Raw genomic sequence first — 144179 nt, forward strand, 5'->3', positions numbered from 1 at the left:
GTGCCAAACTCCTGCTTGTTTATTCCCCTCAGGATGACAGGATCAATATGGCCACCGTTGATAAGGGGCTAGTTCACAGCAAAAGTCTATCCGAGTGCGAATGCGACTTTAAGAGACTGGTGTATGAATGCCTGGGCTACATGACTAGTCAGGTAACTGTCAGCATCCGCACCTTTGCCGTGACCGTTTCGGGGGAGCTGCTGCTAATGGATGCACACGGCGGGGTTCACTTGCTTCATCCAGACGGGATGATAAGGTGCATCTGTACCTTCGATTTCAAAACACTTGCTCCAGAAGTCAGAGTCGGCATTCAGCTACATGGGGCTACACTGGTGTGTGCTGTAGACACGATGCTGTACCTCATCGAGTCAAATACCGGGAGACTATTGGAGAAAAAAATACTAAGCTCCGATGAAGTTCTTCTAATGAACCTCCCGGAAGCAGATGATATTCATCTCCTGACAAAGGCCGGGATTTATTCAGTTTCGCCTGTGAGCAGCCCGCTAGAGACTGGCAAAATGGAGCCGGCCTTGCTGGAAATGGTCTACGAAGAAGCCTGCAAGTATTATCAGAGGAGAAGCCTGAGCAGCGCCAAACTGACCGTGTCAGAACTGAAGAAGGAGGGAATGTTTCAAGCACCCATAATGCTCTCCTCCATTCTCAGCAACTACCATAGAGCGGAAAAGGCGAAAAGCAAAATGTACGGAGACCACACAAACACTATGACGAATGAGCTACAGAGCTGCTTAAGTCTGGAGCATCTGAAGGCCAAGATCATAAACATGCCTAAGAATCTGACAGAAAAATATTGTGAGAATTTGATCGACCAAGAAATTGTCCGTCTCATTCACACGGATTTAGACAGAGAGAACTTGACTTATATAAATTCCCTTTTCAGTCTGTTTCCAAAGGCGGCGTGGAAGTCTGTAAAAGGCAATCTTCAGTTCCATCAAAACGGCGACGGGAGGTTTATTGTGAGGGCCACCGTGGATTTGTGGAAAAGGATTTTGGGGCCACTTCCTGTTGGATCGAGGGAAAGTTATCACAATGGAGTCAGCCCACTGTTTGAGGTCATCTGTGAGTCGTTATATAGATTCAAGCCCAAGTGGCTCCCGCTTTTTGTTCAGCAGGCCCAGGATTGTTCTGGGCTCCCCTGGAGCATGAGTAACAAAGATAACTGTGAAGGTGTTCCATTGTATAAAAGAGCACTAGCTGTTGTAAGCAAGGGCAAGGCAAGCACTACAGCGAATCAGGACTGTGATATCGAAATCGATATTTTGTTGTACAGTGGCCGGCCCCAGGCCATCATTCAAGCTATTCATATGCTGATCAATCTCCAGCGCTGGGAGAGAGTCATTGCAGAGACCAAGAAGTTCTCTCGGCTGAGCCCAATTGTTACAAAGGATATTTTTATTACTCTTCTGGCAGAATTTGTCAAGCACAGACATTTGGATTCTTATATAAATCAGCTCTGTGACATTTGTCCTGAAGAAATGACCCCTACTGACCTACTGCGCATTCTTCTACAGAACATGCCTGTGGAGCAGGACCAGCCCTTCTGTAATGGTGGGACTCCATTGACTGTAGGCTTGCTGAAGCCATTGTTCAACAAAGTCATCCAGAATCAAAAGGCACAACATATGAAGTCCGCAGCAATGACTTTTTCTCCATCTACCCCACCAGAGACAAATCACTCTTTTGTTAATGGCGATGGTTTAACGCCAGAAATCTGCTCCGTGCCTGATATATATGCTCCCAATTCTTGTTAAATGCCTCTTGTACAGAATGCACATAGAACACGTACCTATTTTTTTTTTTTTCTAAGCACTTTCTATGCCTCCTTGCTTTTGTTACATGTCAGTATTATTTTGATTTATTTAAGTATAGCAATTCACATCACAACGCTTTGGAACACTGTTGTGACTTCTTTCAATTCAGGTTGGTTTGTCCCTTTTGTGAAATTCAAATACATTTGTTGGTTGAAAAATTGGAGGATAAGAAATAGAGAAATAGTGCACAGCTTGCTGCCTCCTGTAAATGTAGTACTAGACACACTGGGTGAAAATGGCCTCTCTACCTAAATGAATTTATTGTTTAGAAATCCCCATTCTGCTTTGTTCAGCTTGGGTGTTGCCCTTGTAGGTGTTTTATAAATAAACAATGCACCCATCATGGGGATTTTGAATCCAGGTCTCCGGAGCAGTTGAACTGCTAATGTCAGCTTCCCAAGAGCATTGGATGTTAACATTTGTAGTTCTGTAATGTCGGACTGGGTGGGTTGGTAATTGTTTGCCTCTTATGTTAAGTTTGTGCTGGCAACTCTACAATATACATGCCTTGCCCCTAAAGCATGTCTGGCACCAGGTCTGGACTGAGATTCAAAATAGGCCCTGGCATTTCAGCTACACAGAGGCCCAAACAGCACGTCACCAGCCCACTAAATAGTGCGTGTCTATGGCAACTTACAGCAGCCCCTCTGGCATTTGCCAGAACCCACAGATTGCCAGTCCGGGCCTGTCTGGCACAGATAGCAAGGCAGCATGCAGTCGTTAGTTTATGGATAATGCTATACTGGGAGACCACCAGTCACTTAATATGTCACCGTCTGCTCCCAGCAGGCCCGGACTGGCAATCTGTGGGTTCCGGCAAATGCCAGAGGGGCTGCTATAAGGTGCCATAGAAAGTCCGTAATTAGCGGGCTGTTTGGGCCTCTGTGTAACTGAAATGCCAGGGCCTATTTTAATTCTCAGTCCGGACCTGGCTCCCAGTGGAACAAAGTACTTAAAGGAAAAATGTAACTCTTCTAAAGTAATGAAATATAGTGTACTGTTGAACTGCACTGTTAAAACTGTTGTGATGCTACAGAAACTCTAAATTAGTTTAAACAAGCTGCTATGTAGCCATTCAAAGCTGAAAAAGGAGAAATGTCACAGGATACACAGCAGATAGATAAGCTCTGTAGTATACAATGGGATTCTTCAGACCGTATCTGTTATCTACTGTGTATCCTGTACTTGAATGGCTGCCCCCATGGCTACACAGCAGCTTGTTTATATAAACTATACTAGTGTTTCTGAAGCAAACACATCAGATTTACCAGTGCAGGGCAACACTAAATTATTTTGTCATTCCTTTAAAATACTTTCATTTTTGGTGTTACTGTTCCTTTAAGTCCCACCCCAGCAAAAATTGTGCATGTTTTGTCATTTTGTTTTCCCCATTGTTGCATATAATCAAGGGATGAAGCTTGCAAAGTCTTAACGTCTTAAAGTAATGTCAAGTGATTTCTTCTCTGGTGCAAAAATCTAAATGGCGTAAAATGCCACTCCTTATCTATGACTGCAAACACACACTGCTATTGATTACAATGTATCTTCTTGTCAGTGCACACGCGCACGGCATATTATCAAAATAAAGTTCACCCCCTGTGCTTCATCAGAGGTGGGTTCTGTTGTAATCATTAGGCCCTGGCGGTTTTGCTCTGCTGGAGAAACCATTATGCATGACCGTTTTAGGCTGAGGGCACACAAAGTGCAGACTCGGCTTCTTTTTCTGCAGTTTCCCCTGTGCACAAACACAATAAGCAGATTTTAGCACAAAAATGCACAGGCTGAAGGGGGAAACGGCACAGGCTGAGAGAAGCTGAACCTGCCCCTCATGTGCCTTCAGCAGTTCCAGTAACTTGGAGACGCAGTGTCTGGAAATGACAAAATTAACCTTTCTGAGATTTTACTTCTGTCATTGATCCCTGAAACATAATGTTTTGTTCTCATGCACTTTTAAGACATTTCTGCGATGTAGTTTTTAAATTAAAGTTGAGATTTGGAATGTTGGCAGGGTAAATAAATGCTTTTAACAAAAAAATCCCTTGCGAGTTTCGTTTTTATCGGGCAGCTTTTTAGAAGCTATTCACAAAGGATGAAAGAGAAGCCTAGCAACTTAGTGCTGTATTTGCAGCAGCACATTTTACCTAGGGTCGAATATCGAGGGTTAATTAACCCTCGATATTCGACTGCCGAATTGAAATACTTTGAATATCGAAGTCGAAGGATTTAACGCAATTCGTTCGATCAAAGGAATAATCGTTCGATTCGAAGGATTTTAATCCATCGATCGAAGGATTATCCTTCGATTAGAAAATTGTTAGCAAGCCTATGGGGACCTTCCCCATAACATTGGCCTCGGTAGGTTTTAGGTGGCAAACTAGGGGGTCAAAGTTTTTTTTTTTTTAAAGAGACAGTACTTCAACTATCGAATGGTCGAATAGTTAAACGATTTTTAGTTCACTTCGAAGGTCGAAGTAACCAAAAAAAACATTCGAAATTCAACGTTTTTTTCCTCTATTCCTTCATTCGAGCTAAGTGAATGGGCCCCTTTATGCGTCTATTAAGTGCCGACATATTCCGCAGCGCTGCACTATAAATGGCTTTATATATGCTGAACACACACATATACATACAAAGTAGCCAATAACAAGAGGTAAAGTGGACCCTGCCGAAATAAGCTTCCATTTTTAACCAATCAGAAAGTTGTGTTACTTGTCTAATTTGTTGGGGTTTTTTTATTAAAAGGAAAACTATACCCCCCAAACAATGTAGGTCTCTATAAAAAGATATTGCATAAAACAGCTCATATGTAAAACCCTGCTTCATGTAAATGAACCATTTTCATAATAATATACTTTTTTAGTAGTATGTGCCATTGGGTAATCATAAATAGAAAATTGCCATTTTAAAAAATAAAGGCCGCCCCCTGGGATTGTACGATTCACGGTGCACACATACATGTTAGGTCACATGAGCCAATTAACAGACAGAGTTCTGTCTTTTGCTTCCTCACTTCTTCCTGTTACAGTTAGAGTTGTAGTATTTCTGGTCAGGTGATCTCTGAGGCAGCACACAGACCATCACCAAATGGTGGTTCAAGGCAAGAGATGTAAAAGGGCAATATTTACTTAAATGTATATTCCAGTTTGGTAAAAGTCTTTAATAGGTCACTAAATTTGATATAAACTGCTGCTTAAAGGAGAAACAAAACCTTAATAAAAAATGCCCCTACCCTACATAGACCCAGCTACCCCCCCCCCCCCGGGAAAATGGCCTTCTTTACTTACCCCTCTGTGCAGATTATGCCCAGCAGAGTTCATGGCAGCCATCTCCTCCCCTCGGTAATCTTCGGACATGCGACGCATATGCAGTTGCAGAAAGACTACTGCGTATCCGTCAAAACTCACGAAAATTGCTGAATTGCTGGTCTCATTCTAAAGATTGCTGAAGATGGTGTGCGTAAACTCTGCTGGACAGAATCTGCACCGAGGGGTAAGTAAAGAGTATGGGGCATTTACCCGGGGTAGCAGCTAGGCTGGGGAGTAGGAGGGAGGGGGGTTATGTGTGGGGTAGAGGTTTTTTTATTAAGGGTTTTCTTTCTTTCCCTTTTAAGTATTCATTTTTGGGGTACCATTTTTCTTTAATGCAATTCCAGATATGTTCGCAAAGCCGGCCCAGTGTTATCCTCAAGAAATATGTTCCACTTCTAGAATTTGGCCCCCATCTCTGGGCACTCGACATCTTGTCACTGGCTGTCAGGAGCCCAAGGCGACCCGGGCGGCAACCACTACCGTGCAGGTGCCACAGCTCACAGTTGCAATAATCGTGGTGTAGACAAAGGCCAGGAACAGGGGGAGCCAGGTGGTATTTCCCCAGCGTCCATGGGACAAAGATAACAAATGGATCAATTAAATGTATCGATTTGAACAGTTGAAGTTGCCTCATGAGGAAACTTCGGAAAACGAAGCACTCGGAGTGCTATCCCGTCGGCGATTTAGATTCTAGCCGGCGGAAAGGCTTTTCGGGGAGATTTAGGAGATTAGTTGCCCTTACCCTAACAGGTCTGTGACCCCCCTCCCAGAGCTGCTTTACAAAAACATAAGGTGAAACACAAGAAGGTGAAATATGAAACTTTACTCTTCAGTATTAGAAAAACAGCCACAAACAGAAAGTAATTGGAAAAAAACATCTTCATTTCTGGTGAACTGTCTGAAACAAACTGAACTGAAAAAGTTTGTTGGAAGGTGAACAACCCTTTCAATAAAAGATATAGATATTACATTTTTTTTTTTTTTACATCATCCAGATCTTCCCGAGCTGTCAGAGACAACAGGCCCAGTCCTTTTCACAAAACCTTTTACTAAAAATAAACTATTTTACTCTGTAACAATCTGTTCAGTTTTTAGCACAATATATTACTTCCCTATAAAATGTCCAATTTAGGCAAAGACCTGACTACTAATCTAGGCTTGTGTTTCTCTGCAGGCGGAGAATCGGCTCCTGTTCTGCCTGCCCCCGCAGGCATTGTTTCCGCTCTGTTGCTGGCAGATTTTGGTGCCAAACCATGACATTTCGTGCCCAAATCTGCCTTCACAATTCAAGGGGAGCAGCAGAACAGCAGATTCTCCTCAAGCATGGAGGAATAATGCCTGATAATAGTAAAAAGTGACATGAACTGCTTAGTGCTGGTCTGCTGCCCTTCGTTGGGTAAGAAAGCTTGAGGCAAGCGATTGCTCTTGACAATAACCCAAGAAGCAAGTTGTACATTATCTGCGGAACATTGCATTTCCATAGGGAGCTTCGTTCCTCTAGGTCAGTGATCCCCAACCAGTGGCTCACAAGCAACGTTTTGCTCATCAACCACTTGGATGTTTCTCCCAGTGGCCTCAAAGCAGGTGATTGTTTTTGAATTCCAGGCTTGAAGGCAAGTTTTAATTGTATAAAAATCAGCCTGTAGGCTGCAAGTCCACAAAGGGGCTTCCAAATAGCCAATCACAGCCCTTATTTTGCACCCCATGGTATTTTATAATGCTTTTGGTGCTCCTCAACTCTTTTTACAGAGTTTTTTTACCCATGAGTGTGGCTCACGGGTAAAAAAAAGGCTGGGTCCCTGCTTATAGGTCATAAGACTAATAAGTCACCTGTAATGGGACATCTATATTTCAACTCATTCTAATCCTACACCCACCCAAGTACTAAACCCAGACTTCCTACTGACAGACAATAAGCCTCCCCCATATATTCATGTATATTCTATAAATGTAAGTCCCTTGCCAGTAAGTACACACATTTAATGGATGAACAGGGAAACAGAGCTGCCAGTTCAACCTCCACTTTCTTTCTGACCTCAAGTAGCAGCTGTAGTGTTTATTGCTTCTTTCCCAAATGTCAGCCAAATTCTTTTTTTTTCCCAACTCTTGTTTGGAACAAATCCAACAGGAAGGAAAATATTACTGTTCTGATGGGGAAATCCTACTGCTCCCTCCTCTCTCTAGTTCAGCGTCCTCTTATCAACCACTGCAGAAATCACCGTGTTATCATTTGGATGGACCTAGAGGGGAACTTATTTCTAATGTTTGTACTTGCCTTTCCTAGATTTGCACACAATTATTATTTCCCATTTGTGGTGCCCAAATTTCCCAACTTTATGCACAGTGATATTAATATTAAAGGGATACTGTCATGGCAAAAAAAAAAATTTTTTTTCAAAATGAATCAGTTAATAGTGCTGCTCCAGCAGAATTCTGCACTGAATCCATTTCTCAAAGGAGCAAACAGATTTTTTTATATTCAATTTTGAAATCTGACATGGGGCTAGACATTTTGTCAATTTCCCAGCTGCCCCATGTCATGTGATTTATGCTCTGATAAACTTCAATCACTCTTTACTGCTGTACTGCAAGTAGGAGTGATATCACCCCTCCCCCCCCCCAGTAGCCAAACAAAAGAACAATGGGAAGGTAACCAGATAACAGCTCCCTAACACAAGATAACAGCTGCCTGGTAGATCTAAGAACAACACTCAATAGTAAAAACCCATGTCCCACTGAGACACATTCAGTTACATTGAGAAGGAAAAACAGCAGCCTGCCAGAAAGCATTTCTCGCCTAAAGTGCAGGCACAAGTCACATGACACGGGGCAGCTGGGAAATTGACAAAATGTCTAGCCCCATGTCAGATTTCAAAATTGAATATAAAAAAATCAGTTTGCTCTTTTGAGAAATGGATTTCAGTGCAGAATTCTGCTGGAGTAGCGCTATTAAATGATGCATTTTGAAAAAAAAAAATTTCCCATGAGATTATCCCTTTAATTAAACACAGATTATACTACTGTTATTACTAAAGACTTACTGGCAGTTATTCTTATTTACTTTTCATCTATAATTGAGCAGTGGTAGTTTTAGCATTTTTTTGTGCAATGGGAAACCACCCTATTTTTCCCCCTAAAAAGTTAAAGGTGAACCTTCGCTTTAAGGAGATTATCAAAATCCAAATTTTTCCGATTTTTTAAATAAAAAAGTCTGACCAAACTAGAATCCACGATTTACCCTTCTTTAGCGATAAAAAAAACACGAAAAAAATCGGATCAACAAAAAACGAGACTTCTTCGAATTGTCGCTCTTGACGCCTGGAAGGTCCGAATGTTTTTGTGAAAACGGCGGAAAAATCCCAAATGTTCGGATTATCGTACAACTTTAATAAATAACCCCCTAAAGGTTGTAATTGTACTTGTAGAGGAGACTGTTCTCTGATATTCATTATTATTTCTATAATGCTGACATATTCCCTGCACCAAAAGAGCTTACAATCTAATGTTCCTTTCACACAACTATAAGAAGCCAATTAAGCTGCCAGTATACTTTTTGAGCTATGTTGAATGAGATTCAGAATAGGCTCTGGTATGTCAAGTAAACGAAGCTCAAGCAGACCCTCACCAGCCCACTAAAGAGTTATATCTAACAGTAGCCCCTCTGGCATTTGCCGGTGACCACAAACTGCCAATCTGGCCTGATGCTGGCCCCACAAGTATGTACAGGTTATAGGATAATAGTCTTGATATTTAACGGGGCACCTTCAAAAAAGTTTTCTCTGTTGTTGCAGTTGGCCATGCTTGGGGCACACGCATGTTTATAATGTGTGTGTGTCCTGGCTCGTTCAGTATGCGTGTTGACCAGTACCATGTCACGTGTATGCACCCCTAGCATGGCTGCCGGCTCAGGACTATGTATCTCACTATAACGGAGACTTGTTGCAACTATAATGTGAAAGTAAATCCTGCTTATCAATAGGCTCCATGTATCTTTAAGTCGCACCTTTATGATGAGTTTCAGTTTCCTATAAATGAAGAGAATGTTCCTTTCCAGCCACTGTTAGTATCAGGGAGTGTTGGGTTACCTTGAGCTACGTTTGAATACTCTATGAGCCAAGTTCTCCACCTACAGTTGATTGCAAAAGTTTGGGTGCCCCTTGCCAAATAACAGATTCAATTAAGTGATAAGCAGCAATAAATACTGCAGGAATCACTGTGTTAAAAAGCAACATATTTGCAAACGTTAAAGGGCAACTATCGCAGTAAACTCTGATTGGGGGAAAAAAAACAGTACTATTTTTGTGGAAAAAATGATAGGTGCCATATTTCAACAACTTTAAAATATTGAAGGAAATAGAAACCGTGGCATGTATTACAGCCTTTAATAGAAAGATAAGTAATAAGTTAAGTTGGCCATACACTAGAAAATTTGCTTGTTTGTTGCCAAACAAGTGGATCTTTCTCCCAACATGGTCACGTAAAATGGATGATATTGGGCTAATCTAATCATATAGACCTAGGGCCAAGCAGTTGGATTACAACAAGAATAATAGCTGTTTGAACAAAAAACTCAAAATCAAACCTGCTTAATCGACATCTGACCGATTTTTGGATGGGCTTGTCAGAGGCTCCCATATATGGGCAGGTTAGCGGTCTGAAGGACTTGAATCAGCATCTTAAAACTGCCCCAGTATTCCCACATTTTAACAGTAACAATACAATTTAGCACAGTGCACTCATTTTTTGGTTGACAGGGTGAGTGACGCCCTCCCAAGTGGCCGTAGAGGGATCTAACACCCCTGTGCTGCATTGCTCTTTGCAGTGTTTACCCACCACAATAAAAAGGTTGCTCTCTAAAACTCAAAACACTCTATTGGGACAAATTCTAGCAGTAGCAAGAATTAACTTGGCAAAACATTGGCTTCAAAAGACTATTGCTACGCAAAGCATTATAGAAAGAATAAACCACACACAGAATCTCTTGTACTTAACGGCTTTATTGGAAGATGCTGTAGAGAAACATACGCATATATGGTCCCCATGGAATGCTTTCATGCAGTCGCGGGTAACAACCAGCAGTCAAGACGATTGTAGTACTGAGAATGTTGGGAATTGAAATGCACTGGAATGAACATTCTAAGGTGGTTCTTCTCCTTTACTAACATCCCCTCCCCTATACTGAAGATTATACTGACCTAACCAAAGCTTGTCAATTGTTATTGCATATTTCTTTTTCTGAAAATAAAAGAGATTTAAAAAAAAAAAAAAAGGTTGCTCTCTATTCAAGGCCTGGGCTGGCAATCTGTGAGTTCTGGCAAATGCCAGAGGGGCTGCCATAAGATGCCATAGACAGTAACTACTTAGTGGGCTGGTAGGGGTTCTTTTTTGGGCCTCTGTGTAGTAGAAATGCCAGAGCCTATTTTGAAACTCAGTTTGGGTCTGTTCCTTTCTACTCCTAGGGGCAGATTTACTAAGGGTCGAAGTGAATTTTCGAAGTTAAAAACTATTTTTTGGGTACTTCGACCATCGAATAGGCCTAAATTCGACTTTGATTCGAAGTACTGTCTCTTTAAAAAAAACTCGACTTCCACACTTCGCCACCTTAAACCTGCCAAATTGCTATATTAGCCTATGGGGACCTCCTAGAACACATAGCCAACATTTGGGTATGTTTTTAGAAGTCGAAGTAAAATCGTACGATTAAATCGTTCGATTCGAATTACGATCGTACGTTCAGAGTACGATGTTAAAAAATCCTTCGACTACGAATGTCGAAGTAACCTATTCGATGGTCGAATTTCGCAGTTTTTTGCACTTCGAAATTCGACCCTTGATAAATGTGCCCCCAAGTGTTATGGTGGTGCCCCAAGAAAAGGCACACAGCTATCCACCTCTTGAGTGTATATGTTCTCACCTAGCAAAGACATGTCACATGAACTTCAGAAATACCACTTTACTTACGCTGCTGCTTCATCAACATTCCACACCGGCCATTGAGTTTACAAACACAATGAAGACAAGAAAAAAACATCCAGGAAAAAAGTGCATTACACTTTTTGTGCCCGTTATGTGGATAACAACGACGTGCATTTTAATCCCCGATTTTTCTTTTAATCATTATGTTCACTTAAAACAAGCTATTTTTGGGGTATCAATTTGTATCAGTGACAGGGTTTTTATTAAGTTGGTATTTGATGAATAATGGTGGCTGGTCTTCTAGTTATCTGACTGGTTGGTAAAACTGACAGCTCAATTGCCCAATCAAGAGGATGTGATAGGAAGCAAGGAGGAGTTGTAGGTTCCTCATCAACCTGTCAAATACAAACATCGGTTTTATAGGGTAGCAGCCCGTCTATCATAATCCCTCCCCTTGAAGTGCCATGTATGGGCTTGGAGTCTTTGTAGATGATAAACTTGGCTGTAGCAAGCAATGCCAGTCAGCAGCATCAAGGGCAAATAAGGTCTTGAGCTGTATTAAAAGGGGCATAGAGTCACGGGAGGAGGGGGTCATTCTTCCACTGTATAGAGCACTTGTAAGGCCCCATCTAGAATATGCCGTACAGTTTTGGTCTCCATCACTCAAACAGGACATTATTGTATTAGAGAGGGTACAGAGAAGGGCAACTAAGCTGGTAAAAGGAAGTGAAAATCTTAGCTATAAGGAAAGACTGGCCAAATTGGGGATGTTCACGCTGGAGAAGAGGCGCTTAAGGGGTGATATGATAACTATGTATAAATATATAAGGGGATCATATAATAATCTCTCTAATGCTTTATTTACCAGTAGGTCTTTCCAGCTGACACGAGGTCACCCATTCTAATTAGAAGAAAAGAGGTTCCGCCTAAATATTCGGAAGGGGTTTTCTACAGTGAGAGCTGTGAAGATGTGGAATTCTCTCCCTGAATCAGTTGTACAGGCTGATACATTAGATAGCTTTAAGAAGGGGTTGGAGGACTTTTTAGCAAGTGAGGGAATACAGGGTTATGGGAGATAGCTCATAGTACAAGTTGATCCAGGGACTAGTCAGATTGTCATTTTGGATTCAGGAAGGAATTTTTCCCCCTCTGAGGCAAATTGGAGAGGCTTCAGATGGGGTTTTTTGCCTTCCTCTGGATCAACTGGCAGCTAGGCAGGTTTGTATGCTCCCTCTTATTTTGCCTCATTGCTTATGTTGTCATTTTATGTGTTCCACATGCCTTTATGCTTATCCTGATGAAATTTCAATGATCAGATAAGATTTGGGGGGGGGGGGTGTAAGCTGCAGACCAATGATTTGTCAACAAACATTAGTCAAATAACCTCCTCCTGGTTGAGAGAATTATTTCAGAAAGTTTTGTTGCATTGTGTCCCAAAGAATAAGTGTAACATGAAATAAGGGGCCTGAGATAGACTGGGACATTGCACTTGGGGTCTAATGTTGTTTTTGAACCAAAAGCAGTAGTTGACCTCCTCCTGGATGAGATAATTGTTTCTCTGAGGTTTCTCTGCAGTTGATCAGGACAATGCCAAGAAAAAAACCCACAACGGGACACACTTATTTTACCTTGGAGAAAAAAAATTGTATACATGGGCATACATATTCTACCTCTTTTATCCACATTCTCCTTATGTAGGTCCTATTCCATCAGCAGTCTGGCCAATAATTTCACAGGCCACATGTTCCTTCTCAGCAAAAAGGGATACTGGGATTCTTCTTTACCGCAGCATTGGTCCAGAGGAAAAATAGCACACAGATCAGCAACTAAAGCTCCAAGGGGAGCCTGCAATTTAAATATTAATTTAATGACACTTTCAATATATATTTCTGTTTATAAACCACCTTAGATTTACATAATGCAACATAAACAGATTGGATACTGAAGCCACTTCTATCTTCTGTCTAACCCTACCTATCTCCTTCAGTTAGATAATAATTGTCCAAGTTGCACGACATGACCAATCATTAACTAGGTCACTACGACGCATCCTACTGACATGCATTTTGCCTCACTAACTGGGCTTTGTCATACTGAAAATAATGATTAAACAAGATGCTGAACTGGTTCTAAACAAATGTGGGACACATATCATTGTGACATTTATATTCTATATGTACAGTATATAGCGCATCAGTCCCTAAGCTCAGTAAGTGACAGCAGCACAGAGCATGTGCAGTGAATCAGCAGAAAAGAAGATGGGGAGCTACTGGGGCATCTTTGGAATCTTCACTTCTAAAGGGCTGTGGTTGCCGTGGGCTGGTACAGACACAACACTTAGGGGCACATTTACTTAGTTCGAGTGAAGGAATAGAATAAAAAAAAAACTTTGAATTTCAAATGATTTTTTTGGCTACTTCGACTACGACTTTGAAGCGAACTAAAAATCGTTGGAGTATTCGACCATTCGATAGTCTAAGTACTGTCTCTTTTAAAAAAAACTTCGACCCCCTACTTTGCCAAGCAAAACCTACCGAACCTCAATTTCTAACAAATTTTTGGTCGACGGAAAATCGTTCGATCGATGGATTAAAATCCTTCGGATCGTTCGATGCGAAGGATTTAATCGTTCGATCTAACGATTTTTCCTTCCATCGAACGAATGGCGGTAAATCCTTCGACTTCGATATTCAGAGTCGAAGGATTTTACTTTTGATAGTCGAATATCGAGGGTTAATTAACCCTCGATATTTGACCCTAAGTAAATGTGCCCCATAATGTACAACATTTCTAGCCTACTTTTTTGGCTAAGCTTTAGTTCTCCTTTAAAACACGGTGAACCAAATTTTGGGGTGATTCTGCAACATAATTTGGGTCCCCTGAGAAAAAAGTTCCACTGCTTATATGGGGAATTCACTGCATAAGGCAGACAGAAAAGCTTATGTGCATCTGCTTTAGGCTAGGGCCATACAGGGCAAAAATGAGCCTTCTAATATCCACAAGCTGATTTCAGCCCACTAGCAGAATCCTCTTCTGTGTTTGTGTTTGTTCTGGTGCGAACACACTCAGCGGATTTCAGCTAAAAAAAATTCTTGCGTTTCTTTGCTGAAATCCAACAGGCATAAAAAGTACCTGCCAGAGTTTATTTAGCATAGCCTAACCCCAGCCCCTATAAGCCTAGTAATTGAAAGGTGGGGTCAGGGTGGGACCCATAAAGAGGAGGCCAAAATGTTCAGATATATATTTGGTAATATGTTTACATAATCATTCTTTTACAGATATAGTACACAAACCTTCAGAGATTGCATGGCAGCTATTATTTATATAACAATAATGTTCTATACACACAATAAACTGGACCTTTATGGCAATGGTTCAAAGGAGATCACTTGCCTGCTGCAAATCTCCTCTTATACTTTGTGGTCAGTTTATATCGACACAAATAATAGCTAGAAATACCAAATGAATCAGACTTCCTTTAATGCAGGTGATATCAGAATACACATTTACATCTCATGCAGATAAAACCTTTTTTTGGCACTGGCTGCATAGGAGAACATTTTTTTTTTTTACAGTATAACAGCAGTTTTCATTGAAAATCACATATAACTCTAGCCCTTATTAAGCTAAGTTTGACTTGCTGGGTGACTGATGGGATATAAATGATTTAGATGGAATTGGCATACTCCCTACAAGAAGCAAAGTATGGCAGGAATTCCAGCAATGTATGGTCACTTTACACTAAGCGGACAAATCCCTACATATACGCAAATCAGGAAGGATGATAATCATACATTGGGGCTCGGTCTTTTAACAAATATGTTAAATAATTCTATTCAATCAAATCACCAGCTCAGTGTAACTAAAGGGAAGGCTTCTACAGGGCCCTCTATAATGTTCCTCACCCTCCAACATTAGAGGGTTAAAAAAAGTCTAGCAGACTACATAGAAAAAAAACAGTTACTTTTACATCTTTTTCCTAAAATATACTAATGAAAACATAACTATCAACTAGAAAGCATTCTCAAACAAGCAGAGAGAAAGGGACCCTTCATTAACAGAAGCACAGGAACCTCTTTAATTGTAAAATAAGAAATCAGATCCTTAGAGATGCACAGACAAGTCCTTTTTTTCATAATGTACCTGTACTTAAAGGGATACTGTCATGGAAAAAAATTTTTTTTTCAAAATGAATCAGTTAATAGTGCTGCTCCAGCAGAATTCTGCACTGAAATCCATTTCTCAAAAGAGCAAACAGATTTTTTTATATTCAATTTTGAAATCTGACATGGGGCTAGATATATTGTTAATTTCCCAGCTGCCCCAAGTCATGTGACTTGTGATCTGATAAACTTCAATCACTCTTTACTGCTGTACTGCAAGTTGGAGTGGTATCACCCCCTCCCTTTTCCCTCCCAGCAGCCAAACAAAAGAACAATGGGAAGGTAACCAGATAGCAGCTCCCTAACACAAGATAACAGCTGCCTGGTAGATCTAAGAAGAACACTCAATAGTAAAAACCCATGTCCCACTGAGACACATTCAGTTACATTGAGAAGGAAAAACAGCAGCCTGCCAGAAAGCATTTCTCTCCTAAAGTGCAGGCACAAGTCACATGACCAGGGGCAGTTGGGAAATTGACAATATGTCTAACCCCATGTCAGATTTCAAAATTGAATATAAAAAATCAGTTTGCTCTTTTGAGAAATGGATTTCAGTGCAGAATTCTGCTGGAGTAGCACTATTAACTGGTGCGTTTTGAAAAAAACATGTTTTCCGATGACAGGATCCCTTTAATGTTTAGTGGTTACAGACTGGGGCAGCTGGGATATGTATGGTATAAACAGATTAATGTCCACCTCTACAGCCAGCAGCTGCTGCAGAACCTTGTGGAACTGTAAACGCAACAAGATCTGTAGCCTCTATTTCTAACTTGTTCAAGCCTAAACATTACATTGCATTGTCCAACAAGGTAGGTTAACGTTTTGGCTGGCAAAGGTCACAAACCTCTGAATAAAAGGCTCACAAGCCAGTCCTTAAATCTCTGTGCAGTTTATGCCATTGTGGAGTCAAAATACTCTGAGACACAAATTAGATATTGGAACAATCAAATGAAGGAGATTTTTTTTTTCTCCTAAAGGATTAGAATCACATGAAAGTCATCATGGGCACGTCCAACCTAATATAATTAGGCTTTCTTCAGGACAATCAGTCTCTCACAGAGAAATGCCCCCCGGCTTCCCAGAAGATGTGGCTGCATTCCACTGGGTCATAGACAAATATATGAACAGAAGATTTAATATAAGCTTTGAGAATAAAAAAAAAAAAGCCAAAAACATTCACAAATATTAACTTTCTGCAGTGCGACAATCTTATTTCTTGCAATTACATTCTAAATTGTGAGCAGTTCAAAATAGTTTTCTAAACATTAATAAAAAAAAGTCAAGCGTAAGTGTTTAGAGAAAGATGTGAAAGGGCACAAAGTGAGGTGCTTTTAGGGCAGAGACACACGTGGAGATTAGTCGCCCTGCGACAAATCGCCTCTTCTTCGGGTGACTCATCTCCCAGAACTTTCCTTCCTGCCACTAGATTATAAATCGCCTGCGGGATGGCACTCTGAGTGCTTTTTTTTTCAGAAGGAAACTTCGGAATACTTTGGAAAACTAAGCACTCCAAGTGCCATCCCACCAGCAATTTAGATGCCGGGAAGGCAGTTCAAGGAGGTAAGTGCCTGAAGAAGAGGCGATTTGTCGCTGGGCGACTAAATCTTCCCGAATCTCCACGTGTGTCTCTGCCCTTACAGTAATCCTAAACGTATAGGAGGAGTGCTTAGCAACAAGCAAACCATACAGTTTGGTGAGATGCATGGCAGCTCCCACCCCAGTGTAAATACCACCTTCAGTGTAAGCTATTAGCAGCTTTTTGGCCTGGTCACGCTGGGAGTTACAGTTTGGCACAGGTTATTTCTCCAGCTTCCCAATAACAGAATATGTGGACAGTATGTGGGGGAATGTAATTAAAGTCGCAAAGAGAAAAACAATTTGCAATAAGAATAAAAATTCACATCTCGCAATATAACACTCTTCCTTAAAGGGATACTGTCATGGGAAAACATGTTTTTTTCAAAACGCATCAGATAATAGTGCTGCTCCAGCAGAATTCTGCACTGAAATCCAAGAGCAGATTTTTTTATATTCAATTTTGAAATCTGACATGGGGCTAGACATATTGTCAGTTTCCCAGCTGCCCCAGTCATGTGCTCTGATAAACTTCAGACACTCTTTACTGCAAGTTGGAGTGATATTACAATGTGAAGGTAACCAGATAGCAGCTCCCTAGCCAAGTAACACCGAGACTGATTCAGTTACATTAAGTAGGAGAAATAACAGCCTGCCAGAAAGTAGTTCCATCCTAAAGTGCAGGCACAAGTCACATGACTGGGGCAGCTGGGAAATTGACAATATGTCTAGCCCCATGTCAGATTTCTGAATTGAATATAAAAAAATCTGTTTGCTCTTTTGAGAATTGGATTTCAGTGCAGAATTCTGCTGGAGTAGCACTATTAACTGATTCATTTTGAAAAAAAGATGTTTTCCCATGACAGTACCCCTTTAAACTGTTAATGCATTGTGAATTGCACACTTTTAAGAAGTGATTGAAGGTGTCGTAATCTTTTGGAGCAAACAAAACAACTTTTTCAGTAAGAAGTTTTATTACATTCACTGCTCACTGGCGCAAACTATAAAATTCACAAACTTTCTTCCACTGTCGGAAGAGGTTGCTAAACAGTTTCCGGGTTTGCAAAAGCTATATTAAATTTACTTTGTTCGTGCAAGGGCATAACTTTTTGCATTACAAATAGTTTTTACGTTACCAGCTTTTATTACATTCCATATATGCAAAGAAAGCAATGCTCTGACTCTAGTTACTGGCCAAAGATTACAAACATCCTCCTGTCTGGAATCTAAAGTCAGGTGGAATATTAAAGTGAACTTGCTCAGAGTGCTAATCAGCAATTTACATGTGGCTTTAGTAAGTTTTTAGCTTAGCAGCTCCCATTGTCCACCAGATGCTACTACACATGGTGCTACCTGTCTGGACTTTGGATTTTAAGGCTTTGACAGCAGGATTGAAGCTAAATTTAGGTAGCGATACATGTGCTGGCCCGTAAGGTACTCTCATTGAAGACAGATAATCCTTTTTTCACCGGTAACTCAGAATTATCAGCAATATGATCCACTAAAGGTGGCCATAGACACACCGATAATATCGTACGGATTGAATTTTCAATATTCGGTGCATGTATGGTGGAAAAAGAGCCAACTGATATCGGCATAAGACTTGGATATCGGTCGGCTTGTCGATCGGGCTGGACGGAAAATTTTGATTAGGTGCCTTTCAAGGCACCCAAACATTGCCCATTGTTATTGCTGAATTGTCAGATACAGGTAGAATTCTATTGTTTCTACCTGTACATCTGACGATTCAGCGCTACACGTGTGTACTGAAACCAACAATCTTTCTTTAAAAGAAAGAAAGATCATAATTGTTACATCTATGGCCACCTTAACTTGCATACAAGCCCAGATTGTTGGTCATTATGGTCAAAATCAGCCCAACTGTTAGACCAAATCTAGGCATGTATGACCAGCTTACCAGATGATAAGGGAAACGAATTCTCCTTCCTGAATATCTAGTTAGAAGGGTTAAACTAATTGCACCGAGTAAAGGCAATTGTGGCTGCCAAGCTACCATGATGTGTCCTTTTCGAATGACTTAGAAACCTTAAGGCTAATGTTACATACTTTGTATATAAGGTCAAAACTTTGTGTGCCATTAGTGTGAGTCCTTCACTAGTTAAATATCAGATGCTGTCAGCAATGTGACCCACTTTCCTTTGGTTGCAGTGGAGATGCCTCCTGCCTTAGCTAAAAGCCTGTCACAGCTAAACCTGAGCACCTTTACTTGAATTTTCTATCAGACATTTGATTCCCTACTGATATAAAATAGTTTACACATATATTTCCTGTGATATAGTGCATAAAGAGTACCCCCATTTATTCTCCACGGGGAAGCAGCATGTGCTCAGTACAATGCTCAGTGTTGTATTGCAAACTACCTGTTACTATTCACAGCTATGGGATCTATTAGCTGGAATGCCTGGAACCTGGGTTTTCCTGGATAATGGGCCTATCCATAATTTGGAGCACCATTCTTTAAAGCTACTTAAAACCATTTAAAAATATGATTGTCACCAACATAAATTTATGCGAGCTTGTTACCATGAACTATAAAGTATTATTACTCCAAAAAAAATAAATAAATACAAATTGTTTCATAGGACTCTATGGGGTAGTTTCTTCCAGAAAATAGATTCCATACCTATGCTTATTGCTATATTTCTGCATTCAACCCAAACTTATCTATAACCTTTTTGGGCACAGATAGCAGTTCTGTTTGACAGCTGTTGCATCCAGTAAAGAGAAGGACTTCAGTGAAAAATGATGCTACTAAGACTAGAAATAAGGTGTAAATGAATGTAAATAGTCCCTGAGTACAGTGAGGCCAGTAGCCTTATGAAGAAGTGCATTATTCATGTGTCTGTCACATGAGAGCAATGAGAGAGACATTTCAGGCTTTTCCTTGGACTCTTGGAAAGAGAAATTGCCGAGATGTTGTCCTGTGAGGATGAAAAAAAAACTACTATTAGTTTATGCTGAGATGCCAACCTTTCAATTAACCCTGTTATGCTTATCCAACGGTCGGGGATGAGAAGATACTCATGAAAGGAATGCCTTGTATATGCTTTCTGCAACCCTCTATTTATGGAATCTGATATTTTACAGATAACAGGTCAGGTCCATTGGGATGCCAAGGGCTATAGCTCACGTGGCATTTTGTCAAGCACCAGGGTAAAAACAGCTGGAATAAAGTGGTAGCAACCTCAACTGCCATGTGTTTTTCCAGCTGTTATATGGTAAGTGTTCAGCAGTATTCTCCCTTGCTGTATGTGTTCAAGGGACAGAAGTGTGGTTACTTCTCTCAAAGTAATTTTTTTGTACTTTGATACAGGTATGGGACCCTTTATCCAGACTACTTGGGACCTGGGGTTTTCCAGATAACGGATCTTTTACTTGATTTGAATCTTCATACCTTAAGTCTAGTAGAAAATCATGTAAACATTAACGAAACCCACTAGGCTGGTTTTGCTTCCAATAAGGAATAATTATATCTTAGTTTGGATCAAGCTATTTTTTTATTATTACCGGAAATCATTTTTAAAATATTTGTCTATATTGTCTATGGGAGACGGTCTTTCCGTAATTCAGAGCATTCTGGATAACAGATCTCATACCGTTATGATAAAGGTTTTAGTTTAGGATCTATATTGAAAGGAAAAGTAAACGTCACACTGCAAATAGTATTCTCCAGCCACTATGTTCATTGATGTTGTACATCGATCACATCACATGAGGATCATCAGGGACCAGCTTCATAATATGTGTCTGTGCAAGCCTTTGTGGATTATGCTACTGCACAAGCTGAAGCTGGTAAGAGTATGGTGTTGCTGACTGCAGTGAAGCACCGATCAAGGAAAGTTAAGCTTGACTGGTTATGGATTTTGGGCACACAAAAATAAGCAACAGTACTGCCCTGTTTGGGTACTTTACCCCTAAACAGGTCAAGACACTTACATCTCCATGTCATAGTCATTCCTGCAAACAAAAGAAAATGCATTAGTACAAATGATTAAGACTTATATTTTTAAATGTTTTATTATTTATGGCTCTTCAGCCCTGGGGGGTTGACGGACTATGTTGGGGAGCTCTCCAATTAGAAATGCTTTAGCAATAACTTTCTGAAGGGTAGTGTGCTGAAGCAGGGAAGCACTTCTGTATGTATCCTACTACTACTGTGCTGGGCTCGGGATATGATTACCTGCCACTCCAGAGAATGGTGGAGCACCAATGGTGGAGCACTGGGAGAATAAAGAGCACCCAATGCAATAGACATCTGATTAGAATTCAGAAAGAAACTGCATTATTAAAAACCTAATATCTTTAATATTCCAGGCTTGGAGGCAAGTTTTGGTTGCATAAAAACCAGATGTACTGCCAAACAGAGCCTCATGTAGGCTGCCAATTCACATAGGGGCTACTAATAGCCAATCATAACCCTTATTTGGCACCACACAGGAACATTTTTCATGCTTGTATTGCTCCCCAAATCTTTTTACATCTCAATGTTGCTCACGGGTGAAAATGATTGGTGGCCCCTGATCTAACCTTATACCTACTTGAATGCGGAACAAAGAGGAGGGTGTAATTAAGTGGACAATTCCAGTAACCACATGCATGTACCGGTATATCATATAAGGATATATGTATAGTTTTATAGTTTATATACAGCAATTGCTTGCCGAAGTGTAAAGGGATAAATTGTTCCGTATCTTTTTACCCCACGCTTTAAAGGGGTTGTTCATCTTTAGATTAAACTTTTAGTATGATGTAGAGAGTGATATTCTGAAACAATTTGCAATTGGTTCTCATTTATTATGGTTTTTCATTAATTTTCATTTTTGTTCAGCAGTTCTCCAGTTTGGTATTTCAGCAGCTATCTGGTTGCTAGAATTGTTTTAACCCCAGCAACCAGGCAGTGGTTTGAACAAGAGATATGAAGATCTATATCAAAAAAATAAATAATGAAAACCAAATGCAAAGATGCTAGGAATAGGACATTCTACAGGTATGGGATCCATTATCCAGAATGCGCAGGACCTGGGGTTTTCTGGATAATGGATCTTTCTGTAATTTGGATCTTCATAATTTATGTCTACTAGAAAATCATGTAAACAATAAATAAACTCAACAGGCTGGTTCTGCTTTCAATAAGGATTAATTATATCAAAAAGACTCTTGCTTAGTAACATTGGAGATACATATCTGGAAAGATTTCTGGAGATTTTGCACACAGCAACCAATCAGCAATTAGATTTAATAAGCCACCTATAACTTAAGGTGGCCATACACTGAGTGATATCACCAAACGAGCGGATCTCTCTCCGATATGACTACCTTGAGGTGGGCAATATCGGGCTGATCCGTTCGTTGGCCCTAGGGCCTAACGATCGGATCCTAACGAATGGGAACCGGCGGTCGGATCGTGGGGCCGCATCAACGAACAGATGCGGCTGCGATCCGACGGGATTTTTTGTAAATCTCGATCAGGGAAGCCCGTCGGGGGGCCCCATACACGGGCCAATAAACTGCCGACTCGGTCTGTCAGCAGCTTTTATCGGCCCATGTATGGCCACCTTTAGAAAACTAAAGCAAAGATGGGCAACATCTCCAGAAATCTCTCCAGATATTTATCTCCAATGTTTGTAAACATGCCCATTAGTTTGGATCAAGTACAGGGTACTTTTTTATTATTACAGAGAAAAGGGAAATTCTGATTATTTGGATAAAATTAAATCGATGGGAGATGGCCTTTCCGTAATTTGGAGCTTTCAGGATAATAGGTTTCAGAAAAACAGATCCCATACCTGTATAACATACCAAAAAGTGAACCACGCCTTTGATAGTGGTATTTTGCAAATCAGATATTTATGTAAACACAAGTATGGTTTTGATTGTTCTGTCTCAGTCGTATCTCTCACAGCTACAGTCAAATTAGAAATGAACTCTCAGGCAGAAGTGCAAAAAAAAGAAATTTTGATAAAGGGTAGTTTATCCCATTCAATGCTTTATGGGACAAGATGCAAAGTAAAAACTAAAAATCATACTCGTAAACATCAGAAGTCTTCATCCTCCTGTAGTGCTTTGCAAGCTTCACTGACAAGATGATGCTGGGTATTAGAAATAATGTACACCAGCCCATACTGAACCAAAAGGCATTCTGTAGAAACAAAAGTAAGTCAAGAATTCATATGTATACGTGTTTGACCCTGATTTCCATTATACACTGTTTTGCATATTGTTAAAAAGATAATTTAATAATCTCGCCAGCAAAACTACTGGAAACCTAAAGAGCCTAAAATTGTACCATATAGGGCACTTGTGTCAGCGGAGTTTTCTCACCTTGTACAAGAACAAAAATCCAGGAAGAAGGTGTCCTATCTAGCGTAAGACTGCCCTGTATTTAGGGAGGCAGTAAGTACAGGCCTCTTCTGCATCTTCAGTCCAATGTATCTCACTAGCTTGCACATCTAAATCACTCACCAGTCAGGGAGCAGCCAAAGGGACACCCACTGCTGCCCTTTATGAATACAAGACTGCTAAATGCAAGCAGCTCTGTCTCTGTTCTCTATTACAGAAGTGCAAAGGGCTGGGGGTGGGTCAGGGTGCAAAGTGCCAAAAAGCAAATGGAGCTTTGCACCAATTTTTTGCACTTTAAACCCTGCTCTTGAAGGGGAAATAAAGTCTAAAATAGAATAAGGCTAGAAATGCTGTATTTTGTATACTAAACATAAACTTACTGCACCAGAAGCCTAATAAACAATGATTTATGCTTTTAAATTTGGCTGCAGGGGGTCACCACCTTGTAACTTTCTCCATATGCATGGACCAAGACCATGCACATGCTCAGTGTGGTCAGGGCTTCAATTGGGAGGTTAAGCTTAGGGATCGTCATAAATGATCAAAACAGCACAAGTCAAATAATATCTGCTTCAGTTGGGAGGCTAAATTTAGGGATTGTCATAGATTATCAAAAAAGTCAAATAATATCTGCCATAGAAGCCGATACAGCAAGACTGATTAATAATCAGAATATACAGACTGCACTGGGTCTGCAGATACAAATCTCTACACAGTCGCCAGCTGCTCTACAGGGAAACAAACAAAGCTGCTTGAGTTCTGGAAAGTCCCTCCCCCCTGCCCTTTGAAAGTATAATCGTTTCCATGCAGAGCAGTTAGGGACCATCTGAAGTTTCCTATTCACAGCAGTCAGAGCAGGTAAATGAAGGGAGAATTTTACTGCATACAATCAGGTTTCTTATAAAAACAGTACATATTTTTTAATTAAAGTACATTGTACAAGTACATCCTTTTTCATTAAAGAAAGTAGAAATGGAATTTTTTTTTTTTGTCTTTACATCCCCTGTAAAGGAAAACTATACCCCCAAAATGAATACTTAAGGAACAGATCAGTATATACACAGTTTAGCGCAAATTAAGTGGCATATTAAAGAATCTCACCAAACTGGTATATATATTTAAGTAAATATTGCCCTTTTACATCTCTTTCCTTGAACCCCAATTTCAAGATGGTCTGTGTGCTGCCTCAAAGATCCCTGACCAGAAATACTACAACGCTAACTATAACAGGAAGAAGTGTGGAAGCGAAAGACAGAACTTTGTCTGTTAATTGGCTCATGTGACCTAACATGTATGATTTGTTTGGTTTGTTTGTGTGCACTGTGAATCCTACTATCCCAAGGGGCGGCCATTATTTTTTAAAATGGCAATTTTCTATTTAGCCAATGGCACATACTACTAAAAAGTATATTATTATGAAAATGGTTTATTTACAAGAAGCAGTGTTTTACATATTTTTATAGAGAACTACATTGTTCGGGGGTATAGTATTCCTTTAATAATGGTCTCACAAGCAGCACTCGACAATTACATGAAATGTCACCAATGTACATTTCCAGCTGCCAAGAACCACCATTGAAACTTCCTGTTGGTATAAGTGGTATATAATCCAATGAGATACCCAGCATTCTGCAATCTAACCACCACTTCTGCTGTTGCCTGATTGATGAATAAGTTTAATGACTGACTAAAACTGAAAATGGGATGGTAAAACTAAATCTAAAAATAAAGTTTAAAGGCTTACCATTGAATCCACAATATAAACACAAGCTATAGTTTGTGCAGAATTCACAGCTCTGGCAACTGGTCCACAGCGAGCAAAATTTGTTCTCAACTAAAACGACAGACAAGATAAATGTTTCTACTCATGAAAGTCACACATGAAGAAGAATTTATATGTACGTTGCTTCTAAAGTATCATTTGCAAGAAATTAAAAGAGACAATGATTTAATTGATGGCTGTTTTGTCCTTTATAGTAAACATCTGTATTTCTCTTGCGATGGACTTACCCAATACGCTTGGGACAGGAAGCGTGTTTTCATCTCATATACAATGTAACTGACCTCAAACCCAATAAGAAGGACGTGACCCTTATAAAGGTATATGTGCAAGGTGCACTACAGTGCAGCACCCTGAACACTGGAAATTACTGGGTGCAAGTAGCAATATTTGTACTTACAGAGGAAGCAGATTCTACCGCTGTTGGGAGCCCAGCAGGGGGCACTACCCTACCCTGTTTATTCCCCTTTTATATTTTTTTCTAGGGAACTTGCTTATTCATCATCTTATTATTTCAACTCTCCTTTTCTACCTCCTGTATCATGCCTTCATCTTTAGTTTCCTACATTTGTTCCAAGAGCCAATAAAACATGAGAAACAGTTCTCCCCCAGAATCAGTGTGCCCCCCTTCTCTACAGTATGTACTAGGAATTCTACAGCCTCCACAATAATATATATTTCCCTACTGCAAGCAAACTGTTTATACAGTCTATCCATATGAGGTAGGAGCACAGTGATTCATAAGAATAGAACTCCGCTCCCAGTATTTCACAAATAGTCTTCTGATACCTGTACTATATCTGTAATACTGATATAAAGAGCCAATGTTGCATCAGAAATTTTACTGAAAATGTACTTACCATAAATTTTGCCCAGTCAACATATGACTGAAAAAGATTCAATAACTTGGTTGCGTATGCTGTGGTCGCCTGTCAAGACAAATCAATAGCTTTATTTAATTTATGTGGCTTAAAATAGAAAGACAGTAAACTATATTTATGAACAGGTATGAGACCTATTATCCAGAATACTCTGGACCTGGGGTTTTCTGGATAATGGATCTTTCCATAATTTGGATCTTCATACCTTAAGTTTACTAGAAAATCATGTAAACATTAAATAAACCCAATAGGCTGGGTTTGCTTCCAATAAGGATTAATTATATCTTAGTTTGTATCAAGTACAAGGTACTGTTTTATTATTACAGGGAAAAAGGAAACCATTTAAAAAAATTTGGATTATTTGAATAAAATGGAATCTATGGGAGATGGCCTTTCCTTAATTTTGAACTTTCTGAATAACGGGTTTCCAGATAACGCATCCCATATCTGTAGTGTTTTTTATATCGTATATTGCTAGTCCTGTAGAAGTTGACAATGAAATTGTGTATATTAATATGCATTTATATGCCATAGATTTAAAGGGGACCTGTTGCCCTAAGAAATTATTCCAAATCCTTTTCTATCATGTTAATTGAACAAAATCAACTTTACTTACACTATATATATATTATTTTAATTTTGTTTCCTTCAGTCTTGGAATTCCACAATCACAGCTAGCAGGCAAGAGCCATTTTGTGGTCGCTGTTATTAAGGCAAGTTGTGTATCACCCCAAAATCTTGTATATGCGCCAGAATGGGGGAACTAATGCCCATGCACAGTGCTCTACAGAATTACAGAGTGTGAGGAGGAATTTGAGGAGTGCCATGACATCTAGGTAGTGCTAAATAGAAAGTGAAAGTAATTGACTGCCCCGCCTCTATGCCTGAGGCTTAGAGGCAAGGCAGGCAATATATGATTGACAGCTCAGATATTTAAACACATTTATAACAGGTATGAATGTTTTAATGAAAGAAAGAATTTGGGTTTCATGTTTAATTTGCAAAGCACTTTCATTATACAGCTTTTTATGTCTGGGTGACAGGTGCGATTTAACCCTGCAGATGCAGACAAAAAAAAAGGTGCTTTGGGGAGATTGCTCTAAATGACCATAGCAACTATCAATACAAGTGTGCCATTTGCATAGATAACTAGGTGGTAGTATATCTAGGTGGTAGGTGGTGAAGACCCTAGCAACCCACCCACGGTTTGAATATAAAAAAGGAGGGCCTGGACAGAGCAATGACGAAATCATTTGAGTAATACAACTCTATCTTTGTCATAACTGGTTTCTTTAAGCAGTCTCAATAAAGGTAAATCATTTAGGGCTAGTCCACACGGGGAGATAGCGACGCGTTTGCGGTCGCGGCGACAAAGCGCCGCGACCGGCGCAGGCGACAGTTTTGTATGGGCGCCTATGTAAAAACGCCTGTGCTAACCACACGAGGCGATGCGCTTTTCAACAGTCGCCTGAAAATGCCTCGCCAGGCTTTTTCAGGCGACTGTTGAAAAGCGCATCGCCTCGTGTGGTTAGCACAGGCGTTTTTACATAGGCGCCCATACAAAACTGTCGCCTGCGCCGGTCGCGGCGCTTTGTCGCCGCGACCGCAAACGCGTCGCTATCTCCCCGTGTGGACTAGCCCTTATAGAATAGTTTACTGGCAGCAGTCTAACAGCCTGGCTACCCCCCCCCCCGGCGATTGTACAACAGATAAAGAGTGGATCAATAGCTGTAGAGCTATAGACGGTTACTAAGATGACAGCAGGGTCGATTTCACTTTTCTTGTGGGACACTGAACTGCCCTAAAAAGTATGCAAAGGTGGTTAGGCTTCATTCTAACAAATATGATCGGTCACTGTAGAAAGCCACACACACATTTATTTGAACTTATTTGAAGTCATAAATTATCAAAATAGCACAAGTCTAATAATATCTGCCAGAAGCTGATACAGCAAGATTGATTAATAATCAGAATATACAGACTGCACTGGGTCCTGTGTTGTCATGTAATCTAAAGTGAATTTTATAGTTTTTGTATTGTTTAATACAAACGTTCTCCAAATCTGCAGAACCAGTGGCTGCAGCAAAATAATCCTCCAAACAGAATCCCAGTTTATGTGTTTAAATCTGGCTCCATGATCTTTGTCCCTGCAGCTGGAGTTAGAAACAGTAAAGGGGATATGAAGGCAACAATAAAATCCAATACAAATGTCTACACAGTCGCCAACTGTTCTACAGGGAAACAAATAAAGCTGCTTGAGTTCTGCATGATTGGGAAGTAAGGCGGGGGCTCCCCCTGCTGTTCATAAGTATGATTGTTTCCCTGCAGAGCAGTTAGGGACTGTCTGACAATTCCTATCCACAGCAGTAAATGAAGGGAGAATTTCACTGCATACAGTCAGGTATAATTTTATAAAAACAGTACACTTTTTTAATTAAAGTATATTGGTTTCTTTTTCATTAAAGAAAGTAAAAATGGGATTTTATTTTTTTTGCCTTTACATCCCCTTTCATGTGAAAAGGTCTTTTTTAATTTTATTTATGAAAGGTATATTATCTTTTATTTGATTTTAAAGGCACTGTATTAACAGCCGCCGTGCTGCCTGGGAGGAAGACCAAGTCTGATATCTTATGACAGGATTGTTTGTCCTTTCTCCTATTAAAGCATTGATCTGGTCAGCCTGGTTATTGATTCAACAAGAGAATAACTTCAACAAGGGCATGTATTAATAGAGCAGCTGTTTTAAAAGTACCGAATCACTGAAACAGCATGTTAAGCCATCTGAGTAGGTATTAGTCACTGAGGTACAATCAATAGATCTGTATCCGTGCATTTCTAATCCTAAAAATAGAGGAAGCTTGTGGTTATAAAGCAATGATTGTATTATTTTATTTCTGGAAAAGAGCAGTAGTGCTGCTTGGTCTGCAGCCCTTTGTCCTATTTTCTGGGGCAAAGGACATTTTTCTAGCTTGAGACCCAAATCTTTTGGCATTGAAGGGGAACTAAAGTCTAAAATAGAATAATGCTAGGATTCCTGTATTTTGTATACTAAACATAAACATGAACTTACTGTACCACAAGCCTAATAAAACAAATGATTTATGCTTTCAAATTTGCCACAGGGGGTCACCATCTTGTAACTTTGTTAAACATCTTTGCAAGACTAAGACTGTGCACATGCTCAGTGTGGTCTGGGCTACTGCTAAATTTAGGGATTGTCATAAATTATTAACACAGCACAAGTCAAATAATATCTGCCAGAAGCCGATACAGCAAGACTGATTAATAATCAGAATATACAGTTTTTGTATTGTTTAATACAAACTTTCTCCAACTCTGCAGAACCAGTGGCTGCAGCAAAATAATCCTCCAAATAGAACCCCAGTTTATTGGTTTAAATCTGGTTCCATGATCTTTGTCCCTGCCACTGGAGTTGGAAACATTAAAGGGGATGTAAAGACTGCTCTACATGAAACAAACAAAAGCTCCTTGAGTTCTGCAAGGCTGGGAATGTGGGGGGTTGCCCCCTGCTGTTCATAAGTATAATCATTTTCCTGCAGAGCAGCTAGGGACCATCTGAAGTTTCTTATCCACAGCAGGCAGAGCAAGTAAACGAAGGGAGAATTTCAATACAGTCAGGTTTCTTATAAACTGCTTTTTTTCTTAAAGGGTCAAATTCTTCTTTAAAGCTTCCATCAGGGATGTCAATAGGGGTCATTATGTCCACAAGTGCAGTGAGCAAAGTGCTTGTCATGTTTTTTTCCCCCACAATGGACTTTATTTTGAAATTCATTATGGGCTTAAAATACACTGCCTAGTAGTATTTCTCGGATACATAATTGTGTCCAATTCACCAAAATCAATGCAACCGCTTGCACATTTTGTCACAAATCAAACTCAATTGCACAGAAGTCTGTTGTCAGTTTTGGTGTTCAGCATGCCAGTGAGGTCTGTGCCTGTTTTTTTCAGGCCTTTGACAAAGCCTGCTATTAGCGGGTGAAACGCGTGTCAGGCGCTTTTTATATTAGTTAGGCAGGGGGACTAAACAATTACTGATTACTATAGGCCTTCGCTCTACAGCTGAACCGGGAGGGAAGCTCTGTGGGTGAAGGGGTGGGTGATCAACGGATCCTTTTCTCGGGTAGAATTTACCATACTATATATATGAGCGTACTGCATGCACCACAATTTGTCTTGACCAATTATACAGTGGGTCAATTTTTGATGCCACCCAACTCAACTCTCTCCTTCTATGGAATTGGGAGGGTATGTCTGAGGGTGAAGGGGTGGCATAGTAACGGCGGCTGGAAAGTGCACCGTAGGTGGACTGCGTGGGTGGGTCTGTGACCCTTGTTTGTAGTCTATGTGCGATTTATCCGCACAATTACCACTTTACTTACCCGTCTCTCTTTCCATCAAACTGGGAGGGTTAAACTGAGGGTGAAGGGGTGGCTGGTTAACTGTGGTTTGGAAGCAAACCAGCGAGGATCGGGGCAGATGGGCTTGATACCCACTTTTTTCTAGGTTACTGGATAATTTATTCCTATCCCATAATTACTTCAATGCTCCATTACAGACCTAATAGATCGGTTCCTAGCTTTATTTTAAACTTAAGGTTTTTATGTAATTTATTAGTAAAAGTTACATTTTAATTTGTTCCTTGGGTTATCCGATCCTATGATGGGGAGGTGCAACCTCAAGGGTTAGCTATTTCTCTTTTCAATTACCATTCAGGCATAATTACACTGCACCTATTGATTTGGTGTGCAAAGGAAACCCTGAAGCTACACCCTGGCCAGGAGCATGATAACTCCAGTGTTTCCCTGTGTCAATGGGAACAGCAGCCTTCAGAACCAAAGAAAGGAAGGACCATGTGGCAACTATATGAAAGTGCAAAGAACAAATTTTGACCCAATAACCTTTAATGAATGGGGGTTTAATGCATATCTCACTGTGGGCAAAAGTGCTCTTGATATCATAAATGACCCCTGTTATCTTTAAAGTAATTCTAAGTCACTACTGTTATGCCACCAACACCAAAACCACTTGTCAGCCACCAGTTAAATGTGTGTGTGTGTGTGTGGTCTTCCCACAACTTCTGGCCATGACAATAAAACTGCGTACTGTGCTATAATTTATAGCAAATATTGAATGAATTGAAATTGAAGGTTCCACCAAAATTAATTGAAGTTAATTACAGCTATTTATTTATTTTTTAATTATTGTGTAACAAGGTAGAACAGCCCATTTTTAATAGATTGTAAAACTGCATGAGGTCTTAAAACCAATAAAATTATTTTAAATTATTGAACACCATTTTAGTTTGTAGGGTGCTTAAAGTGGAAAAGGTCCCCACGTGTTGATATTAGAAGCTATATTGTGCCCCAAACAGATTATTGCACTGTATAGTGTGCTACAGCACCTAACTCTGTGTCCTTTCCCTATGGATGGAGAGGCAGAACAATTAGGGCTCTATGAAGGCAGCTTTTCCAGAACAAATGGAGCAAGTTTATCTTTCATTTGACCAAACTTAACATGCAAGTCCAGTAAAAAAAAAAATTACACTTACATTCTTTACTACTCCAGAAGCTTGTGTATCCACAAATTTTTGTGCATTGTCAATTTCTGTAAGAACTTTATTCAAAGATACCTAAAGTGAAAAATTACAGGGTTAATGTAAAAATACATCCAAAACCTGTGATTTGTTCAAAAAGTAAATTAGAAATAATATTCAACATGGATCCATGTTGCTTACTATGTGTGATACACAGTTGAGTTATACTGTATATCCTACAGGTGCAGTTGCCCATAACAACCAATCAGCAATTAGTTTTGAACAATCTGCCACCAGTTAGAAAATGAAAGCAAAGATATTGTTGGTTACTATGTATAACTGCACTAGTGTAATTTACCTATCTTTATAGCTATCTTTATAAATCAGCCCTGTTTACTTTACTATTTATCAAATAATAACATCATCCTCTGTTGCGGAGTCTCAAAGTTCTAAACAATTCTCCCAGTTACTCCGGAATTTGAAAAGTTAATTACAATAACTAAATACTCCAATATCCTCTGCAAATCCTGGCCTGGATCCTGCACTAGGAAACTGCTCAACCTCATAATGTATTGTGACCCTGTCTATTTGTGTTACTGTCTGTCACTACAAATAACCCCCAGATTTGCCTTTTAGTCTGAAATTGAGGCAGAAGTTTTAGCATTTCCCCAGCAACAAATACTGTATGTTGCCAGGTAAAATATTTATGAAGCATTTACAAGCGTGAATAGTTGATGTCCGTGTGGGCATCAACATTATATCCCACAGCAAAAATATTTTTTTCTGAAAATAGAAATTTTCAACATGAGCCTAATTAACTTGGCTTGTACTAAAAGTATTTTCCGCCCTTTTTTAGAAATATTGAAATTTTGCTCTTTTTCCTTTTAAGGCATATTAATAATAGTTGAATTTGACTTACAACCTCTATAAGCAATCAATACTACGCCACTCCATTTCCCTATTGTCTCTCTTTGTTTCAAGCTTACATATACTGAGAGGTTCACCATACATGTGTATTAACTAGGAAAAAGGTCTAATTCTAGAACTCTAAGGGCAGAGACACACGTGGAGATTTCCAGCAACAAATCGTCTCTTCTTCGGTCAACTAATCTTCCTGAACTGCCTTCCCGCTGGTTAGAATCTAAATCGCCGTGGGGTGGCACTTGGAGCGCCCCGAAGTTGCCTCACAAGGAAACTTCGGGCAACTTCGGAAAACGAAGCACTCCAAGTGCCATTCCGCTGGCGATTTAGATTCTAGCCGTCGGGAAGGCATTGCGGGAGATTAGTCACTCGAAAAAGAGGCGATTTGTCGCCGGGAGACTAATCTCCCAGAATCTCCACGTGCGTCTCTGCCCTAAAAAAAAAAAAAAAAAGTGTAAATGAAGTAGCTGCTTGCTGTCTGGATGTTTCACTTTTTTTCACCAAATAATTAAATTAATGATTTTCAACAGAAATAAAAACTAAAAGACTTACAGGCAGGTTTTTAGATTTTGTTTCCAGATTCTGGATATTGGTATACAAAGTTTTCTAAATGTGAAAAAAAGAAATATTTGCAATCAAATGTATGTCGAATCATGGTGTTCAGATATGAATAATTGGAAATACCTATAAACCTATTAACTCAACCACCGGCCCCAGAGAAGTCAAAGCATTAAGTAAAACCCCTGACTGCTAATTCAAACACAGCAACAACATAGGGTTCAAGGATCTGAGGTAGGAGACTATAGAAACAATGTACATTATCTTGTAGCACATTCAGCCAGGTTGTTGTTTCCAAGCATATGCCCAGAGAGATTGGGAAGCCCAGTGAAGTACATTCACTTGGTCTGCAATGTAACCAATACCCAATGTTCGATGTTTTAGCCTTTTCACTATAAATGGCATTGTGAGGGAGGGTTTGCTCTGAAAGCTAAATCTCCCCATTTAAAATATGGCTACTCAAAGGAGGCCACCAGGTTTTAGCTAATATACCACAATGAATGACAAATTCCCCCTCCCTTACCAATTTGAAAAAATACAAAGGGTGCAACGGTCACATGGACCACTGCCATAAGATACTTGCCCACCCTGCATGTGGTAAACAGGTAGGTGGACTAGAATGTGGGCTAGAGTTCGCCAGTGGATGCTCAGACTGCAGGGGCACATGAAATGAGTATAATAACATGATACAAACAGAACAGCATTGCCCTAATTAACCCACAGAACTACATGGGTTCTGCTAGATAAGGGGAAAAGATCACAAAAAACCCCAGTCCCTAGGCCTTGCCATTAGACATTGCCAAAGGAAAAAAGGAAATTGCCTAGCACTGGTGCAAAAGCAAGATCGGAAAAACAAAATAAGCCAGGGTAGAGGTAAATGTAAAGCTTTATGGAGGGTTTACTGCAGGGTCCTCTGTACCTCCTGCTTTGGTCCATATTTGTATATGAAATGAATATACCCATCTACTTTAGAGCTTTGTGGAATATGATATGGATATGGAGTAATGCAGGTGTGATGGGTCGAATTTAGTATTTTAGTCGAATTTCTGCATTTGCTTAAAAATAAAGCACAATTTTTTCAACTTAAGATCTTTCTGGCTACTGAACTAAAGCGCAAAGTGACATCAGGATAATATAATTCTAGGTCAGATACTGTAGGACATTAAAAAGGTAAATGTGCATCTGTTTTTATTGTTGTAACTATAGGGAGTTTCCATTTCTGACAAAACCTACATGATCAGTTTCCTAAGTTTATTTAGTTTGTACCCCCACCCCATTATTTAGGTAAAAAAAGCTTACAGTTGCAGGTATCAGGCTGCTTTTGATACGAGAGTCAATATTCTCTAACGCAGCGGCCTCTGCATTTAGTTCTGTAGCTACATCCGAAGATAAAGAACTGTCCTGCAAAGAGAGACATAAAAGAGGTGAAGTGGTTAGAACTCCTTGTTCCTCAACATTGTAGGGAATAATTAGATGTCAAAGGAACATTATAGTGATTATATAAACCAAAAAAAACTTTACAGAATTTGTTAATGAATAAAACAAGGGTTCCACTGCAATTATCAATTAAAGCTGTGGTTTGAAATGACAACATTTTATTATGCAATACCCAAATATAAGGAAACATAACTAAGCATTTACAAAATGAAATACTTGTGTAATTATGAGATATGACACAAACAATGATTTTAGGTGTTCAGTCCCATTTGTATATCTCTTACTAAAAAAACAGCATCTCAAAATGCATGAAAAATCACCCTTCAATGCCCACTATAAGAAATGAAATGCCTGTTGGGGACAATTGAGGTTGATTTCAGGCCTTTTTAATAAGGAAGAAGCCCTGTAGAAAAAAAACTCTGAAATCTTCCCCTGTACAATTGCCCTAAAATTACCTACAGATGACTCAATCCTACTTGTGTTTCCGTAACAACATTTCTTTTAGGTCTTACTGTATTGTTAATAATTATTACACTAAACCTCAGTCTTCTCAAGGAAAACTCCTGGAGTCTCTGGAAACCACTTCTCATTTCATTACAATGAAATGGAGCCGATAATTGCACAAGGGATATTTTAATAGAGAGTGGGGGGTTCTTTAGTGATACTTGTTCTATAATTCCTTTTTTGCTTCATCATCAGTATGATTCCCATAAGCTAAAATGGGCAGCTACTTGCAGTAGTAAAAATGACTTTTTGATCACCATGGTTTGCCCAAACAAAATCATAAACTTCTAACTAGACATGTGATGTTAATACATGGTTCTCTTGTTTCTCAAAGTTGAAAAAGGCATTCTCTGTACTAATTGTAAAGCCAAATTGTGAAACCAAAATATAAACTATAATTTGTAATGCAAATAAGCTTGAAATATTCTGTAAAATGTATCCTTTTAAAATATATTTTTATAAACGAAGATTAGTGACATCGGTGCTTAATGATGTCATTTGTCACATGACTCAAATGAAAATAAAAGAACCACGGTTATAAATTATAAGGATATTATAGGTCACCTTAGCGTTCTAAGACAAAAGCAGCTGTGTGCCTTTCTATAGCCAAGGAGCTCCTCCTCAGTGACTCCTAATAATCTTATATTTTACAGTAGGGTAGGGACATTTTTCCTTTTATAATTTCAGCTCTGGTTAGGAACTGCAATTAATCGGCAATTGTATCACAGTGACTGCAAGTTGCAGTACAGGTGTGTGCATGAGGAATTCACTACTCACAAACAATTCTGACTAGTTAATGGTCATTTTAAGCCACGTCTCAACTGCTTAACATTTTGAGCAATTATCTGCTTTACTAAACCATAGGCAACATAGTGGCAGGTTCTTCTGTAGGACTGTCGGACAGTTTTAGAAAGAAGCAAGAGCTGCCTTGCATTTAACCAAATGCTACATCCAATTGCCTGTGAGTCATGTGATTCTGCAGGTGCTACTTACTTTCGCCAGCGTAGCTAGCTCGTTTGCAAACGACAACAGGTTTATTTTGGTGATGTTTCTGCCCAACTGCAATAACAGAAAATATTTTAGATTTGTGGCTTCACACTTAACTATCTGCAATCATATACATTATTACTTTATTATTAACAATTATGTATCTGCAATCATATGCATAATTCCATTATTATTATTATTATTTTTATTATTATCAACAACAATTACATTCATATGATGGGTATACGATATTAAGATTTTTATTTAAAGTCAGTTTTTTTTACCGAGGAATTAAAATCAGTAAAGTTAAGCGTGTTGATTCCTGAAGTGGACACATTTTTTATTTGTTCCTTCTGGTTAGTAGTTAGGAAGTTAATGTTTTTTATGGTGATGTTGGTGTTGTCAATTTTTTTCTGTACTTCATCTGTATACTGAAAAGAAGAGAAATAAATGAAGCATCATAAGATATTCTGCCTGCTTTCTGCTTATCATTAACTGGTAACAAGAATTTAAAAAAAAACAAAAAATCTTAATTAAATATTTCCTTAAAGGAACAGTAATGTCAAAAAATAAAACTGTTTTAAAGTAATAAAAATATAATGCAGTGTTGCCCTGCACTGGTAAAACTGGTGTGTTTGCTTAAGAAACACTACTATTGTTTATATAAATAAGGTGCTGTGTAGCCATGGGGGCAGCCATTCAAATGAGAAAAGGCTCAGGTTACACAGCAGATAGCAAATAAGCTCTGTCTGTCTAATGGTGTTATCTGTTATCCATTAGTTATCCTGTGCCATATAGCCGTTTTTCAATTTCCGCCATTGCTCCACAGCAGCTTGTTTATATAAACTATAGTAGTGTTTCTGAATGAAACATCAGTTTTACCAGTGCAGGGCAACAGTGCATGATATTTTCATTACTTTAAAACACTTACATTTTCTGGTGTTACTGTTCCTTTAAATCAGGGGTGCTTAAAAGGTAGACCAGATCTACCAGTAGACCTTTAGCTGGTGATCAGAAGAGCTCAAGGCACTGTCAACAACCAGCTTGTCTAAATCACCCTCCTGTTTCATTCTTTTCATTCAGATTTGTATTATGTTAAGGTCACATAATAGTTGTTGTTAAATACAGCAATATACAACTTCCCTTAAATCAATATTTAAGTAATATTTCCATGGAACAGAATGCAAACAATATTTTAGATATATAGATCATAATGGGACATCATCACTAAAAGTAAACACTCCTGCCTTAAATGATATAACACAGTTACCAACCTGGGTGATGTTCAGGTTTTTGTTGAGATCGATCGTTTGATCAAAGTTTAAAGTGGTCCACAAAGAATTGTCCCTCTGACAGTCTCTGTGAAACAAAGAAAGTAACATAGTAATGGAGCAACACTCTCAAGGTACGTTTGTGAAACTAGATATTACACATTTTTGAGAGAACATTTAGGGGCCGATTCATCAAGGGTCGAATATCGAGGGTTAATTAACCCTCGATATTCGACTAGGAATTGAAATCCTTCGACTTCGAATATCGAAGTCGAAGGATTTAGCGCAAATTCTGCGATCGTACGATCGAAGGATTATTCCTTCGATCGAACAATTAAATCCTTCGAATCGAACGATTCGAAGGATTTTAATCCAACGATCGAAGGAATATCCTTCGATCAAAAAAACTTAGGAAAGCCTATGGGGACCTTCCCCATAGGCTAACATTGACTTCGGTAGCTTTTAGCTGCCGAACTAGGGGGTCGAAGATTTTTTTAAAGAGACAGTACTTCGACTATCGAATGGTCTATTGTCGAACGATTTTTAGTTCGAATCCTTCGATTCGAAGTCGTACTCGAAGGTCGAAGTAGCCCATTCGATGGTCGAAGTAGCCCAAAAAATACTTCGAAATTCAAAGTTTTTTAACTTCGAATCCTTCACTCGAATTTAGTGAATCGGCCCCTTAATCATTTAATCTCATTTTTTTTTTTATCCGACTTCCCTTACTACACATGCTTCCAATTTTTTTCAGGTTATACATACACTTATTTTTTCCAGTCACAACAAAAAATATTTAAAATCCTATTTTTATCACATTAGTCAAGCAAAATTAACTTTAATTACACAATATAAAATAGTTGAATCCTGTTTCCTTCAGTCTGGGAATTCACAATTATAGCAAGCAGGCAGGAGCCATTTTGTGGACACTGTCATTAAGACAAGCCTTGCATTAGCTCAAAATCTTGTTTGTGCACCAGAACGGGGGACACGATGTCCATTTCTATGCACTGGCTACACAATTAAACAGTGAAGAGAATGGGGGGAATGTGGGGAGAGCAGTGACATGTAGGAAGTGCTGAATGGAAAGTGGAAGTAATTGTCTGCCCCGCCTCTATGCCTAAGGCATAGAGGAGGGGCAGACAATATTTGATTGACAGCTGAGATTTTTAAATGAGCTTACTACAGCTATGAACGCTTTAATAAAAAATAGAAGTTTCATGCTTAATTTGAAAAGGACTTTTATTATACAGTTTTATGTCTGGGTGACAGGTCCACTATCTTGGTTCTGAATGGGTGTATATCTTGTGCTCTATACACTGACTTTCATCATGATTTCTTCCCCTGCCCATTTTTTTCTCTTTTCTTATTTCACTGAACACTGGTATGCAAAGTGAAAAATCTAGGGAAATTTACAAGTATTGTTTTACAGGTCATGGAACTCCGCAGTGACTTTTCAATACCCTATATTTTATGACATGGGGTACATTACTTATTATAATACACAAGTTGCAGTGAGTCGTGTCAGAAATTACATCACTGAGCACCGATTATAACTGATGACATAGCTAAGCATAATTTATAAGGATATAGTTTACAGGATATTTATGGCTCTTGTGTATTATAAAAATATTATTTGCTGAAGGCAGAGTGCTTTTATACGGCTCATAGAACTCCAAGGTAATATCTAATAACCTCATATTTTACTAAAGGGGGTACATTATTATTTTATTTATAATATATAAGTTGGCTCCTAAGGTCAGGTAACTGACAGCAGCCCAGTCAATGTGATATGTATTAAAAGGAAAGAAGTTGAGCTACTGGAGAGTACCTTCAGAGGCACAGATCTTTAAAACTACAGGGCTCCGATAGCCTTGGGCTGGTACAAAAGCCCAAAATATAAGGTGTTCTCCCTTTCTAGGCTAGTTCATTGTTTAGTTTGTCACTATAATTATACGGTAATCAAATTGAAGTAATAACAGATAACACAATGCTACATACCTGTAAAGTGTAGATATATTCACATTACGTTCAATATATCTGGAGATGTTAAGTTCTGGAATCGTTTGGGAATCAAGATACTATTGAAATAAATAGTAAAAAAAAAAAGGAAATTCTGTTAAACACCAACCATCCCATTCTCAGTCATTAATTAAATAGCAAAGTAAAAAAGTTGCTTTGGTGAGTACAAGAAGTCTTTTAACGTCTAATGAAAAGTTTGTTCTGATGTTAATATTAGGTAAGTTTAAAGGGCACCTGTCTTCTGAAATTGTTTAGCCCACCTGAGGTGCAGGCTAATAGACACACTCCAGTTGGGGGAACAATACTTTAAAAAAAATTGCCCCAATAGGCTGCTGGCACCGGGAGGGAGCTCCTGGTGTGGGTGGTCATGTCAGGGCACACACATGCACATAATGAGCAAGTCCCTTATTAGTAGGGATGCAGGATTCAGTTAGACTGAATGCAAACGCTTGAATATCAAGTGACTTTAAAGCTCTAGATAAATGAAAGTTAATTTTTTTCACAGATAATAGAAATACATTTTTCTAAAAACTGAACATGCAGAAGCAGTTTTTATTTGTCTAAATCTTTTGGAAGATTTGGTATTTGGCTGAATTAAAAATTGTGGATTTGATGCCCGAGTACTTAATGATAAATACCAGATACATTTTGCCCTCAATTTATGGCAGAATCTGCCTATTAACTGCAAGTGACAGACTGTACGGGCTCTTCTCCACTGGTGCAGAATACACCTAATTTCTAAAGTAAAGGATTTTATTTTTCTTAATGATAAAGTGTCATACAAAAAATTACCTGGAACAACTGCTGATTGGCCCAAGGTTTACAGACTAAAGTGTAGCTATTTCCACCAGCTAGAAACAATATTGCCACTATCAGGATAAGAAGCCATGAGAAAATAAAGCTGAATCCCACACTCCTGTAATATAAGATAAGTAGAAGTTACACCCATGGAAAGACATTTTCAAACATGTTTTACTTAGATTATGCCACCTAGTGGTGGAAACATAGGAGTTTCCCAAGTAAAAAAAAAGAGAAAAAATCCAAGCTAATTTTATTCCACTAGAAAATATTGTGTGCCCATTATATGCATATTTATCACTTATTTGAAAAAGCATCACTTTATAAAATGACTTTACACCTTTTTGGGCTGGAAAGCTGGTTGTTTAAACATTGAGGCTACAGTGATACACACTAAAAACACATCCCCCTGGATATTTAGGATTAAATATATTCTAGAACTGCTCTGTTCGCCTTAGTGAAATATTGTATGTCCCATTGAAGCCCAGAGTGACAAAGCACAATCATTATCAAGATGTCACAGGCACAAATTCCTTACTAAAATGTGTTTTGTCTACATAATCAAAATAAAAGTCTCTCTTTTCAGTTAGTTTATATATACATACATATGTATGGCCTCTAATTCTACCTAATAAGGGCTGTTTTTACAACCAGGATTCTTTTTTCCTTTCTCTCCTATTCTGCTCCTATGTAGTTCCACTCACTTTTTATAAATACTGCTCAATTTTTTTAAAAAAAACTTACGCCATAAAGAAGTTCCCTCCAGAGTTGGATGCACAGTTGCGCTTCGTTGGGTCTTCCTTTCCTTTGAGGCCAAGTGGGCCAAGAGCCAGTCCAAACAAAATGCACACAATTATAAGAAGGATGATACAGCAAAGAATGATTCCAACAATCCACCTAAAAGAAAGACCACCGATCATGATTGCCATTTGACCAATACTGTACCAGCTTGGATGTTAGAAGGAATGTTTGATGGCAATATTATTATTAGGGAAGACAGAAGAGAGATGTACAAAGGCTGGCAAAACCTAGTTAGTTTAAATAATTTCTAAATCCATCTCTAAAATAACAATTACTGGGTTCTTCAAATTATGTCCAAGTTATGGCACTCTTTCCAGACATATATTAGTAATCCCTGAAATAACTGTACACATGCCAGGAAGCATAGTTATATCTACACCTTACACAAGGCCAGTTGGAATACACCCTCGGGTTCTAAGACAGCTCAGTTCAGTTTTAGACCGGCCTCTATTTCTGATTTTCTCAGACTTGCTTTCATCTGGTAAGGTACCTATGGACTGGAGAAAAGCTGATGTAATTCCTATATTTAAAAAGGGATTACGATCTCAGCCTGGCAATTATAGGCCAGTGAGTTTGACATCCGTGGTGGGCAGATTATTTGAAGGCTTGTAAAGGGATGACATTCAAAATTTTCTCCTTGTGAAGGGCATTAAAAGCAGCAATCAGCATGGCTTTACAGGGCCGGAACTAGGGGTAGGCAGAGTAGGCACGTGCCTAGGGTGCAAAGCTGGGGGGTGCCAGGCACGTACCTGCTCTGTCGCCTACCCCATGTCTGGTCCCTTTCTCCCCCACTGGCACTGTTACTTTTTGTGTAAATGTGCTCCTGCACATGCTTGCACGATGTTTCGCGCTGGAGCGCAGTTTCACGTATGAGCGCTGGAGCACAGTTTTGAGCATGCGCAATCAAACACCCACTCAGCTGGCGCCATGGCTGGCCAGGTTGCCTAGGGCGCCTAGCGTTGGCCCGGCTCTGTGACTTTATGAAGCATAGGTGGACAGCGGGGGAGCTGTAGATCTATTTGGATTTTGCCAAAGCATTTGATACAGTGCCCCACAAACGACTGCTTTCTAAACTAAGGTCTGTTGGGCTTAATGAAGTCAATGGCACATGTATAGGAAACTGGCTACAGGATTGGGTACAGACGGTGGTTGTTAATGGTACATACTCTACTTGGAGCAATGTTCATAGTGGGGTCCCTCAGGGTTCTGTATTGAGTCCACTTTTATTTAAACTTGTTCATTAATGACTTCGGGGAGGGTATTGTAAGTAATGTATCAGTGTTTGCAAATGAAACAAAACTATGCAGGCCAATTAATTCCATCCAGAATGTGACATCCTTGCTGCAGGATCTTGACAAACTGACAATATGGCCAGCTAAGTGGCAGATGAGATTCAATGATGATAAATGTAAAGTCATGCACCTGGGATGTAAAAATATGCAAGCCACTTATACTCCTGGGGATGTACTAGGCAAATCCATTATGGCTTCAAAGGCAAATAAGGTGCATTAGTGCAAACTGTGTATAGCATGTATAGGAGCCAGTATTTGTTAACAGTGTAAGAGTTTGAAAAATGAGCATGATTTTGCAATATGCACTTGCAAATGTGGCCCTATAGTGTGATTGTGACCAGGATTCTAAAAGATTAGATTAAAGCTGGTTTAGTAGCACAGTAAATTTAGGGTACAAATAAATGGTGATTGCTTTTAAAGGGAAAACAATTTAATTTCACCCCCCTGTGGAGATTTCTAAGTTTGTTTTGTCTAATTATCGGCATAGACATATACTGGAGGCACAGCTTTTTAACTCGAAATGAGAACCCACCTGTAGTAGTCATACTGCTCAACCCAAGGAATGTACTGGTTAACTTGTGTAGATAGAGAATTCAAGTTACTCTTGATGTTATTTACTGTACTGGTAATAGGAATAGCATTCTTTGTGTCATTAATTTTGCTTTTAATCTTTCCCAGTTCATCTTGTACACCTGCAGGGAAAAACATGCAATAAAATGCTTGTGCTGCGGGTACTTTTTAATAGGACAGTTTGCATCAAAGCAGGTAAGGAAATGGCATTTAGGGTGAAGACATACAGAGCTACGAGTAGCAGCTACTTCTTTTTTTTTTTTTTTTTACTACAGTACAAAATCTGAATTTTTTGTGGAAAAAAAACCACGAATTTTATACCCAGAGGAAGGAAAAAAAATCGTAACTGCCGAGGTTGCATATAAATCAATGGGAGAAGTCCCGAAGATATCTTTACCTGCGCTGGTTTCGTGCAATAATCAGAGGATTTTGTGGTTTTTGGGTGGAAAAAAACGAAAAATCCATACGATTCGTTTCCCCCCCCCCCCCCGATTTTTGCTGGGTTTTTTCCCACACAGAAAATTTTTGGGTAAAATAAACTGATAAGGGGAATAAACCAGTGAGGTCATGGGCCTAGGAAGAACTGTTAGGAGAGGACTTCATCAGTGTTTTGATGAGGTCCTCTTCCAACAGGATTTTCGAACTGGGCAGATATAAATTGTAGCAAAAAGCTGCCTTTGGTAACTTTAAGAGCCAAATTTCCATTTTTTTTAAAATGGAAATTCAGCTCTGCTAGTGCAGAGAGTAGAACAACGTCCCTGCACGAGCAAAGCAGCCCCACTTGACTCCCAATGCCATAAGTGATGCAGTCCCTGAATCGAAACTGAATATGCAGCCATATTGCATTTCCCAGCAAAAGCACAGAACACAACAGAACTGTCAAAAAGACTATGATGTTCTATTATGATCTACACCAAATAATGCAAGTAAGAAATATGAGAAAATATGTAATGTCACATAACAACCTTTTCTCCATTAGACCATAAAATAAGTGAGAATACATTTAAAGAAGAATCCAAAGGAAAAATACGAAGGGGTATATTTATCAAAGAGTGAAGTTAATAGTGAAATTCCGCCACTTCCCATTAGTTTCTATGGGGTTTTTAAAGGTGTATTTCACTTTCACCCATTGATAAATACGCCTTTCAAAATCCCATAAAAATGAATGGAGAGCTGCGGAATTTCACTCTAGTGACGGAACTTCACTCTTTGATAAATTTACCCCAAAATGTTTCCCCTTGTAGCAAGATAATGCATCTGCATTTTAACAACTCACCTTGAATTGTATCTTTAGTTTCGTTCTTCACAGTTTGAGGGATGTCGTTTATTGCTTTGCGGGCCTAAAACGAGCAATAAAATAACAATGTGAACGTTAAAAGTATTTCTGCATTATAACATACAAAATGTTGGGTATTCAGTCCATTATTTCATAACAATGGAATAACATAAGAGCCAAATGTACTGGCACTATTATCAGTAACCACTAGTTATCCTGCTGTATACAAGCTCAGTCACCAGTGTCTGATCGGAAACTGAAGTTCAGCAATAACTGGAAAACCCAGAGGGTATAGATCACTGTAAATGTTTTAATTAAATCACACTTTGATTTTCAAAGGAACTGGTGTGATTATGTACATTTGAATTAATCTAACGGTAAGGTCACACTGTGAGATTTGGGGAGATTTAGTCACCCGGCGACTAGTCGCAACTTCAGAAAACGAAGAGCCGCGAGTGCCATGCTGCAGCTGCTCAGAGCCCACTGAGCATGTGAGTGTCGCAGACACTTTCCAAGATGGTGACCCCCTGTGACAAGTTTGAAGTTCTGGATTTTTGCTGCTATTGAAAAGCTGAAATCTTTAGGCTGGTGCAATAAGTTTAGTACTTAAAATATTGCATTTTTGGCCATATTCAGTTTTAGGGTTTAGTTCTCCTTTAAGTGAAACCATTTATGAATGGTGTTCTCAAGGAAATGTCAAGCTGTGCATTACAATATAATGGCAACATTGGGTTTATAGCAGGAAGTTGACCTTGCACAGCTTCAAACATAACAACTGAACATACTGTTTTTTTTTGTATTATACTTGTTCACAAGCAACAAAGCTTGGCCAATATTTAGCATAGCTGTCCAACTGGAAACCCATGGGCCCTCAAAAGAAATTGTATGGCTTTTTTTGTACAACAACATAATCTGGTTCTGAAACATGAGAAATAATCAAAATTTACAAATTTAAGTGATACAAACCTTCTGTAATGTAGAGTCAATTCCAGAGCCCAAAAAATCATTCAAGCGTTTCAAATGATCACTGAAATCTGGAATCTGGAAATAGATGATACAATGAGACAGACCTCTCTCTCTCAAAAATTGATTGGGATAGACGTATGGTTAATCTGGCCAAAGTTATCAGTTAAATACTTGTTGCTTTATTATGAAATTCCAACGCCACATGAATTCACCAAAATAACATTACTATAGGGAGCACTGCATTGCACTTGTAAAACACACAACTCCAGAATATGCATTTTCATACGTAGAAGCTGATACAACAGAACTAGGGATGCACCGAATCCAGGATTCGGTATGGTTTTCAGCCAGGATTCTGTCTTTTTCAGCAGGATTCGGTACAGTATTCTGCCAGGATTCTGCCGTCCTGCCTGGCCAAACCGAATCCAAATTCTTAAAATCATCTGACTTTTTGTCACAAAACAAGGAAGACATTTTTTTTAGCCATGCACACCTTGCATATGCAAATTAGGGTTTGAATTTGATTCAGTATTTGGCCGAATCTTTCACAAAGGATTCAGGGGTTTGGCCGAATCCCAAAAAATGGATTCAGTGCATCCCTAAACAGAGCAAATCTTTTTTTTTTTTTTTTAACGAATACGCCTGGACAGCTGGCACATGTAGTTTATAAATATAGTGTATTTGAAATGGTTTCTGAAATCACTCGAAAAAAGTCATTATGCATCATCATTACATTAGGTAAGTGAGTGTAGGACTGGCCAGACCAGGGAACGGCTTTAACATAGTTGGTCAGCTTAAATTTTAGGGATGCACCGAATCCACTATTTTGGATTTAGCCGAACCCCCCGAATCCTTTGCGAAAGATTCAGGCGAATACCAAACCTAATCCGAATCCTAATTTGCATATGCAAATTACGGGTGGGAAGGGGGAAACATTTTTACTTCCTTGTTTTGTGACAAAAAGTCACCTGATTTCCCTCCCAGCCCCTAATTTGCACATGCAAATTAGTATTTGATTTAGCCGGGCAGAAGGATTCTGCTGAAAAATGCCGAATCCTGAACCGAATACTGGATTCGGTGCATCCCTATCAAATATACAGGTATGGGACCTGTTATACAGAATGCGCGGTACCTGGGCTTTTTAATAGGATTTTCTTTGCCTTCAATAAGGATTAATTATATCTTAGCTAGGATCAAGTTCAAAGAACTGTTGTATTATTACAGAGAAAAAGGAAATATTGTTTAAAAAAAATCTAAAATTATTTGATTATATTGGACTCTATGGGAGATGGCCTTCCTGTAATTAGGAGCTTTCTGGATAATGGGTTTCTGGATACCATACCTGTATTGCACTATATGGACAAAAAACATCCTGTTATGTTCAAAGGGGAGAGCATTTTATATTTGCAAAATGTTTTCATGTCCTTAAAATCCTGTGTTACCTTGTAGTTAACATCAAAGGTTAGGCCGTCCACTGAGCTCTTAGCTGAGCTGCATTTGGCTCCACATTTGTTTAAGGTGTTGTTGATTTTAGTTTGCACATCGCTCAGATTTCCCCGTATGATCTCCTGTTCAGCTAGCAAGGCGTTAAATGAATCATTAGTAGCCACCAGGAGCTTAGCAGTGTCATTCACGGCTGAGAAAGGTATGAAAAACAAAACAACAATATATTTGGCATAAAGGCAACTGCAATGGTTTTCTTGTTCTTTAATATCAAGTGCTTAGACAATTTTCAGAAAGGAGTGATTACACACAGATACCACAGGCAACAAATCTCCCGAAATCTTCCCCTTGCCTTTCGGATGTAGGTTGCAGAGCACACACACGTTTCACAAGTAACACAGAATACTTGTACAAGGAAGTTTTCTCACGGTAATTAATCAATATGTACTAAGTATCTGCAGTAGCTATTACGGTAAATACTCATTTCCATCCTACAAAACTAGCTGTTGTAACTGAATAAATATTTGCTTTTATAGTGAGGTGCGCCTTATGACTTCAAGATTTTCCCAATTGCAATTTGTGTCCTATTTTAATCTCTGTTCTTGTAATGGTTTGGCATTTTTACAATTCACTGAGTATATTTTTTTAAGGCTTTTCCTGTTACCAAAGTTGATTTCAAAGAATTCAGATATGAGCCCGAGCAACACCTTCTGGTATGCAGCCTTATATCAAATGAAAAGGAGTACATGTAAGGTGATACCAAAAAGACTGCACCCTTACATTGTCCTTTTTTTGTTTCCTGGAACATATGGATCAGAATTAACTCTTAAAGGGATTCTGTCATGATTTTTATGGTGTCGTTTTTATTAGTTACACTGTTTACACTGCAAATACAGTAATTCACTCTACCATATAAAATTTCATTCCTGAACCAGCAAGTGTATATTATTTAGTTGTAATATTGGTGTGTAGGCGCCATCTTAGGTCATTTGCCTGGTCATGTGCTTTCAGAAAGAGCCAGCAGAAAACTGCTTTCTGGCAGGCTGTTGTTTCTCCTACTCAATGTAACTGAAGGTGTCGCAGTGGGACCTGGATTTTACTATTGAGTGCTGTTCTTAGATCTACCAGCAGGCACTATCTTGTGTTAGGGAGCTGCTATCTGGTTACCTTCCCATTGTTCTGTTGTTAGGCTGCTGGGGGGGGGGGAGTGGGTGATATCACTCCAACTTGCAGTAAAGCAGTAAATAGTGACTGAAGTTTATCAGAGCACAAGTCACATGACTGGGGGCAGCTAGGAAACTGACAATATGTCTAGCCCCATGTCAGATTTAAAAATTAAATGTAAAAAAAATCTGTTTGCTCTTTTGAGTATTGAATTTCAGTGCAGAATTCTGCTGGAGCAGCACTATTAACCGATGTGTTTTGAAAAACTTCCTATAACAGTATCCCTTTAAGAAATAGGGAGCATTGAGTGCAACCACAAAGAGAGACTTCCCTAATCTTTTTTTTTCCTGCTCTTTTTTTTCCTGCTCTGATCCATCCCATGGTCTGTTTGCACGCTGACAGCAATGGCATCTGCTTGCCGATGCTCACACAGAACTCAAGCCTCCATAAGCTTTGTCAGGCGGATGTCATTCCTGTCAGGTTGCACAGATCACACTTGGGATTGAAGCAGATTTAGCATTTTCTTCTCCTCATATGACATTTGCCTTATGTTTGTTACAGAAGTTTCGTAGAGGCTGGGGATAGCCCTTGTTTAAACAGCTGCAAAATTATCGGAAATGGGATAACAAAAACAGTGAATACTTTGTATTAGTGTAAAGCTCATAAGAACCCACACCTTATGACAGTAAAACTTTTTTTATTCAAATAATTGGACATTATGTAAATAATAACTTGTAGCCGCAGCACAGAGCCCTCATCCTGGCCCCAACTGGATGCCTGTAATTGCGTGTGTTTGCCTAGTCAAAGCTAACCACATACTGAGCTCAGGTACAGCACATGTGTCCATCATACAAGGAACGAACTGTTTGGCCAGACCAAATATCGCTACACAAAATAAAAAAAAATTATCCTGTGCATTTCTTTTTTCCATGACTGTTTAAACCTACCATTTTTTTGTACTTTTTAATATAACAAAAACCATCCAAACATCCACCTTTTATAGGGAAGGAAGGATGAAAATAGGAAAAACAGGGAAAAGAGAGAGATCATTTAGAAAGGGGGGATATATATTGTCTGAGCCTCAGGCTTTTCATAAGGCCTAGTAAATCAGTCTCTGTTGAGAATTATGGGAAAACAAAGGTTTGTTCTTACAGTAGAACCTTCATTTACGGGGACCAGAACAAAATGGTGTAAAATCCAGGAAAATGTAAAATCAGTGAAATGTATTATGCATAATATATAGGTGGGATCACAAAACAACTATGTAAAATGAGGGGAAACTTAAAATCAGGGGATGTAAAATAACCAAGACACTATCATGTGGAAATGTAACCTGTTTCATGGAGTCACCAATGCTGGTATTTAGTGTGTTTCTATAAAGCTAGAAGAACTTTGGAATGCATATATCCTGCTTATAATCTACAATAGGGGTATCCCAATGACGTTTTTTTTTTTTTGCGTATGGTCGGGGGATGTCAAACTGCCATTGAGCTTTAACTCTGAGATATGGTTTTAGGGGGTAGGTGAAGCCAGAGGCACAATTTACACCTACAAGACAAGAGGTGCAATACAGGTATAGGAAGTGTTATCCAGAATGCTCGGGACCTCGGGTTTTCTGGATAAGGTGTCTTTCCATAATTTGGATCTGCATGGGTTAATTAAATATTAATTAACCCCAACAGAATTGTTTTGCCTCCAATAAGGAATAATTTTACAGTCCCTTAGCTTGGATCAATTACAAGGTAGTGTTTTATTATTACAGAGAAAAAGGAAATCATTTTTAAAAATTTGAATTATTGTATTTACAAGGCAGGTATAAGGTTCAGTGCTCCTATAGCGTTTTAATAAGCACCAATTTCTGTGCTTAGCATTGCTCATAAATGAGCCCTATTTACTAAACAGCATTATACAAAGTGTCGGTAGAGCACATGATAAGGCAAATCACAGTGTAAATCTGTGCTGTTTGAAGGTCGTCCTCTACGGTTTTCCCTCCCAGATTGGGGAATGCAGAGAATCACAGAAGCATTTTAAACACACCCTGGTGATGCAGTTATAAAAAGTCATGTTTAGAATAGCATTTTGCCTTACCAAATGTCCCCTGATTTTGTAGCAACGTGTGTGAAAGTAATGCAATTCACTCATTTATTTTCCACTTACTGTTATTTTTTTCCCTATAAGATTTCAGAGCTATTCTATCCTATATACAGAATATGTTGGCGATTTAGAATTCCTGTACTTACTAATAATGGCTACTAATACTTCCACCTAGCCTAGGATAGACCTGCTATTGTGTAGAAAGAACAAAGTGACCCAGATATAATATTCTTACCATTTACGGTGTTCACAATTGAATCAAGTGTTGAATTGGCCACCTTCTCAATTTCAGATTTAATTGACCCACCAAGTATAGAGTCAATAGCTGCAGGAAGTAAAGAGGACAATAGCATTAGGTGAACCAAGAAAGACAGCATGCAGACCATAGAAATAATGCTTATTCTATAGCACTACTTACAAAACAATCCAGTAATGCAGGTAGGTGTGTGTGTGTCTGTGTGTCTGTGTGTCTGTGTGTCTGTGTGTCTGTGTGTCTGTGTGTCTGTGTGTCTGTGTGTCTGTGTGTGTGTCTGTGTGTGTGTGTCTGTGTGTGTGTGTCTATATATACTTATCAAGACCTATGTGTGCGGAAGTTTTTATATTTATATATATATATATATATATATATATATATATATATATATATATATATATATATATATATATATATATATATATATATATATATATATATATATATATATCCCACGTAGAAGCCGCACTCGCAGGAATCAAAACCCTTTCCATCCGTGTCGCCGACACGGATGGGTATGGTTTTTGACTCAGGGGCAGCGCGTGTCTTCACGATTGAGGTAGTGCCGCTTTACCTATACAGTGAAGCCCTGATAGGTGGGTCAAATAGAGTAATATTGATTTTAATTAAGAGCTTAAAAAATGTAAAATTGTCTACTAAAGAGTGCACCGGTCCATGGTAATAGTCCAGGAGCACAACACTATGAATTACCAATGCAACAGTGATTCTCCAGTGTCCAGGACATCACACATGCACAGTAGAATACAATTAGAACTTTACAGGTATGATTTTTATTCTATTCCACATGCACTTTTTTAGAGCAAGGCAGAGGAGGCCTGCAGCAGTGACATTACAGCGGAGTGGTGCTCATGTTCCTTGGCCCAGTGCACTTTAACGGATATGAGGGCGGCCAAGGACTAAGATTACTGATTATATTCACTATTATTAACACATTGCCACCCCCTTTGTGACTATCACTTTAAAAAAAATCTGTTATTTTAGTTGTTAGGGCAATGACACAGATAAAAGTCATTCAAACTGCGTAAAAATACCCTCCAAGGAATTTTCATACAATTTCTAAAGTAGTATAATTTACCCATGGTGATTTAACTTGCAGTCAATGTCATGGCATTCATATTTGGGGGGAAGGGGGGGTGGCTGGCAGATATCTGCTTGTGATAAGAATTTCACCACCAAGACTACAATATCTTCATTATTTCATTGAAGAACTAAAAACATTTGCCCAGTTTCAAGTGTTCAACATCCAATCCAAAATCATTTTGCTATTGAATGGATTATAGTCAAGCAAATGCGCCCCCCCCCCCAAAATATACAGCCAAAGTTATGGGGGTCACGTTTTTTAGACGGGGTTTCCTACCCAGTTATACTACACTTACCTGTAATGCTGTCATTAGCATTCTGTATAACTAAATCACTTTGGCCAATTATTAAGTCAACTTCCTACAAAAAACAAAAAGGAAATAAATTTGCATTTGGAAACGCTGTTCAAACAATGTAAGATTAAGCTAACTCTAATATGACGAGTTTTCCTTTAAATTGCATTTAACCCAATGTTTTACTTTGTTGACCTTTCATCAGAAGCTGGGGTTTGTACGTGACAAATACACAACACAATAAAGTATGCTACAAACTAAAGAACAAATTACATATGCCGTTCTCATTGTAAATTATTAAGAGTTTGTCAAACCAACTAGTTGCTAGTTCAACACTTTGGGGTTATTTATAAAACCTAAAAATTTTCTGGTCAGGCTTTTTGGGGCAAAACTAATTTTTGAAGGTAAAAAAAAAAAAGCCAGAATCTGAAAATCTGCCAACTCAGACCTGTTGAGGTAGTGTATAAGTTAATGGGAAAGGCACCTATCTGAAATTGAAATTATCGTGGACTTCGGTGGGTTTAGCCCAAAAATCCGACTTTTTCAGGAAAATACACAAAAAGCTTTTTGGGAGAAAAGCCCGAAGAAATGTACAATTTGGGGTTTCGCTAGATTTTTTTCGAGTTTTTAACCGATCCGATTAAATCGAGTTACTTTATTAAAAAATAAGGCAAAATTGGCCATGGGAGTTTGGTCCAGCTTTTTTATTGGGACAATGAGATAAATTGGGATTTTAGTAAATAATCCCCTTTGAAAGCTGCATGGCATGTAGCCAGTAAACGCAAAGCACAGCACATATCAAGAAGAAACAGGATCTATGTTATTGGCATAATGGTACTTTACATTACAATCATGCTAGCGCTTTCTGGTTCTTCTAACTGCATGTTTTAGCATTGCCAAGGTTAAAGGGGTTGTTCACCTTCAAACAACTAGTTGTTATCAGATAGATCACCAGAAATAACAACTTTTTCCAATAACTTTCTATTTTCTATGTGTCACGGTTTTTCTAATATTGAAGTATAAAGTGTCATTTCTCTCCTTCTGAAGCAGCTCTGGGAGGGGGGTCGCCGATCCTGTAAACTGTTCTAAATTGATACATTTAGTTGATACATTTCTTATCTTTGTCCCTGCTGAGCAGAATCTCTGGGTTTCATTACAGGCAGCTGTTAGAATTGATACAATTGTTGCTAATACTCCAGAGATGCTGCTGAGAAATGTATCAACTAAATGTTGCAAAATTGTAACAGTTCAGAATCTGCACCTGGATTACTGAGCTGTCAGACTCAAACACCAGAGACAGGAACATTCAACTTTAAACTTGGATTTTGGAAAAAACTTAAAAAATAAATAATGGAAAGTAATTGGAAAAAGTCATTATTTCTAGGGAACAATCTAAAAACAACTAAATTGAAAAAAGTGTTTGGAAGGTGAACAACCCCTTTAAAGATGAAAAAGAAATGAGAGCAGAAAAGGGAAGGGCTTGCTGCAGCCAACAATGTTTATCTATGTGAGTGGCAGAAATGCTGGGAAATATAAGTAAACAGCAGAAGAACGATACCTTTGGCACTGAATTGACGTAGGTTTTTAAGTTTTCCATAGTATTATTATATGAACTGATGCCATCCTTTACGCCACTGCTTACTTTACTGTTGCTGTAAAACATGCAGATATTTCCAGCCCTGAAAAGACAAAACTAAGGTTATACAGGTATGGGACCTGTTATCCAGAATGCTCGGGACCTGGGGTTTTCCGGATAATGGATCTTTCCATAATTTGGGTCTTCATGCCTTAAGTCTACTAGAAATTCATGTAAACATTAAATAAACCCAATAGGCTGGGTTTGCTTCCAATAAGGATTCATTATATCTTAGTTTGGATCAAGTACAAGATACTGTTTTATTTTTACAGAGAAAAAGGAAATCATTTTTAAAAATTTGAATTTTTTGGATAAAATGGAGTCTATGGGAGACAGCCATTCCTTAATTCGGAGCTTTCTGGATATCGGGTTTCCGGATAAGGGATTCTATACCTGTACTTCATATTTAATCTTTGCACAAATTCCTTATTACATTTCAAAGTTTGAAACAAACAACACAGTTGTTGTCATGACTTTTGATATTTTCATAGTTATATTTCAAGTGTTCATCATCTAAGGACATTGTTTGCCAGCTCAAAAGCAGTGGACTTATAACTAGGCTTGGGCAAATTTGACCCGTTTCGTAAAAATTTCGGCGCCGGCAAAATGTCGCCAATGCCCATTAAAGTCTATGGGCGTCAAAATTTCCACGGCCATCCCTACTTATAACCCACCAATCCCATGTTGACATCATATTCCAGAGCCAAAGGCACTCTTCATCTACCCCTTTCCACCGCAATGGCGTAATTTCATCAAAATGGGTGGTATTTTATTCATAATATCAGTAGGGAAAACTACCACCCTCTGTGATGGATCCACAATCCTTTCTGATCTCATAAATAACAGTTGTGTTTGTGCATGCATTCTGACTCAAGCGCAGAAAATGGGAGCAAAAAACAATTTACTAGTTCGCCGCCTCACTGCATTAAAACCAGACAATAAATCTGTATCCCAGTTAATTTTTTTACATCCATATATCATGGCTGCAAATAAACCACTGTTGTCTGCAGAGAAAAAGTGGTAGTAAGCCTTGATTTGTTTTTTTATGCTTGGTTTCAGGGGGTCACTGGCAACCCCACGAATGCCAGTTCTGCACAGAATATTTGATATGCAAAAATTATATAAAAAATATCCATTAAGCAAATGTGGCACTGCCAATCCGTTACCAAATGCTTACTTACAACATGATGAGTGTTATGCAAAGTAGGAAAAAGTAAATAAATCTGCGCTTGCAGGACATTTTCTTAGTCTGTTTCTGATGCATCTTCCCACCACAGTTCCCACAGCATCGGCAGCAGCAAAAGCAAAATCCTGTCAACGGCATCAGTACAAAGAACAGGAGTCCAAAAGCCAAAGCTACCAGGAATCCGATTTCATAGTTCAGGGCCTAAAAATAATAAAAAAAACAGTATCAGTATTCATAAATATCCATATTAATCGATTTCCCGAAAAGTCTGAAATAGTCAGATTTTGGGGCTAATTCCAGAGCAGACCACAGAAACTTCCAAAAAGGATAGGGACCACTCCCATTGACTTATCGACAATCTCTGTAGGTCTGAGATACCAGATTTTCGGATGTGAACTTATTCCATCCTCGGGGTTCAATAAATCTCAAAAATTGTTAGTTGTTTTTTCCACTAAAAATTTGGATTTCATTGTAAAAAAAAAAAACTCAAAGTTTTAGAGTTTTGGCATTTGGGAAAAACCCTAAGGGATCTGTTATTTAGAAACCCATCATCCAGAAAGCTCTGAATTACAGGATGGCCATCTCCCATAAACTCCATTGTAATCAAATGATTAAAATTCTTAGAAATGATACCCTTTTTCTCTGTAAAATTAAAATAGTACCTTGTACTTAAACCCACCTAAGATATAATTAATCCTTATTGGAAGCAAACCCAGCCCAGATTTTTTTCGTAGACTTAAAGGTATGGTAAAGAAAGCATATATGAATTTTAAAACTGAATAATGATTTTTTTCATAGAACTTGTTTAGAGCTAGTCCACTTATTTGGTTTTGCTCCATAATACAGTCTACTTGAATCCACCAGCTTAGCCATTAAATACAACTATGAAGAAATAGTTTGATATGAAAAAATGTTAATCTATCAATTGCACGGCTGTACCACAACATCCTCGTACTGTAAATTGGGTTACAGAAATGCAAATTTCCATTTTCCTGTTTTTTTTTGCTTGAATGGTTACTTCCTGGGTTTTGGTTGCAATGGAATATTCATAAAACCTGTGATAGTGTCTGCACTACAAAGTTAACCAAAAAGTCATAAAAAAAGGAGAGTGTCTTTAATTTCAGCAATATTTAAAGGAGAAAACATCCAACTGTCATGCTCATCCAGTCTGTTTATAACAAATAAGTGGGTGGAAGATCACAGTATATAATATATAACACGATATGTTATATATTTTAAACAGTCTCTAACCCCATCTTTTTCATTTAAGCCTTAGCAAACCAAGTACTCTCTTTAGCTTAATTGTGCCCTGTAGTGCCTCTGGAGCAGAATGCTCAGGACCTGGGATCTTTCCAGAATTTGGATCGTCATACCTTAAAGCTGGGCATGGACGCAAAGATCTGATCGTACGAATTGAGGATTCGTACGATTTTCGGACCGTGTGTGGAGAGTCCAGACATTTTTCGTCCGGCAGAGATCGGCCGTTTGGTCGATCGGACAGGTTAGAAAATGTCTGTCGGCTGCGGGTAATATCTCTGCGTGTATTGCCGATCATACGATTTTCAGTGGGAGACTGTCACTAGCTTTGGTCGGACATAACTTTCGTACGATTGCTGTCAGGGGCAGAACATCGGCTGATCTGTTCTTTTCTACTTTATTTGATCGGAATGGTTAGTGGCAGGTCGGGAGATGGAAAAATTCGATCGTAATACGATTCGTACGATCGGATCTTTGCGTCTATGGCCAGCTTAAGTTTAACAATAATGGAAGCTGGTTTTGTACTGTACTGTACTGTTTTACTATTACGGGAGAAGGAAATCATTTTTAAGAATTTGGTGGCTCCTGCAGCCATCTTAGCTACTGATTTTCTTCTGTGTTCATAATTAAGGAGGGTGAGTACTCCAATGTACCTGTGGTTTCGTTTATCTATGACAAAAACCTATCGAGATTTAGGGTGGTGGCACACGGGGAGATTTAGTCGCCTGAGATATATCTTCGCTACTGCAGAAGAAATGCCTTGCCACTGGCAAGAATAAGAATTACCAGTGGGATGCCATAAGCGTCTCTTCGCTTTTTCCGAAGTCGCCTGAAGTTTCCTTGTGAGGCATTGATATTGAAATCAGTACATAGGAAAATACCATGGGCATATGAAACACTTTTGTTTCTTTTTCTCCTTATAGATTCAGAATACTTTTAAACCATAAGGCTAATGGTACACTTGTGTTTTCCTCAAGAAGACCAAAATGTAGATTCCAGTCCTGTCAATGCGCATGCATATAAGGCAGAAGGAGGTCTAATCAGAGACTTCTCTGCTGGCGCATAAGTGCATCAGCATGGGCATACAACAAACATATCCAAATAGAGGTGCACCATTGTACAGAGCAGAGAAACAACAGGAAACAATTCTCAGTAAATTCATGATTTGATGGCTATACAAATGTCAGAATTAAATAGAAGGGGGGAGGTGCTGCTCTTTCAAATTCATTATATTAGCAGTGTAAAAACTGTTAACCTGAAAACTATGGGGGGTGGTAAATGCAAAAAGAGCACTCTAAGGAATTTTACATTAAATTTATTTCAGTAGTATTTAGTAAGAAGAGGGAAAAAGGAAAATGAGTTAAAAATACAGAATTAGAAAGCTTGGAGTTAGGGCCAGTACTTTTAAACTGCAGGCCAAAACCACAAATTAATAATGTTCTGTAAAATACCTCTTTAACTGGAGGATTGGAAGCTGAGATGCCTTGTAGATTCCTAAGAAAATCTAAAAAAATAAGCACATAGAAAAAAATAACATAAGTATGAAGCAGAATGATTTGTTGATTTACAGTATATTGTAGAACATTCTAATATAATACACAACAGCCATAAATATCTCGTAATTATAAACGGTGAGTAGTGATGTCATCAGTTATAAACAGTGAGTAGTGATGTCATTTCTGTTACATGACTCACTGAAACTTGTGTATTATAATAAATAAAGTACCCCCTGTTGCAAAATATGAGGATATTATAAGTTACCTCGGAGTTCCATGACCTGTATAAAAACACTCGGCCTTTGGCCTTGTATTTTTATATGGTCATGAAACTCCTCGGTTACTTATAATATCCTTATAATTTACAAGAGGGGGTACTTTATTCACTATATAATACACAAGAGCCATGAATATCCTGTAATGGTGCTTAGTGATGTCATCGGTTATAATCAGAGCTTAGTGATGTCATTTCTGTCAACGACTCACTGAAACTTGTGTATTATAATAAATAAATTCCCCCCTGTTGCAAAATATGAGGATATTAGAAGTCCTTCAACCATGTGTTTTTATATAGTCATAAGGATTTTAGGAGTCATAAGGAAGTTACTAAGGAGTTCCATATTTTACAAGAGGGGGTACTTTATTCACTATATACAGTAATACAGAAAAGCCATGAATATCTTCTAAATTATATCCTTATAACGGTGCTTAGTGATGTCATCGGTTATAATCGAAGCTTAGTGATGTAAATTATGTCATAAGACTCACTGAAACTTGGGTATTATAATAAATAAGGTACCCCCTGTTGCACAACATTAAGATATTAAAAAAAAAAATTATGCAGGTCGTGGAACTCCAAGGTGACTTCTAATATCGTCATAGAGCTCCTCGGTAACTTCTAATATCCTTATATTTTACAGTAGGGGGTACTTTATTCCCTATATAAATGGTGCTCAGTGATGTCACATGACTTGTTGAAACTTGAGTATTATAATAAAATAATGTACCCTGTTAAAAAATTCTAGGGATATTAGAAGTCACCCCTTTCCATCAGCCTTGGGCCTTATGCCTTTATATATGTTCATGGAACTCCTCAGTGATTTATAATATCCTTATATTTTACAATACAGGGTACATTATTCACTATATACAAGCATATATTAAATAAGGATTGTCCAAAGGAATGTCTGTGGGCAAAATTTTGCCCTCAACCACCAAAGAGGTCCTCCCTACTTTTTTGAAAAATGTACAGCATAAAATATCATACGGTATCAATTCGATTACATAAAAATGGGGTGCAAGATGCAGAAAAGTCATGTGTTGTGTTCTTCTGCATCAAACGCAGGCATTTATTCTGTGGCAAAGCTGCACTGCACCCCTAATAGATCTAACAACCCCCTGGGCCCACAGTACCATTCTGTAGTTCATTATAATGTGCAGAACAGCATTATACATATAAACACAGATACAAGAAAGTACTTTGTGTCTTTTTTTTGTCTTTATAAAAATTTTTTTACTTTTGTTGCATTATAAATTATTTTTCAAACTAGCCAGGTCCTGTTTTCATATTAAAGCACAGAGTGATACACTTACTTCAGCACTGTAACTATTTAGAATTCACATTTGGTAAAAAAAATCTTTATCTTTCAACAGGTTCCTTTCATGGAGGAAAACATTTACAGGAAAAGCATTCCATGCCTTCTGTTTGCATAAAAATAAAGAAGCAAGAGAAGCTGATAAACTAAACTAGAATGTAATTCTTGTCCATACCAGTACCAGTTTCCAAGCCTGCATGAAGTTAATCTCAGTTACAGGAATATGTGGGGGTGAAAGATGCAGGGCTGGAAAAACTGATAATGAAGCCTTAGGGTAAGGGCACACACTTAGATTCGGGGGTGGTTTAGTTGCCCAGCGACAAATCGCCTCTTCTTCGGATGACTAATACCCCCAAAAAGCCTTACCGTCGGCTAGAATATAAATCGCTGGCGGGATGGCACTCTTCGTTTTCCAAAGTCGCCCAAAGTTGCCTCATGAGGAAAACAAAGCGTTCCGAGTGCCATCTCCGAGTGCCAAACCACCGGCGGGAAGGCTTTTCGGGGAGATTAGTTGCCCAAAGAAGAGGCGGGCGACTAAATCCTGAATCTTCCCGTGTGTCTCTGCCCTTAGGTAGCCCATGAGATATTGGCCCTAAAAACTTCTAGCTTAGAGATAAAACAGAATCATCTGGCAAAAGGACAACTCCTCAATGATAGGTACACAAATCTGTTGGTTCGGGAGCTTGATAACGTATATTTATAGTAACACAGTCACTTGGGACTAACTATTAACCAAGTTCAATGAGTACAACTGTATAATAAGGTATGATAAGCACAAAAACTGCATTTCTAAACAGTGGACAAAAGTAAAACATGTTGGGTTTTTTAACCAGAAAAAGCACCACGGTTGTGCCTAGCAGCTTAAAGGGCACCTATTATAGTTAAATTGTTTCCAGCACCAGAGGGCTAAAAGAGCCCATACTGGGGGGAAAATACTATTTGGCACAAAAAATGCTTCTAGTGGACATTGTTGAGTCTCTCTGTGCTTCCCATCAGGTACATAATGAGCAAGTCACGAGACTCACTCCTATGTGTGTCTGACCAAATGTGGATGTCCATTACAGGGGCTCCCTCCCATCGCAGGCAGCATAGCACTCGCTAGGAGCATTTTCTGGTCCAAGTAGCATTGTTTCCCCAAACTGCAATGTGGGCTCTATTAGCCCAATCACTATAAAAAAAGAAAACTGAAGGGCGATTGAAAAGTTGCTTGGAAATAGCCTAAAATATCCTACTCCCTTTTTTTGTACTTCTCATAAAGATACCATATTTTTACTGTAACAAAGTCTGAAAAGAATTAAAGGAGAACTAAATCCCACTAGGATTAAGAGACTAAAGCTTTACCCGCAAGGCCGGCCTAAGGCCAATTGGACAACGCGCCTGCGGAGGCCCCACACCATAAGCGTCGGAACCCTTACTAGTGACATGTTCCCAGCTGGTGTAAGTATAACAATATTTAGGCAGCGCAGCAGCATTTATAAAACATTACAAAAAAGGGATTATCCAGTGTTCCAGTTTTGGCTGGAAAAAAATCTTGGGCTGGCTCCACCACACAAAATTTCTTAAAGTTATAAGCCAAAAAACGATGAAGGAAGCCTCAGGAAGCAGGTCTTTGCTGCAATTAAATTTATTATAATGTACCACTACATGTTTCGGGCCGCAAGCCCTTTCTCAAGTGAGAATTTAATTGCAGCAAAGACCTGCTTCCTGAGGCTTTCTTCACCGTTTTTTGATTCATAAAACATTATTTAGGCTACAGTGTGAACTATGAACCTTCCCCCAGCCTATTGTATTCCTGCAAATATGATCTGGGGCTTAAATGCTTTAAGCGTGCAGGACCCACGGTCATGAATTAACTAAAATGCTAGCGGCTGCACAGGTCTGCTTGTTAACCCCTCTCAATCCAACACTTTCAAGCACAGACGATCATAGGAAGGGGACAAGATCGCTACGGAGGGGGTGAAAAGACTAGCAGATAAAAGTGTGGTAAATGAGGGTTAAAAAAGCTAGAATAGTTGAAAAGTAAAGAGAAAGTAAGAGTAAAAAAAAAGGGAAATATAAAATAAGTAATATGAAAAACCCAAAAGAATAAAAAGCCAAAGAATGACAGAGAAGGGCAGCAACTGATGTTAAAGGAGAAAAGGGAAAAAAATTGAGAAAACAGTTAGGTAGAAGTGAGATGTGAGGGAATGTTATGAAGAATGTGAGAGCCGGAGAGACTGGAGTCTGGGAGATACATAAAGGGAGATAAAAAATAATGAGAGCAAAGGTGGGATGATCCACTGGCAGAGATGAGTGTGGGGGTAATATATGGACAAACTTAAGTTTAAGAAAGAAAAAATATCTGGGATGTGAAGGAATTGTAAGGGAAGCACAAAAGAGCTGAAATATTGCATTGCACCATATAATCTGTCGGTAGTGCCAGAAGCTCTCACTATATAATTTGCTTTGGATACAGGAGAGACATGACTAATAGTAATTATCCATATTTTTTGTTTTACAATGTTCAGACAAAACAATTGAAAAAAATAGGAGCAAAAGGAGGAGAGGCTGATTGAATAAAATATAAAGGGGCAGAATAAACAAGTGAATATGGGGAATCAGATTAAGGAATGAAGGAGAGAAAGCTGAAATAAAGAAAAGCTAAACTGAATGAAAGGTGACAGGAGAATTTAAAAAAAAAAAAAAAAAAAAGTGAAGCAGAAAGGACCCCTCCTTCTTCTGTAATTCTAGCGGCAGAGGGCTGTCATAGTATGAAATATTTGTGGGCCACTATGCACCCTGAAGTGCTAGGGGTTAATGGATCAAGGGAAAGAGAGATAAAAAGTCAGGGTTACAGCAACAGTTCGCAGGAGAGAGAAGCAGAGACATTCCTGTGGTATGCCAGCTGGCAACTCAGTCTAAGGGGCTACACCAAAATGGTCCCAATTGGGCCTCGCTTTTGATAAAACGAGCCCTGCCTGCCCACGGCTTCCCTTATATTACACCTTGCAATGTATTACAGTGTGCTGGGAGGGAGAGGTGCCGAGGCAAGACAATTTTGTGGGGTCTGTTGCTCCGTTTGGGGTTTAGTTCTCCTTTAAGTCCATTACTCTACAGTCCCTTTAAATATCCTGCGACTGCATCCACAACTACTTTCTTTGATGAGAACTTTTGTTACTGTGGATGTACTGAAACCCGGGCGTGGTTTAGTATTCTGAGCCTTATTTTATCTGTATTATTTCCTGGTATTTATATATTGCCAAATATTTACACAGCTCATTTACATCAGTTCCTGCCTGAGTGGAGCTCATAATCTAAGGTCCCTATTACATTTGCACATACTATGGTCAGTTTTATCAGGAGCCAATTAGCCTGTCTGTATGCTTTTAGGGTTAATCCAAACGTGTAGATTCGGGGAGATTTAGTCACCTGACGACTAATCGCCTCTTCTTCAGGGTGACAATCTCCCCGAACTGCCTTCACGTGTCTTCCCATCCCCCTATAATGAAAAGTCGCCTGCACTAAAGAACACATGGTGCTTCAATTCCCGAAGTCGCCCAAAGCTTCCCGAGAGCGCGACGCGTGTGCTTTAGCGATGGCGACTTTTAACTATAGCGGAAGACATGCAAAGGCAGTTTGGGGAGATTGTCGCCCAGAAGAAGAGGCAATTAGTCGCCAGGTGACTAAATCTCCCAGAATCTCCTCGTGTGGACTAACCCTTAGGCTAGGGCCACATGGGAAGATTCAGGGAGATTGGTCGCCTGGCGACTAATCGCCGCGTCTTTGAGGCGACTAATCTCCCTGAATGGCTTGCTGGTATCTCGCACCCCCTAGCGCGGAAGTCGCCTGAGCCTATTCACATGCGGCGATACGTTTTTCAAAGTCGATCGAAATTGGCTCACGAGGCAATTTCGAGTGACTTTGAAAAACGTGTCGCCATGTGTGAATAGGCGCAGGCGACTTTAGTGCTAGCGGGTGCAAGATACCAGCAAGCCATTCAGGGAGATTAGACGCGTCGATTAGTCGCCAGGCGACTAATCTCCCTGAAATCTTCCCGTGTGGCCTAGCCCTTAGAGTGTGGGAGGAAGAGATTGTGTCCTTGTTGGAATCCAACTCATGACCCCTAGTGCTGCAAGGCAACAGTACTAACATTTTCCATTCACTTTTCTTGTGATTTAGCTATTCAGAATAAGTAAAAAATATGTATTTTTTGTAGATACCCTACACATGATCAGTACAAGCAAATAAGGAAACTGTGAAACATTTCCAGAAATGTGTTGCTGAATTTCCAGTCAGAAGAACATCTTGAGGGCAAAAAACACAGAAGCAAGAGAAAAAAAAAATAACGCACCTGAATATTTATGGCATGTTTCATTTACTTTGCCTTTTACTTTTACATAACATACCTGTAAATGACATACCTTGTATAACATATGGCAGTGTACTCCCCAGAAAAATGTGGCCTTAGGGAAAAATAATTATGTGCCTCCCCCACCTCTCCAACCCTATTGGAGCATTTCTGCGAATAAAGCAAACAGCCCTCCCGGCTTCTGAAAGAACAATTCTAATATGTGGTGTGTACTAGGGGCCATCAAGGAGCCGGGCAGTGGGGAAATAAAGGTCTGGGGAGAATCATTTAATTACATTGGACCTTTAATAAGCTTCCATGTTTTGCTGACAAATTTAGAGGCTGTCCTCCAATCACATTTAAACTTGGGGTAATTGATATTAGACTGGGGCAGACAATCCCTGTGCTCATAGCAAGTGATGCCACCAGCTGAGGAGCGGGGAAAGAGTGAAGAAAGCAACTACCGGTAGATGTGTTGATGCAACAAAAGCCATCACACAAATGGGCAGAGAGGTCACATATTTTGCCACGCCTTTCATGCTGCCACTCTAGGCCAGTGCCTAACTGGATTTCACGTATACATTTTAAAGGGATCCTGTCATCGGAAAACATGTTTTTTTCAAAACTCATCAGTTAATAGTGCTACTCCAGCAGAATTCTGCACTGAAACAGGCACAAGTCACATGACTTGGGGCAGCTGGGAAATTGACAATATGTCTAGCCCCACGTCAGATTTCAAAATTGAATATAAAAAAATCTGTTCTTTGCTCTTTTGAGAAATATATTTCAGTGCAGAATTCTGTTGGAGCAGCACTATTAACTGATTCATTTTGATTTTTTTTTTTTTTTCCCATGACAGTATCCCTTTAAACTAAAACTATAAAGACTCTAAAGGGGGAATGTTATATGTTTCGTTAGTGCAAAAAACATTCACAAAGGATCGTGTTTGTATACTTTTTGACCAAGTACACCTTCCTCACAAAGCTTGTGATCAAATGGCTTTTGCAAACATTCTCCATGTAATAAAATTTCATTTTGCAACTAAATATGTAATGAAACTCCAGAGTGGTTGTTAACGCTAACCTTTGCTTAACGAATGAACATTCGCTGGTGAATGATTTTTCATTGCAAGCAGCACAAAAACACCAATTTAAACATTGCTTGTGATTTTTAATTACGTTCCCCCTTAAATCTCTAAAATAGACTTTACTGAATATGACACCTAAGGGGTTATTTATTAAAGGCTGAGGTGTGTTTTTCAAGGGTACTTTCAGTAAAAACTAAATTTTTTTGAGATTTATTATGCCCCGAAGCTGCAAAAAGCAGCAAAAATACTCCATCTAAAACCTGTCAAGGTCATGCAGGTGTCAATGGCAGAGGTCCCTTGAATCATTTGAAGGTGTTTTTAGCCTTCATGATTTTCGATCATTTCGAGTATTCGATTTTGTAACCCCAATTCAATAGCGTTTTTTTGCATTTTTCATAAATAAGCAAACATTTTAGTTGAGGTAGAAAAAACCTCACAATGTCGACCTTTGATAAATAACCCCATTAAGGTGGCCATACACGCTCAGACATTATCATACAAAACAAAGTTTTGTAATATATTCGGTGCAAGACGAAGCAACCAATATCAGCCTTTGAATATTGGTCGTCTCGTCTCGGACAGGATGGAAATTTTTTTTATTGGGCACCTTTGAAAGAACCCAAACATCGGCATAAGTATAATACTGCATCGTCAGATATACTGTAGGTAAAATTCTATTGTTTTTACCTACGTTTCTGAATATTCAGCTATTAACGTTTGTAGAGAAAACCAACAATCTTTCCCATGACCAATGATCGCGGGAAACTATAACGTGTATGGCCACCTTAAAAATAATACCACAGTTTTACCAGTGCAGGGCAACACTACATGATATTTGCATTACTTTAAAACATTTTTGGTGTTACTGTTGCTTTAGGGCAGAGATTCGGGGAGATTAGTTGCCCAGCGACAAATCGCCTCTTCTTCGGGCGACTTATCTCCCTGAACTGCCTTCCCGCTGGCAGTGGAGATTCGGGGAGATTAGTCACCCAGTGATAAATCGCCTCTTCTTCGGGCGACTAATCTCCCCGCAATGTCTTCCCGACAGCTAGAATCTAAATCGCCGGCGGGATGGCACTCAGATTGATTCGTTTTCCGAATTCGCCCGAAGTTACCTCACAAGGAAACTTCGGGCAACTTTGGAAAACAAAGCGCCCAGAGTGCCATCCCGCCGGTGATTTAGATTCTAGCTGTCGGGAAGACATTGTGGGGAGATTAGTCGCCCGAAGAAGGGGCGATTTGTCACTGGGCGACTAATCTCCCCGTGTGTCTCTGCCCTTAACCAGGAAATGAGCCCTGCAAAGAACAGCCTGCTCAAATACAACAACATTCTATTAAGGCTTGTATCTTAAATAAATAAACGTGTTTACTTACCTGGTGGGAAGGGATTTCTTTGTACAATATCAAGATAGGAGTGTACCATATCACGGAAAACTTTATAAACACCATTTTCTGGGTCTGCTTCTGGTTTATAGTTTGGTGTTGTTATATTTGCGAACTCCATTGCATAAATGTGGTTTCAGAAGTGACTTGAAAAAAAAAAAGCCAATATTCAGCAAAGGAAAGCACAAGCCGGTCTAAGTTTAGGGCCCCGCGAAACAGAAGTCTGTGTAGACTACAACTGATTATATCCGATATAAGATAAGACAAGGTGATGCTTCTTGCGGAAAAAAATTCTCAGTTCATCCCAATATCAAGATTCTGTAGTCAGTCCTTTTTCGATTTAAATGTCCAGTTCAGTTCTGATGTTTACATCCTGTTTATTCTGGATCCAGCAAACACAAGTGTTAAGTTTTTCCCCTTATTTTGGTTGGCTGATGATTTATTCTCAGAAAGGAACAGATGTCCTATTTCTCTTCAATATACACGGAGTCGGTTTTAAAATGCAAGACCCAGAGCAGGAGTGTGGTATCCTTTCACTGACTTCCTGTAAAAGAATGTACCCACGTTAGTATAGAAGTATTAAAGGAGTGATCTTTTCCTTATCAGCTGTTTTCCAAACAGAGGTATTAATTCAGGGACTGCTCTCCCATACGTCTTCATCCAGTTCAACAAGCCTGACAAGATAGCGACCCACCCCTGACATTCCTACTGCTTATTCAGAGAAACCAAAATCCAACGGGTATTTCAATGTTTGTTAACCATGTATGAGAAGGGTTGCTTTTTAAAAGATATTTACACCTGATTAAAGATTACAAAGCAATAATGACAACTGTTTTTCTATATGAACAGTCTATTTAGAAAGCTACTGCTTTTATATAATAGTTATAATTTTTTTTAGTTTATTTCCTTTGTTTACACTGACACAATTGGGGCAATTGTAAACAAAGTGATTCGGGGTGAATCATTACCCAGGCCACAAAATGCTAGGAATCATTAAAGGGATACTGTTTTTTTCAAAATACATCAGTTAATAGTGCTACTCCAGCAGACTTCTGCACTGAAATTCAATTCTCAAAAGAGCAAACAGATTTTTTTTATATTCAATTTTGAAATATGACATGGGGCTAGACATATCGTCAGTTTCCTAGGAGCCCGTAGTCATGTGACTTGTGTCTGCACTTTAGGATTGAACTACTTTCTGGCAGGCTGTTATTTCTCCTACTTAATGTAACTGAATCAGTATCAGTGGGACTTGGCTTTTACTATTAAGTGTTGTTCTTAGATCTACCAGGGAGCTGTTATATTGCATTAGGGAGCTGCTATCTGGTTACTTTTCCATTGTTCTTTGGTTAGGCTGCTGGGGGGGGGGTGATATCACTCCAACTTGCAGTACAGCAGTAAAGAGTAACTAAAGTTTATCAGAGCACAAGTCACATGATTGGGGGCAGCTGGAAAAATGACAATATGTCTAGCCCTTGTCAGATTTCAAAATTGAATATAAAAAAAATCTGTTTGTTCTTTTGAAACATGGATTTCAGTGCAGAATTCTGCTGGAGCAGCACTATTAACTAATGTGTTTTAAAAAAAACATGTTTTCCCATGACATCCCTTTAACTATAACAACATATTTCAATTGCAATCGCCTGGAATCGTGGGTTCTATAAGGGGTCCATGCAAATGCCACTGCACCTCCAGTTGGTTATAGGTGCCATTGGATTTGTGGTAAAGGCCAGCAAAATCAGGGATGGCATGCCGCCCAGTAGGGTTGCCACCCGGCCGGTATTTACCGGCCTAGCCGGTAAAACACCTGCCAGGGCCGGTATTACAAATTTACCGGCAATGTAGCTGCCGGTAATTTGTAATACCATTTACAAAATCCCCTGCCCGCCGATGAAAACTTACATTTTCGTCGGCTTCGAGCGGTGGCCCTGCCCCTTATGTGATGATACTCCACATGGCCCTGCCCCTTTTGTGACGCTACTCCCCCATGGCTCCACCCCATTTTGTGGTGCCCCTCATTGGCTCCGCCCCTTTTCCCGTCACGCCTGCCCCTTTCTTTTCCGCCCCCCACAATGGCCGGTAATTTTTTATTTTTTTTTAAAATGTGGCAACCCTACCGCCCAGTAGCATTCTAAGGAGCACTGGGGAACTGTAGCACATGTGTGCATGCTCAAGTGGGGGGGTAGGGTGTGCGTGAAAGCTGGTGGGTGCTGGAAGCTGGCGGCATAGGGGTACCGAAGAAGGAAATCAGGGCCTGTGAACTGCTATCAGAAATCATGTGGCCCCATATGGCTTCGTTGTCAGGGCCTTCCCCATTAGGAGACTCCAGTTATTAGCCAACTACACACCTTGGCCCCTTCAGATTTTAACTAAACTGAATACGGTCCTAATGAGAAAAAAGATATCCCATTAGATTGCAAACAAATGGCAACAAAACATGCCCAAATGTCTGCCCACTCCACACAAGCCATGCCATTTTTGCACCCACAAATCAGAGCTTTTATAAGCTGTAAACTATATAAAAATTTATTAAAAAAACAATTTGCAGGAATCCATTCAATTTACAGGGCAACGGTGCAATTTTGCTGCATCTACATGCAAGCTTATTCATTATGAACTCAAACACTGGTGTATGTATAGCATTAGAACCACTTACAAAAAGGGTGCTGCCACTGGATGGCAGTGCTAAACCAACAGCCCATATTCCATAGCTCTAAAGTGGCAATGTTTTCCAATGCCATTCTTTAAAGGGGTTGTTCACCTTTGAGTTAACTTTTAGTATCACGTAGAGAGTGATATTCTGAGTTTTAATTTTGTATTATTTGTGGTTTTTGAGTTATTTCGCTTTTTTTCTGAAACTTTCCAGTTGGCAATTTCAGCAATCTGGTAGCTAGGGTCCACAATTCCCCTAGCAACCATGCACTGATTTGAATAAGACACTGGAATATGAATAGGAGAGGTGCTGAATATAAAGAGGAATAATTAAAAAGTAGCAATAATAATAAATGTGTAGCCTTACAGAGCATTTGTTTTTTTAGATGGCGTCAGTGACATTTTGTGCATACTCCTACTGAAAAATGTGTGTGTGTGTATATAGACAAATACAAGAGGTCCTCTGCAACCCATTATCAATATATTTCAGACATTGAGACATTGTGTGCCTTAAGCTTCTACAAAATGCCTTACCCTTTAAACAAAACCGGAATTATTTGTCCATATATTGCAATATATTTAAGCTGGCCAACTACGTCAAAGTCATCCCATATCTGGCCAGTCCTACGCTCAATTTTCATCTGATTCATTAAGAATTCTATTGCTTTGTTATACATTTTAAACAGGGACTATGTTTTACCTGCAACTTACTTGCTTGCTTCAAGGTTAAAACTGCCAAACATTTTTCCTTTCATTAGACACCAGTGGGATCACCTGACTATAGCTGGGAAGGGTGGGAGCTCCAACATGGAGCTGGCCACTGCTCCTGTATAAATATTTATTAGATAGATATCTAGAGATTTCCTTTTTGTAATAACAAAACAGTACTTTTACTTGATCCCAACTAAGAAATAATTAATCCTTATTGGAGGGTAAACCATATCTCCCAACATTTTGGAAATAAAAAGAGGGACAAAAAAGTTGGAGCGTGTAGTGCTGCAATTTTGACCACGCCCATTTTTGTGGTCATACCCCCTAATTATCATGTTCATTTTACAAAATTTGGCAGGTTATGAAAGTTTGAACACATTTCTGCGTTTTTTTCCAGTTATTACAGTTTTGCTAATGAAGGTGAATTGCCCTTTAAGCTGTGAGTCTAACTTTTCCCACGTGAACTGTTATCTTATATTGTTACGATTACTTCTTTGCTTGTTACAAAAAAGTTTACTGTTGTTCTAATAAAGGACATATCACATTTTCCCCTCAGCGCTGACATTGTCCTGTGAGAGGAAGAAGTATGATAGGGAAATCTATTGTATAGTAAATACTATAATTACACTCACACCCAGTCCCTGTCACTAACACCAAGATCACAATAGAGGTAATTGAATAGCTCTACTCACAGTTCCTTTGTGCAGATTAAAATAACACACTCTCTAACTAAACGTGACAAACGTAGCCTACCGTTTATTGAATGAAGGTTTAAACATTTGTACTCTTGATTTTTTTCCTTTTTTAAGCGAATGCAAAACCAAAAGAAAATGCATTCAACTCCATTTTAGTGGTTTCAAAGTTATTTAGCAATTATAAGCAGTATGTGTCTGTCTCTTCTATCTCTGTGCTGGTCGGGTAGTGGTAAAATATGCCGGTTTCAGTCGTTTGATGTGGAAGGCTCTTGTTGCAGACAGCGGTTGTAATTTCTGCCGTACACTGGTGCTTCCTGAAATGCAGCTCTTTTCCTCGTGGCAAATGCTAATGAATTCAGCGTTTATTCTGCTGGTACTTACTTAGGTACTTTATGGAATCATACAAAGGTTCCATGGTATTTACTTAAACAAGGTCGTTTAAGTACGGCAGAAATTACAACCACTGTCTGCAATAAGAGCCTTCCACCTCTACATCAAACGACTGAAACCGGCGTATTTCCCACTACCCGACCGGCACAGTGATAGAAGAGGACTGCAGCACTGAATTATATTCATCCCGTTATAACACGCTCGTTTAACAATCCTTCCGGTAAGCAGAACTCTCACCCTTCTCTACTCACTTGACGGCGTTTCTGCACTATCCTGCTAGGTTACCGATACCGAAATCCAACCGACTAAGACAAGGACACAGCCGCTAGCAACTCCAATGAGCAAAACCCGACAACTACATGTAGTAATTTGTGAAGCGGAAGTTACCCTTAACACAAGGATAATACACTATCGGGATTTCTTCTCTTTCCATTTTAGGTATTTAAGTGAATCAATCCAACAGCGCGCTCAATTTCCATAAATTTATTTGAATCAACACATTTATTTTACAGCGCTGCACAATACATTGGCGCTCTAAAAATAATAATCATCATCATCATTTATTTATATAGCGCTGTCAAGATACGCAGTGCTTTACTGCAGTTATAGCAAACAGGGAATAAATGGTGGATAACAGACAAGGATTACAGAGTACAATAGGGTTAGAAGGACCTAGAGATTAGAGTTTACAAACTAAAAGGTTAGGGATAATAATAATAATAATAACAAACACTGAACTAATCAGCTGTCTTCTTTAATGCTGTTTCAATGGCCAGATCCAGCAATGCAGAGAAGAGCAAGCAACTGATACTTTTACTGCCTACAATAGCAATTACATTTATATAGAACTTTAAAAAAAACATTGAAAATGTAGCTAATTTGGACAGCCAACTATTGTATAGGTTATTGGTTCTATTTTTGTATATATATCTAATGAATTGTATACACCCATTTATTGTACAGCACTGCAGAATATGTTGTTGCTCTTTAAATACATGGTAATACTAATGTATAATAACATTTTGTAATGACTGTTTACAACCCTTTAATATACTTTGTACTCAAAGCCGGTCATTTCACTTAAAATGTTACATATAAGATGAACACTTTTGCCAGTCAGAACAAATACCACAAAATGCAGCATGACGACTACTACTACTACTATCATAAAAAAATAATTGTTTTTGGGGAGTATTTGAAGTGTGAATGACTTGTAGGGAGTGCAAAAACAAAATATAGGAAATTCCACAGTGTCAGCACATTGAAAGTTTGTGTCTGAGAGGAAATAATGAGAGGACAGGTCAGATGAGTGCTAGGAATATCTAGGGATTGATGACTATTACTCCCAAGCCTTTGAGTAAATAGTGAAGCTTTCCATAACGTAATAAGATCCGCACTTCTTGCAAAAGTCCCCAAATGAGTAAATCTTTGCCTAATTCGGCCACCTACGTGCAGGACAAACAGTTATTCCAATGGTTTGGCCCTCGTGCCATCAATTGGATCATAATAAAGGTCTATGCATGCCTACTGGGAAAGGACCAAATCAAAAAAATCTTTCAAGGAATTAAAGGGTTTTTTTTACCATTGAGTTAACTTTGAGTATGATGTAGAGAGTGACATTCTGAGCCAATTTGCAATTGGTTTTCATTTATTTTTTTTATTTGTGTTTTTTGAGTTATTAAGCCTTTTATTCAGCAGCTCTCCAGCTCGCAGTTTCAGCATATACTTTTTAAAGTTTCGTAACGTATCAGCATAAAACAACCTAAATATGAACGCTATGGGTCTACTGAACAGTTTGATGACCAGTATACATAGATGTACCAAACTATGTGGTGCACAGAGACCCCCAAATGGATATATAGCAGACAAAATTTCTGCCCAAAATGGGCAAAACTAAGTAAAGTGAAATGCAATAAAATCACAAAAAATATTCTACACTTTTTTTTTTTTCACCTAGTGTAATCAGCAGTTTGAATATTTTTAGCTTGGCCAAATAGGTTTACTGATAGAAATAAGTGAACTACGCAGAGCTGAAAATGCAATAAAATGGCTTAAAGTGTGCCAAAATCACGGTATTGTGCAGTGCAGTTAGCGAATACACTATTCGCAAGGGCAATAAAAGTTTTTTCAGGTTCTCTCTAAACAATCACATTCCGGCCTGCTCCCTCATGCATCGCACAAATCCGCAATGCTGCCACGTGCGTGCGCAATGACTCTGACGGATCGTCGCCATCACTTTGGCGCGAAACTTCTAAATAAAAGAGACTGCTAATACTCACCTTTTAGGCAAGTAGGAGAGAGCCAAGCCAAAACTGGTTTTCACCAACACCCTTTTGGGGCCCCGGAACTTTCTGCTGCAGAGTTGATAGAGATTGTTCTTATGTATGGTTGCCACCCTTAAGTTCTGTCCCTACTGCCAGTGACATAGAGGGTGGGGGCGGGTTGTGACGTTTGTGGGGCAGGGTTGTGACGTTTCGGGGCGGGGTTGTGAGGTGGAGTTACTCCGTTTCAATACCGGTTTGGCCAGGAAGGGACTGCAGCGCTTGGATTAGGTAAGTAGGGGGAGCTGAGAGGGGCAGATCTGAGGCAGACCAGGGGCAGATCTGAGGCGGGCCAGGGTCTGAACAATAGGGATTACACATTTACAGGCTAATACATTGATGGTAAATTTGTAATATCGGTATCATCATCATCATTTATTTATATAGCGCTGTCAAGATACGCAGTGCTTTACTGCAGTTATAGCAAACAGGGAATAAATGGTGGATAACAGACAAGGATTACAGAGTACAATAGGGTTTACAAACTAAAAGTTTAGGGTACAATTGAGACATTAGGATTGTATAAACACTGTCATTTTTGATACAGCAATGATTAATTAAGGTACATCGAATAGGCCTCTTTAAACAGATGGGTCTTTAAGGAGCGCTTGAAAGATTGGAAGGAAGGAGAAAGTCTGACAGCTTGTGGCAGAGAGTTCCAGAGAAAAGCAGAAGCCCGAGAGAAGTCTTGTAGACGAGAATGGGCAGAAGTGACAAGAGGAGAAGTGAGGCGAAGATCAGAAGCAGAGCGTAGGTTTCGTGAAGGAGTGTATTTGGAGATTAGAGATGAAATATAGGGAGGGGTTTCATTATTAAGGGCCTTGAATGTGAGTGTAAGTAATTTGATTCTAGAAGAGATTGGGAGCCAGTGAAGGGACATACATATGGGAGCAGCTGATGTTGAGCGGGGAGCTAGATGAATGAGTCTAGCGGCCGCGTTTAGAACAGATTGGAGTTGTGAAAGGTGACTTGTTGGAATACCTGTGAGGAGTAAGTTGCATTAATCAAGGCGGGAGATGATGAGAGATTGAATCAGTGTTTTAGTTGATTCTGAACTGAGATAGGGTCGTATTCGAGCAATGTTGCGCAGTTGAATACGGCAAGATTTTGCAAGTGTTTGAATGTGTGGTGAAAAAGACAGATGAGAGTCTAAGATAACTCCTAGGCAGCGTGCCTGTGTGGTGGAATGAAAGGTGGTGTTGTTTACGGTGAGTGATATCTGAGGGACAGGGGAAGATCTTGGAGGAAATATAATAAGTTCTGTTTTAGAAAGGTTCAGTTTCAGGTGGCGCTGTGACATCCAGGAGGAGACAGCAGAGAGACAGTCTGTGACTTGGGAAAGGACAGAATTAGAAAGATCAGGAGTAGACAAGTAGAGTTGGGTGTCATCAGCATAAAGGTGATACTGAAGTCCAAATGACTGAATGAGTTTTCCTAGTGAAGTTGTATAGAGCGAGAACAGCAGGGGGCCAAGAACAGAGCCTTGAGGAACTCCAACAGAGAGTGGGAAAGTAGTAGAAGTAGAGTTAGAGAAGGAAACTTTAAAGGAACGGTCAGACAGATAAGATGTAAACCATGAAAGAGCAGTGTCCCGAATGCCAGATGAGTGTAGAATGTCAAGGAGGAGTGTGTGCCACCTTTTCTGGAAAAAGATACTGGCCTGCCTATATATTTTTCTTTTTTCCCTATTAACATTGGAATCAACCATCATTTTTACTGGCCAGGCCGGTAACATACCGGCCAGCTGGCAACCCTAAATACCAGCCTTGGCCTTGGTTGGTATTTCGCCAGCTAGGCTGGTGAAATACCAGCCAGGTGGCAACCCTATTCTCACGACCAAGGTTAGTCCAGAAGCACAGTACCAAGGGATCAGACAAAGGCAGTGTTAAGTTCAGGCAAGAGGTCAGAGGCAGGCAGTGTAGATTCATAGTCAGGAACAGGTAGGAAGTCACAAACGAAAAGACAGGCTAGGAAGGGCTTGAGCAAGGTCAGAAACTCTGAGCCAGCTTGGCCATCTTTTTATTTAGAATGTGCCCATTGACAGTGCAATACAGTGGCAACATCATTGTATATGCGCACAGCTGGGACCGGAGGACTAAAAGTAAGGACGCGTGCTGGTCCTCCAGAAAGTGTCACACTGGCAATACAGACTGCAGTGCAGTTAGCTAATACACTATTCACAAGGGCAATTAAAGTTTTTTCATGCAAAAAAAGACAATGTAATAAAAAAAAGGCACAAAATTGTGTGTCTACACTTGGCAAATTGTGTGTGCAAGTGTGTGAGTGCTGTGAATGTGTGCGACTCCCCCTGATCCCCCCAAATGTATTTCTGTATTTCTAACTGTAAATATTATTGTGTATTAGTGTAATAAGTGTATGTTTGTGTGTCTGTGTTGGACACTAACCAGGCTGAGGATCTGTCCAAGTGGGCTGGAGACTGTCCAGGACAGACCGTCTTCTGAATTGTATCCATGGGGGGGGGCATTGCAGTGGACACAAGGATTCCACACATGCCTGCTGCTGCCTTGGGGCCCCCTGCTCGTTGCCTAGGGGCTGAGGAACAAGTGGGGACAGAGCGAGTGGCTTGAAAAGTGCTGCAGATCGTAGAATCTACTCGTTGCCTAGGGGCTGAGGAACAAGTGGGGACAGAGCGAGTGGCTTGAAAAGTGCTGCAGATCGTAGAATCTACAATATGTGGCACTGGAATCCTTTTAAGCACAGATTCTATGATCTGTGCCACTTAAAGGGTTAAAGCATCCAAATAACAAGATGAAATAAAGTAAAGTAAAGTTGTAGAATTTCAGTTATCGGAGATACGCTTATTTGACATGAGCTCCGTGGATTCTGAACCCCAAACAAAAAAAATCACAGAATTTTTATAAACTTGGGAACATATGACATAAGAACTTACAGGCGTAAAAGGGTGATGCCGTTGGGAGAGCATAGAGAGATCTCTTCACAGCACAGAACTGCTCAAATAACCAATGAGATGGTTCTTACTCAAGGTCAAGGTGATAATGACCAAGCTAGCTTGAGAGCAGAATCCATCCAAGTCTCAAACACTTACGGAAAGCTCTGGATCCCAAGCATTGTGGATAATACATTCAGTACCTATACTACAAGGTTTTCTCAAAACCAAAATGTAATTTTGCCCATCCTCCATTAAATGAACTAGTATATAATATAAAAGGTGTCTACATACAGTATGTATTACTACTAATGGAATACCAACTGACTCAAGGGCCACAATATCTGCCCCTCTACGACCAGTTTTAATACAAAAAAAAAAAATGTACAGCGGACTATTGGTTAGGTGTCATATCATTATGTAAAATCCATTGATTAATACCAGATTTCTGATGCATATCATGCACTGGTTTCTATGCCACCATGCAATCAACATTTGATTGGGTTACTTATCCCATTTATATAGGGTTTGTACCTGCTTTTGTGTCAAGTCAACACGAAATGCATACAATGGTTTATGCTTTGGATATCAAATATACAGCGATATCAAATCTAAACTGAAACCTATATTTTTATAGTCAACAATGCTCACTATAATTAGATGGAATGCTTTTTTTATGACTTGTTTCTATTAATAACAAAAAGATCATATGCAAAGCAGTGTTGCAAGAACAAACTTGTCGATGCTTTCCTAACTGGCCAACAATGACTTTGTTAATGGTCACACAGGAGAAAAACAAAGCATTTATTATAGCCTTCCTGGTAATTGTAGTCAACTTCCTGCTTTAAAGAAGCAAAGCCTGATTTTATTGCCGCATATTATACTAAAGCAGCTTGAAATTTCCCTTAGCAACTGCTACGCAAATCTAACAAATGTCAGCTGGCACTTCTTTACACCCCCAAACTTATCAGCACACCAGTATCAACAGATGTGTTGAGCAATATTATTTACCAGCCAATTGCTGTGAATGGTTACGACAACACAATCCTTTACAAGACACAACAGGCATAAAATGTTGGATCCTGAATGCAACTACTCCAGTACTTGGTATAAAAACCAAGGTGTTGTTCACCTTTGAGTTAACTTTTAGGGGCAGATTTATCAAAGGTCGAAGTGAAGGTTCAAAGTTAAAAACTTTGAATTTCGATTTATTTTTTGGGTATTTCGACCATCGAATAGTCCAACTTCGATTCGAAATTGAAAAAAACTGAAATTCGAAGGTCCAATTTTTTTGAAGTACGGTCTCTTTAAAACTTCGACTTCGACCATTCGCCACCTAAAAGCTGCCGAAGTGCTGTTTTAGGCTATGGGGGACCTCCTAGAACCTGTATGGAGGCAATTGGGGGAGTTTCGGAGATCGAAGGTCGAAGTTCGAAAAAACTTTGATTCGAAGTATGATCGTACGATTCTTTTTGAATTTCTTCTTTTTGAATTCGAACTTTGAATTCGAGGTTCGAAGTTTTTTTTAACTTCGACCTTTGATAAATATGCCCCTTAGTATAATTTGCAATTGGTTTTCATTTTTTATTATTTGTGGTTTTTGAATTATTTAGCTTTTTACTCAGCAGCTCTCCAGTTTGCAATTCTCGGCAATCTGGTTGCTAGGGTCCAAATTACCCTAGCAACCATACACTGATTTCAAGAATAGACATGAATATGACTAGACGATGGCCTGAATAGAAAGGGTAATAATAAAAAGTAGCAATAATACATTTGTAGCCTTAAAGAGCATGTTTTAAACGGGGTCAATGACCCCCCTATTTGGAAACTGGATTCAGAAGAAGGCAAATCAATTCAAAAACTATGAAAAATAAATAAATAATGAAGACCAATTGAAAAGTTGTTTTGAATTGGCCATTCTATAACATACAAAAAGTTAATTTAAAGGCAAAGGCACATAGGAAGCTTTGTCACCTGAACAAAAATCAGCTCTTGCTAAGGCAATACAGTGCCCAAAATATACCTTTGCACAGCACTCAATTTCAATCGACTGGTTTGTGTGCACCCCAGATGCCTTTACCCTAAGACTAACAGAACATATATTAAATACATTCTATTAGTTATTGCAAATTCATGACATTCTGTTCCAGCAGCTGCACAGCCATAAGTTTATTTCCCATTTTACATATACAGTAGGTAGGTACATTGGCTTCTGATGAAAATGTCATTCATAAATAAGCATCATGTTTTCGTGTGATAACTGCCTGTGAAATTTGATCCACAGTGCTAGCCATTTACCTCCATGGGAAGCCATCCATAGTACAGATTTCCCCCCATATATCCAATTAGCAGTCATCTAAAGGGGTTATTTATCAAAGGTTGAGTTTTAGAGGTTTGTGAGCTTTTTTTTCATTCGTCAAATCAACTCACAACTTGAATGGTTTCTAATTTATGAAAAAACTTTGGGCCGAAAAAACTCAAAGTGCTCGAATTAAGTGAGTTTTCAAGCGAAAACACACTCGAAAATCATGAAGGCCGAAAAACAACTTCAAATGGTTCAAGGGACCTCTGCCATTGACTTCTACATTACCTCGACAGGGTTTAGCTGGAGTATTTTCGGATCCAAGCTATTTCCAGGTTCTGGGTATAATAAATCCCAAAAATTTTAATTTTTTTTAAACCTGAAAATTTGAGTTTTGACTGAAAAATAACCTTAAAAAAATCATGTTTTTTTCATGTAAGAATCAAGATTCGGGGAGATTTAGTCTTCCAGCAACAAATCGCCTCTTCTTCGGGCAACTAATCCCACTGAAAAGCCTTCCTGCCAGCTAGAATCTAAATCGCCGGCGGGATGGCACTCCGAGTGCTTCGTTTTCTGCAGTTGATGCACCCTGAATCATCAGAACTTAAGGAATCATCAGCAATTTTTATATGTCAGTTGTTCACGGTTTTATTTTGTAACTCAAGTAAACGGAAAGTTGGTAAAGGGAAACTATACTTCTCCTGAACGCTGCAGGTTTCTCTAAAAATTAATTGCATAAAACAGCCCACTGTTTGTTATACAACTTGTTGTGACGTTTTGTACAACTTGGTGGCACTACATAAAGAAATTGTGTACTGTGAGGCACTGACCTTCTCCTACATATGGTAGTAAAAAAATTCAAAATGTCTATATTGTGAAAGAACTTGAAATACAAGATGTTGCTTTTCCATAGACTGGAAGAAATCGTTTTTTTTTATTTAGCACTTTTAACTTCCTTGTAAGTAGGCAACTACAACTACACTATCTGATATGTGTAAATACTCCACTTTGCAATTAGTTACAGCATATACCTGGGGAGCAGATACTTGAGAAAGATTAAATAAGGCAAGATACTGGGGTTTGCCGAGGTCAGAATAGAAAAAATTGTCTCATGTGGGTAATAATTTGAACAGTAACAAGCTACATGGCACATTTTTGGTAGGATGGCAAACAAGCTTGCCACATTTCTCTATTCACTTGTATGGTAAATTATTAACATATGTATCAAATGGAGCATTCATGCATTGATAAATGTGCCACTATTTGCCATGCAAAGAATGTTTTTATCACTGATCTTGTGTTTTCTATGTGTTATTTCTCAAAGGTCGAGTTTTAGAGGTTTGTGAGCTTTTTTATTCTTCTCAACTCACAACTTGAATGGTTTCTAATTTATGAAAAAACTCGATTGGAAAAAAACTTGAATCAGTAAATTTGGGGCGAAAAGAACTCTAAGGGACAAATATATCAAAGGTTGAGGTGAATTTTCGTATGACAGTGTTTAGCTGGACTATTTTCGAATTCAAGCTATTTCCAGATGGCACTTGGAGCGCTTTGTTTTCTGAAGTTGCCCGAAGTTTCCTTGTGAGGCAATTTTGCGTGTCTTCGGAAAACGAAGCACTCCAAGTGCCATCCTGCCAGCAATTTACATTCTAGCTGATGGGAAGTAAGGGGAGGCAGTTCGGAGAGATTAGTCTCCCTAAACAGGGTCGGACTGGGGGGCCTGACAGGGTCGGACTGTCTGAGGGCTCCCCACCGTCCTTTCTGAGCCGGCACACTGCGCTGCGTGCACACGCGTGCCGCGTAGGGTTGCCACAAAAAAGGAACAGAAAGGGGCAGAGTGTGACGTTAAAAGGGGCTGGCCATGACGTAAAAGGGGGCGGGCAGTCACTGCAGGCAAACGGTGCGGATCTGGCCTGGCAGGGCCCACAAAAGCCAGAGGCCCACCGGGTTTTTTCCCGGTGTCCCGCCGGCCCAGTCCGACACTGGCCCTCTACCCGAATCTGATCGTGTGTCTCTGCCCTCAATAACAGTATCCATAAAATAGCATCTGCCTGCTTGCTATAATATCAAATTCCAAGACTGACGGGGAAAAAAATAAATAATGTATGTAATTTATTTTGCTCAACTAACATGATAGAAAAGGATTTGATATTATTTCTTAAGGTGAAATGTCCCCTTTAAGTAAGCATAAAGGATCATGATAATTTTTTTTTTTTAAAGAAATCACGTTTAAACACTTATACCCTTAATGGGACTGCACTAGGCAAATCCATTATGGAAAAGGACCTTGGAGTCGTTGTAGATGATAAACTTGGCTGTAGCAAGCAATGCAGCAGCATCAAGGGCAAATAAAGTCTTGAGCTGTATTAAAAGGGGCATAGAGTCACGGGAGGAGGGGGTCATTCTTCCACTGTACAGAGCACTGGTAAGGCCCCATATAGAATATGCCATACAGTTTTGGTCTCCATCACTCAAACAGGACATTATTGTATTAGAGAGGGTACAGAGAAGGGCAACTAAGCTGGTAAAAGGAAGTGAAAATCTTAGCTATGAGGAAAGACTGGCCAAATTGGGGATGTTCACGCTAGAGAAGAGGAGTTTAAGGGGCAGTGTCTGACTGGCCCAGCGGGATACCAGGAAAACTCCGGGTGGGCCCAGGTGTCTGTGGGCCCTTGTGCTGCTAAACATTTGGCCTATTTCATGGCCATTCATTATTTCTTTGATAACAAAGAGGCTAAATAGATGGAATAATAGATTATGTAGTCGAGGTCATGTAGGAGTCAGTGGCAGAGGTCTCTTTGAACCATTTTAAGATGTTAAAGGAATGGTTCACCTTTATGTTAACTTCTAGTATGTTATAGAATTCCAATATCTAAGTAACCTTTAAATTGGTCATTATTTATTTTGTATAGTTTTTGAATTATTTGCCTTCTTCTGTTCTGACTTTTTCCAGCTTTCAAATTGGGGTCACTGATCCCATCTAAAAATAAATGCTTTGTAAGGCTACAAATTTATTCTTATTGCTACTTTTTATTGCTCATCTTTCTTTTCAGGCCTCTTCCATTTATATTCCAGTCTCTTGTTCAAATGAATGCATGGTTGCTAGGGTCATTTGAAGTTAATGTAAATGTGAACAGCCGTTTTAAAGGGGTTGTTCACCTTCAAACAACTAGTTAATTTCAGATAGATCACCATAAATAACGACTTTTTTTACAATTACCTTCTATTTTCTGTGTCACTTTTTTTCTAATATTGAAGACTAAAGTATATTTTTTCACCTTCTGAAGCAGCAGACGGGGGGGGGGGGGGTCGCTGGCCCTGTAAACTGTTCTAAATTAATACATTTAGTTGATATATTTCTTATATTTGTCCCTGCTGAGCAGAATCTCTGAGTTTCATTACAGGCAGCTGTAGGAATTGATACAATAGTTGCTAATACTCCAGAGTCCTGCACGGGTCAGTTTTTTGGAACCCGACCCGTACCCGCAATCCGCATTTTCGGTTTGTTAACCCCAAACTTTTTTCTTAGATTAGAAAGTTGTGAGTTCTCTCAAGGAATAATAAAAAAAATATATAAATTCGACCTTTGATAAATAACCCCCTTATTCTGCATTTGTAGCAGGTTCTGCTATATGCAGGCCCCTAGCTTGCTTCAACAGTATGCCTTGGACCCAGTCAAATGAAATTAGTGCTCACATGGGCAGGGAGTCCACAGGTATTAATTTTTATTGGGAAATAAAGTAAGAATCTCGGATTTGTTTGTTTATGTAAAAATAGAATTCAGTTTGTGTTCTGTGCAGGGATCACTGTACTGCAAGTTTTAAGCAAAGCAAAGTAATAAAAACTTGTTGAGTTTTATTACAATAACCCCATGTGCTGAGCTGCCACCAATGCATAGTTTAAACTCAGCTATAAAGCTCCACACCCACAGGGAATCCACTATTTTGGATTCGGCCAAACCCCCGAATCCTTCGCAAAGGATTCGGGCCGAATACCGAACCAAACCCTAATTTACATATGCAAATTAGGGGTGGGAAGGGGAAACATTTTTTACTTCCTGATTTTGTGACAAAAAGTCACGAGATTTCCCTCCCCGTCAATTTGCATATGCAAATTCAGATTTGGTACAGCCGGGCAGAAGGATTCCTGCTGAAAAAGGCCGAATCCCGAACTGAATCCTGTGCATCCCTAATCCTAACTAAGATATAATTAATACTTATCGGAGGCATTTAATTAATGTTTAAATTGTTTTTTTAGTGGACTTAACTTATGGAGATACAAATTACCCATAGATCCCTTATCCAGAAAATCTCAGGTCCTGAGCATTCTGGGTTACAGCTCCCATATCTGTACTGTAAATTTATCTACCAGAGCCATACCAGGAAGATTTCATGCCAGAAATGATGTTGTCTCTATTTCTCATTTTGCTTAAAACCCCACTGATTCTTTAGGCCAAGGGAACACACCGCGGATCATCTGCTTTGTATATTGACTATGAAAAGCGGATTTGACGTCATGAGCTCCTTCCTGTAGTTCCATGGACAGATGCCATTGGCCTGTGTGTAGCTATGTTGAGCAGATATTGGTGTGAAAAATGCACACTTTCAAGTTTCCATGCTGATATCAGCTCAGTGTAGCTCCAACATCCCATCTATGGAGCTACAAGGAGGAGCGGACTGTCTGCTTGTTTAAGTGCTTGCTATATTTATTGTTTTCCTAGGGAAAGGCAGCAACACTTTGTCTGGCCATGTACCATGAGTGGCCATGAGTATTTGGGCCAAGGATTGAAGAGATGAATATAGGGGCATATGTACTAAAGTGTGAATTTTCTCCTCATCTAACGCCACTAACGGCCTAAAGCCAGCAGGTTCATTTTCACATTCTCATATGATATTGGCATTGCCGAGATGATGCAGATAATAAGACATAAAAGGGGTTGCTTTTTAATTATAATGGTAGTTCACCAGCCTCAACCAGGATAGATTTTTCTTGGCCAAAATTTGTTCTTGTGCTCTTGCTAAATTGATGAATATTTCTAGTTTTGCACTGGAGAAGTTTCACCTGGCAAACAGATGTTAATAGCCTCAGCCTTTGATTAAGGAAACTTCTTCCCCAAACGCGTAAGGCGATGTGGATCCATCTCATGTTGGAATAAATTCCTTATTTATTTTATCCGGAGTGACGCCTGTTTGTTTTTCTATCTTACTTATGCTGCGCTGGTGGCTGAGCACCCGGTTTTGGAGTGGCATTAAGTGGGGGAGGAACACCTGCAAGGGGAGAGTTTGGAGCGGCTCTGTCTTTTTAAACATATGTTAATGTTCAATGAGTTAATTTGCCAAAGCTTGTCCTGCTCTTCTTTCAATAAACTAGCAGTTATGGTGAATTTTCACTTTTGGTGAATATTTTAACTTTTGCCCTTTAGTAAATATGCATGAAGTGTGATATAGCCATACAAGGGAATTGCCAAATACCACTATTCCACACATTTGGTCTGACAGATATGAGGAAAAGCTGCAGCTACTGAACGTAAGATGAAGAAATATGAGAGCACTGATTTTATATAGTTAATGTATACTGCATATAGCATTGCTTTTTTCCAATGAAAACCAACAAAACAATAGACAGGTCAAACTAAAGCCCCCCATAGACGCAAAGATTTTTCTTTGAAGAACAACCGATTTCAGTGCAATCCAACCAATCCGTCAAATTATCGTGAGGTTAGTGGCAATCAAAACAATCGTGCATCTAGCGATTTTTCATCTGACATCGTTCAAGTTAGAAAATTTTCATCGGTCACAGTGAAATCTACCTATTGTCCAATTGTTTGCAGGGCCAAGCAGGCAGCTACCCTCAGTTTTCCTGGCGTCAACTAGACAACGTTGATTGAAATGGTCTTTTTAGTTGATGGACAAATAATACATTTAAACGACCGCTCCAAGATAAGCTTGGTCTTACGATAACGATGATCTTTAAAAAATACTAACATCTATGGCCAGCTTTAGGGAGTTATTTACTAAAATCTGAATTAATCTCATATTTTATTAAAAAAACACGACCAAACGCCCATGCCCTATTTTAGCTTATTTTTTCATAAATAAACTCGTAATTGGATCATGGAAAAACTCCATAAAATTGAGCGAAAACCTGAATTTTGGTTTTCTGATCCATTATTCGGAAACCCGTTATCCACAGTGCTCAGAATTACGGAAAAAAACTCAATTTTATCGAAATAATCCAAATTTTTAAAAAATATTTCATTTTTCTCTATAATAAAACAGTACTTGATCCAAAACTAGGATAGAATTAATCCTTATTGGATTGGGAAACCAGCCTATTGGGTTTATTTAATGTTAATATGATTTTCTAGTAGACTTAAGGTATGAAGATCCAAATTACCGAAAGATCCATCATCCGGAAAACCCCAGGTCCAAAGCATTCTGGATAACAGATCCCATTTATGTATCATGCCGGACTGGTACAGTTGCATCATGTTTCCATGGAAGACTAACCCTTTAAAGGGTTACTCTCCCATGGAAACATAATGCAACTGCGCCATCCCGGCATGATACTGAAACAATGAATAACAATATTGTGAGGTTATTGAATCGTTCAAATTTTTCGGTCTTTTTCCCGAATTTTTCAAGTTTTTGCCCGAAAAACCAGAAAAGGTCATATTTTTGGAATAAACCCAGCGCAGACCACCAAAAATTGCAAATTAATATTGGTGCCTCTCCCATTGACTTGACAGGTCTGAATTGGTGGATTTTCAGGCTTTTTGCAGCATCGAGGTACAATAAAAAATGAGTATTCTTGTGAAAAAATTTGAATTGTTTGAGATTTTAACATTCGGATATTAATAAATACCCCCACAAATCTGTATTCATGCTACTTACACTTAAGGTACCAATAGGTCCCTTTAAAACTAATTATGTATTAAATGCACATGCTAAATAGCTAATTAGCAATACATATAAATACACAGTGTATATCTGTGGCCAGAAGGTGTATAAATCGCTAATTAGCCAAGCAGGATGTGCAATAATAGAAGGGTGGGGCGGCAAACCCTAACAAGCATGTTATTATACATCCTGCCAAAAAGCCCATATGTACATAAAACAAAAAAGTCTAACATCACCACCTATTTATGGCGACTTTGCTAATTACATTAACTGTTAAATCCAAATGCATCAACTTAGCATCCGATTTCCCATGTAAGTTTGAGTTTCTAGGAAAACCGCTTTCCTAAAAAGACACTAGTTTCTATGTTTATTAATAGACATTTCTTACAATCCTTAAAATGTGTTTTTCTACAGGCAAGGGACAAAATATTATATTATATATATTATATCTCTCTCTCTCTCTCTATATATATATATATATATATATATATATATATATATATATATATATCTCTATATATACCAGCCATAGTACTTTATTAAAAAAAAAACAAAGACAGGTTATTTTGCTCCTATTAAAATTGGACATTGCGTATGTGATAGAGACATTAACTTGTAAAGTTCGGATTTGAATGATGTATAGTCTCTGTACACCATTGTGCAATATGTCCATACTGTATAAAGAATAAATAAAATTAGATTGAACATTTAAGCTTACACAAGAGCCCCAGTTCACATGGAATGGCTCACAGGCACATTCATGCTGAATGAGTCTCATATCAATCAATTGTTTTACCAGAACTTAAAAGAAAGAACGTGCAATGAATGCAATCGAAAAAAAATTGCACCTAGTTTCGAAATGACATTGGGCAACATGAAAAAAACCTGCAAATCACTTAGCCCGGAGATACAGAAGACTTACGTGTTTATAAGCCGTTAGTTTCCAGGTATTTATTTTTAATAAGATAGGGGAGAAAACTACTTTTTCAATAAGATGTAGGTTATTACATATTGCAGACAATCTGGCCAGGCAAAGGAAAGACCAAAGAACAAAGCAGAGATGAACACAAAATACTTACACTGTCTTCTCGTCTGGTGAATGGTTTGGAATGAGAACACTGGTTTCATTTACAAGTAGTTTAACCCCAGGCAGAGGTAAACAAGCAGCAGAGGCTTTTGTGTGGCTGTAATGAGAGCCAGCAGCACAAATGTAGTGTGAAGGGAAGCTTTCTCATGCGTTCTGCTCAGCTCATTAGCAATCCTGACTTACCAATACCAGTGTGCCCTGCCCAGGGAGGCTGGACTTAAGCCAAACAGTGCTGTGAAAGTTCAGAGCTGCATATTTCTTTGCTTTCCTGTGTATTGTAGCCGATTGTGTATTCACAAAGAAACGACAGAGCCGTGTAGCTCAGGCCCTGTTAATAATTACAGCCCAAATGTATTCACTAGCCTTCCCAAAAGCTTCCAGTTCTGACTAGGGATTGTGATGTGCCTGGACACGAACTACTCGGTTACGTTTGAATGTATTAAATTCCTTTCATCTTTGGTTAAAGTTTGGGGATTGGGTGGTGTAAAGTTTTTTAAGCAAAAAAAAAAAGAAAGAATTTACTTAGTTTAATGTTTTATGACTTAAAGTGGTGAACTTTTAGTATGTTATTGAATGGCCATTTATAAGCAACTTTTCGATTGGTCTTCAACTTTTATTTTTTTAATCGTTTTTTAATTCTATGCCTTTATATTCTGACTCCAGCTTCCAAATGGGGGTCACTGACCCCATCTAAAAACAAATACTTAGTAAGGCTAGAAATTTATTGTTATTCTTATTTTTTGTTACCCCACTTTCTTATCGAGCTGATCCGATTGTGGGCCCCAGGGCCCAACGATTGGGTCACAGAGTTGAGCATACGAGGACAGCATCAACAAACTGATGCGGTCCTCGATCCAACCCTACCCGATCAACATCTGGACGACTTTTGGCCAGATATCGATCAGGAAAGCTAGTTGGAGGGCCCCATACACTGGGCAATAAGATCTGTCAGCAGCTTATATCTGGAACAGTATCATCAAAAAATGAAAGCGTTTTACAAGTTTTTACAAGTAATAAAAATATAATGCAGTGTTGCCCTGCACTGGTAAAACTGCTGTGTTTGCTTCAGAAACACTACCATTTTTAATATAAATAAGCTGCTGTGTAGCAATGGGGGCAGCCATTCAAAGGAGAAAAGGCTCAGGTTACACAGCAGATAGCAGATCAGCTCTGTAGAACATAATGGTGTTATCTGTTATCCACTGCTCAGTTTTACCAGTGCAGGGCAACAGTACATGATATTTTCATTACTTTAAAACACTTTCATTTTTTGGTGTTACTGTTCCTTTTAAAAGTGGAGTTGGATGATTAGGAACCACATGCTATTTTCTGTAAATAAAGAAAGAAATATCTGTCAGACATAATTGTCCCAGTATAGTCTTTAAAACCATTAGGGCCCATTTACGACCGCAATTGCAGTGGACAACTTGCAATTACACCTGCAGTGAAATATATGTAAAACCCTTTTATTATCGAAGCAGGTGAATCCTGGACCAGGCCAGGCTGTAGCTCCAGCAGAGCGCAACTGCATCAGATTTAATTCCCCTTTGTGCCCACAATAAAACTAAGAATTCAATGAAAAAAAACAATATTGTGCAGAACAAAGGCTGCAAATAACACTTAGCTCACACTTGTGAACATAAATGAGCCCTAGTGTTTCACACAAGTCCCCTGCCAGACAAGGGGGTAAATTTACTAAGCGGCGAAAATTCGCCAGCGATGGCTTTGCAGCCATTGCAACACTCGCTAAGCGAAAATTCGCTCAGACAACGCTAATTTACAAAAATGTGAAGCGGCGCCCAGGGCGACGAACGCTGGCCAATTTTCAGTGTATAGTTTATGTTCCATATGTTAGAAAATGTATGGGGGAACCCGATTACCCAAAAACATTTTTAAGGACTTTTGCAGGCTGTCACTTTTGCAGGCTGTCACTCTGAAAAAAGGAAAATAAGCCAGCGTTTTTTGTGACTTTTCCACTAAAAATATGATGTAAGTAATAGAAGATTGAGGAAGATCTATGCACTCCATTGCACTTCGCCTGGTCTGAGCTGGCGAAGGCAAGCCTGGCGAAAGAGGTAACGTTCAGTAAAATCCGCATCTTAGTGAATTTGCGGAGTAACGTCCATTCACCGGAGCGAAAATTTGCCTAGCGATAGAGTGCGAATGAGCGCTGGCGAAGTTATACCTGCGCCCAGCGAAGTGCCTAAAAACAGTAATGCTGGCGAATCGTCGCCAGCGCTAGTCACTTCGCCCTTTAGTAAATTTACCCCAAGGAATTAAAGGAACAGTAACACCAAAAAATTTAAGTGTTTCTAAAGTAATGAAAATATCATGTATCGTTGCCCTGCACAGGTAAAACTGATCTGTTTCAGAAACACTACTATCTGCTTCAGAAACACTACTATAGTTCATATAGTCCCTGGTAAGGCCTCATCTGGAGTATGCAGTGCAGTTTTGGACTCCAGTCCTTAAGAGGGATATAAATGAGCTGGAGAGAGTGCAGAGACTAAAATTGGTTAGAGGGATGGAAGACTTAAATTATGAGGGTAGACTGTCAAGGTTGGGGTTGTTTTCTCTGGAAAAAAGGCGCTTGCGAGGGGACATGATTACACTTTACAAGTACATTAGAGGACATTATAGACAAATAGCAGGGGACCTTTTTACCCATAAAGTGGATCACCGTACCAGAGGCCACCCCTTCAGACTAGAAGAAAAGAACTTTCATTTGAAGCAACGTAGGTGGTTCTTCACAGTCAGGACAGTGAGGTTGTGGAATGCACTGCCGGGTGATGTTGTGATGGCTGATTCAGTTAATGCCTTTAAGAATGGCTTGGATGATTTTTTGGACAGACTTAATATCAAAGGCTATTGTGATACTAAGCTCTATAGTTAGTATAGGTATGGGTATATAGAATTTAATTAAAAGTAGGGAGGGGTGTGTGTATGGATGCTGGGTTTTCATTTGGAGGGGTTGAACTTGATGGACTTTGTCTTTTTTCAACCCAATTTAACTATGTATCTATGTAACTATATAAACAAGCTGCTGTGGAGCAATGGCGGAAATTGAAAAACGGCTATATGGCACAGGTTAACTAATGGATAACAGATAACACCATTAGACAGACAGAGCTTATTTGCTATCTGCTGTGTAACTTGAGCTTTTTCTCCTTTGAATGGCTGCCCGCATTGCTACACAGCAGTTTATTTATATAAACAATAGTAGAGTTCTTAAGCAAACACAGCAGTTTTACCAGTGCAGAGCAACACTGCATTATATTTTCATTACTTTAAAACACTTTTATTTTTTGACGTTGCTGTTCCTTTAAGAAAACACCACTGAAAGGAAGGTGCCATGTATTCCTGTTAATATGACACACTTTAACTTTTTACAAGCGGAAGGGCTGCATTCTGCTTGTACACGAGTTAATGATAATTTTTGATGTAGCAATGTATGTTCCAAGCTTAAAAGATAAGACTTTTCCAAAAAAGACTGCATAGGGTTCCTATGCAACACAATTTCCAGTACAGTGACCATATGACTCTATCAGTGCTGCCAATCTAGTTAATCTCCCAGTTTGGCCAGCATTACAGCAGTTGACTGATCAAAGCGATTTCCAATTGGTTGCTATGGGTTACCATGTCAGACGATTTAAACAATGTGTTTATTTTGTGAATTGCGCCAATATAAAGGTAATTCAAGGACTCTACTTTCCCACTCTGCATATGTTTTAAAGAAGAGATAAAGAAAGTTCTGTTTGGGATGAATATATTTGTATTGTATTCTGCCCTGAGCCTACACAAATTATGCCGCCCAAATATATGAATGTACATATACTTTTATTTATATAGCTCTACTTGTGCGCACAAAATTGTACAGTAGATATGCAAAAGCCGCCTAGCCCCCCAATACATTCAATATTAAACAGGTTGTTCGCCTTTGAGTTAACTTTTATTACAATGTAGAGAGTGATATTCTGAGACAATTTGCAATTGGTCATTTTTTATTATTCGTGGTTTTTGAGTTATTTAGCTGTTAGGTCTGCAATTTCAGCAATATGGTCACTATGGTCCAAATTACCCTAGCAACCATGCACTGATTTGACTAAGAGACTGAAATATGAATGGAGAGGGTTTAAATAGAAAGATGAGAAATAAAAAAAGTAGCAATACCAATACATTACAGAGCATTTGTCTTTTAGATTTCAGTGACCCCCCTCCCCCAATCTGAATGCTGATAAGAGTCAGAAGTAAAAAGCAAATAATTCCAAAACTGTACAAAATAAATAATGAAGACCAATTGAAAAGTTGCTTAGAATTGGGCATTGTATAACGAAAAGTTAACTTAAAGGTGAAGCACCCCTTTAACACTACAAAAGATTTGGCTCGTTCTTTAGATAATCTAATCTTGTGGGCAACTCCTGAAGGGTAGAGACACACAATGCGCTTGGCGACAAATCTTCTCTTCTTCGGGGCAACTAATCTCCCCGAACTGCCTCCCCTGCCTTCCTGACGGCTAGAATGTAAATTGTTGGCGTGGTGGCACTCGGAGATAGGGATGGGCAAATTTTTTCGCCTTGTTTCGCCGTGTAATTGACACCCATAGACTTGTATGGCTTTGCGCGTATTTCTTTTGCCGCACGTCAAAAAAATTAAGTCTATGGGCGTCAGCGACATTTCACCGGCGGAAAATTTTTGCAAAATGAAAAGGGGTAAAATCACCCAAGCCTACGGAGCACTTTGTTTTCGGAAGTCACCCCAAATTTCCTTGTGAGGCAACTTTGTAAAATAAAGCGCTCCGAGTGCCATCCCGCCGGTGGTTTATCTTAATGGCAGATCTAACATGCAACGTACAGAGGTGGTGGTCTCTGCAGTGTAAGCATTCTACTAATAGTGCTGTACAGCTGCTATTGCTTTGCACAGAGATCATAGCATGAGATGTGTGATATAATCTTACACGGTGCTTATGGGGTTGCCACCTTTTCTGGAAAAAAATACCTTCCTATATTCTTGCTGTTTTTTCCTATTAATAACATTGGCATTAAGCATAATTTTTACAGGCCAGGCTGGTAAAATACCGGCCAGGTGGCAACCCTAGGTGCTTACGAGCCATTCATCTAACATACAAAGAATTGTCTGTAAGTGTGGGGCTGAGTCTGAATATGTCTCCAAAATGTATTCACCCCCATACCAAAATTTACTGCAAAAGATATCACTAACCCCATGCCATCAAGGAGATAATCATTCAGTCTTGGCTTTTTTAAAACGATTTCCTCTTAACACTAGGGGGGTTATTTACTAAACCGCAAAGTTATCTGGTCGGGCTTTTTGGTGCAAATAATACAAATTTTTTTTCGAGATTTATTATAGCCCTGATGCATAAAGCCTGAACCCAAAAATCCTCCATCTCAGACCTGTCACGTATAAGTCAATGGGAGATTTCCCTATACCATTTGGAAGATATCATGGTCTACACTGGGTTTAGTCTAGGGTCCGGTTTTGACTCGGACAGCCCGGTTTCGGGAGAGCTTTCTGGGTCAAAACTGCCTGGCTGGTTTTCCTTATTTGAAAAACTGGGCAGGATTCCCTATTATTAATGCGGTGATTGACCAATCGCCGCGTCATAGTTCCACCCAACAACCCACCTGCGTGACATCACCACCCCGCCCCCAACGTCACTGCCCCATCCCCATGATGTCGTTGATGTACCTGGAGTTCCCAACAGGGAAAAGTGGAATCAGTAGTTCAGCCTGATAATCCGATAAATTCAGGGTTTTTGGAAAAAAATCCAGGAAAAAAGTACAATCCGTTTTTTTGCTTGATTTTATTAAGTTTTTTACCGATCCAATTAAATCGAGCTAAAATGGTAGTTTGGTTGTGCTTTTTTTTTATTGAAACAATTAGATAAATTTGGATTTTACAAAAAAAAACCTAAATGTTACCAGTAAAAAAAAATCAAGAAATTCCCAGTCACTCATTATCGCCCTAACGTTATGGGCTTTTTTTTTTTGACGATTCTGTGCAAATACACGTGCGTTGTCGGTAAGGTTGCCACCTGGCCCGTATTTTACCGGCTTGGCCGGTAAAAATGATGGTTGATCCCAATGTTATTAATAGGGAAAAAAGATAAATTTAGAGGAAGGCAGGTATTTTTTTGCAGAAAAGGTGGCGACCCTAGTTGTCGGTAATGAGGTGGATAAAATACAGAAATGAAACAGGGCCGCGGTGGCCTCTATGAAACATAAATAACCTCCCTGTGCAGGTTTATCTTTATCTTATAAATCTTGCATGCAGGTATAAAAAAGGCCACAAGTTCATTCATTCACACTGGGTACATTTGAACCCGAGCAGTAATCCCTTAGCAACCAATCACATTTCTGTTTTCAGTGTGCTATCTGCAGTCAGCTGAAAAATGCTCATTCATTGGTTGCTGTCGATTACAGTCTAATATTGCACATTAGAAAATGATTTCATGTACATAAGTGTGACTAGTTAATATCTATATCCAAAGATTTCACACCACATAAAAACTCTGCTCCAACAAAATATAAAACTACTGCTGGAAAATGGTAATTTTGGTGGGGGGCAGACACTTTCATCTGCTCAGAAACTCAAAGGATCCTGGGAATTAGAGTTCACTAAAGTTTTACTGTTTAATAGTAAATCTAATGCCAAAAAAGAGAGAGAGAGAGAGGTAAAGCTAAGCAGGGGTGTAATTGCCTCCAGAGTATAATTAGTTTAGTGCACCCCTGAGAATAAATTATTTTTCATGAAATTGCATTTTCCTATAAATATCTTCAGCAATTGCTCAGGTCGCCTTTGTCTATACTTGCTACCAAGATAGCAAAGTCGCAAATTAGAAATGAACCAGCGGCGCGTTTTTTTAAGAAATAGAAAAGACATAACTGGCAGGCTAAACTATAGATATACATATCCTCCGTTAATGTAAATAAAGGCAGACAGTAGTTGCATAATTAAACAATATTCTTACACTTTCCTTCCTATACGTCATCTATTGCGCACTCTTCTCCTCACACGCTCTGACGCGCAGGGTTGCCAGGTGTAATTTTCAAAACCAGCCAAAGTCAGCTACAAAACCAGCCCCAAACTAGCTAAGAGGCACTTCAAAAGTAGCCCAAAAATAACACAATATGTGGAGTGAAAAAATCTAAGAAATACATGAATATATATGAAAATATGTCTTTTTTAAGTTTTTCCATGAAGCAAAATGGGACAGATTCACCCATCACCAGGGGCATAACTACAGAGGGGGCCCAGGAGGAATAGGGGCTCTATAAGGCCCAAATATATCTATATATATTTCAATAAATATTGGTAAAACTGGTCAACCTTTAGACATTTTGGTGACCAGCAGATATTTGCCTCAAAATTGTCTGAAATTGATAGGGATGTACCGAATTTGGATTCGGCTGAACCCCCGAATCCTTCGCAAAAGATTTGGCCGAATACTGAACCGAATCCAAATCCTTATTTGCATATGCAAATTAGGGGTGGGAAGGGGAGAACATTTTTTACTTCCTTGTTTTGTGACAAAAAGTCACACGATTTTCCTTCCTGCCCCTAATTTGCATATGCAAATTAGGATTCCGATTTGGATTTGGCCGAATCCGAATCCTGCTGGAAAAGTCCGAATCCTGGCCGAATCCCGAACCGAATCCTGGATTCAGTGCATCCCTAGAAATTGAGGAAAGTCACTAGGAAATGCAAGAATGCTTAAGAAGGATGGGATACAGAGCCCAAAATCTGGTAACTCCCAACTACACAAGTCAGTCCCATTGCATGCTGGGTATTGTAGTCTTACATTAAACTTGCCAAATTGTTAAGCAAAAACTACATTACCCAACAGGCACTGGGAGACACAGCCTTGGCACATTAGGGAAAGAAAAAACTTTGGCTGGTTTCCAAAGTAAAAACCAGCCAAAGGCCCAAAAAGTAGCCCAAATCCATACCTTGGTTAGTTTGTACTTTCAAAACCTGCCTAGGCTATAAATGAGTAGCCCAATTTGGCTGGAAAACCGCCAACTTGGCAACCCTGCTGACGCGTTACTGTACTTCCGGCTCTTCCTCTATGGCTGCTATTGGCCAATCACAACTGGGCTCATGCAGTAAAGCCAGTCTGTCCTTAGTTTGGGGTGTGGCTTCACAGTAACTTGTTAGGTGGGGCCTGGTCCTTATGTAGATTTGGCACTGTTCATAATTGCGCCCCTCAAGCAGCAGAGTGAAAGGGAGGTGCAGCTGGAAGGTCCCAGATATTACTGTGTGTGACAAGTCAGTAGGGAACCCAGTGGTAGAAAAGCTCACTCTATTTAGGGTGTGGAAGGAAAGGGGGACCTTGTCAGGGCTCTGAAGAACAAAGCTGCTCTTCTCAGGGCAGAGGGACTTCTTCTCAGTAACTGCCACATAAGTGGGGATTCCCCTCAGCAGCTCAGAGATAAAACCATCTAAAATATTATGTGAAGTTGCTCCTGGCCGGCAGGCTGTGCGTATCACTGTGTCCTGTAAATAAACCCACCAACCTCTCCTCTGTGTGTGATTGTGGCTCAGGGAAGTGTCCTGGGAGGGGTCTCACAGCCCAGTCTGTCCTGTCCCTGGGAGGAGGCTCAATCATAGTGCAGGTTTTTGCGTCTAAGGCCATGCTTCACTTACTTGATAAGCTTCCTCCCCCTGCTGTCAGCATGCTGAAAACTTCAGAAAAGAGCACAGGAGCTCCAGTGCGTGTATGATTAGCTTCCTATACAGATTTCTGTACCCTCATTGGTCGTTTAAGGATAAATCCCGGTAAAGCTGTTCAGGGATTGGATAGGTGAAGTAGGATCTTCCTCTCCAGCCTATCCAATCCCAATGCAGCTTTACCGGGACTTAAACTTAATAGACCAATGGCGGGACATAGAACTGACTACCAGAAAAATCATGTGTGTATGAGAGCTCCAGTGTCCTCTCTTCTGAAGCATGCAGCACTGTGATTTCTGAAGGTGGCCCTGTGTATCTGCTCTCTCCTGTAGCCCAGACACTGGACTCCTGTAGCACCACAAGGAAGAAAGTCAGAGCTAGATTTCCTGCAGTAGTAGAATTGGGTTACCAGCAAAAAGGGTGAGGGCAGTATAGAGCCTGGAACATAAGGAAGACTCCAGAATAAGTGAATAAGTAAATGCAAGGGCAGCTCTGAGACAGAATTATGCTTCCAGCACATTGTATTATGTCCATCTGGGGTGGTAGAGGGGAGGCCAAGGGGTGTGGGGAGCACAATGCCGAAGCCCCAGTGGGCCTGGACCTCCCACCCGTCCAACACAGTTTCCCCATTTACCTATAAGTGACATTTCTTCCAAACACTAAGGCTGGCTGTCACTCTGGCTGGCTGTCACTCTGGCTGGCTGTCTCTCTCTCTGGCTATCACTGGCCAGCTGGCTGGCTGGCACTCTAGCTGGCTGTCTCTCTGGCTGGCTGTCATTTTGGCTGTCTGTCTCTCTGACTGGCTGTCACTCTGGCTGTCTGTCTCTCTGACTGGCTGTCACTTTGGCTGGCTGCCACTCTGGCTGGTTGTCTCTAAGGCTGGCTGTCTCTCTGGCTGGCTGGCTGGCACTATAAAGCTTTTTAAGCATCTATCAGTCTACTTACCCTACAATAACAAAATAGATAACCTGATTACTCCTTTAGTGGCAACATAAGAACAAATGTAACTAACTGTTGGAAGGAGTGTGGGGGTCCCTGACATGTGAGTGTTGGCCATGAGGTTCTTTTGAAAGGAAGATACTGAAGAGTTTTGTTGTTGCATTACTGCCAACCTGGAAGTTAGTTACCTAATGAATATTTGCTACAAGCTTGAGGAGGATCATCCTAGTAAGTTGTTTTGCACAAGGAGTTTGTCACTTAGAGAAATATTGCAGTAACTGTTATTAGTGGAAAAGGGAAGCTGCACATAAATAGATTATATTGCATATTATAAAATGGGTTATAATGTCCCTTACTCTAGATATTTCCCATGCACCTGTAAGCAGGGATCATTAATTAGCAGACTAAAACTAAAAAAACAAACTAAAATGTAAGTTAACTCAACATAAAAATTAAATATTCCAGCTTTTACAAAAAAGACATATTGGGTTAACGTATACAAGTATGGGACATATTATGTAGAATACCTGGGACCTAGGGTCCAAGCTACTGTTTTATTAGAAAAGAACATTATTTTTAAAACATAGATTTGCTTAAAATGAACTCAGTTGGAGAAGGTCTGTCTGTAATTCAGAATAAGTTAATCACAAATGCCCGTTTGCAGACCAATAACTCTAACCCTAAATGCTCAAAACAGTGACTGGGCTGCAAACTCCTTTATTGTACAATATCTACATTTTTAATAATATAATGTATTTTTAAAATGTGCCCCAAATTATGCCAACACTAATTACCAATTTTGTGTGCTATCCAGGGATACAAATATGAGTAATAAAAAGTAGCAATAATAATATATTTGTAGCCTTACGGATCATTTGATTTTTAGATGGGGTCAGTGACCCCCATTTGAAAGCTTGAAGAGTCAGAAGAAGAAGGCAAATAATTCAAAAACTTTTTTAAAAATAGTAATAATGAAAGCCAATTGAAAAGTTGCTTAAAGGGGTTGTTTGAGTTAACTTTTTGTATCTTTTCATTTTTTACTATTTGTGGTTTTTGACTTATTTAGCTTTTTATTCAGCAGTTCTCCAGTTTGCAATTTCAGCCATCTGGTTGCTAGGGTGTAAATTACCCTAACAACCATGCATTGATTTAAATAAGAGACTGAAATATAAAAGGGGAGGACGTGCATAGGAATATGAGTAATAAACAGTGACCCCCATTTGAAATCTGGAAAATGTCAGAAGAAAAAGGCAAATAATTAAAAAACTATAAAAAATAAATAATGAAGACCAATTGGGAGGTTGCTTAGAATTGCCTATTCCATCACATACTAAACGTTAACTTAAAGGTCAAGCATCCCTTTAAAATGGGCTATTCTATAACATACTAAACATTAAAAGGGTGGTTTATTGCTTTTGTTTTCTAAGCCCCAGCGGCTGCTTGAAATACTTGAAAACATCTGTTCCCTGCCTCCCTATCTCTTTTTAGCACTGTTGGACAGTGTCATATGTCTTGCAGTAGGCAGAATAGGCTGAAGGGCCAGGGGCTATGAATTCTTGTTTGGTTTCTTAAAGGCCTAGATATTGGCTGACAGCTCAGCTGCCTCTCACTCCTACTCCCCCCCCCTCAATATGACCCGTTAATTAGTTGGTGACAAAAAAATGTTGAGGTTTCTAGATTTTCTTCTCATAATGGCTGTGAACAAGTGTGTCCCGACTGGGTTCCCTTCTTTCTGTTATAACTGGTGTACTTGGTAAAACATCCTTGAACATTCTCTTAGAATATTCCAATACAAGTATGGGATCCGTTAAATGGAAACCCATTATTCAGAAATCTCGAAATTACTGGAAGGTCATCTCTCATTGAGATGCACCAATTCCAGGATTTGGTTCGGGATTCAGCCTTTTTCAGAAGGATTCGGCAGATTCCTTCTGCCCGGCCGAACCAAATCCAAATCCTAATTTGCATATACAGGTATAGGATCCCTTATCCGGAAACCCGATATCCAGAAAGCTCCGAATTACGGAATGGCTGTTTCCCATAGACTCCATTTTAACCAAATAATCAAAATCTTTAAAAATTATTTCCTTTTTCTCTGCAATAATAAAACAGTAGCCTGTACTTGATCCCAACTAAGATATAATTAATCCCTATTGGAAGCAAAGCCATCTTATTGTGTTTATTTAATGTTTGAATTAATTTCTTGTAGACTTAAGGCATGAAGACCCAAATTACGGAAAGATCCGTTATCCGGAAAACCCCAGGTCCCGAGCATTCTGGATAACAGATCCCATACCTGTACAAGTTAGGGGTGGGGAGGGAAATCGCGTGACTTTTTGTCACATAACAAGGAAGAGAAAAATGTTTTCTCCTTCCCACTCCTAATTTGCATATGCAAATTAGGATTCACTTCAGCATTCGACCGAATCTTTTACAAAGGATTTGGGGGTTCGCCCGAATCCAAAATAGTGGATTCGGTGTATCCCTAAATAAAACAGTTCCTTATACGTGATCCCAACTAAGATATAACCAATCCTTACTGGAGGCAAAACAATCCTATTGGGCTTAATTAATGTTTTAATAATTTTTAGCAGCGGAGATCCAAATTACGGAAAGATTCATTATCTGGAAACCCCTGGGTTCTGAGCATTCTGAATAACAGGTCCCATACCTGTACTATAAATAGCATGTTTCTCTTCGTTCGATATAGAAACATAGCAGTGGATTTCAATGAAACATCTCCACATGTTATTATGTTTGTAATTATCTGTTATTTATTCTATGTAGTTTCAGGGTTGTTTTGAGTTTGTTATTTCACGCTTTAGATGGGGTCAGTGACCCCCCTTTGAAAGCTGGAAAGAGTCAAAATAATCCAAAAACTATAAACTATAAATAATTGCAAACTTTCAAGGAATTAGACAGCCTATAACTTGTGATAGAAATAGATGAAACTATGAGGAAAGACTAAAAAATAAGAGTCCCCCTCCGTTGGACTTGTGAAATAAAACTTTCACATCAAACAGCTGTAGGGGAGCTGCATATACTGATCTCTCCCATGTATTGGTATGAGCAAGGAGGGGGAGGAGTCCCATGGAGGAGGGGGTGGAGTCCCCAACCCCCCCCCCACACCTGTGAGCTGACAGGAAGGAAGTGCTGCTGTGAGAGAGAAGCAGCAGAGCAGGGTTGCCAGTTTGGCTGTTTTCCAGCCAAACTGGGCTACTAATGTAAAGCCCAGGCAGGTTTTAAAAGTACAAACTAGCCAATGTACAGATTTGGACTACTTTTTGGGCCCTAATGTTTCTTGCTCTAATGTGCCAAGCCTGCATCTCCCAATGCATGTTGGGTAATGCTGGCCACCAAAATGTCTAGAGGTTGACCTGTTTTACCAATATTTATTGAAAGTGTATATGAATTAGGGTCTTATGTGGCCCCTATATCTCCTGGGCCCCCTCTGTAGTTATGCCCCTGGTGACGGGTGAATCTGTCCCATGTTGCTACATGGAAAAATTGCAAAACTATGAAGGTTTAAAAAAGGCCTATTTTCACATATTTTAGACTTTTTTCCACTGCACATATTGCACTTATTTTTTTGGCTACTTTTGAAGTGCCTCTTGGCTAGGTTTGGGCTGGGTTTGTAGCTGACTTTGGCTGGTTTTGAAAATTAGACCTGGCAACCCTGCTCAAGCAGCTGGCCTGAACTGCCAAGGCTGGTCTGCTTATGCAGCTTTTAAATTCCAGGTCAAACATAAATAAATGGTGTTTTTAAATTAGAAATTTAAACCCCACTCGTTCAGAAACTGCAGCATCTGTAAACAATGGGTCTTCTTTCTAGTAGGGTTAATAATTTTGTATCAGGTACAAATAAACTCATAATTGCTCCAAATGGCAATCACTAGTTTGTGGTTCTGTTGAGTGCATCAGCATACCTCTTAACATTTTGGAAACAGAAAGAGAATTTTTTTTTATTACCACGCCCATATTTGTGGCCGTCATACAAAATTTGGCAGGTTAAGTCTGAACACATTTCTGTGGCTTTTATGTGTTATTACAGTTTTGCTAATGAAGGCGAATTGCCTTTTAAAGGGGACCCGTCACCCAACAAAAATTATTCCAAATCCTATTTTATCATGTTAGTCAAGCATAATTAACTTTAATTACACTGTATAAATTATTTGAATTGTGTTTCCATCAGTCTGGGAAGTCATAATTATAGCAAGCAGGCAGAAGCCATTTTGTGGACACTGTTATGAAGGCAAGTCTTGCATCATGTCAGAATCTTGTTTGTGCAGCAGAATAGGGGGCCCAATGTCCATCCCCATGCCCTGGCTACACAATTAAATGGTTAAAAGAACTGGGGGAATGTGGGGAGCAGGGCCGGAACTAGGGGTAGGCAGAGTAGGCACGTGCCTAGGGCGCAAAGCTGAGGGGGCGCCAAGCACGTACCTGCTCTGTCGCCTACCCCATGTCCGGTCCCGTCTCTCCTCGACTGGCACTGGCATCTTCCGCGTAAATGCGCTTCTGCGCATGCGCGCACACATTTTGCGCATGCGCACTGGAGCGCACTTTCGTGCATGCGCAGTCGAGCACGCACAGAGCCGGCGCCTCGGCCCGCCAGGCTGCCTAGGGCGCCTGGCCGGGTTGGCCCGGCTCTGGTGGGGAGAGCAGTGACATCTAGAAAGTGCTGAATGTAAAGTGAAAATAAGGACTTTTATTTTATTATACAGATTTTTATGTCTGGGTTACAGGTCCACTTTAGGCTGCAAGTCACAGTTTCCCCAAGAGACCTTGTTATCTTAAATTGTTACATTTGTTTCTTTGCTAATCTTAAATTGTTACAAAAGTATCTAAGTGCACCTGCCACATATTCTGGGCTCTCTTCCAAAAGCCAATTAAGATTTAGAAACTTTGTATCTGTGGCTGTTCAGTGCAGCAGATCAAAGAGAAAGTCAGGACATTTCAGTAACAATCAGGGACTGCATGTAGAGCTCTCAAAATCTGGTGCTGTCCCGCGAAAAACAGCATAGTTGGGAGGTATGCAGTAGGTTCTAGCCCTTGGCATACACAGTAGGGTCAATTGCTGTAGGACGTGCTATAAAGCACACATGGTCAAAATATTCCCAACTGCCTGATGGGGTCAATACCCTGATAATTCAACTGAACCCTGTGAATGCTGTGATTTTGCATGGATTCAGCAGTAACCAAGAAGATTCAGATGGCACACACATAGCAAAATGTGCATAAACTTATTTGGATCTCTGCACAACGTTTCAGGGGATCAACCCCCTTTATCAAGTGCTCTAACAAAAGTTAGAACATGAAACAAGTATAAATAGATAAAACCTGAGTTCGGTACCACCCTCCAATTGCATGGATTTTGCATGGATTCATTGCATCGCTATTTCTGGACACAAAGTTGCTTCGTATGTGTAATTTTTTACATTTACACACTCCCTGTTAGGCCTGCTTGTACAATAATACCAGATCTGTTTTTATAAACAAAACTGATTCTTTCAGCACAAGCAAAAGGCTGATCAAAACTTAAAAGATGTTTCAACATGTAGAAATGGCTGCTCAATAGAAATCGGAGGGAGTAGTCACATGTTATTGCCTTAGGATGTACTGTAATACAACCCTGTTCAGCAGAAACTCTGCGATTGGTATGGGTAATATTACTTTAGGGCTCTATTCAGTAAGGATGGGCTGATTTTCTCTCCATGAGGAATTTGTTGAACACTCCTTTTACCACTTTTACAGTATAACAGCTAGGAGAGCAACTGACACTAAAGACACATTAAAGCGGTGGTTCACCTTTTAGTTAACTTTTAGGGGCAAATTCATCAAGGGTCGAATTTCGAGGGGTTAAATCCCTCGAAATTCGACTGGGGAATAGAATCGAATAGGCAATTCGGGCGAATTTACGCGCTGCGAATAGTCGAATTGGCGAATATTCGCCAGGCGAATAGGCGCTCGATCGAATATTCGCTCAAATGATTTTCATTCGATCGAATGCCTTTTTATTCGATCAAAAACTTGGAAAACAAGCCTATGTGACTTTCCCATAGGCTTTTAAAGCAATTCGGTAGGTTTTAGGTGGCGAAGTAGGCAGTCTAAGTATTTTTAAACGAGACAGTACTTCGACTATCGAATGGGCGAATAGTCGCAGCGTTTTTGTGCTCGATCCAGTACTTCAACTATCGAATGGCGAATAGTCGCAGCGTTTTTGCGCTCGATCTATTCGAATCATTCTACTCAGGCGAATTTACGCCAATTCGATAGTCGAGGAGCACAAAAATTCAACGTTTTTTTTACTTCGAATCCTTCACTCGAAGTTAGTGAATCGGCCCCTTAGTGTGTTATAGAATGGCTAATTCTAAGCAACTTTTCAATTGGCCTTTTTCTTATAGGTTTTTAATTATTTGCCTTCTTATGACTTTTTCCAGCTTCCAAATGGGGGTCACTGACCCCATCCATAAAAACAAATGCTCTGTAACGCTACACATTCATTTGCTGAATATAATAAAGCAGGAAATAATGACTCTGTGCTGTACTGGACATGAGATTCAATACTACAACAGGCTTGAAAGGGCAAGAGTAAGCCCGTACTTTTGCAACAAAAAGGCGCTGCAGCTGTATTTTTTTTCTTGTATGAGATTCAATACTTGACCCTGGACCAACAGCAACAGGAGCAGATAACCCTTAATCCCAACTACAGGTACAGGACCTGTTATCTGAAATGCTCAGCATCTCCATACCTTGTCTGCTAAAAAATCACTTAAACAATAATTAAACCCAATAGGATTGTTCTGGGTTAATTATATCTTAATCAGGATCAAGTACAAGGCACTGTTTTCTTATTACAGAGAACAAAAAGCAATCGTTTTTACAATTTTGAATTATTTGATTAAAATGTTCTCTATAGAAGATGAGAAGGAAGAAATCACCGGCACAACAGGTTATTTCCAGCAGGGAAACCCTTGCTCGTTTATTTTGCGGATGCAACGTTTCGGGGCGTAACCCCTTTGTCAAGCATTATTGTTACGCCCCGAAACGTTGCATCCGCAAAATAAACGAGCAAGGGTTTCCCTGCTGGAAATAACCTGTTGTGCCGGTGATTTCTTCCTTCTCGATTGCTGTGGAGGTTGCCAACACCTCCTTCATCGAGCACCAGGTGTCACGGAACTTGGACGGCCAGGGTGTGCGAGGTGACTCCCCTCTTCTTCCTCTATAGAAGATGGCGATCATGTAATTCGGAGCTTTCAGGATAACAAGTTTCTGGGTAACAGGTCCCATACCTGTACCAAATTTTTATTAAAATTGATCCGTTAGGAATATTATAAATTCAAAGTAATTTTTTTTAAAAAAATGCAATGGTTATGTTTAGGGTGATTCATATGAGAGGTCTGCCATACTGGGATATACACAACTTACAGCTGAGGATCCCTGGGATGCCTTTTTCACAGTCTGTCTCCTTCTCAACCTAGAAGTTTTGTATTAAAATGCACAATTTGCTAGATTTCCCTAGGCTGCTGACCCCACAGGTGTGAATATTAGGAGTCATAGATGAAATCATATATACTAATCATGCCAGAGTTAGATACCGTACGCTGTTTTACTATGCTAAGAAAGTAATTGCTATGGCATGGATGGGTCCCCAACCGCCCACGGTACAAAACTGGATAACGTTGGTGAATCAGAATCTGCCTCTCATTAAACTCACCTTACTAGCCAGAGGCTCACTGCAAGAATTTGAGAAAATATGGAGTCCATGGTGGGAAGCGGGACTTGGGGGTCAGGGCTCCCGAACATGAAAAGAAGCGTTTATTTCTACTGTAAAAGGCAGAAATCCTTAATTCCATCTAGTCACTGTACAATATGTTGATGATAGGAATCTTGGAGGCAACATTCACATCTCACTGTACAACTGTTTGAACTGTGTTTTAATTCTTGAGTGTATCAATCACATTATTATATGAATTGATGAGTACACGTTTTATTTCAAGCTCTGTAATGGTAACTCAACTGCATTTACGGCATATACTTTGTTTTATGTTTTATGTGTTATAAATTTGCACTAGATTGGCTAATTTACATACGTTGGGAAGTTAAAGTTCAGAAGACGTATATGTTGCAGCAAATACATTACACTACACCTTAACCTTAACCTTAACCTTAACCTTAAACCTTAATAAAATAAAATTGAGTTGTTATATTTCCCTACACATGAGCCCAGTGTATAGTTTATGTGCCATATGTCAGGAAATGTAGGGGGGAAGCCGGGTAGCCCAGAAATTTACGATCTTTTGCAGCCTATCACCCTGAAAAATGAAAAGTCAACAGCGTTTTTGGGACCTTTCATTTGGGAATTTTCGACAATTTTTTGATGAAGTCCTATCTACTCTATTGCACTTCGCCTGGTCTGAGGTGGCGAAAGCGGGTCTGGTGCAAGAGGTAAAGTTCAGTAAAATCTGCATCTTAGTGAATTTGAGTAGTTACATCCCTTCGCCAGAGGGCAACTTTGCCAGGCATAAGGGAGCGAATTACCGCTAGAGTCTATCTCCTTCGCTAGTGAAGTTACGCCTGCGCCCGTTAGTAAATCGACAAAGTAACAAAATATCGTTACGCTGGTGAATTTTCGCTAACGTTAGTCACTTCGCCCTTTAGTTAATCTGCCCCTATAACTCTTCTAGTGGCATAACTGGAGCCATGTATAACTTGTCTCCCCAATAAATGCTCATATTCTAGTTAAAGGAAACCCACTGGTTTATTTATTCATTTATAATACACAAAAGCCATGAATACCCTGTAAATTATATCCTTATAAACGGTGAGTTCTGATGTCATCAGTTATAAACGGTGAGTTCTGATGTAATTTCTGTCACATGAATCATCGAAACTTGTGTATTGTAATAAATAAAGTACCCCCAGTTGTAAAATATGAGGATATTAGAAGTTACCTCGGAGTTCCATGACCTGTATAAAAACACTCGGCCTTCGGCCTTGTGTTTTTATATGGTCATGAAACTCCTCGGTAACTTATAATATCCTTATATTTTACAATAGGGGGTACTTTATTCACTATATTATGTTTTAGGTCTAATCTCAATTCCAAACCGGTTACACACGCAGAAAAACATGCCTAGAAATGATTGCTCTACACATGATTAATGTTAACAGACAAAGCAATCTAGTGGTCACGCACAAAAAATAAGTCTATGGACCCTGAGCCCATGGAATGCTATAATGCAGTAGTGTAAAAAATAGACAGAAAAACACACCTGTAGATTTGCTCTCACTAGTACAGTTCCAGGAGTTGGGAGCCATTTATCGAGATCTTGGGATAGGTTTGGTAGGTTTACACTTGGGTGCCCAAAAAGAACCTTCCGTGCAGAACACTAATAAAAATACATTCTGCAGGACAGAAATGTAACCAACACGGCACCGTTGCATACATATTTCATAGGTGCCCTCTACTGAAGCTGAGGTGTGACCATCTAACTGTACATAGTACAGCTAACGGTTATAAATAATGAAGAAATCCATGTTTAAGTGATAGACTGTCCTAACCTAATTAACCAGTGGTGCAGAGGCCCTATACCAGTAATTTGGGGACATAAAGTACAATAAAACACCAGACTCATTCCAGACACCAGTGTGTAATGGCTTTTCATTCATCAATTCACTTTGTATCAGCAACAACTAAAATAAGGTTCTTTAGGGTGTGGGCACATGTGCAATGATTCTATGAGCCTATAAAGATCACAGGGATGACAGTTACAGTGGTACGAAGCAAACTGTATGTACAATACTTTTAATAGGGGTTACCAACACTTTTTTACCTGTGAGCTACATTCAGCTGTAAAAAGAGTTGGGAAGCAACACAAACATAAAAAAAAATTCCTGGGGTTGGGAAATAAGGGCTGCGATTGGCTATTTGATAAGCTCTCTGTCTACAGGAGGCTCTATTTGGCAATACATCTGTTTTTTTGTACTTAAAACAAGCCAGGAATTAAAAAATAAGCACCTGCTTTTGGCAACTTCTGGGAGCAACTTCCAGGGAGTTGGTGAGCAACATGTTGCTTGTGAGCCACTGGTTGGGGATCACTGGTGTAGGCCGTCATTCCCACTGAATTTTCACTGGTTGCCTGTTCATGTTTCTTGCATTGTTTGTATTCTCCCCTGGTGTACTGTACAGCTATGCTGAATATGTGACCCCTTTGTGAGTAAACTAATAGTATAACTGATGGTGAGTGGGCAGGAGGTTTGTGTGTACGTTACAATCCCTATCATTATTCCTTATGCAAGAAAGACATCAGTGATTTCTGACTGCTGTGTGCTTACTACACAAAAGTGTGTGTTAATTGTCTCAAGGGAATACTGCCTGCTCTGTGCACTGCATCCCACAAGCACATAAGGGTTCAAAACAAAGAGACTTTCCTATAACAGGAATGCCTACTGGGATGTTCCCGATCAGCTGAAGCTTGTGGCTTGTCACAAAAAGCAAAGCTTATTTTTGATTGGCTGAATTTAGTTGGTGCAACTTTCCACTGGCATTGGCACAAACCTATGCACAAAGGAACAATAAATGAACCTACAATAGCTTAATCAAACAGTTTAGATGTAACCTCATCCTTATGTCCCAGCAACCGGTGTTGAGGGGATTACACTTTCTATAATCAGATTCCTAAACGGTACAGCTGCCTGATATTGCAACTCAAACTCAATGTTAGCAGCAGTGGATATTTGGATGCTCCTTCTTTTCTCCAATACACTTAGGGGCACATTTACTTAGCTTGAGTGAATGAACAGAATAAAAAATACTTCGAATTTCGAACATTTTTTTTAGCTACTTCGACCATGGAATTGGCTACTTCGACCTTCGACTACGTCTTTGACTACGAATTGAATGATTCAAACTAAATTGTTCGACTATTCGACAGGGTCGGACTGGGGGGCCCGGGGCCCACCGGGACTGGTGTCCAGGGCCCCCCTCTGGCCCCCACTACCTACTTCTTAGGCGAATCGCCGCTCAGCATAACTGCCCAGGCGGCGCATCGCGAATGCGCAAACGGAAACGGCGCTCGGCGCTGCGCTGAATTTTTTTTAATTATTTTTTTAAAAACTGTTTGGGAGAGGGGGACTGGCCCGGCGGGGGCCCACTAGGGTCAGGGCCCACCGGGTATTTTCCCGGTATCCCGCTGAGCCAATCCGACACTGCTATTCGACCATTCGATAGTCGAAGTAGGAAGATAGGCTTTCCTGGCAATTTGGGATCGAAGGAAAATCGTTCGATCGATGGATTAAAATCGTTCGAATCGTTCGATTCGAGCGATTTAATCGTTCATTCGAACGATTTTTCCTTCGATCGATCAAACGAATGAAATGCGGTAAATTCTTGACTTCGATATTCGAAGACGAAGGATTTTACTTAGACGGTCGAATATCGAGGGCTAATTAACCCTCGATATTCGACCCATAGTAAATGTGCCCCCATACTCATTAACTCAAACTCAGATGCTGTTATAAGGAGCTGAGGATCTATTATTAAAAAACAGGTTTTTGCAAAGATTAAATGTCATCAGGCCTATGTCAAGGCCATGAAAAGCAAAAACGTGTCACTATCCCATTAATTCATATATATACATGTTTTATGGTCATAAAATTTCAAAGCCACCCATTTGATAGTTTACCTTCAGTTGGGTCTGAAGATTTCCCATTATTTACTGGAGACTAAATGACTGATAAAACATAGGGAGGGGAATGTGCAGTGCTCATACTCTGTGTTTGCATCAACTTGGCTTGTGTTAGTAACACTTTCATTGTTCACATATGGGACCTGTTACCCAGAATGCTCTGGCCTGGGGTTTTTTGGATAAGGGATCTCTCTGTAATTTGGATCTCCATACCTTAAGTCTACTTCAAAATCATTTAAACATTCAATTACCCCATTAAGATAGTTTTGCGTTCAACAAGGATTAATTATATTAATTGCATCTTAGTTATAACTTAGAATTATTTGCTGAGTGGAGTCTATGGGGTATATTGATCAAAGAGTGAAGTTAGAGATCTCCACAGTCCACAGAGTGAAATACCACCTCTCTCCATTTATTTCTATGGGCTTTTTAAAGGCGTGTTTATCAAATGGTTAACTTTCACTATCACCCTTTGATAAATATGCCTTTATGGGAGATGGCCTTCCCATAATACGGAGCTTTCCGGATAACAGATCCCATATTAGCACTTGCCGTGTGAGCACAACTTCCTCATGTGTTAATTTCGGAGTCTGTGACAATTTTTATACACGCGCCTATTTTGTCCAAATGCATTAAATCAATGGTCGTACAAATAATTTTGACATGCGACAATTTTTCTGCATATTTTTTTTCACCGGCAGCTTTGCAAATTTATTCGCCTTCGGCGAAACACAGAAATTCACAGTGAATTTGCTAAACTATAAATCATTCAACTATTCGACCATTCGATAGTCGAAGTACTGTCTCTTTAAAAAAAACTTCAACCTCCTACTTCGCCACCTAAAACCTACCGAGCACCAATGTTAGCCTATGGGGAAGGTCCCCATAGGCTGTCCTAGCTTTTTTTGATCGAAGGAAAATCGTTTGATCGATGGATTAAAATGCTTCGAATCGTTCGAATCGAAGGATTTAATCGTTCGATCGAACGATTTTTCCTTCGATCGTTCGATCGAAGGGAATTCTGTAAATCCTTCGACTTCGATATTCGAAGGATTTTACTTAGACGGTTGAATATCGAGGGTTAATTAACCTTCGATATTCAACCAATTGTAAATGTGCCCCTTAGTGTTCTGATTTCTATCAGGGCACCTTTGTTAACCAAGTAAATAAGAGTAGTACCTTGATAGTTTGCCTCCAGGCACTGTTCAGAACTCCTCCCTGCTTACAGTACCGGTTTCTTCTGACGTGGCTCTCTTTTTTTCCCTTTCCTTGGCAACCGCTGCCACCATCCTTGGCAAGGGTACAGTATATTTTCTTTCATGTCAGTATTAATCTGTTTTACCAGCAACTGCTAGCAAACAATCTGAGCAAACAACCACAAAGAGCCTTAACTCTTTAGTGCAATACGGATATTGTGCACAAAGAACCGGCAGCTCCATCTTGTCAGTCTGACCGGTTCCTACCCAGATGGCCCTCCTCTCTCTTAAGCAGAATCAGGAGGATTACCAGTGGTTTTGGGCATCTACGGACAATATAAGTCTGGCTACTGGGGGGTAAATTAGAACCACAGTACACCATTTACTTGTAATTTAAAGGTAAAGGAAATCAGTTAAATGTGTGCCAGGAAAGAACATTCCAGACATACATTCCAGTATATAATTCTAAAGCAGTTTTTCAATATACATTAATATTACACGTTGTCAGTGGTAAATGTAACTGAAAAATTGCCTTATCCTTTCTTTTTTTTCTGGTTTCTGAACCATTGTTTTTTTACTCTCAGGTAACACATTTCCATGGCAATACGCCTTGTCTCGCATGATGTTATTAAGAACACAGGTGCTTGAACTTGGAGACTGTATAGACTGTCTTTGAACTTAAGTCTTTTCAGGGCTTCAAGGTTTTTGTTTCAGGATACTTCAGCACACAGTAATATATCCCTCATTTACTCCTACAGCAGTATCCTGTATTGTTATGGATTTACCCTGAGATCTTTTGTCTCCTTGCCTACAACATTGCTTGGTGCCTACCCTAGGGATTTAGTTGCAACGTAGAAGTTTATTATAGAAACGCTTATTGAAACCTCAAAGAAAACACGACTGTTTTTTGCCAGAGACATGTTTTTTCAGCTGTGAGTTCCGTGGGCTTTCCTTGTGGCAGCTTTTAATCTTCTTAGGGCTCCACTAAATGTACACAGTAGATGTAAATGTTACTGCCAGCCAAATATTAAACAAATATTAAACAGGGTCCAGACAACTTACATGGTCAGGTGGGGGGGCAGGATTGTGGGGGGCAGGGGGCAGGAATTTCATCTCCCAAGACTATTTCATTCCATATGACATAGCCCATAAATATCTGGGTCTTGCAGGTAGGTACAGGTATGGAACCTGTTATCCAGAATGCTCAGGGTTTTCCAAATAAGGGGTCTTTCTATGATTTGGATTCTGCTAATATATCATTTAAACATTAATTAAACCCTATAAGATTATTGTTCATCCAATATGGATTAATTATATCAAATACAAGGCACTGATGTATTACTACAGAGATAAAGGATATTATTTTTAAAAATGAATTTAATATTTGACCTTGAAATAGCCTGGACCAGGGGCGTAACTACAGAGGAAGCAGACCCTGCGGCTGCAGGGGGGCCCAGGAGGTACAGGGGCCCCCATGAGGCTCTCATTGATGAGCAATTTGAAGATATATTGGTAAAACAGGACAAACACTGGATATGTTGGGGGCCCTAAAATAAATTTGCTGTGGGGCCCAGCAACATCTAGTTACGCCACTGGCCTGGACAATCAAATACATTCATTGGTTCAGTCATTATTGCACTTGAAAGATAGTATTACTTGCTTTGTCACTTGCAGAACATCGACTCACCTGTTTTGGCTGACAGCTATATTTGACATCAAAAATAGGTAGCAGCACTCCCATAATAAAATAAAACCGCCTTTATTTTAGAATTACATCTGGCACAGCAACGTCTCGGACCTCCTGGTCCTTTTTCAAGCTGACAAAGTATATTTGTTCAGACACAGCAGCACAAAATTGTCATAACTGCTGATTTGTGGTACAAATAAATCACAGATTTTGGGAATAGAATACATTTTGAATAGTTCCTAAACTAAAAAATGTAGTGCAATAGTTATATTTTAACTGATTTGTGAATAAAATTGTCAAATACACAGAAGGGCTGATATTTTAAAGCAAGTACCAAGTGCAAAAAAAAAATAATCATGCAAATTGTCATGTTTTATACATAAAATGCAGTGCTTTACCAAAATTTCCAGTACAATAACAGTAGTTCACTAAAAAACAATGTGCTGCAATGTGTCCATGATTTGCTAATGCACTGGTAAACAGTATGCAAGTTTCGGTACCATTTTAGGTTGCTCTGATACTAGCGGCATCACAAACAGTATTAGCATGTGATTTATTTGGTGTGTATGTGAGGTCAACAGTCAAAGGAAGCCCTGGGAATAATCCCTTCCTTAAAGGAGAACTAAACCCCCTTGCTATTAAAAATCGCTACCCCCCTACCCTACATAGCCCCCCCCTCTGCTCCCCCCCAGCCTAGGTGTTACCTCCTGTAATTGCCCCTAATTCTTTACTTAACTCTCCTTGCAGAGTCAGCGGAGCTCACAGGCGCTATCTTAGGCTATTCGGTCTTCTTCGGGAACTGAGCGAAGTATCGGTGTATGCGCAGTTGGAGCAGTTTTCCGCTGTAAGTGACGGAAATAACCGAATGGAAGAAGACCCGAAAAAGAATGAAGAGCCAGAAGAAGTAGCCCGTGAGCTCTGCTGTGCTGACTCTGCAAGGAGAGTTAAGTAAAGAATTAGGGGCAATTACAGGAGGTAACACCTGGGGGCAAATTCCCTAACCTGCGGAAATTCGCCAGCACTAGCTTCGCTCACATCGCAACAGATCGTCAGACATAGATTCGCCAGGACAACGCGAATTCACTAAAATCCGAAGTTGCGTCCAGGGCATTGAACTCTGGCGAAGTTGCAATATCGTTACTGTGCCAAGCAAAGCGAAGTTGCGCTAGCGTTGGCTAATTTGCAGTTAAAGTTGAATGGACGTATATGTTGCAGCAAATACATTACACTACACAAGCCCGGGAAACCTTAATAAAATAAAATAGAGTTGTTATATTGCCCTACACATGAGCCCAGTGGATAGTTATTTATGCCATATGTTAGTAAATGTATGGGGGAGCCTGGGTAACCAAAAGAAATTTTACGGACTTTTGCAGCCTATCACCCTGAAAAAGTAAAAGACGTCAGTGTTTTTTGGTACTTAGAAAAATTTTCAACTAAAAATTTAAGAAGCCATATACATTACATTGCACTTTGCCTGGTCTGAGCTGGCGAAGGCAAGTCTGGCGGAACAGGTAACGTTGAGTAAAAGGCGAATCTTAGTGAATTTGCAAAATAACGCTCTTTCACCAGAGTGAAACTTTGCCTAGCGTAAGAGTGCGAAGTAGCACTAGAGTCTATCTCCTTCGCTAGCGTAGTTACGACTGCGCCCGTTAGTAAATTGGCAAAGTCCCGAAATGACATCATGCTGGCAAATTTTCTCTAACGTTAGTCACTTCGCCCTTTAGTGAATTTCCCCTCTAGAATGGGGGGGGGAAACAGAAAGGGGGTTTAGTTATCCTTTAAAGGAACTGTTCAGTATTAAACTGGCTAAATGGATAGGCTGTTCAAAATAAAAAATGTTTTCAATATAGTTAGTTATCCAAAAATGTAATGGTGGTGCTGTGTGTACGAACCATTGGGGGGATGATGGTTAAGTGAGCAGGCAGAGCACTGGGCCACGTAGTAAAGTGTTGAGAGCCAATACTTTTAACAAGGATCTCGTGACACGCTGCAGCTTCTCCTGCCGCCAGCAGTGCAAAGGCATCCCTGAATGTACCGACTCTCCAACTCCGGGAACTGATGCATTCTTGCTCCACAATGACCTGTGATGTAATATGCCATTAAATCATACAGACTTTTACAAAACAATAGGAAATAGCAAACAGGAAATTTTAACAGCTGCATCTTGCACCATGACATAGTTTCAAATATAGAGGCACAGCACAGTCAGAATCATGATAAAACAATGGCAGGAATACATCTGTGCTTGTCCCATTATGCACATATTTAACCATATACTTCAAACATATAGCCTAGTGCTTGCCAGAGAATGCTGAATCAAACTCTAGCCCAGTGGAGCTCATAGTCCAATTTCCCTACTACAGCATGCAGTGTATACCAGGCCCGGACTGGCAATCTGTGGGTTCTGGCAAATGCCAGAGGGGCTGCTATAAGGTGCCATAGAAAGTCACTATTTAGTGGGCTGGTGGGGGTTGTTTGGGCCTCTGGGTGGGCTTATTGGGCCTCTGTGTAACTGAAATGCCAGGGCCTATTTTAATTTTCAGTCCGGACCTGGTGTATACAAAGCATTAACAGAGGCTAAAAAACAAATACGCCCAATTGCAATACAATGTATACCCTGCCCTAAAGGGCTTACAATCCAAGACAATTAAAGACAACACACATAGATAATAGAGAAGTTGTAACATAGTGGAGAGTGAAGTGATGCTCATGTTGCCAAGTGCAGTTCCGAGCCCTTAGCCAAGCTGGGACTTTTCAAAAAAAGACAGTGACAAATATTCCTGCACGTATAACAGAGTCAGTTTCCAGCAAAAAGGATAATAGTGTAAGGAGTGAGAAACTCTTGGGAGGAATTAAGGAACGTAAGGCAGTGATGGATGCAAGCTGGTGGTAAAACAAATCTAAACAAAACAATTCACCAGGACAGGGGCACCCACTAGGGTTGATACATTTTCTAAAGAAAAAAAAATACCAGCCTTCCTATATTGTTAACCTTCTTCCCTAATAATAACATTGGCACCAAACATTATTTTTACCAGGTAGGTCAATAAAATACAGAGTAACCATAGCACCCACTGTCAGCCATTTCAGCAGTAGAATCCTACTGGTTGAGTTGGAACCTACTGCCTTATTCCTTTTGAACACACAACACTTTTATATTTCCAAGTTTCCAACCGCAGACATGCTCACACACAGCATCGGACTAGGCCAGCGGGACACTGGCAGAAAACCCAACCGGCACAGACCAGCCAGACATAGCTGGCACTCCTGACCTCCCCTCCCCCACCCAATATCGTAAGGAAGGTGCGATACACGAAGCAGGTATGTGCTAGTGGGGGAGAGGGACACGGCGACTGGGGCAGTGGGGGGAGTAACGGGGGCCCTGGCTTCTACTGGGGGGTGGTGGGGTCCTGATGTGTCAGCCCAGGTGGGCCCTGACCCCCCCCAGTCCGACCCTGCTCACAGATGCATAAGCTAGGAGCAAGGCCATCAGAATGCTATTACCTATACAGGTATGGGACCTGTTATCCAGAATGCTTGAGGCCTGGGGTTTTCCAGATAAGGGGTCTTGCCATAGTTAATATCTTCATAACTTGTCTACTAAAAAAATCATTTAAACATTAAATAAACCCAATATGGTTATTTCGCCTCCAATAAGGATTAATCTTAGTTTGGATCAAGTACAAGTTACTGTTTTATTATTACAGAGAAAAAGAAAATCATTTTTCAAAATTTGGATTGTTTAGATAAAATAGAGTCTATGGGAGATGGCCTTTCCATAATTCATACCTTTCTGTATAATAGGTTTCCGGATAACAAATCTCATTCCCTTTTATAATACATATACAACAGAATAAATACAGTCCTAATAGTAATAATAGTGCTAGTTCCATTAATGATGCCCTTAGAAGGCATGGCTGAATAGATGCATTGCAAAATAAAAAAGTTCATAAAAAAATGGAACCACATAGCTCCTGTATTATCAATTGTTTCATCTCGCCTGGCGGGATGGAGAATAGTCATTTCGAAAAAGTAACGGGATGCAATCCCACCGCATCCCACCATAATTTAAGCACTTTACGAAACTGTACAAATCACAGAAAACTTCCAAACTGCATTCCGTGCCCTGGGGAAATTTTAGACCTAATCATTATTGATTTTATGTAACTAGGAAAGTAGGGATGGCTCAGTGAGTGTTGCATGATCCCTGAATACAAGGGGCAGATTTATCAAAGTTCGAAATCAAAGCCAATACACAGTCAAATCCCACCTCTCTCTATTCATTCCTAAGAGATTTTTAGAGGCGTTATTTATCAACGGTATAAAGTTACAATTCATCATTTGATAAATTCTTCTCTAAAAATCCCAGAGGCCTGAATAGAAAGTAGTGGAATTTTACTATGGTAAGCTCTACTCTAAGCTCTATGGTAAGCTCTTGTATCTAGATGCAAGATACTAAGGGGGTTATTTATTAAAGGTTGAGTTGTGTTTTCCTGAAATATGTTAGTTTTTTAAGGGTAGTTTTACTAAAAACTAGAATTCTCCAGGATTAAAAAAAACACACACATTTTTCGAGATTTATTATGCCCCGAAGCTGTTAAAAGCAAGAATCCAAAAATACACCATCTAAAACCTGTCATGTAGAAATTAATGGTAGAATTCGCTTGAACCATTTGAAGTTGTTTTTGCCTTTGTGATTTTCAAGGTTTTTTATGTTGGTTTGCGCTCAAAAGCTAGATCAGTTCAAGGTATTCAAGGTTTTTTAGTCTATAACTTGATCATTTCGAGGTATTCAAGTTTTTTCCCCTGATTGCATTCAATTGAGTTTTTTATATAAAAAAACTCATAAATAAGCAAACATTCAAGTTGTGAGTTTATTCGAGATAGAAAAAACCTCACAAACTTGACCTTTGATAAATAACCCCCTAAGACTTTGAAAAGAATCAGCATTGTATAAAATGAATTCATAAGAAAAGATGTGTTTGCTGGTGAGATTCTTAGTAGAGAGTTTAGTGCAAGTTCACTGTGTGGCTGTTCAATAAAAGACACTAGGACAAGGTTAAAGTTACAAATTAAACCATAACAGAAGGACCTGCTTGTTGAAAGGCATTGAGTAAGTACAAAAAATTGCGGCTCACATGACAGGCTAATTCCACAGAGTATTAATTACAGGTAGCCAGAGAGAAAAATGTGTGAGAACAACATAATTATGTGCAAATTGAGAAACATGGGAGTAGGGCATAAAGGAATACAGATATAGCATAAGGGTGGTTAGATCACAATGCAGGTCTACTCAACACATGTCACTTTCAGTTCATTTCTTAAATGTGCAATGATTATGTTAGATTTAAAAACAGTATTTGTAATAGAATTCTCTTTTATGAACCCGCTAGTTTTGTACATTTTTTAGAAATGTATTTATTGATGGATGAAAGTTTTTAGCATTCAGACTTTTATAAATAACCACCTATGTCTGCTAGAAAATCATGTAAACTTTAAATAAACCCAATAGGCTGATTCTTTGGATAAAGTACAAGGTACTGCTTTATTATTACAAGGAAAAAGGAAATAATTTTTTTTAAAAAAATTTGGATTATTTGCACAAAATAGAGTTTATAGGAGATGGCCTATCTGTAATGTGGAGCTTTCTAGATAATGGGTTTCCAGGTAACGGATCCCATACCCGTGGTTGTGAGAGTGAAAACTTTATATTTTCTTAGGACATGAGAAGTAGCCTTTTTCTGATTTAGGCTACTTTTATGTCCTAATATAAAGATGTCATTTTTTCCTGTTTAATTACTTATTGAGAGGCTCACAGCATTTTTTTACATATGACTTTTCATTACAAACTCAATGACTAGGGTTATATCTCTATATTCAGTTAATTGGGCTGCCTTCTTATTTTCTACAACAATACACTTCATATATGCGTAAGGAAAGCCTTAAATAAGAACTAAACTCTAAATACAAATGGGCATTTGTACCTTTATAGCAATTGCATTCTCTGCACTAGAAGAGCCGAATTTCTGGTTTGATAACCAGAAATTCAGCTCTTAAAGTTACCAGGAACAGCTTTTTGCTGGTAACTCATGGGGGCAGGTTTACTAAAGAGCAAAGCAGCTAACGCTAGTGACTTTTCAGCAGCGGTGCCACCTGCAGGGACATCGCCAATTTACAGGTGCAGGTGCCAAGTCGCTAGCAAACTCTATAGGCGACTTTTTGTTCTCGGGAACAGACGTTACTCCACTAATTCACTAAATTCACTAAAATGCACCACCTCAGTCCAGGCAAAGTGCTATAAAGCATATGAATTAAAGACTTCCCACTTAAAACATTTATTTGTGCATTTTATTCACAGCAAAAATTCATATTGATACATTTCAAAAACACACCACAGACAGTCAGTGTCTCCCCCCCAGTCTGCCTACCTTGTCTTAGCCTCCCTCCTGACGCGTTTCGCGCTATTGGGCTCTACATCCTCTAATGAAGCGCCCAATAACGCGAAAAGCGTCAGGAAGGAGTGGGTAACACAAGGTAGGCAGAACGAGGGGGAGACACTGCACTGTGGTGTGTTTTTGAAATGTATCAATATGAATTTTTGCTGTGAATAAAATGCACAAATAAATGTTTTAAGGGAGAAGCTGTGCATGTCTTTAATTCATATGTAGTATTTGGAAGTGGGCCTGTGCACAGTTCTTACTATAAAGATAGCTCATACCCCAAAACTCTAAAATTTAATTTTGAAGTGCTATAAAGCAGCTAGACCTTCCTCAATCTGTCACTTACATCATATCCTGTCTGCTGAAAATGCATCAAAGTTCAAAAAACGCTGGAGGCTTTTCCTTTTTTGAAGCGGCATTGCCTGCAAAAGTCCTGACTTAAACTTTTTTTGTCTGACAAACTTTTTTTGGGTAACCGGTTTTCTCCAGACATTTCCTAACATATGGAACATTAATTTTACAGCGGGCTCATGTGTAGGGCATTATATTAACTCTCTTGTCTTTATTAAGGTTCCCTGGACATTTGTAAGAAAAAGTGGTAACGTCAAACATTTGCACCAACATTTATAATAAAGACCTCCAAAAAACTTTAAATTACCCGCCATATGCAAATTAACCTAAGCGCAAGATCACATGCGAATTTTCACTAGGCACAAATGCTAGTGCATCTTCGCTATGAAATGCTTGCACTGTCGAAGTAACGCTAGCGAAAAGTCGCCGGCATTCGGCACCCCGGGCGCACTTTCACATGTTATTGAATTAGCGTAGTGGTAGCGAATTTGCACCATGTGTGCGAATCGGTCGCTGGTGACAATTCGCCCTTTAGTAAATCTGCACTGCAGCCGTAGGAAAGTTTCTCAACGCACCTCATTGCTGCAGCACACCTGTATAATGTATATGTACTGTATATTGTGAGCCGGTCCTTAAGCTCAGGAAAATGACAACAGCCCAGAGCATGTGCTTTGAATCAGCAGAAAAGAAAATGAGGAGCTACAGGGGCAACTTTAGAGGCACATCATCTTACCTCCAATAAGGATTAAATATATCGTAGTGATACTGTTTTATTATTACAGAGAAAAAGGAAATGTCTAATGCAGGAAAAGGAGTGTCTGGTGCAGTATGGGAATAACACACAAAATAAATATATCTTACTTCCTTATTTAACATGATATCCTGTTATACAAAAACTTGCCATTTATTCACCTCTTGGACAACAATCAAAAGACATTAATCATCTTAGATACATTTCATGTTCTATTCAGACTATAGGATACACTGATCTTTGTTTCTATTATCTGTCTAATATCAGGCTCTTTATATATTGCATGTGTCCAACTAAATATCTACACCCTTTTTAATACATTTTTTTTTCACAACACAGTATTATCCAGAATGATTGGGATCTGGGGGTTTTCAAATAAGGGATATTTCATTCATTTACATTACCATGCCTTACTTTTGATAAAAAATCATGTAAACATTAAATTAACCCAATAGCATTGTTTTGCCACAAATATTGATTTATGCAGCTTAGTTATTGTCAAGTCCAATGTACTGTTATTAAAGAGAAAATTAAGGGGCACATATACTTAGGGTCGAATATCGAGGGTTAATTAACCCTCGATATTCGACTGTTGAATTAAAATCCTTCGACTTCGATATTCGATATTTTGCGCAATAAGTTAGATCGAACGATCGAAGGAATAATCGAATCGAACGATTCGAAGGATTTTAATCCATCGATCGAAGGATTATCCTTCGATCAGAATATTGTTAGCAAGCCTATGGGGACCTAACTAATTTTTTCAAAATTAGTATTATTTGCTTATTGTATTGGAGCAGTTTTTTTTATCATACATGTAAAATATTTATCTGTGTCCCACCTAGACTTTTTGTAAAATGAGCACCATACAGAGGCTTTTCCTATAGGTCACCTGCACGAGCATTCTAGGTGCAGGAAATTAACACATGATCAAAACACCTTATTGAATGTTTAGGACCATGTTGCATGTGTTAATGCAATTCATGTGCTTGCGTCCAAGTACCTTGCACTTCTGCATATTTGCACTGAGCTCCATTGCTAACATTCTACCTCTTATGATGAACACCAGGGAACCTGGAGCTACTGCCACCCTGAACATGGTGGTACCTCCAGGGTTTCCGCAGATGGTTTTATTACTAGGCACCCCAGATTTGTGGCAAAAGAATCTCACTCTAATGGTGTGTGCTGGAAATTTCATAAACCTACTACAATTTTGATTGCAACTTCTGTCTGATTTGGAAAAAAACATGCACACACAGTTGGGTTGGTGCAATATGCAAAGATATGACTATTAAGGGGCTCATTTATTAAAACTTGAATTTTTCTGGTTGAATTATTAAAAGGCAAAGCTCGAATTTGTAGAGAGAAAAAAAAACCTTGAAGTTTTAGAGATGTATTATACCCCAAAGATGCTTAAAATCCAAAATACGCCATCTCAAACCTGTCGAGGTCATGTAGAAATCAATGGCAGATGTTCCTGAAGTTGTTTCTTGACACTATGATCTGCGCTTGATAATCCGATTAAGTCACTGTTTTCCTTTTATAATCCGATAAATCCAAGTTTTCAAGGTGACAATTCAATAAAGTTGAGTTTTTTTGAGCGTCAATCTTACGATTCTAATTGACTTACGAATTTGATTGAATTATTCATAAATTATTTAAATTTGTGGATGGGAGTTGGGTTGACTTTGTTTTAATAAAAAGATGAGATAAACTTGAGTTTTATTAAAAACGTACGAAAGGAAAAAAGAGCTGAATGGTGCGCTACTTGGATGGAAAATAACACTTACCTCCTCCTCAAGTTCACCTGCAAAACAGCAGACAGGGTTCTACCAAAATGATCATTTGTGGTCTCTGCTGTGGTGTTACTGTTATTGGGCTGGATGTTAAGGTCACTGGGGGAATTTAAATCTAAAAGGACAGTGCTGTGCTAGTATAAATATAGAGGTCCCTGCTTCACCTATGTAATTATTATGAGTCTGTGCTCTGACTACATAAATATAGAGGCTAAGTGGCAGATTTATCAAGGGTCGAATTTCGAAGTGAAAAAAACGTTGAAATTCGACAACTGAATAGGGTAGACCGACATTCGAATTCAAAGGATTTTTAAGATCGTACGATCATACTTCGAATTGTACGATCATACTTCGAATCATACGATCATACGATTTAATCGTACAATCGTACGATTTTATAAAAAAAATGTTTACAAAAAAATCCTTCGACTCAAAACTTAGCCAAATACTGGCTATAGGTTCTAGGAGGTCCCCATAGGCTAACATAGCAATACGGCAGGTTTAAGGTGGCGAAGTGTCGAAGTCTACGTTATTTAAAGAGACAGTACGTCGATTTTCAAATGATCGAATTTCTGAAGTATTTTCAATTCGAATCAAAGTCGAATTTGGCCAATTCGATGGTCGAAGTACCCAAAAATTACTTCGAAAGTTTTTTAATTCGAAAATTCACTTCGACCTTTGAAAAATCTGCCCCTATGTGTTTTACTATATATACATGACATGTCAATACAGCAGGAACATGTCTTTCGCGTCTTTTCGCGTCTTTCACTTCGGATTCATGCATGGGAAGAATGTCCAAAAAAAACTTTACTACTCAACTGCTGCAGTCTATATAGGCCTGTCAAAAAGGGCCAAGTGCTGGAATATAGCCCCCAACTCCAAAGGGCACTCAATTCAAAAATTCAAAGATATATTTCCAGTCAATTCTCAAAGTTAAAAAATCACTTTTTATTCATCATAAATATTAAAAAAGTAGGCATACAGACCAACCGATACTCCGCCCATACTCTGGGAAGAATGTACCAAGCTTCTACTCCCTTTGCAGTAAATGTGAAATTGTAAGGCAGAGGCCTAATTATTCTCATAAATAATCATATAATCGATCTATTTTACAGCTGCTGTACAGTCCCCACTCAGTCTGGGTCAGTCTTGGCAAAAGCAGTGAAACGAGCACAAGATGAAAAAGTCAACATTAAGGGAACGTTGCTGACACAAAGCTCCACAGCCTCAATATCTCTAGGAATGAGTTCATCTTTATTTGTTGTGAAAACATCAATATGGGACAAAGCTAACCCCCTGAAAAAAATTACCTTTGTTTTTACAAAAACAGACGTTAAGATCATTTAATTTCAACCCCTGGTTTTCCTTATTTTGTGTTCTGAATAGAAAATATTTACTAACATATTAATCTGGGTTGTGTGTGTTTATTGCTTTTTACTTCCCTGTATTCTGGGTTCCCCCAATCCCTTTCTCTTCCCAAGATTCAATATCCTTCCTGTTTCGTTACTTACTTATCTTCATTTTAAGGCAGCCATAGACGTGCAGACCCCACATGGATATGCGACTGTTTGGCCCATGGGTTAAACAGAACGATACAGTACCAGCGACAGTACACACTATGGCCACCACTCTATTATTCAGGTCATTTTGCCCAACAGCCAATCAGAACAGCAGGAAGTAAAGAGGAGCTGCATCTCATATGCTGATGTACCATAAATTTGCAAATATAGTGATATATATAGATTTTAAAACCTGTCCAATCCCAAAAAATGATTGATATCCATAATACGTGGATTTCAGTTGGGATTGATGAGCAGACATACTTCATTTTGTACAATACTATCATGTATAGCCACCTTTATTACAGGGATGGTTCACCTTTTAGTAAGTTATAGAATAACCAATTCTCAGCAACTTTTCATTTGGTCTTCATTATTTATGTTTTATAGTTTTTTAATTATTTGCCCTTTTCTTCTGACTCTTTCCAGCTTTCAGAATATTATTTCTACATCATACTTAGGGGCCGATTCACTAACTTCGAGTGAAGGATTCGAAGTAAAAAACCTTCGAATTTCGAAGTGTTTTTTGGGCTACTTCAACCATCGAATGTCCTACTTCGACCTTCGACTGCGACTTCGAATCGAAGGATTCGAACTACAAATCGTTCGACTATTCGACCATTCGATAGTCGAAGTACTGTCTCTTTAAAAAAACTTCGACCCCCTAGTTCGCCATCTAAAAGCTACCGAACTCAATGTTAGCCTATGGGGAAGGTCCCCATAGGCTTTCCTAAGTTTTTTTGATCTAAGGATATTCCTTCGATCGTTGGATTAAAATCGTTCGATTTGAAGGATTTAATTGTTCGATTGTACTATCTGCGCTGAATCCTTAGACTTCGATATTCGAAGTCGAAGGATTTTAATTCCCAGTCAAATATCGAGGGTTAATTAACACTCAATATTCGACCCTTAGTGAATTGGCCCCTAAGAGTTAACTCAAAGGTGAACAACCTCTTTAAGATGTTCTGCGTTCCCCCCATTCTGCTTCCCCATTAAGCCATTAAGCCTTATTGACCTTTATTTTGAATGTTTCTTATTTTTACACCTTTTCCTCTTCCCTTCTTGATCTTTTACTTTTGGCTGCTTTCTGCTCTTCTTTTTAACTTGTTGCTTTTGTCCCTATCTCTTTGGAAAGCACCTTGTATTTTGTCTTCTACTTCTGGTTAATATCGGGAGGAGGTGAATAGTACATTACAGTACAGTTGGACAAAGAGATAGTTTTGCTTCCAATAAGGATTAATTATATCTTTGTTTGTATCAAGTACAAGGTACTGTTTTATTATTACCGAGAAAAAGGAAATCATTTTTACAAATTTGGATTATTTGAATAACATGGAGTCCATAATTCGGGGCTGTCTGGATAACAAGTTCCAAGATAATGGATCCCATTCCATAAAGTGTATTGGAAAGTTGGTTTTAATTATATTTTCTTTCATTATACAGACATGCAACCTTTTATCCAGAAAGCTCAGGACCTGAGGTTTTCCGGATAATGGATTTTCCGTAATTTAGACCTTCATACCTTAAAGGATAAGTAAACCTTTAAAATAAGTGAATGTAAAATGGATGAGGATTCTATTCTAAGCACTTTTGTAATTTTTTGTCATTTTTTATTTTGTTTTTAGTCCAAGATATTAAGGGATACATGTGCTGTTAATATGAATGAATTTTGTTACAACAGCGCCACCTGCTGGTCAGTTTCTGACCAGTCTGACTACCAAGTAGTCAAGGAAGTTGTTAGGAGAAAGAAAGAGGCTGCTCTGATGTTCTTCTGCTTAGGCAAAAAATAAAAAACTTTCTCAACTATTTTCTAAGCAGAAGAACATCAGAGCAGCCTTTTTCTTTCTCCTGACAACTTCCTTGACTACTTGGTGGTCAAAATGATGGGAAAATGACCAGCAGGTGGTGCTGTTGTAACAAAATTCCTTCATATTAACAGTACCTGTATCCCTTAATATCTTGGAATATAAACAAAATAAATAATGAATGTATATTACAAAAGCGCTTAGAATAGAACCCTCATCCATTTTACATTCACTTATTTGAAAGGTTTACTTATCCTTTAAGTCTACTAGAAAATTATGTAAACGTTAAACAATCCAAGAGGCTGGTTTTGCTTCCAATAAGGATTAATTATATCTTAGTTTGGATCAAGTCCATGGTACTGTTTTATTATTACAGAGAAATCATTTTTAAAAATTTCAATTATTTGAATAAAATTGAGTCTATGGGATAAGGTCTTGCCATAATTCAGAGCATTCTGGATAACGGGCTTCTGGATAACAGATCCCACACTTGTACAAAGGTTTGAATTTTCCCTTTATTAAACAAAAACAAGTCACCTATTGCCACCTCTCCTCTGTTCTTTTTGAAATGGTTAGTGAAATTCACATTTCGGTTTTTTTTTCCGTGTGTTTCCTGCAAATCTGGTTCTAAGTGGAATATGTTTGACTTCTCTGAATTTTGAACAAGGGGTTATTGATTCAGGAGGTCTGACAAACCCTGATTTACGGGAAGATACAAAAAGCGCATTCCTGTGTTGTCCGGTTTCCCAACCTGATGAACGGTTTTAAACAATATAATCGCCCTTCACAATAGACTCAGATGTACAGTTTCATAGTCAGCCAAGTGGAAACAAAACAAGACTTCACACTGAGAATTCTCTTTATGGTTCCTCATTGCTGAAGTGTAAGAGGACTGAAAGAAAACCTGGCACCACCAGGAGGCCTTAGTCTACACAAATGGAAAGAATGTTTGATTTTCATAGGTGCACAGGTGTTTCACACCTTTCTATAAATAGTAACAGCACATTCATTGTATGTGGAACAAAGTTGATAAGGCATAACATGGAAATTAGTGAAGCTCTGTGACAGGGCAGTAGGAACACATGTACTAATCAGCTGTATACATGGATACAGGGTACCACCATGCCATTGTTTATTTTTTTCATAATAATTTGTTCAGTAGAGATTATTTTTTTTATTAGATTCCAGAGGATTAATTTACAATAAGGCAACCTGCAAAGAACAATGATGAGGCCACAAAACTATGGAAGCCTCTGCAGGACAAAAATTACCCTACTGTAGTGACTCACCCTGGTGGTCTAGTGGGGACTAGGGGCCAGCGGGGAAGCCCGCAGCTTTAGTCTCTTCTCCTCCGGCGCTGCATCCTATGGCACATTTGGCGCACACTTATCGGTTTACACGTCCGCGTGATCATGTGATTACGCTTTGGTGCAAACTTTTGAATATTTAAAGAGGCTTTGGGCCAAAACTCATTGCCCGTTGTCAATTCTTTAATATCTGGGTGCGATTTTGTCTTGTTTGATTCCCGTTTTTGATCCTTGCCTGCCTGACTATTCTGAACTCTACTGATATTGACCCATGCCTCCCTGACTAATCTTTGAACTCCACCTGTACCGACCCCGGCCTGCCTGACTACACTTTTCATCTATTCCCTGAACTGTTGCCTTCCCTCCAAAACCTTGGAAACGCACGTGCCCCTTTGCTCGTTCAGAACATCTGCTTTGCTCCTCTCAAGGTAAGACCTGGCCATCTGAGTAGCTGAGGGCTCCTCCCAAGGCCAAAGAGTGGCCATACATGGGCAGATAAAGCTGCAGATATCGGTCGTTTAGACCAATTTGACAGCTTATCTGCCCTTGTATGGGGGCTACCGATGGGTCTTTACGATCGATTGGGAAGGTTTGATTTTTACCTGACCAACGCGTCGGAGCCCCTTGGCGTATCTTAATCCAATCGTTCGACCATATGGCCGAACGTACGTATTACCCCCGATATAGCCATGCCGTTAGTGGCATATCGGGGAAAGAGCCGCTTGTTTGGCGATGTCGCCAAACGAGCGGATCTTTGAGTCTATGGCCAGCTAAAGGCAGCTGCTACAGGCAAAAGATTTAGCTGTGACCATGATCTTAGCACTTGTTCTGAATTTAATGAGCCGTACATTACACCTACTTATTATATAGCACCTTAATCTCAACAGATTTCCTTCCCAGTGATTTATTTGTTGGCTGAATGGTCTGGAAACCACAGCTTTTTTTTTCTTAAGAAAAAAATTTCTCCCTATAAACCTTGACGAGAAAAAATTGAGGTTTAATAAATGGGCCCCTTGAACACATAATAATGATATATATATATATCCAAGAATGTAAAAGCTGAGAAAATGTCCATAATATTTTTCACACCATTCAGTGGGCAAAATTAAGAACAACTTTGAAATTTTGATGATGTTTTGGGAGAAACATACACGTGCCAATTGGTTCCACTCTCACAGGCTGAATAGATGGAGAACATATGAGGGGCCCCACACACCTCAGAGTTCATGAGCTTTATAAGAGCAGACAAGAAAATGATTTATAAAATCCAGCACTAAGTAGGAGTTTAGTTCCATTTTTGTCGGACTGCTGTAGATGCATTGTATCTGTCATATTTCAGTCCAAGTGTAATAAAACACACAGGTGGTGTAATAAAACACACAACAATACCAAACAAAACCAGCCTGGCAACAAAAATATGCAAAATCGAACTTCAGTCTCTGTGCTTTTGTGTGTTAATAAAGATATAAAGCCACGTCCACAGACGGAAGTAAATGGACAAAAAATAGTCTGTGCTGGGCAAACATTACAGTCATTTTCACTGTCTTTCTTTAGGAGCAAAGAGCAGTGGCGGGCCAAGCCAACTGGGCGCCCTAGGCGACCCAGGTGGCCACCGCGCTCCCCTCCGCGATCGCTCGTGCGGACGTGTGCGCTCCTGAAAACATTGTGCGCACACATGCGCACAATGCCGGAGGGGAGAGTGTTAGAGCGCTGGAGGCAGGGAGGCAGAGCAAAGCGACCGAGGGGAGTGGTGAGAGGCGGGGAAAGTGACTGAGGGGAGGGAGGCGGGGAAAGTGACTGGGGAGATGGGGTAAAGCGCTTGAGGGGAGGGAGGCGGGGAGGAGCGCTGGAGGAGTGGGAGGAGCAGCGAACATGGACTAGGGGTAGGCAAAAGTCAGGTACCTGCCCAGCGCCCCCCTTTCATTGTGCCCTAGGCAGGTGCCTCTTCTGCCTGCCCCTAGTTCCGGCCCTGGCAAAGAGCATTCATGTTCCCACTGCATTTTGTATAAGTTGTACAGGTATGGGACCTGTTATCCAGAATGCTGGGAACCTGTGGTTTTCCTGATAACTGACCCTTCTGTAATTTGGATCTTCATACTAGAAAATCATGCAAGAATGCTCGGGAGCTGGGGTTCTGTGATTTGGATCTTCATACCTTAAATCTACTAAAAAAACATTTAAACATTAAATAAACCCAATAGGCTGGTTTTGCTTTCAATAAGGATTAATTATCCGGAAACTCCGAATTACAGGAAGGTCATGTCCCATAGATTCCATTTTAATAAAAAAATTCTATTTTTTAAAAATGATTTCCTTTTTCTCTTTAATAATAAAACAGTATATTGTGCTTGGCCCAGACTAAGATATAATTAATCCTTATTAGAGGCAAATCAGTCCTATTGGGTTTATTTAATATTAATATTTATTAATATTTAAATTCATTTTAAGTTGATCTTGTATAAAGATCCAAATTATAGAAAGACCCCTTATCTGGAAAACCACTGGTCCCGAGTATTCTGTTTAATAGGCCCCAAACCTATACCTTAGTTTGGCTCAAGTACAAGCTACTGTTTTATTCTTATTGACTCACCAGGATCTGTTGAAATGGTCCCCCAATTTACCATAGCTTCTCACATAGTTAATTATTAAAACTTCTTAATTAAAATCGGCCAAACTACTTGGCCATGTCTGTGCATGTGTGTCCAGTTTAAAGGGGTTGTTCTACTACTGTTCTACTAACTTTTAGGGGCAGATTTATCAAGGGTCGAATTTCGAAGTAAAAAATCCTACGAAATTCGACCATCGCATTAAAATGCTTCGACTTCCAATATCGAAGTCGAAGGATTTTTCACCGAATTTGGCCATTGAACGATCAAAGTAAAATCGTTCGATTAGAATCGAATGATTTTAGCGTACGATCTAACGATTTTACTTTGATGTGTAAAGATTTAGAAAAATGGTCTAGAAGGTCCCCATAGGCTAACATAGCAACATAGTTGAAGTTTTTTTAAAGAGACAGAACTTCGATTATCGAATGGTCGAATATTCAAACCGTAGTTGTAGTATTAAGGGTCGAATTCACTTCGACCCTTGATAAATCTGCCCCTTAGTATGACGTAGAGAGTGATATTCTGAGACAATTTGCAATTGGTTTTCATTTTTTATTATTTGTGGTTTTTGAGTTATTTAGCTTTTTATTCAGCAGTATCCCGTTTCAGCAATCCAGTTGCTAGGACCCAAATTCCCCTAGCAACCATGCACTGATTTGAATAAGAGACTGGAATATGAATAGGAGAGGCCTGAATAGAAAGAAGAGCAATAAAAAGTAGCAATACATGTGTAGCCTTACAGAGCATTTGTTTTTTAGATGGGGTCAGTGACCCCCATTTGAAAGCTGGAAACAGTCTTGATTAGAATTGTTGCTTAGAATTAGCTATTCTATAACTCCCTAAACATATTTGCGGATTTCTATTTTTCTGCTTTTTTTCTGTCAAAATGCACAAGAGCCACAATTATCATGTCGATGATATCAGTGTAAACACCGCTTAGTGATGTCATCCGTTATAATTAGCACTTAGTGATGCAATGTGGGTCACATGACTCACTCTAACGCCTGTATTATAAAAATGAAAGTACCCGCTTTGTAAAATACGAGGCTATTGGAAGTCACTTGGAGTTCATGAACTGTATAAGATCAGGCCAGAAAAGCCACTCTATGTAGGAGCAGTTGTTTTACTCCATTTTTTGTCGGACTGCTGTAGACGCATTCTTCTCTGTCAATATACCATTGAAATGTAATAAATCACACAGGTGGTAAAATATAACACAACGACAATGAACAAAACCAGCCTGGCAACAAAAATGCATAAAATTTAACTACAGCCGCCGCTCCTTTGTGCGCTAATAAAGATAGGCATATAAAGCCACTTCTGCACACGCAAGTATATTAAATGGACAAAAAATAGTCTTTGCTGGGTAAACATTTGCACATTGTCACGGGAGCAAAGAGCATTGAAGCTTAGGGACTGCAGGAAATTGTACTCAAATAGACTGGATGGGGTCTGTGGTTTGTAAGGCTGATGCCACATTGGATTTATCTGGGGGATTAAAGCTAAGAAGTGCCCCAGATACCCCTGCCAACTCCCACTTACTTGAATAGGAAAGACTTATTGTCAGCAGCAGAATACTCACTAGCGCAGTTGTTGATGCTTTTCCTGCAGCTACACTTATCCATAATATGCAGAGCATGTCTGCACTAAATAGTCCATTTTTCCTTTTTTTATCATTATTAGGTATATCCGTCTAATGGTTATATTTCTATGCAGTAGTGCATTGCACAAGGAAACCTCCAGTTGATCCAATAATGTATCCTGGCTCCCTTCTTATACAGAGTCACTGTGGGAGGCAACAGAACTAGAGATCATGTAACTTATTCTTCAGACGGCTGCAATTCTTTAAGGGCAGAGACACATGTGGAGATTCAAGGAGATTTAGTCGCCCGGCGACAAATAACCTCTTCTTCGGGCAACTAATCTCCCCGAACTGTCTTCACGCCGGCTAGAATCTAAATCACCGGCAGGGTGGCACTCAGAACGCTTTGTTTTCCAAATCGGCTGAAGTTTCCTTGTGAGGCAACTTCGGAAAACAAAGCGCTCCGAGTGCCACCCCGCCGGCGATTTCGATTCTAGCTGGCGGGAAGGCAGTTCAGGGAGATTAGTCGCCCGAAAAAGAGACGTTTTGTCGCCGGGTGACTAAATCTCCCTGAATCTTCACGTGTGGCTCTGCCCTAAACGGAGGCACATGAGACCTTTTGTTCTTGAGGCTAGGTGTTGCTGACTGCCAGTGGGAGGGGTGGGGTCTCTCTAGGAAGAGGGGAGACAAATCACCTCTTCTTCGGGCGACTAATCTCCCCGAACTGCCTTCCCGCCGGCTAGAATCTAAATCGCTAGTGGGATGGCAATTGGTGTGTTTCGTTTTCCAAAGTCGCCTGAAGTTGCCTCGTAAGGAAAATTCGGGCGACTTCGGAAAACGAATTGCTCCGAGTGCCATCCAGCCGGCGATTTACATTCTAGCCGGCGGGAAGGCAGTTTGGGGAGTTTAGTCACCCCGAAGAAGAGGCGATTTATCGCCGGGCGACTAAATCTCCCTGAATCTGAGCGTGCGTGTGTCTCTGCCCTAAAGCTTATAAGGTGAGGTAGTGGGGGGGAAGGAGCCAGATAACCATTTTTTTGTAGGTGGGAATCAAGAGGTCTTGGCTTCAAATCTTGGCTACAATTGAACTGTGAATAAGATGGACAGAAGGCAGCCTAGGTGTGCAGGATCCTCTCAGGAGATACGAGGATGTGCCATCAGCAATACACCAAATAAATCACAATCTAATCCTGCAGGTTTCCAGCTCACCTTCCAAACAGATCCCCAGCTTTCAGCTGCCCTCCCACCACAAGTTTCCCCAAACTCAACCACCAGCCCCACTAAAATAGAACATAGTTTATTCCTGATGCAGAACTCAAGTGCCTTAGTGTAGCAGTTGGACAACCTCTCCTCCCTAGAGGTTTATAGGACCCACAAGCACACTTGCTCGCAAATCCCAAAATGCTCCCCAGGATATGATCAGTACAGGAGCTCCACTTGCTGCAGCCCACCTGGGAAACCCAGACCCCATTATTACAGGAGCACATTTAGGGCTCATGTGAAATGAACTCCGAGCTACAGTATGTCTTATGTCTCAGACTATAGCGAAGAAAGCAGTGGTGGAACTACTGGGGGACAGGGGCGTAACTACAGAGGAAGCAGAAGCCTGAGGCTGCAGGGGGGCCCAGGAGGTATAGGGGCCCCATGAGGCCCTAATTTATATACAATTCTGATAAATACTGGTAAAACAGGTCAACCTTTAGACATTTCTGGGGCCCGAAAAATTATTTGCTGTGGGGCTCCTCGCTCATATCTAAAGAAGGTTTATAAAAGATGTGGTTCACCTTTAAGTTAATAACTATTAGTATGTTATAGAATGGATAATTCTAAGGAACATTTCAATTAGCCTTTATTTTTTTTATTGTTTTTGAATTATTATTTGCCTTCTTCTTCTTCTTCTGACTCTTTCCAGCTTTCAAATGGGGGGTCACTGACCCCATCTAAAAGCAAAATCTGTTGCTATTGCTACTTTAATTACTCTTCTTTCTATTCAGGCCCTCTCCTATTCATATTACAGACTATTAGTCAAATGACTGCATGGTTGCTAGGGGAATTTGGACCCTGGCAACCAGATTGCTGAAACTGCTGAATAAAAAGCTAAATAACTCAAAAACCACAAATAATAATAACTGAAAACCAATTGTAAATTGTCTCAAAATATCCCTCTCTACATGAGAGGGGGGGTAATTTACTAAAAGTAGAATTTATCTCATATTTTTATTAAACCAAGCTTAACCAAACTCCCATCCACAATTCTATCTTATTTATCAATAAAAGAACTTGAAAACCCGGGAAAAAACTTTAACACCCGAATCGCTTGTTTTTTTAGCTTATCGCCCAAAAAACGCCAACTTTTTCTCAATATTAGTCAAAACCCGGAGCAAATCAAGATATCTTCAAATTCCCATTGACTTATACGTGACTTTGACAGGTTTGAGATGGTGGATTTTCGGATGTGGACTTTTTGCGGCTTCGGGGGATATAATAAATCGAGGTTTAGTAAATAAACCCCTAAAAGTTAATTTAAAGGCGAACAAACCCTTTCAAGGAGAATGAAAGTAATTTTATACTTGGGGGAGCCAGAACTTAGGAACCCTGGCCTGGGGTGCCTCGCACCCCCAAGTATAAATTACTTTCGTTCTTCTTTAAGTCATATAAAGAAATACTCTTAAATCCACATGCCTCCTCCTACCCTGTGGATAGAATAGCAAGCCCCCGCACATAATAAAACACCTTAGGAACCTCCTAACAACTATTTGCAAATAATAACAAACTCGCTGCACAGATCCCCAAAAGGCCACAGGCAGAGTATGTCACGCACAGGCAGTGCACAGAAACCAGAGAGAAATAGTTGTGTAGTCAAAATAACACGTAATGTATAGGGGAACCTTTGCAAAAATATTGTGTTGTGCATTCCGTCCCAGACAAGTAGTTTTGTATTAGGAAACCGTGTTCAAAGTTTCTATAATACATAGGGGTAAATTTACTAAAGGGCGAAGTGATTAACGCGACGTCATTTCGGGACTTCGCAGATTTACTAACGGTCGCCGGCGTAACTTCGCTAGCGAAGGAGATAGACTCTAGCGGTACTTCGCTCCCTAACGCCTGGTGAATTTGCGCTCTGGCGAATGGACGTAACTATGCAAATTCACTAAGATTTGGATTTTACTGAACGTTACCTCTTGCGCCAGACTTGCCTTCGCCACCTCAATAGAATAGATGGGAGTTCCTCAAAAAATAGTTGAAAATTTTTCTAATTCCCAAAAATTTTTCAGGATGATAGGCTTAAAAGGAACGTAATTTTTTTTTTGGCTTCCCCCCTACATTTCCTAACATACGGCACATAAACTATACACTGGGCTCATGTGTAGGGCAATATAACAACTTTATTTTATTTTATTAAGGTTCACTGGGCTTGTGTAATGTATTTGCTGCAACATATACGTCCATTCAGCTTTAACTTCCCATCGTATGCAAATTGGCCAACGCTAGCGCAACTTCACTTCGCTTGGAGCAGTAACGCTAGCACAACTTTGCCAGCATTCGGCGCAGTGGACGCAACTTCGGATTTTAGTGAAATAGCTTTGTCCTGGCGAATCTACGCCTGGCAAGTGTTGCGCTGTGAGCTAAGCTCGCGAATTTTTGGAGGTTAGTGAATTTGCCCCATAGACCCGCACTTCTTTTATATGTGTTATATGGTTTTTGATGACGTCATCCTCATTGTGAATTACCGCAGCAAGGTACAATTAGTAACTGAATATTTCTAGAATCATAAAAAATGCAAAGTTCAAAGCACTTAGTGTTTTATTATATCCTTCAATACGTTGGTGTTTGCACCCTGGTTTATAGGGTTTCTGTAACAACTGCAAGACATGAAGGGGGTTCTTTTTTAAAAAGGTTTTTATATATTTGTTTGAACTTCAGCAAATATAGAGCAGGAAACATTGGTTACTGGTGCTGCATATACAAGTTCTATACTCTGTATAATATTGGCAGGAGGAGCCAATGCTCTTGTAAAGAATCAAATGTTTTTCTTTTAATTAACATATTAACAGATAGAGAAGGGGAAAAAGAGGGAGAGGGAAAAAGAGAAAAGAAAGAGGGGGGGTAGGCCATGGGAAACAAACCAGGACATACAGTAAAAGCATAGATGATGAAGGGGATTATTTACTAAAATCCGATTTTATCTCATTTTTTAGATAAGAAAAGCTCAATTAAACTTGCCTCATTTATCATTAAAATAAATTAAATAAGTCGGATTGGGAAAAAACGGATTAGTACGTTTTTTTCTGAATTGTCTCCGAATCGCTCGTTTTTTTCTGTTTTTTTTCGGATTATTGGGCTAAACTCATCGCGGACCACAATATCTTCAGATTGGGATAGAGACATTTGCCATTGACTGATCCAGGACCTCGACAGGTTTGAGATGCCAGGTTTTCAGATTTGGGCTTTTTGCACCATCGTGGTATAATAAATCTTAATAAATTAGTTTTTTTTCCCATGAAAATTTCAAGTTTTTACCCCAAAAACCCCGACCAGAAAAAGTTGAGTTTTAGTAAATAACCCCCCAAATGTTGCCACAAGACTTAGGATAGGAAACTGATAGGAAACTGCACTCTCTTGGGAATGGCAGCAAAGGGCAGTAGGGGTGGGGAGAACGATCACACTAGGGCATACTTCCTAATTGTCCCGTTTTTACAGGGACAGTCCCTCTTTTGACAGCTCAAACCGCAGTCCCTTGCTTGTACTGGAAAGTTTTTCTCTGCATTGAACAGGCAGAAAACTTAATTGGCATTTGGCAGAGAGCCCAGAACAGCCACAGCTGCAGATAAGATACTTTTGTAACAATTTCGAGGTAAGCAAATAAGTAATTGTAACAATATAAGATAACAGGTCCCTTGGCAAAAGTTAGACTCGCAGCTTAAAGGGTAATTTACCTTCATTAGCAAAACTAATAATTGAGAAAAAACACACAGAAATATGTTCAAACTTTCATAACCTGCCAAATTTCGTAAAATGAACATGGTAATTAGGGGATGTGGCCACAAAAATGGGCATGGTCAAAAAATTCACCGGCTACGCACGCCAAATTTTTTGGTCCCTCAAAATGTTGGGAGGTATGCACTAGGGGCACTTTAGGTTGAAATTTGGACAACTTTTATATCCTTAATGACTATTTATACTTACATAGAGTTGGACTGGAGTATCAGGGGCCCACCGGTGCTGAGACAACAAGGGCCATCCTAGCAGTCACCGGGGGCCCCCTCCGGACATCCAAATCCTGTGGCCCCCCAGCACATTTGCACATACGCCGTGCTGCCACACGCATGTGCGAATGCCAGGGGTGGCCAATCAGGAAGCGGGTCTGGGCCCACCGGGTTTTTTCCCGGTGTCCCGTCAGCCCAGTCCAACTGTCTTTACAGTATGTGCCCTACATCAACTGCCGACTGTAGATACACAATGTATAATTCCATGTCTCACAGTCTCTTGTGATTTTCCTCCGTACTGTGAATTTAAGGGATTTTCATTTACCAAGCCTCATTATCTCATAAACCTAAGTTAAACTTTATCATCTTGAATATTCATTCTTTTATATATGTGTAATTTGAGGTAAGAGTTGCACCTTCTGGTCCATAGCTAAGATCAGCAAAATTATTATCAACAGTATCTAATTATGAGGCTTTTTGTGGCACTGCTGATTGGTCTTGTCCCTCTATTTTGTGGGTCCCCAACCTTTTATACCCATGACCCACATTTCAAATGTAAAACGAGTCGGGGAGCAACACAATCATTAAAAAAGTTCCTAGGGTGCAAAAAAAGGGCTGTAATTGGTTATTTTGTAGCCCCTATATGGACTGGCAGTATATATGAGGCTTTGTTTTGCAATGCACCATGTTTTTATGCAACCAAAACTTCAAGAATTAAAAATATTGAGGCCACTGGGAGCAATAGCCTAGGGGTTGGTGAACCACTGGTGGGGAGCACTGCTCTATTTCATCACTTCCTTGAAGCACCACCCACTTAGAGGGTCCAACTAGTCCTGAGAAACACAAAGGAGCAGGTGCCTGAGGTTCATCATTGCTCCATATTGGACTCAGTTCAGTCTCATTTCTGTGCAGAAGTCATTAGTCCTGTAGAGAACACTGAGACAAGAATATTAAAAATAATCCAGATAAGAAACATTCACACATAGGAAACCACCTACTGTTTATTGTACAATATATAAAGTAACCAAACAAAAGGGGGGACATTGGAACAGTGGCGCCACTCCATGGGTTGGGGGAGGAATACAATGATTCAAAAGTACAGTGGGAAACTGAAATTGTACTTTTATTGGAGCCATAAATGACAAACGACGCGATGGAAAGTTCTTGGAGTGTACCATTCACAGGGCATTGGGGGGAGTCGTGTCACCATTCCACAGAGGAGCAGAACCTATAGGGGGACTGAGGGCTATTATTCCTCATATTTCTATAAGTTGTAACAAAAAAATAGATATAGTACACACACATTTTATATACATATATATATACTACAAGCCTACTCCTTAGCTCTGAGACTTTTGTACATACGTGTGAAATGAACGTCATTGTAATGAAAAAACCCAAGGAAGGGGAGAAGAGAAGTGAAAACAAGATGTTAGGAGCATAATAGGAATGCTGTATAGCGGGACTCCCCAACCTTTTTTATGCACGAGCAACATTCAGATGTAAAAAAAGAGTTGGGGAGCAAAGCAAGTATACAAAAAGTTCCTGGAGGTGCCAAATAAGTAGGGATGTACCAAATTCACTATTTTGGATTCGGCAGAACCCCAGAATCATTTGCGAAAGATTCGGACGAATACCGAACAAAATCCTAATTTGCATATGCAAATTAGGGGTGGGAAAGGGGAAACCTTTTTTAGTTCCTTGTTTTGTGGCAAAAAGTCAAACAATTTCCCTCCCCAATTTGGTTCAGCCGGGCAGAAGGATTCGCCGAATCCTACTCAATAAGGACTGTGATTGGCTATTTGGCAGCCCCTATGAGGACTGTCAGACTACAGGAGGTTCTGTTTGGCAGTACATCTGTTTTTATGCAACCAAACTTTCCTCCAAGCCTGGAATTCAAAAATAATCCCCTGCTTTGAGAGCAACATCCAAGGGGTTGGGGAGCAACATGTTGCTCGCAAGCCACTGATTGGGGATCACTGCTGTATAGGGCTATCATTAATTGCACATGTAAATAACCACTTCGTTGAGCTGAAGCACAAGGTAGAGATACAAGAGGATATAGAAACAGATGGAATATGTACAACACTAATGCAGTAAGGGAGAAATACAAGCAACAAGGTTTGGGCCAGAAACTCATAATTATCTTTATTATTCTAAATTATATTACCAGAACTAGGGTGATAATGTCCAGCAATAAGGCAAGATTTTACTATCCTCTGGGCCAAACCTCCAGCCCAGTTCTTCCACTGCTCTCTGCTCAAGCAACAAGACTCAACATGGACTATAAGCCTTATATCTACTATAGGAAGAACCTGCACTGATCACCGATATTCATCCACTCACTGCTTGAGACAATTAGGGGTTGTTCACTTTTGAGATAACTTTTTGTATGATGTAGAGAGTGATATTCTGTCATTGGTTTTCATTTTTTATTTGTGGTTTTTGAATTATTTAGCTTTGTGTTCAGCAGCATTTCAGATTGAAATTTTATCTCTCTTGCATGAGACTCTGGAATATGAATAGGGGAGGGACTGAATAGAAATAGAAGTAATAAAAGGAGCAATAACAATAAAATGGTAGCTTCAAAGATAAATCGTTTTTATAGCTGCTGGGGTCAGTGACCCCCTTTTGAAAGCTGATGTCAAAAGAAGAAATGAAAATTCAAAAACATTAAAAAAAAAAAGAAAAGCCATTGGAAGCCATTCTATAACAAAAATTAACTTAAAGGGATACTGTCATTGGAACATTTTTTTTTTCCAAAATGAATCAGTTAATAGTGCTGCTCCAGCAGAATTCTCAAAAGAGCAAACAGATTTTTTTATATTCAATTTTGAAATCTGACATGGGGCTAGACATATTGTCAATTTGCCAGCTGCCCCAAGCCATGTGACTTATGCCACATCTTCTGCATCTCCAAGAACCCTTATGCAAACTTGATCAAATTGATCTAAGGATTGATCCAAGTCATGTCCGATCACAACAGTTTGTAGAACATTCAGAATCAGATTTCCCTACCTCTAGTCTGGGACGTTCATTCTGTGATTCACTCAGTTTAGAACAGGCAGAAGGAACAATAAATGCAAATATAATCCTATGATCTCTAGTTATCAGCATGTTAATGGTCTTGGGAACTGGATGACCATATCAAATCAGGTAACTTATGGCAAGACTTACGTTAAGCTTGGACCAAGTTGGAGGCTCACTGCTAGTGTACAGGGCCAAAATTCAGCCTAGCCAGATATTGATTGGGAATACTGAAAATGTGCTTTGGTTGAGGCCCATCTCAGCACAAAACAATATACTGTGTGTTCAAGAAGACAGCTGATCAGATACACGGAATTTGAGTGCTAAAGACATTAGCTGAAGACAAAACCACCATCAACTCATCTGTCGACCGTCCTGCAAATGTCTAAAATGATTTGTCTTGCAGAATTAGCAACACAATTCCCTCCGCTTGCTTCTGGGACCCCCATTTAAAGCAATTTTTCATTCTAGCCACAGGAAGGTAGTTCGGGGAGATTGTCGCCCTGAAGAAGAGGAGATTTGGCGCCGGGGCAACTAATCTCCCCGAATCTGCTTGTGTGCCTTTACCCTTAAGGTCCAGGTGGACAAACTGGCCTCAAATCTGGTAGTTTGCAATTAGGCCGGACCTGCCTTTGCTTTTTAAGGATGTTAAGGCCTGGAGTTTATGGTTGTTAAGTACAGAGATTTACCAGTACAGGTATGGGAACCTGTCATCCACAATGTTCGGGACCTGGTGTTTTCCAGATAAGGGATCTTTCCATAATTTGATCTCCATAAAATAATTTAAACATTAACCCCAATAGGCTTCTTTTGCCTTCAATAATGGTTAGATATCTCAGTTTGGATCAAGTACAAGGTACTGGTTGATTAAAATGGTGTCTATAGGGGATGGGTTTATGGATAACAGATACTTGTGTTTAAATAAGGGACAAAGTATGTGGGTAAAGGAACATTAAAATAAAAAAAAAATCTTTCTCAACACAGGGCAGAACATGTTGCTGCCAATGTCATTTAGCAGCAAAAGGTCCAACCTCAAATTGCAAATACAGGTATGGGTTATCCAGAATGCTTGGGACCTGGGGCATTCCTGATCTTTCCGTAATTTGGATCTTCATACAAGTCTACTAGAAAATCATGTAAACATAATAAACCCAATAGGCTGGTTTTGCTTCCAATAAGGATTAATTATGGGATCAAGTATAAAATACCGTTTTATTATTACAGAGAAAAAGGAAGTCATTTTTAAAAATTTGGATTATTTAGATAAAATGAAGTCTTTTTCTGTAATTCGGAACATTCTGGATAACGGGTTTCTGGATAATGGATCCCATACTTGTTCTGCTATGATTCCATTCATTTGTTCCTGAATCCACTAATATACCGAGAGGGAGAGGAAAAGGTTTTCCTGTTCATAGTATATAAAACCATGTTAAAAATCAGGCCAGCATTTCATAAAACTGAAAATGTATTTGCATAACTGAATAGAATACATTTCATTAAAAAAAAAAAGCAACAACAAAGGAGATATTAAAAGAACAACATGAAAAGTAAATGCCCCTCGTCTAGTGGAGAGTCACGCTCTGCTTGCTCATTGATCATTCTGCTTTGATCAGATTATTTTCCCCATATACCATTTCCCAAAATAATCATTGGGGATATGTTTTATTTCTTTAGCTCCCAACATGGCTTGTTTTGACCAGTCTAATCGTGTGCAATGGTATAGTGAACAGTGAAAATGTAATGAAAGAAATATGACCTGATCCACTTTTTTTTCCATAAGTACAGAAATCAATACACCTTGGACTTCCAGAAGGGACACATGATAAAATACTTGCATTCCCCCAAAATATAAATTCAATTTGCAAAAAAAAAAATGGTGACAATACAGCAAGGAAAATGGGAAATAACCCTGCTCCACCCACTGCCCCCTATATATAAAAGACATTTTGTTTTTCTAATAATACAGTTAAGACCAGAATTACACACGGCTTCTACTGAGCGGAAAATGTACAAGCACATCGTTATACAAACTAAAGCGAGAAACAGATGGTGGGAAGAAGGGAGAGAGAAGTACACAAGTTTACATTTAATAAAGAAATTAACCACTAAAAATCGTTCTTCTCTTCCACTGGTTGGGGGGGGGGTTACAAAGGAATTCGGCAAAGTCTTTTTCTTGGTTTGAAGCATTCGGAACAGTATAAAATAAGATTGGAAAGAGATATATAATAAGCCAGTACAAAAATCAGGACAGCATTTTTTTAACTTACTTTTTAATAATAATTATTTAAAAACAAAAGTAAAACAAAAGAAAAATTAAAGAAAAAAAAAAAAAAAAAGAGAAAATCAGGAGGAGGCACTGTGAACCAACGATGGCTCCCAGGTTAACCCTTTCGGCATTAGGAGACGAGCGCGCTCAGCTGGTCATTCTATCCTCTGGTGCTGAATTGGAAAAATATGGGAACTGGAGACTAAAGGTGGCCATAGACGCACAGATAATATCGTACGAAACGAATTTTCGTCCGATATTCGTTGCGTGTATGGTGGAAAAAGAGCCGACCGATATCGGCAGAAGACTTGGATATCGGTCGGCTCGTCGATCGGGCTGGACGGAAAATTTTGATCGGGTGCCTTTGAAGGGACCCAAACATCGCACATTGTTAGTGCTGAATCGTCAGATACAGGTAGAATTCTATTGTTTCTTCCCATATATCTACCTGTATATCTGACGATTTAGCTCTACACGTGTGTATTGAAACGAACGATCTTTCTTGGAAAGATCTTTTCCAAGAAAGATCGTAATTGTTACGTCTATGGCCACCTTTAGGGGGGTTATTTACTAAACTCCGAATGCAAAAATCACGAAAGATTCGTGATTTTTTTCTTATGAAATCGGACTTTTAAAAAAAATCACGAATTTTTTGGAATTTATTAAACCCCAAGGATGGAAAAGCCCGAATCTGAAAATCCGGCATCTCAGACCTGTCGAGGTTGCACATAAGTCAATTGGAGGAGTCTCAATGATTTTTGGATGTGCGCTGGGTTTTGGGCAATACCCTGAAGTATTCAGAGTTTTCGGGTGAACATTATGAAAAAAATCGTGAAAAATCGGATGGAAAATTCAGATAAATTCGTGAAAAATCTGATTTTTTTAAGTGTTAAACAGCCGAGCGGATTTGATCAGTTTGTAGCAGAAAATATTGAGATAAATTCAGACTTTGATAAATAACCCCCTAAGGGAAGAATGGGGAGGATGTAAAATCTTTTTAATATATACTGAAAAAAAGAGATGATCTAGCGATGACACCGATTTCTTGCCACGCTTTAAATTTCTTTAAAAAAACATTTTTGAGGCTCATTTAGTAGCTCAGTGTTCAGTGATTGAAACAAAACCCTAAATAAAATGTCAATCCAGCGGGTGGTAAATATTTATAGGGTAGAAATTGGCCTTTGAGGGATAACATTGCTCTTAAAGGAACTGTGAATTATAAAAATAAAAACTAGGTAAATAGATAGGCTGTGCAAAATAAAAAATGTTTTCAATATAGTTAACCAAAAATGTATAAAGGCTGGAGAGACTGGATGTCTAACATAATAGACAGAACACTACTTCCTGCTTTGCAGTTCTCTTGGTTTTCACTGATTGGTTACCAGGCAGTAACCAATCAGTTACTTGAGGGGTGGCCACATGGGTCATAACGGTTTGCTTTAAATCTGAGCTGCATGCTAAGGATCAAAAGCAAACTCACTGAACAGTTATGTCCCATGTGGGTCCCCTTCAAGTCATTGACTAACTCAGAGTTAGAGAGCTGAAAAGCAGGAAGTTGTGTTCTGTTAGACATTCAGTCACTCCAGCCTTTATACATTACAGTTTAGACTAATATTCAATTTTTTATTTTTTTATTTTGTACAGCCTATTCAGTTTTTATTTTTACCCTGAACTCTTCCTTTAATATTAAAAAAGACGAGTAGGCGCTAATTATTGTCACTATGTTAATTATAAACTTAATCGCATACACACATACACACGTGCCATCATCTATCCAGAAATGCCTAATGTTGCACCATATGAGGAACTCCCCTGGGATGGCCAGCTTTGCCCATGTATCAATTGACTGGGGGGTGAAGAAGATGAAGTTGCTACACGATCAACAAGGAAACAAAAGACAGATGGCGCCATTCTGAAATGACAGTTACAGAAAGTATTTCTCCTGTCCTTGAACACGAAAGACGGTTCTCCTATTGCCTAAATGAAAGGCTACATAAAAGGTTTGGGTGCTAGAGATCTCCAATAAAGCGCTAAGCCAGAGAGACTGGTTGAGCCCATGCCCACTAGAGTATCTCCCACTAAATCTATGGCTTTATCAGTGTTTGTGTGTCCCACTTATTTCTCTGGCCTCCACCCGCCAAGCCCATATACACATTTATATAGATATAAACACACACCGCTCTGTCTGACAGACGCTAAAATGCTTTTGTTAAGATGGCAGCGCATGGTCCACAGTACCTCCTTCCCCCATTTTGCTCTTACACTAACCCCTCTTTTTAAAAAGGCAGGACCTATAGGGGTTAAATTTAAAATGTAATTTATTTCAATTTACAGGTAGATACGTTTCAGCTTTTTTTTTTCTTTTTTTGGAGACTTTACTTTTATTTAAAACATTTTGTTCCTCCACATCGGCCTGTTATACACATATATATATATTTTTTCTTTTTTTGTCATTTTTTTTTTTTACTGTGAAGCCTGTGAAGTTGGGTTCTCGGATTTACTTTCTTGACTTGAGGGGGGTTTGCTGTTCCATGGGCTGTTGGCGCCTAGTGCTGGCGAGTTATTGAAGCTGTCCTCGTCATCAATTCCATTGGCGGCGTCAAACTGAGTGTTCTCCAGGCGGGTTATGAGCCGTTCATCTTCATCTCCGAATTCTCCTCCCATCAGGGTTGGTTCGCCCACCACCATTACATCCTGAAAGGGAAGAGTTCCAGAAACATAATCAAGGCAGAGGCGTGTCCCTTCCTTCCACTACTACGCGTGGTCAGAAGCGGCTTCTTGGAGCTCAAGGGGAAGCTGAGGCCTGCAAAAATGCATGCAATGTAAGGGATGCAGGGTTAAAGCCCTGGTCAAACAAGGCCTGTCCATCATTACAAAAAAAAACATGTTTTTTTTTTTAAAAAACTGAATAATTTTTTTTTTTTTGTTATGTTTTGGCCAAAGCCAGAAATGATCCAGTTCTGATAATGGCCAGGCATTGTCAGTACTAGCTTGGTACGTCCTGAATAAAGCTATAAATAAGTGAGCATGCTCGTTTCATAAAGTCAAAAGAAAAGAGGGATTCTGCAGATGTTCACATTGCTTCTCTGCAGAGGAATTACTGGGTTTTTCCCCTTCCTTTTTAAGGAAACTATATAAAAAAAATAGCTTTCATGTGTCTATCATCTCACCTAGAACTTTGAGTGTGGACTTCTTTTTTTTACTGGGGTTTTTGCTTTGTTTCCAACCATTTTATCTAGGCAGATATCACGAAATGATCAAAAACTTTGGAACTGAAATGGACTTGAAGGAACAGTAACACCAAAAAATGAAAGTCCTTTAAAGTAATGAAAATATCATGTACTGTTGCCCTGCACTGATAAAACTGATCTGCTTGCTTCAGAAAACCTACTATAGTTCATATAAACAAGCTGCCGATTAGCAGTTCCTTAAAATTCCTTTAAGGTGGCCTACATGAAAGTAGGGATGCACCGAATCCAGGATTCGGCCTTTTTCAGCAGGATTCAGATTCGGCAGAATCCTTCTGCCTGGCTGAACTCAATACTAATTTGCATATGCAAATTATGGACAGGAGGGAAATCGTGTGACTTGAATATGCAAGTTAGCATTCGGCCGAATCTTTTGCGAAAGATTCGGGGGTTTGGCAGAATCCAAAATAGTGGATTCGATGCATCCCTAGATAAAAGCTGCCGATATCGGTCCTTTACACAATTTGGCAACTTAACTGCTTGCGCGTGAGGGCTTCTGATGGGTCCCCCCGATGGATATCAGGCCAAAAATCGGGCTGATATCGATCGGGGCATGTTTGATTTATCCTGTGATCAAGGACTGCCTTGGCTAGTTGATGCTGTCCTATGACCTATCGGTGCCCATTCCCTTTGTTGTAATCCAATCATTCGGACCTATCACCGAACGTTCGGATTAACCCAATATCACCCTGCCATCAGTGGGCATATCGGGGAAAGATCCACTCTTTGGGGACCTCTCCATATGAGAAGATCTTATTGTGTATGGCCACCTTTACTTTAAGCCCCATGACTTGCCCTTAATCAGTCATGATGTGTCTTAAAAGTATGAATTTGGCAATATGGATGGCAATTGGTCTTGTTCGTAAAAAAAAAGAAAGCAGCCAAGCATATGGCTTGATTTGGCAATGTTTGGATATAGGGCTTATTTATGAATGGAAGGGAGCGCCAAGGTGCCATGTTTTTGAAATCTTCCACACAGAGCAGCAATGTGCTTTCATTTATTAATTGCGTTATATATTGTAGTATTTTTGTTTTTACACATAAATGAATACTGTCATCTTCATAGAACATACAGTAAAACCCCAATTTTACTTTTGGGGCATTGCAAAAAATGTAAAAAGGTAAAATCAAAAATTAATTTTACAGCGCTGCGCAATATGTTAGCGCTCTAAAAATACATGTTAATAATAATAAATATTGTTTGATAGTTTGGAAAATAAATTTACTGATTTAAAAGCTATATAAACCCTGAAAACAAATGAATGCAAAATTGCCCAGAGCCAGAGCGCTCTTCTTAGGACTTTTGCAATTGACATTATTTTTTCTTTGCGGTTTCCAAGATATTAGACGTATTAAAACAAATAGAATTCATTTTGTAACAGCGCCACCTGCTGATCATTTTGGCCAACTGGGGATGTTGCTCTACTTATAAAGTTCAGTTACAAGGCTCATTTGATGTTCCTGTATATCTTTAACCTATACGAGCTAAAGTCTAAAGGGTGGGGGGGTCGGGAGAAATTGGACCATCACAAATTTATATCATTAACAATTTAATAGATTAAAAATGTACACAAATAAAAGCTGAACTGGGCATGCTCACTTTACTTTACAGGATTATTCCAGAGATTGGTGACAGTTTAGAATACTGGCAGTTAGCAGTATTAGCTGTAATTCTGACTTGGGCCATGACATGAAGTCCAGGAAGAGGACTGCCCTATCACACACTGATGTCAGAACATGCACGTTCCATCTAAACACCAGAAAGGAAGATTTACACTGACAAATGGAAAGTGTCCATCCACGTGCTATGCTAACTTCCCCCAAAACTGATGCAATTATTCACTGTACAAGGATAGCTTATACCCCCACAACTAGACTTGCTCTAAACCTTAAAGGGGAACTATGGCGAATATTAAAATGTGAAAAGCTTCAGCATACTAAAATAAGAAACTTTCTAAAAACAATCAATTCAAAATTCTTTACTATTTATGAAATAATCAAGTTTATCTTCACTATTCCTCTCTCATCTATTTCTCATCATTATGTCTTCATTCAGCAGTTGGGTGTCAGATATTTATTGACAGTTAAATCCAATGTATCTTATAAGGGGGCTCCTTTTTCCTAGAAGATGTATTAGAGCTCACTCTATTAAAATCACCAGAAATCCTGTCTCTCTACATGCAGAATTTGTGCAAAAGGCGGTTATTTTGTTAGTACTGGAATCAGTTATTTGAGTGAGTTCTAATTCATCTGCTAGGAAAGGAACCCCTCCAATTATATATATTGGATCTAAATGTCAATGAATATCTAAGAGAATGAAGAGAAACCGATGCTGAGAGAGGAATAGTGAAGATAAACTTGATTATTTCAGAAACGGTACAGAATGTTGAATTGATTGTATTAGAAAATCTCTTATTTCAGCATGCTGAAGCTTATATTAAATTTCTATTTTTGCAATAGTTCCCCTTTAAAGAAAAATTACAGACAATAACATTAGGCACATAACTATTAAATGGCATTAAAACTCTCAGTTTAAATAGAGAAGGAAGCCTAATGGTGCTCTTAACAGTGGTTGCCCTTGCATGCTTTCAATCCTTAAGGGGGAAGTGATAGCTTTTTGCAACTGTACCCATAGCCACAGAGTCATATTTTGATTTAAAAAAAAAAAAAAAACCTTTCTGTAGGCCTGCTTAAAAACATGGATATCACAAAGCATGTATGAAAAGCTCTGTACATTTTCCCCTGTGACAGTAGAAGGTGGGGATATGTAGCTATTTTCCCATCGCCCTACAGCAGTAGCAGAAAACGAATGGCCATTTACAAGAGTAGAAGACAGGCCATTCTTTTAGACTGCTGTAAGAAATAAATATTTGTCGTGACTGTTGATCCAAGTTTTTTGCAGGCTTTCAGAAAAACGTTTGATTTCAGTCAGTTCATTAATCAAGACGTCCATAGGAAACTGGGCAGCTATCAGCACAAGTG

General features: G+C 39.4%; 3 protein-coding genes across 10 annotated transcripts in view; 1 reads left to right on the forward strand and 2 right to left on the reverse strand.

Annotated features, from left to right (window-relative positions):
- hps6.L (HPS6, biogenesis of lysosomal organelles complex 2 subunit 3 L homeolog) overlaps nucleotides 1-3457 on the forward strand; it is a 4251-nt gene extending 794 nt beyond the window's left edge. The window contains exon 1 of the mRNA XM_018225252.2: nucleotides 1-3457. This exon is cut by the window's left edge and continues 794 nt beyond it. Within this exon, the coding sequence (XP_018080741.1) occupies nucleotides 1-1769 (1769 nt within the window). The 3' untranslated portion in view covers nucleotides 1770-3457.
- Nucleotides 3458-19576: 16119 nt separating this feature from the next.
- prom1.L (prominin 1 L homeolog) lies at nucleotides 19577-85275 on the reverse strand. 4 transcript variants are annotated; one of them, NM_001170450.1, is given in 25 exon segments: nucleotides 19577-19733; nucleotides 20749-20769; nucleotides 22839-22951; nucleotides 24896-24985; nucleotides 25792-25860; nucleotides 31382-31462; nucleotides 32840-32893; nucleotides 34145-34246; nucleotides 35780-35845; nucleotides 36058-36204; nucleotides 37048-37132; nucleotides 39043-39122; nucleotides 39856-39979; nucleotides 40606-40758; nucleotides 42487-42646; nucleotides 43801-43864; nucleotides 44767-44841; nucleotides 46209-46402; nucleotides 49703-49792; nucleotides 51118-51181; nucleotides 52673-52793; nucleotides 53932-54137; nucleotides 56645-56697; nucleotides 65073-65625; nucleotides 85039-85201. In NM_001170450.1, coding segments are annotated over 24 exon segments (2391 nt in total). In that variant the 5' UTR covers nucleotides 65203-65625; nucleotides 85039-85201; the 3' UTR covers nucleotides 19577-19684.
- Nucleotides 85276-139583: 54308 nt separating this feature from the next.
- Nucleotides 139584-144179, reverse strand: part of ldb1.L (LIM domain binding 1 L homeolog) — a 54315-nt gene continuing 49719 nt past the window's right edge. For 2 of the 5 annotated variants that reach the window (XM_018224314.2, XM_018224313.2), the window contains exon 11: nucleotides 139584-140643. In XM_018224314.2, coding sequence (XP_018079803.1) covers nucleotides 140413-140643 — 231 coding nt within the window. In that variant the 3' untranslated portion in view covers nucleotides 139584-140412. 5 annotated transcript variants of the gene reach the window in all.

The sequence above is a fragment of the Xenopus laevis genome, chromosome 7L (genome assembly GCF_017654675.1).
Source record: "Xenopus laevis strain J_2021 chromosome 7L, Xenopus_laevis_v10.1, whole genome shotgun sequence".
Lineage (NCBI taxonomy): Eukaryota > Metazoa > Chordata > Amphibia > Anura > Pipidae > Xenopus > Xenopus laevis.

What these genes read in the sequence shown, in the direction of transcription:
- prom1.L (XM_018224232.2), bottom strand. Translation starts at nt 65,202, where the DNA reads ATGGAGTTCGCAAATATAACAACACCAAACTATAAACCAGAAGCAGAC. An exon ending in ACGTCAATTCAGTGCCAAAG is followed by an intron (nt 51,182 to 52,672) that starts GTATCGTTCTTC and finishes TGTTTTTTGTAG; the next exon opens with GAAGTTGACTTAATAATTGG. An exon ending in GCAGCCTGATACCTGCAACT is followed by an intron (nt 32,894 to 34,144) that starts GTAAGCTTTTTT and finishes TTTCACATTTAG; the next exon opens with AAAACTTTGTATACCAATAT.